General features: G+C 36.4%; 1 long non-coding RNA gene and 1 pseudogene across 2 annotated transcripts; both read left to right on the top strand.

Moving 5' to 3' along the window:
- The first annotated feature begins 22,543 nt into the window (after positions 1–22,543).
- On the top strand, positions 22,544–80,155 carry LOC116226527 (uncharacterized). 2 transcript variants are annotated; one of them, XR_004166340.2, is made up of 4 exons: positions 22,544–22,693; positions 23,146–23,345; positions 77,214–77,297; positions 79,581–80,155. It is a non-coding gene; the product is annotated as an uncharacterized LOC116226527 (long non-coding RNA). The 2 variants fall into 2 exon arrangements; XR_016465540.1 differs by having other exon boundaries at positions 22,544–22,688.
- Positions 80,156–85,810: 5,655 nt separating this feature from the next.
- Positions 85,811–88,625, top strand: LOC149918521 (testis-specific serine/threonine-protein kinase 6-like; annotated as a pseudogene).
- The last annotated feature ends 55,554 nt before the right edge of the window (positions 88,626–144,179 follow it).

The following is a 144,179-nucleotide window of genomic DNA, read 5'->3' on the forward strand; positions in this document are numbered from 1 at the left end:
CTGCTGTCCTGCTTAGTGCTCCATTAATATCCCAGCTGCTCTGCTTCTTCAATCTTTAAGATGTGCAGCAGAAAAAAAAAAAAAAGGGCTAACATGGAAATCAACAGAATGAAGTTTCTGGCAATGAACAGGGACAGAAGGTTGTGGAATCCAGAAGTGAAGACCTCATGAAAACAATTAGCAAATCCATAAAACCTGGCTGATCACTTTAGAAATAGCCAGGATATTCTTGCACCCAGGAAAATTCTAGTTTATTTTGGTCACCAAAACATAATGTTTGCCATTCTTACCATGTGTTTCATCTTACTTCATGAGTATTCTGAGAGAAGTGGCATTTGTTCAGTGAAATACTACGCAAGAAAATCAGACAACAAAATTTCTCTGTAGTTTTGAGTACTTATGGTGGTTCATTAGCTAATCAAAATGTATTTCTGAGTAACTCGAGCGTATTTTTCTTGATTTGCTTCAGAAACTCTGCTCAGAAATGAAGAAAACCTAAAGCCTTGTACCTGGTCCCACAAAGACTGTGTATTCTAGCTTGTTTGGCAGTTCTGTTACTTGTCTTTCTAATGCAAGAAACATGACAGGCCAATTGTCTGAAGTCATTTTGAAAGGTAATCAACTAAACAAATTCTCCTGCTGTGAGTCCAGGATGTACAGATGTGATAGTTTTCAAGTAATTTTTTGCACCTGTCTAGCTGTCACTGCATTGACAAGGATGGGAGTAAAGACTGCACCTTTGTATTTCCTTTGATCTTCATTTTTTTTACACCACATAATAACTAAAAGCAAAAAAATCTGGTAGAAGTTAGTTATTAATGGGGCAGGTGAACATTGATGAGCATGATTGTATTATAAAGTACATCTCTGGAAAACTTCAGAGTGATTCTTTTCCTAACACGGTGTTTACTGGTGTTGTACTGTAATGCCCTTCATCTTAAAATATTTTGAAGATTCATTTAACCATTTGGTTAACATTTGATTTCATAACACTTGATTTCTAAGTACAGATCAAAAAGATCGTTTTGCAAACTGTTTTAAATCAGAGAAGTCTTTAAATTGCCTTTAATTTGAAAACCCTTTGACCAGTTTCCTGTATGTTTTCTGGAAGCATGCTTTTATTGCTGAAAGAATAAATCTGACAGTTCTGGGTAAAGCTGTAAATGTGTTCCAACAAGAGGCTCTGGGGTAAAGAAAAAAACAACCAACAACAGTTGTGAAGTATATTGATGCATGTGTAAAATTGTTCTGAAACAGTAGGTGAAACCTTGCTTGTTCTTCTCATTGATTTGGTAAGAATCATGGTAAAATGGAGAGTTCTCAGAACAAGGAAGACTTAAACTGTGTAGTGCTTGATATGATGGGTAATAAGTGGTATGTGTGTGTATGTGTATATACATATGTGCACCATCAAGGCATATAGGCTTTTATATAGATGTTTATATATACATGTGTTTAGGGAACAGATCCTCCTGGACAATATGCTTGATCACATAAAGAACGAGCACGTGATCCTAGATAGCCAGCATGGCTTCACCAGGGGAAGGTCATGCTTAACTAATCTTGTGGCCTTCTATGATGGAGTGACGGCATTGGTGGACGAAGGGAAGGCAACTGATGTCATTTACCTGGACCTGAGCAAGGCCTTTGACATGGTCCCCCATCACATCCTCATCTCCAAACTGGAGGGAAGTGGATTTGACGGGTGGACAACTAGATGGATAAGCAATTGGTTGAAAGGCCGCAGACAGAGGGTGGTGGTCAATGGCTCTATGTCCAGGTGGAGGCCGGTAACGAGCGGTGTCCCTCAAGGGTCTGTCTTGGGACCGGTGCTCTTTAACATCTTTATTAATGACATCGATGAGGGAATGGAGTGCACCCTCAGCAAGTTTGCTGATGACACCAAGCTGAGTGGTGCAGTCGATACGGTGGAGGGAATGGAGGCCATTCAGAGGGACCTTGACAGGCTGGAAAGCTGGGCTCGGGTGAACCTAATGAGGTTCAATAAGGCAAAGTGCAAGGTTTTGCACTTGGGCCGGAAGAACCCCAGGCACCTGTACAGGCTGGGGGGAGTTGTCCTTGAGAGCAGCTCGGCAGAGAAAGACCTAGGGGTCCTGATAGATGAGAAACTTAACATGAGCCAGCAGTGCGCTCTGGCAGCCCGGAAAGCAAATGGGATCCTGGGCTCCATCAGGAGAGGGGTGGTCAGCAGGGATAGGGAGGTGATTGTCCCTCTCTACTCTGCTCTTGTGAGGCCCCATCTGGAGTACTGTGTTCAGGTGTGGAGCCCTCAGTACAAAAAAGACATGGAGATTTTGGAAAGGGTCCAGAGGAGGGCCACGAAGATGATCAGGGGGCTGGAGCACCTCCCCTATGAGGACAGGCTGAGGGAGTTGGGTTTGTTCAGCCTGGAGAAGAGAAGGTTGCGGGGCGACCTCATTGCAGCCTTTCAATATCTGAAGGGAACTTACTCCCAGGAGGGGAGTAAACTCTTCATAAGGGCTGATAATAGCAGGACACGGGGAAATGGTTTTAAGTTAAAAGAGGGAAGATTTAGGTTGGATGTTAGGGGGAAGTTTTTTACTAGGAGGGTGGTTAGGTCCTGGAACAGGCTGCCCAGGGATGTTGTGGATGCCCCGTCCTTGGAGGTGTTCAAGACCAGGTTGGACGAGGCTCTGGGCAACCTGATCTAGTAAAGGTGTATGTTTGGTGGCCCTGCTAGGCAGGGGGGTTGGAACTACATGATCCTTGAGGTCCCCTCCAACCCAGGTCATTCTGTGATTCTGTGATTCTGTGTGAATAGATGATCAATGTGTGTGCATGTATATACATGTAGATAGGTAATAGATGATCTCTGTGTGTGTGTATGTATATATACATACATGCATATATACATGCCTGTATGGTGCATTGAAATGAGAAAAAAATTCTATTCCAAAATATGGAATATTAGCTGATTAAGTGCATTTATTACCTTTACAGGAAAAGGAGCTTCACTGCATTTTTCCTGAATATTATTCTCATGTTGGTATTTTTTTCATCTGACTGAAAACACACACTTAGCCATTGATCTTTGGTGAGTATATTTTTCCTTACACTGAGTTTTTCAACAAATACCCAAAGGAGAAAGCCTTGAACAGTCTGATCTGAATTCACTGTTGAGCCTTTCTGAGCATGAAAATAAAGGAAGGACCTCCTGTAGTCTTTCCAGCCTAAATTGTATGATTCTAAAAATAATTTTCAGGAAACTTTAAGAGTTAGCTAATTTCGTTTAAAAGATTTTTTTTTAAAGAGTAGGTGAGGAAAACAAACAGGCTTGCCAAATAACTTTCCTTTCATCCTATTTCTGAACCTGGACCTACCTATAAGCTTAATACCTTTTGTGCTGCAGCAAGTCCATATGTTCTGCTTGTGCATAGTCCACCAGAAAGGCCTGATTATATGTTCCTTTCCTGTTCCTCTTGAAAAGATCTTGATCTCTTTACTATGCTGAGGGCTTATTCTATGCTTAGTCTCATTCTCTGCCTCTTTTCATCAAAAACTCTGCATGCCTCATCCTGATATAAAAAGCTGTTATGCTTCATCGTACTCTCTAGAGCAGAAGTAATCTACTTCTCCTTCTAGACAGGTCTTTGTGAGCCTGTCAGTGCTGTTTTGAAGGAATAGAAGTTTCAAGCTGAGAAAGAAAACATATACCATCCAGCGTATTGATTCCTCACTGGTATTTCTATACTTTCTAAAGGTAGATGTCTTAATTAAAGTTTACAGTTTTTCTGAATGTAGCTTTTGTAGTGTTTCTTAAAGTATACAAAATGCAACTCATAATGTATCATAAAAGTAGTAAAACTTCTTCAAATGTTGCATGCAATGTAGAGGGGATTAACTGAAGTACTGCAATACAGATGTCCTTCTCTAGAGATGACCTAATTTCTAGCAGTATATAACATGTATTAGGCTGTTTCATCCTGTCTCATCTCTATTACACTATATACAGCCAAGGTTTATTTTATAACTAGTTTCAAAATATTCTCTGCATCTCAGCTGGTAGACAAACATAGTTTTGGCAGCAAGACATGAGTAAAGGATGGAAAAGTATGTGTTTACAAAAGGTCTGTTCATTTTAATGTGATGTTGAAACTGCTTCTGTCTGGAGAAAAGAATCCAGCTAATCCCAGTAGAAAAATAAAAATGGACCCCATCCAGAGCAGTGCAGTAGCTTATGGCTTTCTCCTGAATAATTTATCTTTTTTTCCTCTGCATGCTGCTGAAGTATCTTGATGCATCATCTATATGATGCAGATAATGACTAGTGTTTTGAATATCTAATTGAGTATGACCTCGTATGTGTAAGGGCCTGGTGGGATATTGACTATGCGTGGTACCAGTGTTCGGAAGAAATTTTTTTCACAACTGTTTCATGTTAGTGTTCAAAGATCTTTTCAATCCTGTTGAGCTAGAGCCAGGGACAAGACATTAAAAAAAAAAAAAAGGAAGAAATGGACAAATAATTTAAGATTATGAACTTCATTGCATTGTTTTACTTCTATCTTGTGTAGATTACAGCAGAGAGTACAACTAGCCCAGGTACTGGAAGATTGATTATCTAAATATTGATTTAAATTCATTGGAAAATTTACAAAAATGAAAAATAATTCAAGACATAGAGAAGTAAAGCTGTTGATAGTATCTGAGACTGTATTCCCATTGTTTAGTTCTGTGCTTTCTTCCTGCTTGCCACCAGCCTAGCTGTGTGCTGCCTAAGGACTGCTGCAACTGATTTTAATGTTAATATAAGGATCTTCTGATACTGCTAATGAGATGTTAGAAGTAGTAAGATCATTTTATGAATTTCTAAATCTTCTATTTCCTATTTTTCCTTTTATACTTTGCTCTTGTGTTTTCAAAATGAAATACACTTTACTTTTAAAGACAATTGTCACTGGTCACAGACTCTACAGAAAAAGAACAAAGCATATCAAACTGTCAGAGTTGCAAGATTAAAAGCTGTGGTACGCAACTAGGGGCCTTATTCAAAGAGTGGAAGAGATCTTGGATAGGCGCAGAACATCAGAGAGCTAGCTTGGATGATACCTAGCAGTTTGGAATTAAAAAAAAAAAAAGTTAGATCTATGGCAAAGCAGTCGGTATATACAAGAGCTAGTGTGGGGTTTGGTTTCTGAAAGACTTAGTATATTTGGACCAAAATCTATATTAAGACAAACCTTGAAAATTTAAATTTAAATGAAAGATTTTCTTAGAAGGGCTTCCTTTTAAAGCAGTAGAAACATACTCTTTCTTCATCTGTACACAACTGAAAACTAGAAAAAAACTGTTTAATTGTGAGTGTGTGCAAATGTCTTTTAATCTCTGCATTTAAACTTCATTGTGTTCAGTTTGCTGAAGTCAAACTAACTGTATTGATTCACCAGAAGAAATTATTTGAATCTCCTTCCCATAAGCTGACCAGCCTTGTGTAACTTTCTTTAAATTTCGTTTTTCTCTGACTCCATCTACTTAACTCTGTTAGAGTTATACCTGATAATTTTTTTGTGCTGTCTGCATGCATTTTGTGTTTCCTGGGTTGCATTGATGTTTACCATGACTATCCATGAAGGCTATTGCTTTCAGAAAATCTGTTTCCAACTTTTCAGGGGAAGTTCTAGCATGGACAGAACTCTGCCTTGCACCAGCAAGAGATCCAGCTACACTTGACTTTTTATTTAGTCTTTAAAGAATATTTGCCTTTGCTGATCTACAGAACATTTGTTGCTCCCAAGGGATTTCCCTGAACAGCAGTTCAGTGGTGCCAACCTCTCAAGGATTAATACTGTAGTAAATTTATTAGTAGCAGAATTGTCTAGCTGGCAAGATATACATGTATCTTTTCTTCCATCTGCAAAATAGAGAATGCTATGATGTTGTTCATATATAATGAGTTTAGAGGAGCAGCTGAGAGAACTGGAGCTATTTAGCTTGGAGAAGAGGATGTGGGAAGACCGCGTCACTCTCTACAGTTAACCAAAAGGAGGTTGCTTTAAGAATGGATCTCTTTTCTCAGATAACAAGTGATAGGACAGGAGGAAATGGACTCAAGTTGGGGAGGGGGGAAAGAGAGTGAGTGGATGTGATTTAGATCAGACATTTGGAAGAATTTCTTCATGGAGAAGGATGATCAAGTACTGGAATGGGTTTCCAAGGCAAGTGCCCCAACACTGGAAGTATTTAAAAGGTTTGGATGTGGCACTAAGAAACATGGTTTATTGATGGCAGGTGAGATTGATGGTTGGAATTTGATTATCTTGAAACTCTTTTCCAAACCTAGATGGTTCTATGATTCTTTCACTACTTATATATGAAATTATTGTTGCATCCATTGACTTCTTTAGGTTCTTCTATTATAGTTGTTGAAATAGATTCTTAACTCTGAAAATTGTTATTTGTTTAAAATGATTTAACAAAAAGGAAAAAAAGAACAGCAACCAACAAAAAACGAACTTAAGTGGAGAGATAGAGACATTTTTGGATGCAAATCAAATTTCTGTGGCTGATATTATGGAGTCACAATTCAGCTTTAACTATAGGTGCATAAATGAGTGTCTGTAATAGTGATGCATATGTAATAACAATGAGGTTGTTCAAAATGAGATTTAATGCAGCTGAGAGATTTAACCTTGCAATGTAGACGATTTCTAAAAGGTTTAGGGTAATGGTGCTTATAAAAGCTTCTGGACAATAATGGACACAGTGGGCAAGAACATAACTAGCTGTAGGAAAGTAATGTAATTCCATCTCCTGCCTAGCTGCTGTATTTGCTTAAATGGATAATTTCTGCCAAAGGCTTTAACTGTTGGCAACTGAAATCAAGTAGATTCTGGGGAATCCTACATCACCTCATAAAAATGAATATTTAAAGCTAATGGTAAGTAGAGGTGCAAGGTTAAAACAAACAAACAAACAAAAAAAACCACCCGTATTGCTATAGAAGCTAGCCTGAGGTTAAATTATTATTTGCTAGGTTTAATATTTTTTATTGCTCTCAAATAATCAGCTCTTGAGCTGCATGGAGTCCTTTTAGTTGGCACTAGATTTCATACCATAATATAATTGATAGGTTCCCATGTCAGAAATCACTATGCAGCCAAATAAACAATATGTCCTTCTGCCTGTTCAGTAGTACTGTAATGTTCAGAAATATTGATCCCCTGTGTCAGCTAAAGCCGTAATGAGGATAATACCAAAAGAACCAAAAGCTGCTTCTACAATTCTGTAGGTAACAGATGAAGTGTTAAGTTAGTAATGTTTTGACCTTGTTCAGGCGTTCTAAAAATTACTGCTGTCAGTTCTGCTTAGTATTTTAAAATGACTGCTCTTCATGGGGGTTAAAGTCCACCAGTGGTTTGATTTTTTTTCTAATTTAAATGGAAATGCTCAGAATCACAAGATTGCTGGAGTTAGAAGGGACCCCTAGAGCACATAGAGTCCAATTCACCTGCTAAAGCAGGTTCCCTATAGTAGATCACGCTGGCAGGTGTCCAGATAGATCTTGAACACGTCCAAGGAAGGGAGTCTTCACAGCCTCTCTGGGTAGACTGTTACAGTGCTCTGCCACCATCAGTTTGGTTCTTGCTGATTCTTGAGCCTTCTCCCTACTGTTGGTGTGGCACAGTTCTTGTGAGAACACAACAGGATTGCATTCAGTGGGAAGCTGGGATGTGACTACAAGGGAATATTTTGAGTAGAAGTCAGTGCAGCCATGTGGGTGTATACTGAACTGTGCTGTGCTGCTTGGTTCCTAAGATGAGCAGAGTCCTTGGCTTGTTTTGTTTAGCAGTGTAGCATTAGACTATGTGTGTTAAAAAATTTTCTCTGTTAGCCTTTAAAAATAGCTTTTGGAATTAATTTGTAAAGTGGAAGTCTTCCTTAAAATTCTTTTATTTAAACATTTAATAAATTGTGTGTAGAAAGATAGCCTAGAACTACTAGGACAATACTCAGATTTTTAAGAGATTGTTACCTTGAACTATGTTTTTTTTTTTTTTTTTGCTTTTAAACTTGGCTAAGGTTGAGGCTGATTTTATATATGTATTTATATAAAAATTATTTTTTTAAAAAAGCTCTGATTCCCTGCTTTCATTAATCCTCCTTCCCCTATCCTCACCTATCCCCGTCACTATCAGAATCTACCTCCTCTGTCAATATACAGAAATGCAGAAGTGTTAGGCCTTGGAGACTGAGTTCTGATAAGGCTGAAAACAGTGAGATGGACAGCAACTATCAGTGCTTGCGCTCAGATTACAAAGCTGTCTGAAGTTTGTTCCTTTTCAAGTTAGTATCTGCACTGAGATGCAAGCTGTTACTATTTTTAGCAGAGGCCGACTTCTGCCATAATAAACTGCATCCTTTGATTTGGCTGAGATCATATACCATCACTTAAATGAAAGTTCAGAAAACTGCCTCCGAAGTTGCATAGCTATGACCAGTTTTTCCTGACGATGCCATTAGTTTAAGAAAAAAAAAAAAGAAAATGCAGAGAAAAGTTGGCATGTAGCATTATCTTCAGATTTTGAAATTGCTAATCATTAGATTTTGAGAACGTACCTCGTCATCTCTGTGGTTTGCTTGACTTGTGAGCAGATGTTATTCTGCTGCAGATACTGAGCTTACTTATAACAAATGGAACCTACCTTGTTGACTTCTTATTAGAGCTCTTAATTCTGCATATCTCTTTAGCCCTTTTCTGGCATGTTTTCACTGGTATTTTTTGTCAGCTGGGTATATTTGCACAGAACAGTTATCATTTCTGCATGATATGTATTTATGATCCAGAATCTTGTCTCTAGAATACCTAAGAGAATAGTATGAAAATGGCCATTAGTGAAGTCAGAATTTTATCTGCATTGTTTCATATGTTTGTAATTGGGCTTGAATTTTAGATTTTTAAAACTCAAAACAAACTCAGCACTTTTCTGTTCTGTAAGGGGATCTCTGCAGAATCCGACTGCATGATGACAAACAGTAAAACAGAATTATTGCTTGACTGGAGCAGATTTTTTTTTATCTTCAGTTTGAGAAAAGGTAATTCATATTTATTTTCTGCTGTGTAGGTAAAGCTTGGTTTAAGTGTTTTTATAATTAGCTTCCTTTATAAGATTCCTTTGTGTTTTTCTCTATTTTTTTCAGAACACATGCGTCAAGCTGTGTTGTGCGAATTAAGCTTTGGAGTAGTCTGTAGTGTTGTTTGCATTTTATTGTAAAAATCTGAATTAAATAACTTAGATCTGTATAGAGAAAAAAGGTGTTGGAGTAGAACTGTAACATCAACAGAAACCTTGCAGCTGCAGGAATGTAGGCTTTAAACCTGCACACACATCCTATTTGCATGCTTTGTTTTGCCGCTGTCTACCAACAAGGTTTTCTGTTACAATGATTATTGCAATAGTTGATGAAGTCAAGTAGATGGCTTACACAATCTTAGCATGAATTTGCTGTCACCTAAAATGTTACCTAGTCAGTGAAATAAAGGCTTTATTTGCCGTTTTGGGTTACAATTGATGGGATGTTTTGGCCAGTTATTTTTCTGAATTTGCATCTCTAAAAGACAATTTTCTAGTAAGCTGAACTCACGTAATAACTTTCCTGTCTTAATATCAGCAATTCTACACTTAATGTATTCTAACATTCCAAAGAAACATGACCTAGCAGTAACAAGTGACTGTTCACTGCAGCACTGGCTGAGAAACATGCCTCAGTGTCCCCATGCCAATTCCACCCCCTGGCTGCTTCTTTGGAAACCACTGAGATTGTAACAGGATGGAGCAGAAGCTTGTAACGGGTATTACAGTAAAAGAAGCTATTCAGAATACCCGAACAGCTCTATTGTCATTTTGAGATAGATAGGCCTCAAATATGTTCTGGAGAGCATTAGGTGTTGGTTTTTTAATTACTATTATTTAAATACTGTTTTATTTGTAAGTTATGCAAGTTTTTATGGAAAAGGTGTAATCTTCTGACAGTCCTTCAGGAGTGTAACAAGTGGTACGTCAAAACCTGGTTTCATATTGAGCTGAGGCTGGAAGATAAGAGATTTATATTCATTGGTAATGCAGGAGTAGAAGTCATTTTGTTAGAGCTCAAGAACATTTTCTGCTAAAATCAGAACATTATTTCAAGAGATGTTAAAAAGGAACTGTGGATCTTCTGTTTTTTTTTCCTCCCGCTTTTCAGAACTTTAATGATGAGTGATATGTTATGGTCATTTTAAATAAGATGAAGTCAAGTTTGATAACTGACTATAATGTGATGATTTTTTCTTCTGTAGATGCTGCAAGCTGGGTTTTTACTTCCATGAAAATTGCAGATTTTTATGATTTTTGAGAATGGAGTTCTAGACTGAGACATTTTGTTATTAGGACCTAGACAATTTGAATTTCACAGTTCAAATTAGGAACAGAGACTGGTGTCTTTGAACAGTGATACTGCAAGTATTTTGTTCTTCTTTGGTAACAGGGGATGAGGTGATAAGAAGTTCAGAAAACTTCGTTTCGGAACAGGAAAAAAAACAGTATTTATAATGCAGCAGGAAATTTCAGAGTCCATTGAACACCTGCTGCAAATAAGGTGCTGGTCCATTTATCTTCATTTCAGGAGTTACACTGCTGTTTTACTAGGTTATTCTTTACTAAATTATTCTTTACCTAAGTATAGCAGAAAATTTTCCATGTATCGTTAAATGCTTGATCTTCTCTATATCTAAAGAGAATTATCCAACAGTGGTGAATGTCAAAAACTTGGCATTCCAAATTAGTTTCTGTTGATAGCATTAGAATTGGAATTTCTTAGGATGGAAGGTGCTGAGTAGGTGGTATTTCTTCAACCATGTTCCCAGCAGGGTGATTTCACTTGGTCTTCATTCTGATGATATTCAAATGCCTACCAAATGAAAGCAGAAATGCTGCCTTGCAATATAAGGCATAGGACTGAGACAGCACTGTTTTTACTGCCATAAGAAGCATCTACGTTTTTTGTGTTAATTGTTTTGGAGCTAATTTTTATTGATCCACATACACAAAAATATTGTGGTTACAATGTAATCAATAGATACTGTCTCCCATCATCCACAAGCCTATTATGAAGACCAGTGTTTTGGCCTATGACAAAAGGCAAATGTGTGTAAAGGAAAGGAAAGCTGTAAGTCTCAAAATCAGTAGGCATATGTCAGTCTTTACATTTGGGGCTTTGACACTGAATGTTGCTAGAGTGAGGATAAATATCCTTACTAAACTGTAGCCTTTCTTGTACTGCAACCTTTACCCAGGCTCATTTTTTCCTATTAATAGGTGAGGTGAAGTGCAGCAGAATCTGTGAATCCCACAGGAATGTTCTGATCAGCTATCAAGATAATACACATCACATCAGACACACAAGGAGGAGGATGCAATTAAAAGCATGGGGCTGGGATATCATATGGCTTCCTGCCCACATCCTTGGAAGTTGCCCATGATACTAGGGTATTGGAGTCTGGGAGCTGTGACGATAAAGAGGTGGAAGCTAGTCAGTGATACCTCAGGTAAGGATGTGAGTATTGCTGGGAATCTAGGAGACCAAATACAGTTGGGAACAGAACATAGCAAGCATCTTCTCAGCTTTAAGATCAAAGTATTTTAAATTTCTGGATGAGAGGAGGAAGGGAACGGCTTTACTTGTTAAGAGGATCATGGGCTGGGCTATTTCTTATCAGCAATAGCAGCTTATCTTTTGCATACTAGTGAAAGAAACTTTCCACAGAAACTGGTTTGTCATTTAGCATTTTCTCTGCAGATCCCTAGGAATTCTTAAAAGTAATACAATATGAAAACTAAACATGCAATACACAACATAAGGGAAAAATATTTTAAAAGGTTTCATGATGTTCTTCTACGTGTTCTTACAATAGATTGGCACTGCATTAAATCTCATGGTAATGTTCTGGAATTCAGGATATGTGTCAGCATAATTTGTTTCTTTTTACTGTGTGTGAACCAGATAGGTTAGAAATATGTTATTTGGAAGTATGGGGAATTTGAAAGTATAAAAATGTTTTAGTGTTTCTCATTTTTTTTTTTTTAAAGAATTGATAGCAACTGAGAGCAACTCCTGAGCATAACAGTGCAGCAGGAATGAGAATGTATTGGCTGCAGTAAACTAATAGCTGGTGAAAAACTCTGCTTATCTGCTTGCCAGTTAAAAGATAGTAACAGTGAAGTTAGAGCAATATTGTTGCTTAGCTGTTAGCTAAGCTCTTGATGTGACCTCTAACTACGCAAATGAGTGTGTGAATGAACAATCAAGTTTTTCAAGAAATAATGCTATTTCCATCTAAGTACTTTTCTGTATGTAGAGAGACAATTTTATAGAAGATGTATATGAATTCATTAAGTCTTTTTGCCAATCAGATACAACTCTATTACTCTGTTCTAGAACAGGATGATATTTCTCTCCTAAGAAATGCTTCCTTTCTAGTGGTTTTGTACAGGATTATTTCTCTAAGTCCTCTGTATATAAATTTACTCTTGTAAGAAAGTAGTATCTAGAACTTTAGAAATAATTTTTTAGATTTTTATTGAAAAACGAAGTCCAGAATAAGTAGGTATTAATTACATTAGTAAGATTTGTCACATCATGCCTGTGAAGAGAGGGAGCTGTGACCAGATTTGCAAATTACGCTGGTTAGGTTAAGGTGAAATGACACTAAAATTCAGTACATGAGAGGAAGAAAGACAACGTTTAATAGATTTCTACAAAACAGTCATTGCAGAATCATAGAACTGCGTGATTGGAAAAGACCTTTAAGATCGTCTAACTGCAACATATTCTGTAGACTCAATCCTATATATATGAGCCTTCCCACAATTATATCTACCTAAGCTGTGAGATTTTATTGGAAAATCAAGTAAACCTTTTGTTACTTAAAAATTACTTAAAAAAAGAGAAAAACAGAGATCAACAGTTCAGTACCAGGCCTGCTGGCAGGAATGTTCCACATAACATGGAATGGAGAAAACAATGAGAAGGCCAGCCTCTCCTAACCCCTGTTTATAGTAACAAAGAAAAGGTAAGGGACAGACCACCCTGGCCCCCATTGATAGTTGTAATTGGCTTCAGCTCTAGGGTTGGTTGGGACACAGGACACCAGCCAAATTGAAGGAAGTGACACCAGGCCCGCTGCTCTCATGTCTGTTTTTCATTGTTTTGCACTCTTCCATGAGTGGCTGAGATATCTTTGAGATTAAGGGAAGGGATGTCCGTTTTCTTCCTGTGATTTAATCATCTCTTTTGATGTTGTCTGGTGATTAACAGTCACTTGGGCTTCTCCCTTACAACACTGTGTGCAAGCATTGACTGTGTATGTACAATTACTCAATCCTTAATCAACAAAAGGCAGATGGATACAAGTGCTATGGTAAGAGCTCTGTTAAAGCTAGCTAGACTCTCACAACATGGAGTGGCAATAATGGCAGACCGGAAAATGGCTAACCATATTGAGTTCTTATCTCCTGTGAAACTGAACACAGAAACGCAGTGTGTTCCAGTTCCTCTTTAGAGGAGGTTAAGTATCAGGATAATTAATAGATAAAGTGTACAGATTACTAAAATGAAACAAAGTCAGTTGCAAGGATTCAAATCTTGATTTTGGTAATAAGAGTGTATTTAGTTTGATACAAATATTAATAGAGATATAATTGAACATTTAATGTGTTTATTATCTAAACTTTTTTTTTCTTATTAGAAGTTCATTAGTTTCTTGTCTGGGGTAGTTTGAGGGATTATACAGGTAAGTAATAGTTACAGGACCAGATCCATATCTTAAATGTTTTTTTTACAGGTAGGTATAGAAGGGCTGATTGAAAGATGGCCAAACAGATGCACTGTTTGCAGAAGCATTAAGAAAAAAGAATGTTTTGACAAATTTTTGAGAAATTTCTATTGCTCCAATTTGGGAGCTGTGGAAATATGACCACTGTATCACAGAATCTAATGATATATAGCAATAAGAATGAAAAAGCAGGCTTTTTGTCTTTGAAACTGCTCTGTGAAAATACTGTATTATTTCATTATGTTCCTGGTGATGACAAGTACAGCCTCCTGTTAGTAAGTCAGACTGATGTTAGAACACTTGTTTACAGCTCTGCGATCTGAAAATACAAGTCCAGTCTATAGCTGAGGATTTGGTAATCCTGGTTAACCATGCTTTTTTTTGCAGACAGTATGCTTTTGTCTGTCTTCTGTCCTGACAGTGGGAAGCCACCGCACCACTATTTCTTGTGGCTATATTCAGTTTTATGTATTGAAACTTAGCAATGTGTTCTGTACCATTTTCCTTAATAACATGAGATAAACAAATTTGCATTAGGCATTGAAGTGCTGTCCTGGGTTATGGAGCAGAGGGTGAAATGTAATATCAGCCTGAATTTGGAATTTTTTTTTTCAGTTACTTGCTTGTAGACCACCATGGGCTTTTTCCTGAGAAAAAGGTTAATAAGATGAAGATGACTTACTTGCTTGATTTTGCAGGAGAGAGATTTGTGCTGTGAATCAGAGCAGGAATTCATTACCATGTAAAAATGGCTCCCTTACTGCTTCTAAGGTTAACATTACCATATAGAAAACATTTGTGCATTTATAAAGTTTCAAAGTTTTACTGTTTTTTTTTTTTCTTTCCTGTGTTATCTCATTGAATTCTGATACGCAGACATGATGTGATTTTCATGGAAAACTCAGTAATGCTTAATAGGGAAAGAACAAGATCACTTTTTGTGTTGTCTCTAAGTGGTCATGACAAGGGTACATCCAGAGAGTGCCCTTATTGTGCTCCTGCTGTTACTTGTGACAGGTTTATGAATGATTGCCACAGTGTTACTGTGGTGTAGCCCTTCAGCTTCTCAAAGACATTTCCCTACATCTGCTGCATTTGGGCTGTTACGGCTGTGTACTTGTCAAAGAATTATATGGAAAACGCAAGGGGGAATAACTTAAGAACTACTGAACCAGTTGCGCTACAGTTCATTTGGATTTACATGAATGCATATGTACAGTGCCTTTCTTTTTGCTTTGTGTGATACCCTTGACTTGTTCTTCATAAATATTAGACTATTATGGTTGTAGTATCCTCACAATAGTAGTATTTTTCTGATGTAGATGAATATAGGCATGTGTGAAGCTTGAAGATGAACAGAGGTGGAAATATCCCACCTGAGTTAACAGTCATTCTAGTATGTAAGGTAAATATGTATAATATATAAGTGTATGTGTTATATAAGCTAAATGACTTATAACTGTAGTATATTTGTAGTGCTACTATTTCCTTTCTAAGATTTTTATGTATGAGGAGGAAAGGTTCAGACTGAAAAATAGGGACATAAATGGATAACGTGCAATTGACTTCCTCTTACAACTACTTGAGATTTTGAGAGTTCTACCATTTTGGACCATAGAATATTCCCAGTTTTAAGGGTGCCACAAAGATAACTGAGTCCAACTCCTGGCTCCACCCAGGGACACCAGCATTTAAACTGTGTCTGAGGGCATTATCCAGTCTCTCTTTGAACTCCAGCAGCTTGGTCTGTGACCGCTGCCCTAGCCTGTTCCAGGGCCTGACAACACTGGTGAAAAATGTTTTCCTGACTCCCACCTCACCCTCCGCTGACACAGTTCCATGCCCATTTGCTTGGGTTCTGTTGCTATCACGGAGAGCAAAATTCAGTACTGCCCCTCTGCTCCTCTCAAGAGAAGCTGCAGCTCCTCTACTCTGGGATTAACCAACAAAGGGACATCAGCTGCTTCTCATATGCTTTGCTCTCTGGATGGTGAAATCTCCGTAGCCCTTGTTTGGATGCATTCTAATAGTTTTATGTCCTTCTTATATTGTGGCCATTGAGCCTGCACACAATGCTTGAGGTGTGGGTGCAGCACTACAGAGCAGAATAGGACAAGTCCTTCCCTTGCCTGGGGTTGCACTGCTGGGCCAGATTCACCCTAGGGTACAGTTGGACTTTTGGCTGTCAGGGCACAATACTGACTCATATTAAGCTTTCTGTCAACTAGAACCTCCAGACCCCCTTCTGTGGGGCCCCAAGATATTCAGGGTTGCCTGATGCAGATGCAGAATCTGACTCTTATTCTTGCTATATTTTGTGTGGTTGGTGATTGCCTAGTCCTCCAATTTATTGAAATCTCTCTGCAAGACCTTCCTACCCTTAAGGGAGTCAGTAGCTCCTTCCAATTCAGTGCTGTCTGCTGATTAACTAGTATATCTTCAAGTCTGCATCCAAATCTTTGGCTAAATCATTAAAGACAACTCTCCCTAAAACAGAGCCCTGCAGAATCCCAATAGAGATCTATATTGCAGCCTCTTGCACAACATTTACAAAGCCCTTCAGCATTTGTCCTGCTTCTGAGTTGCGTACCAAGCACAAGTTGTTTACTGTGCCGCAGGTTTTATGTTATTTTATAGTAGAGCTGTTTAGCAGAGTTGTCACTGAGATGGCCCAAAGGTATCAGCTGGCAGCCTTCAGCATACTTCTCAGGAGTCTATATTTGCTGTCAAACTTGACAACTCAAATAGGTCACCCTGATCAGCACTTGTTCTTAGCTCCTTGGTTGAGATGAATAGTTGCACACAGAAAGATGGTGCTTTTTATAATGCTTAGGGCTAAAGCATGCTATTGTCTCTGCTTGATCACCCCCCTTCCCAGTACTTTTTTTGATGAGAGCCTGTGTTCCTGCTTTCTGAAGAGTTTCTGGACCTCTGACAAAGATCAGTAGCTTCTAATTAAATGGAACAAAATGCCTAGAAGTGAGTATGGATCCAGCTTGGAGTTGATGTATACATCTTGAAAGTATGTGGGAATAGGCTCTTCTTCAGGATGCAGGGAGGTATATAGGTTGGAAGAAACAGGTTGTTAAATGGGGCTTACCTGTCCCCACAACAGGTTGACTTTGTCTGAACTGAAATATTTAGGCTACAAGATGAGACTGCCTCAGTTCTTCTTCCAGAGTCACTGGAAGGAGAGAGAGATGTGACAGATATCTTGGGGAAAGCTACATGAAACAAAGAAACAATGAGCAAAGCCCAAAAGAAACAGTGGTAGCTCTGCTTTCCTGATAATTATTTTTGGGACTTGAGCTCATCACCTCTGTGGATGAAGTTGTCTTCAGTGATGTCAGACAGGTGTATGGATACATTGTCTTGAATGAATGTCTGTATATAAGGTACAGTCACTTCAGTTGTTTCCAAGCTTGCTGAACTTGACTGACTTCCAGCAATATTTGTCCAGTATCAAGTTTAGCTAGAAGGACAAATACATCAGTTATTGGTGGAGTGACAGCTGTTCAGATGCAGCGTGACAGTTGTTGATATCTTTGGATGGGGGAAATATATAGTAATTTTTTCTACTGCTGATGCTGGTCTTTATCTCTTACAATGTTGTATGTAAATTGGAAGGAAATACTTTTGTGTGAAAATCAGAGGATGGGTTCACGTGGGAACAGGCTCCACTGTTTTCCTCTTTTGCAAAATTTTTATTTTTCTTGAGTGTTGGGTGAGTGTTTTGCAGGAATTCTGTACAGGACCCTGTCAAGGACACTTTAGACTCTAAAAACCAGATAGTGGATGGGCAACTGGTGGATAGATTTAGCTTGAGAGAAACTGGTGGGAACGCTGTGACATGGATGAATCCATACAACTTGGAAAACTGATTCATTCTGGAAATGACAGTTCTGAATGTTTCAGAGTTTGTTTGCTGTGGATAGTATACATATTTACAGTTTGTATTACCCTTTTTCCTTTGGTTCTCTGAATATGATCACTTTCTCTATGCAGTGGAGCTGTTTAGAAACTTTCCATCAAAACTTCTTCAGTCTGAGAGTGAAAAACTGAACTATTTAAAGTGGAACCTTGATTGTAACTACCATTTTTTTTCCTTTCAGTGTTTCATTTCATCTATTACTGTAGCCTCGTAGTAAGTTCTTCCTTGCCTGAATTAAGTATATGCAACATTAAATTGAAACAAAGCTAAATTAATTTCCTTGGTTGCTTGAGACTGTGTGGTTCCCTTCATCCTGGTGTTAGTCTCTAACTTCACATTAAAAAATAGAAACAACGAAACGGACCATTTGAAAAGTGGAAAAAAATTGTCCTTGTCAGGCTCCATCCAGAGTATTGCATCCAGGCCTCTGTTCCAAAGCACAAGAAAGATGCAGAGCTCTTGGAGTGGGTCCGGAGGAGGGCCACTAAGATGAGCACACCTCTTCTATGAAGACAGGCTGAGGGAGCCAGGCTTCTTCAGCTGAGAAGAGAAAGCTCTTTGTGGCCTTCCAGAACTAAAAATGGGCTTATAAAAATGACTTCTTTAAAATAAAAAAGGGGAGATTAAATGTTAGGAGGAAATTTTTTACTTGGAAAAATGTGGGGTGCTGGCACAGGCTGCCCAGATAAGCTGTGAGTGCCCCATCCCTGAAGGTGCAAGACCAGATTGAATGGGGGTCCTGAGCAGCCTGGGATTGTGGAGGACAGCCCTGCCCATAGCAGAGGGGTTGGAAGCGTGTTCTCTTCAAGGTCCCTTCCAATGCAAGACATTCTATGATTGTATGGAGAATATATGCTCGTAAGAATATATGCTTGTGAAAGAAGAATGAATGGAAGCAACGAATATAAGTCTTGGTTGTTCTCAGGCTGCAGCATTTGCTCACCTAGCTGATGTGACCCCTCTTGGTTAGGGTTCTGCCCATGAAAAGGGCACATTTTACTGATAGTAATGGCCATGCATGGTTTGGCAGCTGTGCTTGTGGACTCAGTAACTATAGCTAATAATTGTGTGCACAGTTTGCACAGGAGAACAGAAGTAATTCTATGTTTATGTAACAAAGGAGGTAAGCAGTTGTCATTTAAAAAGAAATAAATAGAGCTGTATGAATTTGATAATAAATTGACATTTGAGATCTGTAATAGCATACATCTGTGGAAAAACAGCTTGATCAAAGAGGTAAGCAAAGATATATCAGAATAATTCAGGTAACTCACTACCATACAAGCTTAATACAGGAGGAGAAAACAAGCTCGCATCCAGAAATGTTACATGAGGGATTTTTGAACAAGATTATAATATGGCTGTGAAAAATAGGAAGTGAGATGTCCAGTAGCAGGAAGCAGATGTACAAAAATGCCTTGATGGGATATAGGCTCAGCTAGCTGATCATTTATAAGGAAAAGAGATGGGTAATGCATCACCTCCCAAGTGCTATGTGATAGATGTGTTTTCTGACTAGGCAGTTAACTGGTAATCTTAGCTTGAAATGGCTGAGGCCAAAGTAGTGATATCTTTCTTATGTAGGCTTATAGAAGCAAAAGTTCAGAATTATGGCACTTATTCTGATTCTTGTCTGTAATTAACTTTCCTAATTGAATTTTTACTAACGTTAGAAGTACAAAAAGTAAGGATTTTGAATAATTGCTTCAGGTTTTCTGAATGACCTTGGATTTATATCCTAGTTCCTAGGCATAGAACTCAAACTCTATTTCATTCCTGAACTTCAGCAGAAACAAGAAACTAGGCTTCAAGCCATCTGTCTGATCTAATGAAAACTTACTGGATATAACTCAATACAGTGTGCAGAAGTGTGACTGAACTCAGAATTGCATCATCTCTTATTTTATTGTAATGAACTATGGGAGTGAAGTGATTAGGATTTGTCATCACGTAAACTTACAAATAGGAAGAACTAGCATCAGCATGAAGGGTATACATATAGGTAGAGTCACTGGAAGTCATTTATGTTACGCTGCTGTAAATCCACACAGCTTGCATACGCATCAGAAGTTGACTTTCAATACTCTGAAAATCATAACATACATCTGGAGTCTGTCATTTTTTATTCCTCTATTTTTTTAAATTCCATTTAAATTTCAGCATATCACTTTTACTTAAAATGTGGAATTTATAATTAAGAAATGGTGGAATGCACTTTTGCCAATTAACTTTGACCCTGCTGTGGCTGAAAGTCACTTAACATAGACGCTGCATAACCAAATCATAGATAAAGGCAAAAACCCGATATGTTTAATTCTTCAGCACAGAATATTTTGATTGTTAGCTTCTTGGGAGATTGGTTAATTGCTTGTTTATCTTCTGTGTAATTTGTTATCAAATAAGCTTTTAAAAGTGTAACTGTGGAATGGAGCCAATCTGAATCTGATTCATTTTGACAGTATAAAGCCTTTTTCGGCTATACATTAATGCCTAGCCTGGTTTGCTGTGCTTTAATAGAACTGTGTAGGATGTCTTGGATCAAATCCAAATGGGAACAAATTTTACCAAGAGTTGTTGAGTCCTTCCTTTCTGGAATTTTCTAACAGCTTACAATGGGAAAAATGCTGGAAAACTGTTGGATGCAGTTTTATCCATACTGACTGATTAGCAGAATTATGAAAATTATCCTGTATGAATATAATGATACTAAAAGGAACTTTGAGGATCTGCTAGTAGAGCAAGTTTTCTAAGTCAAAGTAGAGCAAGTAAGGAAAAATCTTACACTAGCCAAGTTATGAGACCTGAACATAAGGAGTTCAAATGGTGTTGGTAAGACTGTGGCTCACCAAGTGAATTGGCCTTAAAAGCTTCTCTGGTGACATCAGAAAACACATGACCACGTGATGCAAAGTGCTGAAAAAACTGATGAGCTTACTATGCTGATTCATGTATGTACAAAACACAAGCTAACTAAATACTTAAGGCTCTAGAATGGATTGGCTGTTCTGTCCTCATGTTTGTTTTTTTTTCCCTGCAGATGATAAAAGAAAGCACAAAACCTCAATGAAATATAACAGGGGACATAGCTGCAGTACTAGCAAGATAATTTTATACTGTTTCCAAACCCAGATTTGATTGGTACTTTTGGTCTTGCAACAAAAATGCTTGGTGCCATTGATGATGCAGCTGTCATCTCTGTTGTCATACCTGACTTGTGCACTGTGCCCAAGAAGGGCTAGCAATTTAAAATAGGATTTCAGCTCTGATGTATCTTCTTGCTCAGGAAGACACAGTACTTCTAGGATGTAATTTCAATCAATTGGCTGTTGGGCAAAAAATAGTTGTATGAGTAGGATTTGCACAACAGAATGCTTAAGGCAGCCTAAGAGAAATGGAAGCGGGGAGCTTGGACCATCCTCAGTTACTTTGAGTGGAGATGAGAAACCAGAAGAACTCCCCAGTGTAGCAAACTCAATACGGGGTTTTAATGTTGCATTCCCTCCAGTTGTTTTTGTTGCTCTTCTAACATAATACTGACTTCACTGAAAAGGTGCAGGAAAAAAAATAAAGTTAGAGATATTCTTGTAGCACTTTATTTACTTAATTGATAGGGCACATGGGATGTAGGAAAAGTTTATTTGATTTCCAGCAGGCTGGCTATTTAAAAGTCTGATGGTAATAGATGCAAATTAATTAAGTGGCGACTTTGTGAACTCTTTGGTGCCCTTGGTGTGATGATAGTTTGGTAGCAGTGCTGTAGATTTCTAAATAGCATTTCAGACAGATCGAAGTGGAGCATGGGGACTGAGATAGTCAAGGCTGACTTGTATCTGTACTGGTTTATTAGAACTTTTTGCAAATTTTATAGCCCTTGTGGGACTGTGCTGCTTTCAAGATATGAGCCAGTGTTGTGAAGCTGGAATATACCAACTTGTGCAGTGCTGTTCTGGGTTTCTGTGTGCTCTGTTTATGGCTTAAATGTGATCACAGACACTCTTGGTATTAACTTGCTCAGAATTAAGCAAAATTTTGTTGATTATTCACCTTGATATATACATATACTCCTACGTATTAGCACTAGTAACTTTTAAAAGCTATTTACTTCAAATTACTTTCTTGCTCATTTTATACCAAAGTTCTTACTTTCTTAGCTTTTGTGTGATTTCAGTGTTCAAACTGAGTTTATTATGTACTAGGTCATAGCTTGCCTGCCATGCAATGGCTTCCAACTCTTCTTGTTGCCTATGCTGCATGTGTTGCTATAGATGCACTTCAGCTGAGCCCCTTGCCTCACCCCTAGTCTCATTACCACCCCCCCAGGATCATCTCTAGTGGGCCTGGTTTTGTTCCCTTACCCCTTTGTATCTAGTTTAAAGCCCTCTCTACAAGTCCTGCCAGCTCCATTTCCCGCGAGGATCCATTTCCCCCTTTGAGACAGGTGATACCCATCGGCAGATCTCAAGCTAGGTGACAAGCTTAATGGCTTCAAGCTGCACCAGGGGAGATTCACGTTGGATGTTAGGAAATACTACTCTGAAAGAGTGGTCAGGTGGACTGCCAACGGAGGTGGTGGAGTCACCAACCCTGGAGGTGTCCAAGGAACATTTGGATGTTGTGTTGAGGGACATAGTTTAGTGAGAGCTATTGGTGATAGGTGGATGGTTGGACTGGATGATCTTGTAGGTCTTTTCCAACCTTGGTGATTCTGATTCTGTGATACACAGTTCTAGAAAGCAAAAGATGTCCTATGACAGCACAAACCCCTCAAACTCAGTGGAGTATAGGAACATAGTATCTGATTTTTCAGTCTGTTGTTCAAATGCTTGCAACATAATTAGAATGGCTTGTATTAGAATATTCTCGCAGAAGTGCACAGAGTAACCACTAATCAGACTGGAAATTCAGGTGATGTAAGTGGGCATTTCAGTTGCATGATTTCACCATTCCTTAAATTTATGTTACTAGATATTTTGTATCCTTAGTTTTGTTATACTACTCATGGTTTCTGTGCTTCTATTTTCACTTCTAGAGTAGAGGCTGCTATGTAATCACAGGCATGTGTTTCTTTTAACTTGGTCTCAAACATTCCAAACTCTAAAAGCTCAATAATTCATGCAATTTATTTGCCTCCTTTGTAGCTGATGGCTAGATAAAAGTGCTTTTTCTAGCTAGAACTGGCATAATTCCCAAAACCCAGGTAATTAGAGTGGTACTTTTAAAGCACAATGACTTAAAAGTATATTCCATCTTTTCATCAAAGTATACAATTTTCTACATTTTTCTATAGTAGTTTTTTTGTGTCTGTAATCACTTTAAAAGCTGTGTCAGGGAGACAAAGTGATTTTTTTTTTTTTTTTTACAGAGCCTTATGCATTTTAGACAAAAAACCCAAAAGCATACAAAAAGCAAGCAAAATAGATTCCTTGTAATTTCTCTGAATGTATACTGTTTCACAAAGTGGTGAAATTTTCAGGCAAGGGAAAAGAGAAAACGATGATAATCTTAAAACACTACAAGAAATTTTAAATCCATCCCAGTGAGATAGCAACCTCTGCAGTTGAGGCAAGTTTGTGAATTTTCTAGAGTGCAGCTAAGTGTAAGGCATGAAACTATTTGTGTTTAGCCTCTCAATTTTATTCTCACTGGGGGCTTGACTACTGTACTTGATCATCTTCTCTGAGTTTTACCTTCTCTTGTTGTTGGCAGAGCAAAGTAGATACTGCTGCTGTTGTCCTCTTGATCCCAGAAATATTGGTCCTGGGGCTTTGTATTGAATTTCTGCTCTGCTTTCTGCTTTCCTTTGTTTTCTACAAAACCAGTAAGTGTGAAGACATCTGCAAATGAGTGTAACTGGATTACCTTTTAAAACGATACTCATTTCTTCCAGCTTGACACAGTGGCATATTCCTCTCCATTTGAATCTATTTGCATCAAGTGAATATTCAAATCTACACAGATATCTTCCACAGAAGTATCATATTAGTGGGATAAGGAAGGAAATATGAAATTACTAGACAGTGTGTTCTTTAATTGAAGTTCAACCAATCTGTTTACAATGACTTATGTGATCCTACCTAGTTGTCTCAGTCTGTGTGTTTCCGTCTTTGTGAGCACAGTCAGTACAGTCACTACAGAGTGAACAGTGGTCTGTTAATTGTGAGAGGTGAATGTGTAAAAAAAAAAAAAAAAAAACAACAACAAAGCTGTGACACATTGGTATAGTTATGCAGAATGAATCTTAAGTTATCACATGCTATTTATTGCTTGATTAAGATAGTGGCTTGGAATCTGAGTTGGCTATTCCTAGAAAGCATGCAAGTGTTACAGATGTCTTGTGGAGTTGTCACTGTACAGTTTAAAACTGCAAATTTTTCTCTGTAATAAAATTATTAAAGTAATCTTCCCCTTATTAGCGTGAATCTATCATGTGTAGTTATGGTGAAAACAGAAGTGTTGTCAGTTTGTGGATATTTCAAAATTATCTTTTTATCTGAAGATACAATGGTTATATATCTAGTTGCCTGTTATCTGTGAAATTAAGTATTATTTGGTGCTTTTCATAATTAGACAAGATAATGCTTCCTCAGGAAGTCATTCTCTTTCCTTATTGTACTTCCAAGTGTTCCATTCTAAACTGTAGTATCAAATTACATATTTTTTATCTATTTTGTTTCAACTTCAGGCACAGTGCATCTGTTCAATGTCCAGAATTTCATAAAAAGGCCTTTCTAATAAATATTAATCTTTACTGAAAAGGATTGGTTGGCTTATGTTCTTCCTTAATAATTTCCATATAAGTGTTTTTTTCACAAGAAGAATAAGGCTAATAGTATAAGAAACAGAAATGCTGTATAATGGTTAAATATTTGTTTTTCTACTACGAGCATTTTACTTCTGATGTCAAAGTCTAGTTTTGTTTCTGTTGTTTTGCTAAGCCTCTTTTATAACAATTTTTGAGCACTTTCATTGTTGTATGAATTTTCTTGGAGTTGAAGTGATTTTCTTTGCAAGTCTAAATAGTTCCAGCACTTTCTGGTTAACTGAATTTTCCCTTTTATTAGTGTAATGAGATGTGGAACAGAATTGCTGCTCAAAGTGAGGCAGAGGCATGAGGCTAGCGGATTTCAGAACATTTCATTGAAGTGGATTCATTGGGTCCTCCTATATATTTCTTTACCAAAAAGAAAGTGACTATGAGGAGCTACCTAAAGAAATCTGTGGCTTGATTTTTCATAGTGCAGTTGGTTATGAATGGCACTTGTCCTGAAATGTATCTTCAAGGAAATGTTCATATGGCAAGTAGAGTCATACATTCTCCAAGGATTAAATATGAGGACATGACTTTTTTTTTTTTGTTTTTTACTGAAAGCAGGGTTATCAGTTTTACAAAGTTGTGTTCCCTTTTTGCATAGTTGCTAAACATTCTCACTGATAAATAGCAAAGCATTGGAACACATCTTTAACTTCGTGCATGTGTTTGGTTTCATTAGGATAAAATAGCCAGCTCAAGAAACTGAAGCTATAAACATGCTTAAGGGCTTTTCTGGATCAAGATTCCTATGACAAGTCTTGTTAAACACTGGCCCTGTACAGAAAAATATTAAACTCACTTTAAGATTTATACGAAAAGCACTATGAAGTCAAAGCCCAGAAGCTGAGGGAACAGATGTGTGTGGTGCCCTAAAAAGCTGAGGGAAAAGAAATAAGAAAAATTGTGTAGAACTGATACTCATAATTTAAATGAAGTTACAGAGAGTTGAATTGTTTCAATAACACTAGATCCAGGCTGCAGCCTGGGCGTACTGTACTGCCTACTTCTGTGCACTCCCTATCCACTTCTGTAGCAGCGGCAGCTGTGTAAGCATGGCCAACAGCTTGAGCCCATTGTCCTGAGGAGGACACTACAGAGGTAAACTACAAAACATGTATGTGGGGATCCTAGTACATCACAATAGGCCATGTTCTGTGGAAATATAGCTTGAAATGTCATTTGTCAAGCTGGGGACAGTTTATACTGAGAAACTTTCTGAAGTTGTCAATGTCTTTTTCTGAGATGGGCAGAGACATTGCTTCTCCTTCTAAAATAGGATCAAACATAGAGTCATTTACCTATTTCAAGTACCTCAGAATTAGAGCTGTGAGCTATCTGGAGTTATAAACTGGATGTTAGAATGTGTTTTCCTGCCCCAAGTTTTCTTAGTGTTCAGATTTCCCCTTAAAAAGCCATCACAGCACAGAGCTGAATTGCTTCTTGGGAAGAGAAGCTCAAGTACATAAATGGACTTATGCAAATAGTATCTTTCAGAAGAATCATATGTTTGACACCATTTGATAGGAGATCAGAATTACTCAACTGACTCGAGCGTAAGAAAAAAGGCAGGTTTGGGGTTTGAGGAAAATCTGAAACCGTAAATATCTCAGTTATGATCATCTTCAGCAATTCTTTTTGGTGCAAGGCCTTTTCCCTTTCCAACTTCATTATTTATGTTGAAGAAAATGCTGTGGTTACGATTTTTGTAGTTATACAATGCAGGAGTCATTTCTGCTTGAGACAAAGTGGATGCATTCTGAGACATTTCCGTGTCTAATTTCTAAATGCGATAAGAACAAAGACAAATGAAGCTGCTCTGTTTCAGGGATTTGCTTTCTTTGTGAAAAAGAAAATATTCAAACAGGTTTCTAGGCATCAGAGCATTACTGTATTTAAATATCAGTAAATTATGTAAAGCCATTTAAAAAGCTGGCAACAAATGTGCTGAATCATTTGGTGTGTGCACATTTTTCTGCAGACTCTTAGCAGTATGAGAACCATTTGTATACAATCATTTACTCTGTTGTCTTTATGATGAGGGTATATCAAACTGCATGACATCTGCTAAAAGACTGCAGTTTAATTTTCACACAAATACCTTTGCTTTTTTTGGAAAATGAAAAGCTGTCCTTCTGGTTTGTAAACAGTGGTAAAACTCAAAAGCAGTGAACAAATGCAGTCATGTGACTGATATTGCAGTTTATAATTAATATCTCTGTTAATTTTTTGTGCTGTTTTACTAACCACATCTCCAGACAAATTACAGGATTATAATGATGCAAGGATAATTTTTTTTTGAGCTATATTATTTACTGGTCAGTGCAAGAAGGATGGAGGAATTAAAAACATTATGTAGTACCTTATCTAAAACACACAGCTAGGGCAAGACTTATTCATTTTAGAGATGGTCTGGCACCGTGAACTTTTATGAAGTTTAACTTCTGGAATGTTTGATGGAAGGCTAGCTGCCAAGGTTTTAATCTAATTGAGGTACAAATCCCTCTGAGAGAAAGGTGAATGGAGCACTGACTTGGGAAGGCTTTTTATTCTTCCCCCCTTCCCCCTCCCCTTGTTTTTTTCTTTTTTCTTTCTATCTTTTCTCCACTACTGTTCCTATAGTCAAGGCCTAGCCATTTCCCACCATTCTTTTCTTTTGAGAAGCTGTCCATGAAGTGAAAATTTTTCTTTCCTCTCATTTGTTTCTGGGATAGGGGAAAGAGTTTATTTGTCCTGTTGGAAGTGACAGGGTTAGTTCCTGTTGATTTGCAAAGTTTTCAGGCTAATTTTATTGTTACTAACTAGCAAAGAACACACGCCATATGCTTCAAAATTCTCTACTGTGGACCTGAAACACAGTAGCACACAGCCCATGAAAATTTAGCTCTCTTGTCTCTCCAGTAGTGATCATTTAGATGGTTCTCATCATCTTGGTAGAGTTTTTGTACTTAAAAGAATATTTAAAGAAGCTTCATGTTATGGCATTATTGCTTAATTTTTTAAAGGGTAATTTACTTTTCAGAAATACTGCAGCTGTTTTCCTGATAATAAGGCAGAAAATCATGATTTTTTGGAAATTTATTTTGAAACACTATAGAGAAGTAATGAACATTATAACTATTCAATCAAAACTCAAAAGTGTATTCTCAGAAAACTCAACCAGTCACTGAATCTAACATTTGCTGTTCTTGGAATTTCAAGTTTTTTTAATTATTAAAAAAAAAAAAAAGGTGGTTTGAATGATTTAGGACCTGATTAAAGCCTCATGCACAGAAAAAATTACCATAACAGATCTGTGGACTGTTGTGCTTGACCCTCAAAGGTTGAATGCCATCCGAAAAACAAGAACAGGACCTGAAATTCATGATTCTATTGAACGCTGAGTAATGTGACACTGTATAAATCTTTACTTCTTTTATGTGTCCCATGGTATCTTTTAGAATTTAACCAACCATGGCATGCCAGTGTTCTTTTTACTCTTTGCAACCAATCTGCTTTTCTCTAAGATGGCTTAACTGTAACTTGAATGAAAATAGGAGGTATCATGTTCATTTTCAATTTTGGACTTAGTTGCTTGTGTTTCTTCAAGATCTCATGTGCTCAAAAACTCGTTTGTCCCTTCTAACTATGCTACCTATCTTAAAAAGTAAAATAGAAACAAAGCCACATACAATATTACTTCTACCAGCCTTGCAGAAACAATAAATTCTTTTTACTTTGTGTAGAGGAAGCTGGTATGTTTTGACACTGGATCACTGAATTGTATATTTAGAAACTCAGCTTCAGTCCTCTGTGTTGTCAGTTCTGCATATCTTTGGAAAAAAACACATATTTAATAGTTAGGATCAAATTATGTAGAAATGTTATTAATGTTGTCATACATATCAAATTTCAACAGATCTCTGTTCTGAGGGATATTTTAAGTAGGAGATACTGCAAATAGACTTTGGAGCTTGAATGCTGGATTAGTTTGTCAAAGGGTAGTAGTAGAAATCTTTCAAAATCTACTACTTAGTAGGTATGAAGGTAATTGAAACTTGATTACTAAATGAACTTAAAAACTTTCAGCTACATCATTTTAGAAATATTCTGGTGACATATGCGCTAAGCTAATAGATCTAAAACATATATAAAACCTGTAGTTTTCATTGTGAAGTTGCTTGAAACAGCTGATGATAACAAGTGATGGCACCTAGCACGCAGGAGAGAATGCAGTTGCAATGAGAGCAGCAGATGTTGAATTTGCAATACTGCATGGAGGAAAAATGTTCCTTTGGAGAATATCTCACAAATGAAAATGGCTTAAATGATGGTAATAAACAAGAGACAAATGGGATAAATATTATTCCCTGAAAGTGCTGCTTTGCAATCAAGATCTTTTGTTGCTGACCTTGTGTTTGGTTGTAAACTGTTCTCATGGGTCATCTCAAGTTTTGCTTGGAGGTGAATTGTTGTGAGCAGAAGAAATACATGAAGTATAAATAGTTCTGTGACACAAGGGGAAAAAAAAAAACACATCGAAAACACTTCAGATCTACAGCAGTCAAATAACTATTTTTTTTCACTACTAATTTAAGAGTAGGAAGCAGCAGATGTAGTGGCTTTAAACCAGTTTTGGATCCCTCAAGAAAGGCAGTGGTCACAATCCTGTAATAAAGAAGGAATAACTTACCCCCTTCTGAGGATCAGAGCTTGCTAAACACTCCAAAGAAGGCAATCTCCAGGAGGAGATGCTTCTCTTCCAGCTGCCAGCACTTAAGTGAGGTTTGAAAGGTGTGGACCTTACTGGGCCACAAGTGATTTGTCTCCACCTGTGTTCCTAAGGCTGCCTAAGCTCCTTCAACAAGTGCTCAATCACTTATTTGGGCCATGACCTAACAGTTCCTATACAGGTTGTTATAGGAAAAAAGTCTAAGAGAGCTGACTATTTACTGTTGAGATTTGCTGTGTAATTCATAGGAGCATGTCGTTCTTTCAAGCTACTTTGGGCCCCAAGATTTTTGAGAGCCTGTCTTTGGATATCCAAATGCTGAGTATGGGTAGTGAAGGTGCTTGGAGAATTCCTATCCTGAAAAAAAATCTGATCATTCCTGAATGAATTGAAAATAGAAAACCAAAGGACGTCTGGTCAAGAGAAAAGGTTGGTAACAGCATTAGTGGAGAAATATATGACTCTGGGTGGGGAGAGGAACACATTTAATAAAGAAGTCAAACAGCTTTGACCTGGGTGTTTGTTACAGACTCAGTTGGCATTACTTTCTGAAAGCTAACCCTATTAACTCTTCCTGCAAACTGACTGGAAGTGTTTTCTAAGTTAGACATCCATTGGAGAACAGAAAGGAATCAGATAAAATCAAAATTTGCCTAACTGACCTCAGAGTTCACCAGCACATAGGTAGAATGTATCAAGTGAAGACATCTATATAATGTTTGTTCAAAGAATGACAGATCTATTACTAGAGCCTTAAGCAGAAGAATTATAATAATAATCCCTTAGATTGGAAATTTGACTGCTGTTTTGACTTGAGTGTTGAATGAGTTAAGCCATTAAAATGCAGCCTAGTTAGCAGTCTTGAATATTTCTCATAAAAACTGAATCGAACAAAAATGGTTTTAAAAGAAAAAAGCAAACTCTTTTCATTTTTAAGTTCTAGACATATTTACTAATTAGCATGGGAAAAATTGTCATTTAGATGTTTTATTCAAATAAAAATATGGAAGAGATCTCAGATGGGATAGTGTTTTTCTTAAATATCCAGTTCAGTGGTGTCTACTCAGTGGGCTTTGTAATGATCAAAGATGAATTTGTCATGACTGTCATCTCACTATGACATAATTAGTAACATGAAGATTTTCTGTACTACTGCCTGGGAAATCTGTCTAACAAACTTGAATCTATGAAATGGCTCAGCAAGAAAGTATTTAACTACTTAATGCGGGTTAACATGCAAAGAAACTTGAAGCATAGATAGTTTGGCTGGAACAAGATTAACAGCCTGTGGGTTACGCAGAATGAGAATTTTCAGATTTATGAGTGCATTGCTTAAAATCATGGGATGAATAAGAATGTATGTGTTTGATAGATGGTTTTATTTTTTTATTACTGCATTTATTTACTGCAAAGGGCAGGTTTTTTTTTTAAGCAGAACTATGAATCCCTGCTTGAAATGCAGAATTAATATTTTCACCAATTGATCTTTACTTTCTTTTTAAGATAAGAAAAGTTCTATTCTGTAAAAACCTTTGTATTCGTAAGTGTGGATCCTTAAAACATCACTATACATTAAAAACATTGGTTGAGCATTCATTTTGCAGATCACATTCTCAGTTCAGTTCCCATGGTTACCATGAGGGACTTTCTTTTGTAGCATTGAGCTCAGAGTGAGATGAACCTCTAGAACAGGCAAAAGGAAATCATGGTGTCTGAAAGAGGCAGGCAGTAACAAGCACAATTGCTCTTATAGTAGTAATGCCTGGAGGTCTTCCAGTAGTACTGTCTCTTAATGATAGCAAACCAATTAATATGTGGTGTGATAATTATAAAGATTAAGATGTCTCTTGGGAAGAGAAAAGTTGATTTAAGAACTGTTGGAAACACCTTGTCATTTACTATGATTCAGGAGATAATAGTTTTTATAAACTCTGTATCGCCTAGCATACCAGATTGATGCCACTGTAAGTAAAATGAGAATGTAACCACAAAGCACAAATAGGGCTTTCTAATCCTTGTTCAATTTCTTTCATAGGACAAAATTTATTTAAAACAAATGAAATGACTGTAGGCAATGAATTTAACAGCTAGAAATGCAAAATGGATGAATGTGAAATCAAATGGCTAGTGAATCTGTTGTTGTTGAGAGCTGAACATTGATTTGAAAGAATGGAGGAGGAAGTCAAGTTCACTAACTCAGAGATGACTGGGCTATCTTCATAATACAGCTAGAAGAGTTGAGCTCCAACTAGTGGAACACAGTAACCTCAACTTAAATTCAAGAGCGCCCTCAGCTCATGCCTCAGTGCACAAGAAAAAAAAGTTTCCCTCAGTCTTAGAGTAATGGCAGCTTTCCTCTTTGTCTTAACACATATTCTAAAACTAATGCTAAAAGGTTAGGTGCCTTTGTTGCCCACACTTGGCTTGGCTGCTTTTTTCCAGACCTAGGGCAGCTTGGGGATCTTGTCCTTTCTCTTCCCCAACCATAATGCCAACATTGCTTCTGAACTTGGAAAAGCCTGAGACACTGTTGTAATGCATTTTTTTTTTTTTCCTAGGAAGTATCCCTTTGCAGCTGCCCCCATTTGGTTTCTGTAGCCCGTTCCAACACAGCTGCAACTCAAGCTCTCTCTTATTCTCTGACTTTAACATTTAATCCTTGTGGTGGCTTTCCAAAAGTGGCCACAGCATCACTCTAAATGAAACATTTCCCAAGCCAGAGTTTGTTATTGCTTGTGCTTGGTTTTGGTGTTTATTTCCAGCTATGCTGCAGTTTTATCCTGATGCAAAGTTTTTAAGTCGTGTTAACAAATAGTTCTTAAAATATTAAGTATCTTCCGCATTTTCTTTATAATCTTATCTTTTGATTTTTAACACTGTAGGCTTGACAAATGACAGTTATCTTCATAGTTGAAGTTACTAAAGTAATCTTTTTAGACACTCAGCCAGCTGTTATCATGCAAATTCAATTTTCAAAGCTTGTTTTTTTAATCACTGATAATTCTTTTAGAAGCAGTGGTGGTGAAGGGCTTCTTTATATATATTTTATTAAAAGGAGAGTGACTACAGCAAGGCTATACTAAGGTGTGATAAGGATAAAAATATATTTAAAGTTAAATCAGCTGTAATGTTGAACATTAGTGTTGTGGGGTATGAATATGAGACTTTCATCTTTTCAGTTACAGCAGTATTATCTTCATGACTTCTGAATCTGGCACTAAATTTAGCTAGTGTAAAGTACTTTACCTCCTGTTACCCCCCTGCCTGTGACAAAGGTAGGATTTCTTCATCCAAGATAAAAAAAAAAAAAAAAAGACTCCAGTTTTTACAGTTCCATGTTTTCATTATAGTTGCTTCATCTCCTCAGGCCTGTTATTGCAACTTTGCTTCTAGATATTACCTAGAATATAAATTTTGATACAGTGATGACTTGATATTCTGTAACATTAAATACTTTCTATAGGGCTCAGTGTGGTGCTGAAATGAAGAGGATGGAGTGAATTACATTTCTTTAAAGGAACCAACCAAAATCTTATTTGTGTGATAATGACTTTAGGAAATATTCAGGAAATATTTCTGTGTAGAATTCTCAGAACTTCTCGCGTTTGTGACAGAGCTTTCGGTATCCCTATGTGATGTGTCTTCTTTTGTGAATACATCTTAGGTACCACCAAGGGAGAGGAAGGAATTGTTTCTAAAACAAAAGTAAACCCCATAGTGATCCCTAGGGAACGAATAGAGTCCAAATGCAGTCTTAATACCTAATAGTTGCAAACAGAATTTGGTCACGCTCACGATGGCTTAAAACAGATTCCTAAGTACTTAGTACACAGCTACATTTCTTGTTCAGATCAAGCCATTAAATTTTAAGTGGCAGAGTGCGGTGAATCCCTCCCAGCAGTTTACATGTAGGCCCACAAAACCACTCAATAGCTATGTGTCATTTCCAGTGTTTTGCTAAAATGTATGCATCTAGACTTCAGAACCAAACGTTTTATATAAAAGCAAAATACAATGTTTAGGTTTTGGTTCTTACTGTAAATACTATTCTGCTTTCAAGTTTCAGATGCTTTCATTATTTTTATATTATAGTTACAGTATCATATTTCTAAACCAAAATGAAAAATCTAAGCCCAGAATGTCAAGTGAAAATGCAGTTTCTGAGAGGTGTGATGATGGCTTTTCATCTCACGTAAATTTCTAGGTACCTGCATGTTAATATCTTTCTATGTTGGCATTTTGAATATATTTGAAACAAATGAGCATTCATACACAAACTCATGTTATGATACTAAAAATAAATAAAGAAATGTGGTATCAGGGACTTAAGGATTGTGTGAAACAGTTCCTATCCCCCCCAAAATGTATGAAATAAGATTGATTGCTTCTTCCCCGTTTTTTTATATGACGTATAAATCCTGTATATAATTCTGTATTCATCAGTAGAGTACCATGTTAAAAATGGCAGTTTGCTTCTATCCATTTCCAGATGTTTGACGTGACTTTTCTATGTATTCAGATGATAAAAATCATAGTTTAAGAGCCCTGTGTCTCTCTTATACTTATCCTTAACTCAGTACTTTTTGTTCCTTTTAATTTAAGTGGAGCATAAGTAGAAGTCAGGTGCCTTGTACTTGATAATGGTGGTAATGAAAAATGGATAGGAAATGCAACCAAAATTGTCTCGTGTTTTAAAAGTTGTCTAAATAGTACAGGACTAGCACTTAGCTGGTAGGTAGATGTGTAGGCTATTTATATATATATATATATATACACACACACATAGAGAGAGAGCTATCTATATATAGGCTATATGTATAGAGAGATCTATACTGCCTTTTACTGGAAGCAAAATTGGCTTATTAATTTTGTAATTAGTAATAATTGGGATAATTTTCATCACTGATTCAAGCTTTAAGAAAAAAAGAAATAAACAATCAAAAGATTCAGTACCTCCTAACCATAGTAGTGTGGCATTGTAGGAGTCTGGGTACTTTTCTCTGCAGGTAGTCTGCACTTATTTCTGGCATTCCTCTGTTTTGGCATGAGTTTCCCGTGGCTGCAATCCATTGGGCCTGTTACCGTTCCATCTTAGGTAGCCCATGAGGTATCTCAGAGATGGTTAAAGCAATTCTTATTTGATGTCTGATATTTGACAACGTTTTTTTTTGCTATCCTGCAGTTTTTCTTCTTTAGTGATAATCTGTTATTAAAAAATCAACACAAAAGCAACAAACATGCACACAAAAATGACCCCAAAACTCCTCAAGAAACCAGAGCCTGTCACAGTGCTGAAATGATTTCAGCTACAGCACTAGCTTTGCTGATGATACCAGTACCTCTGCAAAAATTTGTTCTGCTGGATGCTCACTTTTTTCTTGAGCTATGCTAAGGGTGTGGATGTAAGAGTCCCCAGAGGGGCAACAATTGCAATGAAGCCATGCAGCTGAATTGCTAATTCTTCCATTCTGTCTCTAACAGAGTGGGGTTATTATCAAGCTAGTTTTTGAGGGGCAGGCAGCAATGAATGAAATTGCTGCCTATTCCTGAGAGACAGGATAGAAATGATGTATAGTGAAATCGACACCCTTTTTTTTTTTTTTCAAGCAGAGCTACTGGTAAACATGATAATATACAGATGTGTTACAATTCCTGTATAATTTTTAATTAAATAGCTTAAAGTAAATGAATAATTATAAAAAATATGGAAGAGAGAAAATATAAAGCAAATAAATGAAATTGTAATTCATACCGTTTTAAAGGGATTTTGAAGATAAGCAAGTTTAACAAGTAATTATACTTGTATTGTAAATGCATTAATGTAGCTCTCCAGATATAAGGTGATAACATATAATGACAGGAACATCCATTGGTTTTGATATAAAACTCACTAGCATTACTAGTGACTATTTCTGTTGGTTCTGATGGGAACTTGTTTAACATTTAGCAAGTGTAAATCTATATTGATGTCTTTCTAGAAAAAAAGTGGCATTTTATTTTAGTTCATTGTAAAAAGATAAATCTTCTGTGCATGTATTTTTAACAAGGTATCTCTAGTATCTCTAAGGTAAATGGGAGGAAAGACTGGCAAGGTGCAGTGTTGTGATGAGCTCGTTTTCATCTGTAAAATCTTCCTCTTTTCCCAGAGGCTTGTTCCTTTGCTGTGGTTCATTACCCTTGCAGCTGTGCAGAGGCAGTGATGTGTGAACTCTACCATATACAGAATCATTGTTATGATCCTGAGTTAATGAAACCACCAAACCTCTCCCTAAAGCAAACCTATGTGCTTCATCCTGTGTCTCACTTATGCTGCATAATGGAGAGTTGTATTTAATTTGTTGCAGTTTAAGCAAAAACCTGGGAGCTATGGTTAAGGCAAGAACTTTGTCAATGACTTTAGTGGGATAAGATTTCACTAAGATGCCAATTTTTACAATAGTAGGATGGTTTCATATTTGGCTGAATATTGCTCTGTGTTTCAAAAACAAACAATTCATGCTTTGAAATATTAAAGCTAGTCCTTTCAGCTGTAAGTTTTCTGCTGTGAATCTAAACATTACATCTTTGTGAAGGTGGAAGCATCAATAGAGAAGATGATCTAGAAATATTCTTTATAGTTCTCTATGGAAACTGGAAAGTTTGCCCTTCCTAAACAGGAGTTTTGGAAGAGACCCTTGGGTGAAATGGGCCAAAGCAGGATGATAATTTCTGTTCTACAGGTAAGAAAAAGGATGCTACTTACTCTGAAGTAGTAGTAACGGAAGCTGCTCACACTGAAATATTCCAAGGCATTTTCCTCCAAATTGAAGTTAACCTCTGGAGCATGGAGAATAGCATTAGCATCACAAAACTTCTGAAAACCTTTCTGATAGCAAAAAGAAGCAATAGTACTGATGGTATCTTTTGCCTTGGTGGGAATTAACAAACAAACAAAAAAATAAAGCCCAGTTGAAAAGAAGTCCACACAACAACATTTGTCTTCTGTCCAATATAAAATGCAAAGAATATATTGCTGTACTTGGGTACATACAAATCTAAAATGCAGGAACACTCTAATAGCTTATTTTTATAGCTGACCTGTACTTTAAGTGTCTTGCTTAACACACGCAGGAGTATGTATTGTACAGAATGCAACAATGCACTTTGTTGCAATGCAGAGCAGCTAAAATAAATAAATAAGCAAGATTTGTCTTCCTTAGAAGAATACAGGTATGATAGAATATTCTAATGATTTTCTGTGGTGGTGGAACGTATTGAGGCTTTGGTGTGATCTAAGTATACTTTAAATAGGCTTTATTTTCACTAATGAAGAGAGTGTAGCTAGGAAACCTGCACAGTTGGTGGAATTGGAAAAAATCAGCAGATACAGCATGTGGCTATGGCTGATCTGTTTGCACCTGGGTAAATGTAGGGATGCCTATCTTTCAAACCTGGAATCTTCCTGCTCTGTGTACTCTGAAGATCAGATAAGTCATTTCTGAGCATGATTTCTTCACTGTCAGGATTCTGAATTGTCATATTTTTATATTCTCTGTCCAAAAATTGCATTAGAGCATCTGTTTCAGCTGCCTGACTGCCAAACCTTGCTGTCACTTAAAAACTGTTGGCATAAATACAGGTGTTACTCAGTAAGCTGCTCACAATCTGGACCATGGAAAAAGTATAGGTGTACTAAGCATCAGAGATTCACTTTGGCTGACCATTAAAATACAGTCTGTGGATTTTTTTCTTTTTGAACTACAGTCAGAAAATTCATGAACGTATCCCTCTAGATTTAGAGTTTGTGGCCTTTCTTTAATTAGGTTCCAAGGAGAGCTCTGTGATACCAGGTGGGTAAGGTGGGTAGCTTCTGCTATAGCTCCACTGAAGGGAAAACAATACTAGTCCTTCGACCTGTTTTTGGCTTCTCTAACTTGTTTGATGTATCGTCACTTGATCCAAGTATTCTTATAAGTACAAATAAAGTTGAGCTAGGAATAAAAGAGTAGGTAAAGAATATCTGACAGATTGAAGTTTGTCTTAAGTGGCAAATTTTAGTTTGCTTATTTTTTAGGAAGTTGAATAAAATTTTATTTTATGGCTTCAAAATTAGTATTTACAAGCTTAAGAAGGAAACATACATTACAATACATTCAAAAAAATCCTATATATAGGATGTCAAGATATGATATTGGCAGAAATCTTTCACCTTGATGTCTTAACAGTGTGAGGAAAATAAAATGGCAACTCACACCTAGCACAGTCAGGACACCAACCCATGCATCTGCAAACTGAATATTTACAATACAGGAATGGTACTGAATCTGTTCTTTTGATTTAAGAATTCTCTAGGAAGGCTACTGGGTACTGGAGTGCATCCCTCTGAAACATTACCTGTGTGTAGTTTCAAGGCTCATTCCCAGTGGTTTTTGGAATGCAGAGAGTCTGATTATCAGCAACAACACAGACTGATCCTTGTCAGTTAGCTTCAAGGCTGGCATGTTCCTAGCAGTTTTAATTTACTAGGATGGATATAGTCTGGAAGATCATCTGTGATTTTGTTTGCATTTCCTCAGCAAACAGCTGCAGCTGTTTGAGACTTCAGGGTCCTCACTGATTACCTTCTGGCTTGCAATAATTCCAACCACTGTGAAGTTGGCAAAGCAAAACATATTTATACCTCAGTTGCTGCTGGGCAGACCAGTTCTGAATCGACACTGCTGTATGAGTAGTCTTAAGTAGGGTTTGGAACTTTGTATTGAAAAAAGGTGCAGTCTTCTCACTTCATCAATTATTCCACAATATATGTAAGCAGCAGAGATGTGGGAAAGGTGGTCAAAGAAAGAGTTACGAGATTACAGCTGTCAGAGGCCTTGGAAAGAGCACTACAAGGTTACACAGATCCTTCTCTTCCAGATTTGGTCAGGAGCCAGCACTGTGCCCTTGTAGCCAAGAAAGCCAATAGTATCCAGGGGTGTATTAAAAAGAGTGTAGCCAGCACACTGAGAGAGGTGATCCTTCCCTTCTGCTCTGCCTTGGTGAGGCTTCATCTGGAGTAATGTGTCCAGTTCTGACCTCCTCGGTTCAAGAAAAACAGGGAACTTCTAGAGGTTGTCCAAAGAAGGGCCACTAAAACAATTAGAGGCTTAGAGCATCTCCTGTATGAGGAAAGGCTGTTCAGCCTGGAGAAAACTGAGGGGAGATCTTAGCAATGCTTATAAACACCTAAAGGGCAAGAGTCAAGTAGATGGGGCCAGTCTCTTTTCAGTGGTGCCGAGTGATGTAACAAGGGATATAATAGGCATGAATTGGAACATGAAAGTTCCATTCAAACATAAGGAAAATCTTCTTCAATGTATGAGTGACAGAGCACCAGTACAGACTGCCTGGAGAGATAGCGCAGTCTCTTTCTCTGGAGATATTCAAATACTACATGGAAGTTTTCCTGTGCGTCCTACTATAGGGAACCTGCTTTAGCTGGATGTTGGACTAGATTATCTCCAAAGGTCCCTATGATTCTACGATTTATGCATGATCACAGAATGACTTCTACATCTCCACATCAATGGGCGCTCAGTACTACTGAATTCCAGTTGCTGTAGACCTGCAATGGAAATTTTAGGGACTGGAAATTTAGGGAGTTATAAAAAAGAAACTTGTCAATTTTTTTTTGCTTTAGTTGATAGAAAACATGATTAGCTGTGCTAAGAGTCTAGTTGTTCTGTTCCCACTCAAATGCTTTTGCTAAGGCTGTTTTGCACTGTACTTCAGTATGTAGTCCACGGGTTTGCTTGGAAAATATAACTGTACAAAGTCAAAACAGTTTCTCTATGGGTGGAGGTTATTGCCTATTTCATTAAATTACTTGTAATCATTCTTAGATTAGTACAGGGCATGAGAAATGCAAGGAGGAGGAAGACAGCTAGTTACTTTAGGAGGAGAATTGGTTATCCTTTTAACAGTGTACCTTACAAAATGCCTGTGCTCCCTTCAGTTAACATCAGTTGATGACATAAGGATTCATTTTGACTATTAAGAAATCATTTTCCAGACTTCAAAATAGAAAACTTGGCTGTATTTTAAATGGGATGAACATCATCTTTTCATCTTTGATATTTATGTGTATTGTTCTCACAATCTGTTCAACAATCTGATTTTAAAAGTTGTTTTAAAATTTAGCTGATCTTTTCTGTTATAGTCTCTAAATAAATACTTTCAGTCAATCTTAAACATTGTTTTACTTCTCTTAAAATGTACAAGAGAATGTTGGATTTCTTTTGCATATAGCATTTCTCTAATGCATAGAGTCAAAGCTATTTACAGAAATACGATCTTGCTACAACCTAACTGTAGAGTGGGGTGGGACGAATCTCTGTGTAAAACATTAGTCTTCAGCACAATATATTAGCATTTTTCAGAAATCAATTTAAAAGTAGCAAAGAAATGTATGTATTTGTGTAAATACCTTAGAATGTGCAGATTTAATGCATTTTAACATTATGTATTTCCAAAGCAGACTGTCCCTTAGGTGAGTCTTGGACTGGATATGAAGCTCCATAATTGATAACTTATCACAGTTATTGGGTGAAAACTTTGAAAATTTAAGGATAGAACAACAGCAAATAAGGACTAAATCATTTTCCTGATACAAAAAAAGTTGTTGTAATCATATGGAGTTGTTCATGTTAGTTGGCTTGTTTTACCTACATGGCATCTATGGGAGGAAGAAGCTAGTATGGTCCTAGATTCCATTTGATATAGTGTGCTAATAAATTAACATAGGAATGTAATGTTTTTAGACTCCTGAACTACATAAACCAAAGGTGCAGCATTGGAAGGGGTTGGGAGGAGTTTTCCCAAAGCCTTTTTATTTTTATTTTTTGAAATTATCTCTCCATATCCAATACAATGAAAATGAATGAACTTTACGCTTGTCTATACTGACTACAAGGTATGTCCTGCTCTGTCAATGTATCACTGTCAAAATGCCTGTAGGAAATACATGCTTTATTTAGAGCATTTTTGACAGAGTGCTTAGCTTTTCCTATGCTATTCATTTAGTTTCATAGTTTGAGCACCTTGAAATTGAATGTTAGTATTGTGTCCAAGAGAATTAGTGACTTGTACTTACTAAAGCAGTCATGTATGATGTAACTGCCATGTTACTAGCAATCAAGCTAGAACAAGCAATCATAATAATGGTTATTGTCTTTGAAAATAGATATGTCAACTTATCAAAGCACACGTAATCTGAAAGTCTTCTGCATTCCTACTTGTCTTTTCTCATATGATAGATTTCTAAGATCTCTGAACTTTCCCTGCATTTTTCTCAGTTGATTGTACTGTTCCCTACCTAGGGATCCCCAAATGGACTGGGATGTTGACAGCTTTGTACGGTGCCTTCTTGACTGTTCTTAGCCAGTAATAATAATGATAATTAACTCTGACCTACGTTTTAGGTCATTTTTGCCATTCTTTATTTGTATGAGTTGGATTATTCCCTTGAGCACTTATTTCGATGCCTATTTAAAAAAAAAATTATTTGGTCACTTTTCTAATTTGCTTGGAGTTGTAATCTTTCTTTCAGAGTACTTGCAGCCTGTTTCAGTTTCACATATTTTTCTGCACTTTTTACTTTTGCCACAGCCTTTATTATTGCAGAACAGTATGGAAGAGTACTAGATCCTGGCGAGAGCACTGTAACTGAGTACTTCCTTCTTTCATCACAGTGTGTATAGGAACTGTTGAGTCATGGCCTGAACCAATGATTGATCACCTGAGACAAGGACTGAGTCAACTGTGGAAGCACAGATGAAGCCACCCCTCTTAGGCCCTACTTAAGGGCTGATTACCACTGAGGATGGATCTCTTTCTGGAGATCCCTCCTTTTTGTAGTTTTCCACCATGAGACTAGATCCTCAGATACGAGTAATCATTTTTTCCTTGATTGTCTCTTTTTCACCATGATAATCTTTCCAACAGTAACACCTGTGAAGTACCATTCTAACTGCGCTACCCTTCCAACATGGTATTACTGTAAACCACTGATATTTGGTAAGTCATTTTTTCTTTGCATCCACCTAACAGCTATGTCAGCTAGACCAGTTTGCTTAATCTTGCTTTGTAAATGTCAGGTGAAAGAGTGTCAGAGGTACAGCTGTCTAGAGCTTCTTATGTTGTTTGCCATAAAGGCATTTAGATGAGTTTAACAAGTTTTCTTCTTGACAAAGTCATGTTGGTTACTGCCCTGTCTATTATTTATTTACTTTCAAACTTTGAGGTGCTTAGAAAAGGTTTTTGCATTCATTCTTGTCTGGATTTTTCCTAGGAAAAAGAGAACTTTCTTTCCTTGAAGATTAAAAAAAAAAGAAAAAAAACCAACCCAAACATCTCCCTTCTCCTAATAACTTATAATCAAGATGACAATTAAGAAAGAAAGAAACAGAACTGCTAATTCAGCCCCATGCATTAGAACTGAAACTATATTCAGATGCATACTTTATTTCTGGATATTTTTTAAAGTTTATAATTAGGAGATATGAATCCATGAATTTAAATAAACAACAAAAAGCCCACTTATTTTGAATGGTAACATAGCAGATTAAAAGCTATGGTAGATATTTCGGAAGGCACATGTTTATCTCCCTTGATAATAAAGTATTTTGCATATTATTTTGCATAAAGCCATGCTCATGAATCACAGTTCCACCTATTAAGATGTAGCCACAGCTGGAAATTCACCAATCAATTTCAAAGCAAACATTGGTTGTATTTTTTTCACTTCACTTTTTTTAAAAAAAATGTAAACCCAAAGTATATCAAAGCAAATCAAAGCTGATATTAACTGTTGGGTCCTACTATGAAGAGCTCAAGGCCACTCCTGTCTAGTTCTTTCCATGGCTTTGCAAATGTTTCTACTTCCTTCTCACCTTCTGTTTTCAGTGCATTGAATAGCTGTCTGAAGGTACGGTGTAGCTGGACTTCTCCATGGTGTTACATATCTCTTAGGGGGGAAAAAAAATGTTTTTAATCCTCTGATCACAGGAATAATCTTTCTGAATAGTATTTGGATACAAATATGTTTTATGCCTTCCCACTTTAAAGTTCTTCCCAAAAGGGTTTTTAATTTTGATGTATTGGTGGGTTGTGGGGTTGGTTTTCTTTTTTTTTGGATTTTTTTCTTTTTTTTCCCAGGTGTTACATCAGACTAGTGATTTTTCAGGCCTTTCCTTTCTTATTTTCTCTCAGTGTGCATTTCTGATTTTTGTTTTCTACCTATCTACTGAGCAGAGTGGCTCATTTAGAGCTATATTTAACAACTCTTTATTGGCTTTGTCGTCATTCCAGGAAATAAGGTAGGTTTTATGTAATCAAGTCATGCTCTAGCTGCTGCTTTCCTATATTTGCAAGGTAAAATGATAATTCTGTTTGTGAATCATTGAGGTAATTATAGCATTTGCCGAAGTGCATGTGGGCAGGTAAGTGCATACAGAAGTTAGATAATTGGGTCAATAGTGAACAATTTGTGCTTAACAGGACTTGATTTAATAAAGGTGTTTAATTCAAAGTTAGATATCATTTCATAGAGAAGTTTCCATGGAACTTAGAGGTTGAAAAACATCTTCTGAATGTGCAGAAGCATGCTTTGTATCTTGGACATATGGATGTAACTGCCGTTTTTAGGCTATGTGAACATCTGCCTAACTCACAAGTACTGATAACGGTTTGGAACTCAATTTTGGATATCCAGAATTGGCTTTGATAGTTGATCAGCTTTTGGATGTGTGACTGTGACTAGCACATTTTGTCTTTCCACTTTTGCCTTTGATGTAAATCTACTGTTATGGTGAAAAATGAGAAAGAAAATGGGGAGATTATACATATATTTTTCAAAGAAATGGCCTTCTTCCTCTCTGCTGAACTGCAGTAGCTATCTTGGCATGCTCTGGAATGGCACAGACTGGCTAGATGGGATAGTCACGGCTCTTTTATTGTCTTCTGCAGTGTCCTGCCTTTGGCAGCTGCTGACTTCCTCTGTGCCTTGAGCTCTTCTTGACAGTATTCAAATACCTAGAGCAGAACTGTGTAAAAGATGGCAGTCCATTCTAGAACTATTCTAATTGTTGTCTCTAAGCTTTGCTCTGCAGTGCTTATGTTTTTCATCTCCAACTTCCAAACTGTTTCCAAAAGTAGAACTTAATGATGTGAAAGAGAGAAAAAGGAAGCCTTGATAGCTGGAATAATTGTGAGCAGTGAGAAATCCTATTTCTGATTTCTATGCAACTCAAAGCACTGTATTCTTCTCAGGCTGCTGTGATTGCAAAGCTAGATTCTTAACATCACAAGGTGGTTTTCTGGGCTTTCATAGGAAGTGAAAAAAAGGATTACTCCACTGCTCAAGGTAATGATCTCTTACTTAGAATTAAAAAGTTTTACACTTGGCTTCTGCAAACATGATCCCTCAGTAGCTGCTGATCATGTGCAATTCTTACATGATGATTCAACTTGTTACCATCTACTGAACTGCAATAAGAAATCAAAATTTCTTGCTATAATATTAAATAATTGGTGCCAATCCCAAGCTCTCTGCATTTCCAGCCCTTATAATAGAAATTAGACAGGTAGAGAAAGTGCAAACCTAAACCATCTGAGAAATATCTGTTCTCAAAAGTTGGATGTGTTTTTGAATCAGCTGCTTTTCCTGTATAGATCGTAAGAAATTTTTTTTTTTCTAGAGAAGGCTTAACATGCTGGCTATTGTGCATGTGTTAAATACAGAGATTGACCTCAGTCTATTTGTCATCTTACATATTTGTACATTTTGTATGCCACAAAGTAGCTGTAAGTGTTCACATGTGAAACTATACTCTGGGCATATACAAAAATTGGATCTCACACATTCACTTTCTGTTCTCTAACATCTTATGTAGACCAGGTACATATCCAGGAACACTGATGTTCACAAGATTCTACTGGGAAATGCTGGAGTGGTTTTCAGGGTGTAAAAGTTCTGCTCTTTTGTATTACCTATTACAGATACTTTGCCATTGGCCTGATATAATGTATGCAACTTTTCCCAAAAAATCCAAAAAACCTTATTAATACTTATCATACGTTCCTTCTTTACTAAAGGATTTAACATTACTAGGTTATTAACACTAATTTCCTTTTTCCATGATTAAAAGTTTGTGATGCTGCATCACCTAACAAGTACAAAAAGCCATGTGAGATATTAATATTACATGAAAATGATTCATTACTTGGTAATAATTCAAAGTATGAAAATGGGAAGTGAGGTTTCTGTGAAATATGAATCAATTTATTTCTAGATCTTTTCATAAGTTTTTTCCACATTCAACTCTTTTCATTTCTAGATGTACTTGTTTTCTCTACTTCTGATTTTGCACCGTTTTTAACTTCTTTTCAGCTACATTAAATAAGAATGAAATTATTATTATTATTATTTGCTTAAAAAGAAATGTAAAATTAAAAGAAACACAAAACTGCTATAACACTTCTGATTTCAATTCCCCCTCTTCCTTCCACCACCTGGCAAGAAGTGGAGATAGTTGTACTTTAAACACTGGAGTTTTTGCCTTTTTTTAAAATATGCACCAGTCACTCCAAAAGCAATGCCTCCAGTTTATTTCTATGAGAACCGTAACAGATGCAAAGAGTGAAATAACATTATTTGATAATTCTCAACTACGAAACAGTATTTTTCAACATAGTCACCACCATAAGCTATGGTATTTTTTTTTCAGCTATGAAGACCAGCCACTGAAACATCTCCTTTTCAGGAGTTTCAGTGAGTAAAGGTGATGTACTGTAATAACTATCATTGCTTGTGCCAGAGGCTCCCTGCTGACTTGAGCTGTGAATGCTCTCTGTAGGCTGCTAGGCTGTGTACTTACAGTAAGTGGAATGATCTGTATGAATGTAGGAGCACCAAAAACCCAAGTCATGGATCAGGACTCTCTCTGTTGTAGTTAATGTAAAGGCAAAACAGTGAGATTATATCCACTCTGCAAAGCACAGGCAAATGGGGAGAATAAAGCAAAGCATGAGATGATGCCAGTTTGTGTAACACTAGTCTCTGAGTGCACCTGTTTTAGCTGCTTTTGAATTTACTTATAGACATCTGAGGGGAAGAAAGGTTTAGGAGGTTAATCAATTTGCTCTGCTGATGTTCACTGAGGGTTCCTCTCTGGCATGAGTGATGGGGGAAGTACAAAGGTCTTACAACCTCATTACTCATTTTCCTGGTGAAAGTGACCACTGCAAGGCCCTGTGAGCTAGGTGCTATGTTTTAACACATCAAAAAGCAGCTTCTTCTGAGACTTTAAAACCTGAAAAGAGATTTATGGAGAGATTGGTTTTAAAATTACATTTAATTGGTTTTTAAAATTACAGAAAAAGTCAGTAATGAACTTTGTTGGATTTTGTGTCCTGAATTCCAACTTAGGTACTTTTAAATAAGTGACTTAACTAGTAAATCATCTTTTCTGACTCCTAGAGTCATGGAGGTTTTTCCAATTTTATTCTCAAATTAAGCAACTGGCAACATGTATTTTGGCTATGTACAGCAAAGTTGTAATCTCAGTTCTAGTTTCTAATGGTGTCAATATGATTTTTTAAATCTGTCTAGATGTTTTATTCTGCATTAACTCAAGCAACTTTATTGAATAGTTTTCTTGGGTGCTTCACTGTATCTTACCTTCACACTACTCCCTCTACTTTAATAACACACATGAGAAGGACAGAGAGAGGATAGACTATACCAATGTATGTTAGTTAAATAAGTTTGTATGTAAGAGAGAGAGTTAATAACAAATGTATTTGTAGACAACTTCTTAACATGTAAAATCTTCTATGCCTACCTGATTTGAGTTGCAGGACTAGAAGTGCAACAGAACTACAAGATCATTTGTTTATTCACTTTGTGAGTCACATTTGATAATCTGAATTGTGGCGGCAGTTTTGATGAATGCTTCCATTGGCAAGTGTAGAGAAGAGGTATCCAATTTAAAACAGAATCCCTGTTATAGGCAATTCCTTTTTACCTCATTGTTGCATGTCAGGCAGGCATCTTTGTGCCTTTTGTCTCTGAGAGCAACTTGATTTAGCTTCCAGTCCTGTCTACTTTGATAGTCCAACACGTCGAATGACATTTGAACAGCTACATAATATTTTTATTGCGTGCTTTTTATGACCATTAAATAACACAAGGCTAAAAATTAATATGATATAAACCATTTTTTTAATAATAGGCATTCACATATCTCATAATACTATATTTAAACATTCTGTGATGAACCAATTTCATTTTAAAATATGCAGATTACAGTAGCAGGCTTTTTTTTTAACATTTTAAATGGTTTTTGTCTAATAAAATGAGTCATTTTTCACTTATCAAATTCAGAAATACAATTGCATACGGCTATTCTTGTTCTTCCAAATGAGAAGAGGAATAATATTTCTTTTACTGGCTGTCAGCTCTGAATTACTTTAAGTGCATTGTGGGTGGACTGTGCTTCTGTACTCTCTGTTCAGCATAGCACCCAGAAATCAATCAGGGTCTAAAACTCACCTTTTCATTAAGACGGGTTTGACTAGTGATTCAAAAGAATACTGCAAATATAACCTATGATTTTTCTTCAAGCAAAGTGGTATTTTGTTTCTATTAGTTCCTTGGTTCTGCTAAAAGTGGAGCATGTCACCTTTTTTTTCTATCTGGTTGCTAATTAAAGTTGATAACTAGGAATAACTATATTCACCACTAATGCACCAGAGTGGGAGATCTCCCCAGAGGTCTGCCCTCTCTGTAATCTTGTGTTTTTTAAAAATTGTAAATTGTAAGGACAAACTTTGTCCTTCTAAACTCTAGCATGTTTCTTAAGTGAAAATGAAAAAACAATTTTTAATCTACTGTATGGCCACAGCATTCACTGTTTTCAGTGGATGCAAATTCATCCCCAAGCTTTTTCTTATTACTAGATAATTTTAGGAAATGTATTCTAGAAAAAATAATAAAAATGTATAGGGCAAGATTCTGAAAAACACAAGTAGTATTAGCTTCCCTAGTGGTCAACCACTTCTAAAAATCATGTTTGTAAAATGTTGTGAGTTATCTTTCCAGTATTTTTATTTACTTTACGCTTTGTAGATGTGTGTTATTATGTTGGCTTGCTTTTATATATAAATAGCATTAATGCAATCTGTGTAGTTTGTGGTGAGCAGTTTGCTATTAGAAGCTGCTACAGGCATTAATCCAATACAGTAAAAACAGTCATGTTTTGCATTATTTGACATGTACTGTCATTGTCTTGCTAGGTCTTATACTTGAAATAGAATATTTCGTCAAAGAAAATGCCTTTGTAGTACATGATGTAGTCTATTCTTCAGAAAGCAGATGTTCAAAAGTTACTTTATGTTCTTATTTCAAAATACTCCCTAGCTGAGCTATAGTGTGTAGAAGTTACTTGAACAAGAAGGAAGAAAGAAATGCTCCTGATTTATCCCCAGAATAATCCTTTTCTGCTCAAGTTCCAAGGTATGGCTGGAACTCTTAAGCATACCTTCACTAGCTTTGACAGAGACAATTTGGCTTGGTTGGTTTTGTGGAGCACTGAGGTCTGTGGGAGCCATTTTGACTTAAGATTTCTTGACAAACTTTACTTGTTTAGTGCAGTGCAGCTTATCTCTCAAACAAATGTCAAGATAGTATATGTAAATTAAATGAAATTCCACATCTGAATTGAAGCATGGAGATGCTGTGAAAATAGTCAAATGTCTCTGCTGCCAAAATCAGTGGAGTTAAGACATTTCTTGTTGTGAAAGCAGATATAATTCTGAGAAATTCAATGACATTTAAATACTTTGTATGGGGATACATTTAATCTTAGTTAGAAGTAGATCTTTAAACTGAGTTTCTGATAAAAGAGGGTAATGTAAACTACAGAAGATTATAAACTGCTTTTTTTGCTGTTTCTCAAGACTACCTGGTACAGAAGAAGGAAAGAATTTTGAAGAATTGTATTCATGATACAGTAATAGAGAATGCCTGTCACCATATGTTGGGTACTAACGCTATGTGAATCTTGTAACATGACTAGCGCTCAGCAATTTTGCTACTCTTGGGTCCGGCACTATACTTCAGATTTCTCAACAGCAGGTTTCTGCCTGGTATTTTCTTATCAGACAACAAAAGTTCTGCCCAAGTGATCTGTGATCTCAAAAGTTCAGTCTTTTACAGTAAGAATTTTACTGAAAAATTTGGAAGGGGAGAGTGTAAAAACCCTCTGAAATATGGTTCCTCATTATGTTTTCTGTGAAGAAATCATTCAATTTGCACCAAAGGTAAAGACGGTGAAAGAATTGGTGCATGTTCTAAGAGTGAACTTGCACTAGGATGCTGTTTACTGTATATCATGCTGTAGCTTGTTTGTGACATGGATTTTCTGTGCATTTAGTATGACTATTTAATACTTTAGTCAGTGAATCACATGGTTAAGAATGGCAAATTAACAAATTCTTTGATTATAAGAGAAAGATGAAAGGAAGAAAGAGAAATATTGCTGTCCAGTTCTGTCTATTCTCCAAGTAATCCTAAATTCTAGTTCTCTCATTACAAGTGCCTCACTTGCTAGTATGGCTGTCCAAAATTCTTAAATACAATTAATTAATCTTCTATCTCTACATTTGCAAGAGAGTATATGTGCTCTAATTAACAGAGGATTCCCTTATGTAGTGGCAGATAAAATATCAGCAATAGATAGCAAAGTTCTCAATTTTTTTGAAGGAAAAAGTCATCCTTTGGTCCAACTAAATACCAGGCTGTGTGCAACTGCAATTCTGTGAACTAGCAGAGTAGCCTCATACAGCCATACACACAGAAAAAATGTTTTCTCTTTTTTTTGTTTTAAAGTTTGTATTTATTGTATATTGTAATAATTTTATCAGCATTGTGGGCATCTGTTGTTGCTTACAGTGTTTGTTGAATGAATGTTGAAGCAGTTAGCTCGATTTTAATGCTTAGTGATACTGGAGTATCCAGGAGAGTAGTTAACATGACTATGGAATTATTTACACTGCAATATGAATTGCATGTCCTTGTGGCATAATGCTTTAATGATCTAGACAAGGAAAAGTCTTGGTTTGCACGATGGAAAGTCTTTGTTTTGTTTTCTCTAAACTAATTATCCTTACAAGTAATATTACTTCTTGCTTGTAGTGTAAAGTGGAGTATAGTGTAGAAATACTTGATTTCGTGGTAGTGGTATTACCAGCTGCAGCTTTCAAGGTAATTGTCCTTGTATTGTGTATTCCTGAATATCAGGGAGGGCAGGTATCATAAATGTAGTCTGGTGCTTTTCTATGCTGAAGGTGTGTGCAACAGTAAGTTAGTTCCTGCTGATGTCAGTGGTTCAGAGGTTAGTGCAATATTACACCTGAACATTCTGTGCAGGCATACTTAAGGACATATTTGATGTTAAGAATGTTTTGCTGAAGTACTCCCAGAAAAATTCTCAGCTAAGTCCTGAGTAGTCCTGTAGTGCTAAGTCCTTGGCAGAGTGAGGCACCACAGTAAGGCTGAGAAGGTAATCCCTTTCAGTGCCATCTTATCTAACTGCATTCCTCTTTTCCCATCCACCTTCTATTCTCAAATATATCATGGGCTTATATCTCTAGTCAGTTTAGTTATCATTCCAAAGCATCAACAATAACAACAACAACAAAAAGAATATTTTGTTTCCAAAACAGAAAAAAAGGATTTTAACAGTTGAAGTGTAATAGAAGTCTTGCAGCTTTTACTCACAAAGACGTTGTAATCATATAAATCTAGTGTATTCTTCACTACAGATGTAGAAAATCATTATTTCTGAAATAGGCTAAGCAGGCAGTTTAGAGCAAGAACTAAGCCGCATCTAGTGGGCTTTGTCTTTGTAGGTGTAATAAGTATAAAAACAGGATCTAATGAAAAACTATTATGGCAAAACACAAGTCTAAAAATACAGTAAGACTAAATTCTTGATGTTTAAATTTTTTAAAGTTGGTCTTGAGGTAATCTGCAGGGATTTTTATAAAAAAAACAATCTGTTAAACCTGTTCAGCTGGAGAGCATGGATGGAACTGAATGTCTCAAAAAATTCAGCCTCTAGTGGAAGTTAGAATTTAAAATGAAATTAATTCTGATGAATGTCTTTTGCTCACCCTGTTTTATATTGTCTTTCAGAGTCTATTGTCTCATTGACATTAGGATGTTGAAGCAATGGAAAAGAATTATTATTCTTGTTTTACTTAGAAAAGAACACATTATATGTTCAGTTTATGTTCCTCTTGTTGTGTTAGCTAACTAATTATCAATTCTGAAAGTGATAATGCTTGACATTAAAAGCATTTGGCAATGGAAATTTTCTAAGTCTAGTGAAGAATAGTAATCGTATACCACTAGAAGTTAGATTTTGATACATACCATTTCTTAATGTTGATCTTTTTTTCTGCTATTTTAAGTCTTTTTCAACAAGAGCACAATTGATCTCTTGAGGGATATTACCATCTGCTTTTTCGGCTAATATAATTAAGTGATGGTGCTCATCTACAATGAAAATGAACAATTTCTTCCCATACTGTGTTTCTAGTAATAAATTTAGATACTAAACTATTAAAGTTTTGAGATCGAGTTTTGATTTTCAGAAACAATAACTTCTGTAGCTCTTGTGGATCTGTAGCAACTATCCCTGCCAGAGTGTTTTTGATGCAATTGTGTACTGCAAATTAATAGTATTATACCTTAATAGTGTATTTGTGTACTTACCCTGCTAGTCATTTTTCTTTTGATGTTGCTCAGGATACTATTAGTCTTCTGGGCTGTAAGTGCATATTTCTAAGTTTCCTATCAATTGGAATCCCTTCTTCTCTGCAGCACTGCTCTTAATCTACTTGGTTCCCAGCCTGTATTCCTGAACTCGTGTTTGAAATTGTCCCTACACAGGTGCAGGATGATAATAATGGTAAACATTCTTCAGCTTTGTCTCCTAGAGCAAAGTTACAATTAACTGGAGTATACATTGTGAATGCAGTCAGGCCTTCCTGTTCATTGAGAAGTAATATTGGCCGTATGTCTTTGTATGCAAGAAGCTGGGGGATATAATCTGATGCGAGTAGCAGTAGCTTGAATGCTGATGTGTTTAAGGAGAAACGGTTGGAGCTAGGAGAGCTGCAAGAGAAGGAAGTTAAGCTGGTATCTAGGAAGCAAAAGAAAGGCCTTATGTTACCACATTTCAACATTTGAGCATTTGATAAAGGTAAATTCCCAAGTCTCAAGATCATTCTAAAAATCTCAAGTTACACTTTATGGTCATTTATTTCTGACTTTCATCCCTTAAGCTGTATTCATGTGGTAATTTGAGGTGTTTATTCAGCTATGAAGGCAGAGACTGTAGAAATTAATGGAGCTTGATGTTCTCATGTAGTCGCTTAACTCGTAGTAGATGGGGTATCAGAGGAAGAAATATAAAAGCATATGGTAGAATGATTACGTTACGAAGCAGTGACACCGTTGGGTTGTTTGCATTTCCAGTGCCTGACTTAATGGTTTTATGCAAGTGCTCTGTGTGCATAGGAGATCTAACTATTTTATAACACAGCAGTGGATTAATTCCTTTCTTTTCTGGTTCTGGAGGAGTGAGCTCATTTTGTGTCACAATGGATAGCGTTTAGATATTGTGAGAAGAATGCAAAGAAGCCTTGCTGAAGATCAATTGAATTTAGGAAATGGATAGACCAAAGAGTGTCCTAGTCAAGCCCTGTTACACGTATAATATTCATGTTCTTTCCACTCTGCACATTGCAGAAGAGTAGCTTCTGCTCATTGATGATTTTGTCACAGCATACAAATGACAAGATTAAAAAATGGATACTGTAATGTCTAAAACCGCACAGTACTTAGCCAGCTGCAATCAGGAGTTTTGGCATATGTCCAAATAATCGTAAGCATGCTGACTAAATTTTATACATAGGAAGTAGTGATGTTGTTAGGAAACCTGATTCTTAACTGCTTTTACAACCTTAGTACAAAAAAGAAAAAAATATTGCTATATATTTGCTTAGGTTTATACTTAAGTGTTTACCATTGGTTATTATTGGAGACTAGAAAACATGGAGGAGGGGGAACTTGCTCTGACCAAGCATACATCTTGTCCAATATAGTTTGTGCTCATTCAGGTTTTAAATAGTGTGTACCCGAGCAGAGGAAATTAGCAGGGAACTTTTGTTTTCAACTCTTTTCACATTCTTTTCGCATCTTAGAGGTGTAGATTTATTTGAGACAGAAAAGGAAAACTTACCTCTTAGTCTCCTACCCCTCTGCCAAACAGCTGCTGCTAACCTGGAGCTTGTCTCTGTGTTCTACAATGTGCTGCTTTGAGAGCAGTACAAGAAAGTGCGAGAGGTTTGGCAGACACAGTGTGCTGGCATCTTTGGCAGAAATGGTCATGGAGAAAAGACAGTGTTCAGCTCTCACTATTTTAATAGGTAAGAACAGAGCTGCATTGTTTTATCTTGTTTTATCACTAACAGCAAAACTCTTTTTGCATGTAGATCAGTATGAGTTTTATTCCATGACTTTTGGTCATTTTTAAGATTTCAAAATAAATTATGTTACTGAAGATAAAGCATGTAGATCTTAAGACAAAATAAAAAAAAAAAAACAGCAACCCAACCGTATGCATCCTTTTGATAGTATCATCATCTTCGACCTTTTTAAAAACTATTCTGTAATTTTAATACTCCGTATGTGGGAGAAAAATAATCTGAGATCTGTGAACGTGTTCCAGTTTGTGAGTCTCTAACCTTAAAATACTAAATGTACTGTGGGCTATTTTAATTTGATTTTTCTGAAATTACCTACTTTCTCTTTCCAATTCCAACATACTGGGTAAAATCACATAAAACATTGTTTCTCTTCTACGAAACATGCAAAAGTTTAGCTATTTTTGTATCCCTAAGGCTAATACAACCTTCCATCATTTTTAGATTAAAACACAGTTGATGACCACCTAGGCCATAGAACACTCAAATGCAATAGGAAGAACTCCTGACGTTGTTCAGAGTCAAAAAAGTTGAGTAACACAAGGCGAAATGAAAGGGAATGGAAAAAATGTTAGACTTCAGGGAAGAGTAGGGATAATTGTTTTAACAACTAATGAAGTAAATTTTGTGATCTTTTCTGTGTGAATACTAGGGATACTAGCAACCAAAGACAAGCCCTACTTAAACTGAGACTTAAACCTTTTCTCAGTTTATTAAATCTACTTGGAATATCTTTGCTATGAACTTTTTGCTACAGGTACTTTAAAGGTAATTGTGTTTTAGAAAGTTCAGAAGTTACTGTACATTGTAGATTAAACTAGTATTATATACAAAATAATCCTGTCAAGAAATAATACACGGGGGATTCGAAAAAGATACATTTCCTTCAATAAATACTGAGGGGTCCAATTTAAAAGAATGTGATCTGAGTTCACCCTTGGTGGAAACTGAAATGTCTTCAGAGGCGTTACAGAAGGAAACAGTCTGTTATGGAATGCATTTTTACCTTAATGGTACCATAGGATGACACAGTGTCATGACTGTAGGGTACAGCCTCTACACAGAGAGTTCATAGGAATGAAACTAGTTATTAAATTGAACTTAACCTTGTGAGGACTCTGTTATCAAGGATGCAGGTATTTCAGTAGTGAGTGTTCTTATCGTGTAACTTAGAAGTCATATGGGCTGACACTTTGCAAAAACCAAAAATTATCACAAGCAAAATTTACAGCACATTAAGAAATATTCTGTATTTGAACATAAACTTATAAGTGCATTTGAACAGAGTTTATACTGTTAGCTTCACTTATTTTAAAGACTCATCTGTGAGTGAATTTCAAGTCTATATGTAGCAATTTTACTATCTGCTCTCTTTATCTGATACTATTAAATCCATACTGTGACTGAAGAAAATCTTAGGTATCAGTCAATGACCAGTGGAAAATGAATAGTTTTTGTAGACAAAGATTATGTTGTCTAAGTATAATAATTCAGATTTAGTACAGTTTGATAGTCTGTCAGACCTAGTGATGGCTCAGGGCTGAGATTCCAGGACAAGCAAAATGGTGATAGGTGAGAGACTAACAGAATTTACCCCAATTTTTAGGCTTGTTTTTCAGTTCAGGTAAAATTTTTCAGTCCTTTGTAGTGATTATGTTCTGCTCCTGCACTGTGTTAGTTGATGGGATTTTGGAGGGATGATGTGGGATTAATAACATTAATTTACATGTAGAAAGATGAGTAAATCTAATGATCTCTTTCACAAACTGATGAAAAAACCTTGATTATTTCCTTCCTTTATACTGCAGAAATGTGAACCCTCAGAAATGAGTTATGATGAGCAAATTTCATGGTAAATGAATCTTCAAGTGCAGGCTTCTAAAAGTTTGCTTTCCACTGCTATTTTTCTTGAAGCTGAGGGAACATATGTACTTGCCTTCTTCCATGCAGCATACTTGATTTTACTGCATTGCATTGAAACTTGCTATAGGGAAGTTAGAGCCACTTTGTTACTGCTCCCCTCTCTTTTCAGTTTTGCCACTGCCAGTCATCATCATTGCCTACTCTGTCTGGCAGGTTTGCTCCTGCCAAGGTAGATGCAATGTAGGAGCCTGCAGTGGTGGCCACTGTGACCAGATCCCTGCTGTGCCACTGCCTGTGATCTGAGAGGTGATGGCAGCTCCATCGTCCCTGCTTTGCTCTGTGGGGAGTGCCATAGATGAGCTGGCCAATGCTGTGCCAGCCTAGCAAGTTATTCAGTGCCAGCAACAGGAGACTTTGTGCCCTGGGGTTACAGTTGCATTAAGATGTCAGATTGTAATATTCTGTATTTGTTGTTGTAGTTTCCTGATGTAATGAAGGTAAAGCCATCACTTTGGATAGCATAGGGAGCCATTCTGTATCAGAGAGGACTGCTTTACTAGAAAGCTTTTCTTAACTGATATGCAAATCTCCTGCTAAGAGCAAAACTTCCTGCTTCTTTAGTATTCAAGTGTTGGTAATAATCAGCATTCTGGGTCAGCTTAAAGCAAGTATTCTGATGATTCTAGGTGTAAATGGATTTTATCAAAAGTATCTATAAGAAACGTTCTAAATCCTTTATTAACAAGTTAATAATATCTCATTTCTGAAGCATTCAGACTTGCTCTTTCTATATAGCAACAAAAATAAGATGTTACAGTTTTTTTCATTTCTATTCAATGACATTTTGTGACACAGTTCTGGTGCTCAGTGTTACATATCATTGCTCATTAATGAAAAATTAAAGCAAATTTTAGACTAAAGTAAGTGTTAGCTGTTCTTAATGGAGACAATTACAACTTCTATTCTTGTCAAGCTAAGTTGCATAATTAATACATACTCTTCAGAAGCTTGCTATTTTCAAAATAGACTGTCAGGCATGTGATTTTGGTCTGATAGTGTCTCAACTGTAAACAGTTCGAGTGGGGGAGGTGTTTTCATTCTGAACGATAGCATCAATGTAGAAATTGAAGAGAAGAAAAAAAGACTCAGTTATTTATGTCATGTATTAAGTGATACAAAACAAATCTGTCCTTGGCTTTTTATTCCTTTGTATGTGTAGTTACATTTTATTTCTGCTGAACTTTATACTAGGTTGACAGGCAAAGAGCCTGTTCCAGGAAAAAATAAGTAGCAATATAGCATTCACTGTACTGCTGTTGTAGGGAAGGGGGAAAGTATATTTCCTAGTTTGTCAGAATGCATTGATGCAAATATTTTCAGTGTGTTGGCTGGAGATTGTGGCAGAAATGACCATTTCATAGTCTAATACATACATTAGTTGTAGAAGCAGTCTAAACTTGTTATATATTAGTATTTTTGTCAAAATCTGGGCTTGAAGATGGAAATATTTCAATGTTCATTACTGCTAACAATAAGATGGGACATTTTGAATTACTGTAAGAATAAAAATATTAAGTAATTGGAACAAAAAGAGTTATCTCAAATGCATGTTGAAAATAGTGGAAAACCTTGTTTTCCAGTTCCAGCGTGCATTTAAAGTAACCCTCTGGATTAAGTTTAAGACCTCATATGGTTATAGCATATTTTAGTATCCTGATTCATTGCAGCTGTCAACAAAACTTTAACAAAATTTCACTGACTGAAAAAACCCGGTTTTTAATGGAATGCTTGTAATTTCATCTTTTATGAGAAGAAATATGTTTTCCTTATGTATTCTTCTTTTTTGGAATTTTTGATTAAGCTTCAATTCTAATACATTTTAGCTACTCAGGAAGTCAGTGTACTCAGGTTTCAAGGAAGCTGCCTTGAATTTTCATTTAGAATTCTGGTGCTTCTACACTCAGTCTCTGAAGTCTCAGCTGTCATCCCTAGGTAAAAGACATAAAGCGGCAACAGAATTTATAATGTGCAGTCTTAATCTGAGATTTCTTATTTGATTATCGGTGTGAAAGAAAACACATTTCTTTTCTGCTATCATTTCTAGAGACGAGGATTTAGAGGTGTCAAAAATTTCAAGTCTGATATTAGAACTTATTTATTTTTATGTAGGAACTCAAGCATGTGTTTTAAATATTTATGCTTTTTTTTTACGCGCTACAACCAGGTGTTTGTTCAGAGTCATGCAAGTTGGTGCTCCCAAGTACCTGGATGTTGTGATTCAGAAACTAAGAAGATACATTAAAGATAGGCATGATAAAGTGCAGTTTTTCTTTTTTTTTTTTATAGTTTTAACTGGGTCCCACTTCACCTTGAGGAGGGAGTGAGTCAGTACACTTAAGCTTAGTTCCCATGATTAAAAATGATTTTTAGTCTTTCCTTGTGAGAGAAACTTGACCCAGATGTAGCCTGGGGTTCAGAGGGAAGCAACCAGAGGGGAAAAAATAAAATTGTATATCAAAACAATAGCTTTTTCCAGTTAATTATGCTTTAAGTATTTTGAATTAACAAAGTATGAGATTTTATAGAACTTGAAGGAAAATCATAAGATTTATATCTTTGATTCAGTTCTCATCCACTAAGTTTCTATTCTTGGGCCACGAGGAGCTGTGCATCTAGGAATGAGATGAAGACTGCTGGTATATTAAAAACAAACAAACAAACAAAAACAAAAAAAAACACACCCACCCACATGTTATTTTCACTTTGAAATTGATCCAATTTTCTTATGTCTTGTAAAGTTTTGAGTTTTAGAGGAGGGGCAAGAATGTGTATGCGCCAGGAACAAATTTAGTGAAAATTGCTAAAGATATCTGAAAACAAATTTGTAGTTAATAATAATGCATAGATTTCTGCTTTGCTTTGAAATGTACTTTTTTGAAAACAAAATTACTAGCAGTTATACCAACATCTGTGTGGAATCATTTCTCAGTGGTAAATAGTAAGTACAAAACAAAAAAGATCTTACAAGGAGGGAGACTACAAAACACATCTTCGCAATCAAAGGTGAAAGCTTTCATTTTTTGTAGTTAGTGCAATTTTAAGCAAGTAAAAAAGATGGATAAATGTGTGAGTGTAGATGTAGTCCTGATGTCCTATTTGGTAAAGGATTGCATTTTTTCTTAACATTGGAGAGACAACGAGTAGAAAAAATGTGATGGGGCTGCAGTAAGTCTTTTGGTTTTTCAAAATCCTAATATCAGAACTGAATATCAAAAGAGACCTATTTTCTAGAATAGTCTTTTCTCAATAATACATAGTTTATTTTAATGATTAATCTTGAATTGAAAAGGCAGGGAATAGCTGTCTTTCAATGACATATTTCACCATATCAAGTAGATGCACGTGCAATACAGTGTGTAACCCTACAATAAATGGGATGAAATGTGGGATTATTTTCTTGAATGTTTGTGATTACCATTTTTAAGCTCAGACTGAAAGAGAGAAAAACATGTTTCCTGTATTTTGATCACTTCAAAGCAATGTACTGTAAATTGCAGCATGCAGAAGTACTCTACTTATTTAAAAAAAGGTAAAGAAGAATCCTTAAAAGGATGATCTTCAGTATAACATAGTCACCAGTCCTGGCTTCAGTAAAAAAGATGCTTTCTGTTTGGTGATTTTCTAGGCAATATTGTCCAGGCAGTATAAAAGCAGCTATATTTTATTGTTAGGTTATATTTATGAACAATGTATATGTTGCTGATCTGAATTATTATAAGCTTTTGAAATACAATCCCCGATATTCAGCTAAATACCTGATTTTGTCACTGGCTTTATAAAAATTTTACTTGTTTGGTTATGGAAATGTGCACTTTTTTTTCTTTTCTGATTTGACTGTCATAAATGGTATTATCTAATAGAATTAATATTAACTGTCACCTGGGAGATATATAAAAGGAACTTCTATATACCGTCACTGTTTAGATATTTTGGGAGATAAAGAGTGTTTTTGAACTGTCAGCTATTAAAGGGAGTAAAAGCAGCTGTTTTCTATTAAAACCAAACACAGTACTTTAAGCACTTACAAGATTTAGGATTATCTCTAGGGCAAGACTGTTGGTAGGAAAAATTCCATTCTAACCTGTAGTTAATTCATTTACATAAATATATATTTGCAAGATTTACTTGAAGATTTATTTAAATTTCCCTCACTGAAGGAAATTTGCTTATGGTAATGTCATAGAACTTTTTTTAAATTAAAAGTTTTTTTAAATTGGTCAGTTAATATGCAATGTATATTCCTCACCTCTCTTTTGAGGCTCTTCTCGATGTAAGGGACAGGTAATGTTTTAAAACAACTTAGTCTTATCCTAATTTTACCTCAGTACTAATATACAAGAAAGACACTGAGGCCCTGGAACATGTCCAGAGAAGGGCAATGAAGCTGTGAAGGTTCTGGGGCTCAAGTCTTCTGAGGAGCAGCTGAGGGAAGTGAGATTTTTCAGTCTGCAGAAAAGGAGGCTCAGTGGAGACCTTATCACTCTCTTCAACAACCTGGAAGGTGGTTGGGGTGAAGTGGGGGTTGGCCTTTTCTCCCATGTAACTAGAGATAGTATGAGAGGTAACGGCCTCAAGTTGCTCCTGGGGAGGTCCAGGTTGGATATTAAGAAAACTTAATTCTCTGAAAGAGTGGTCTGATGCTGGAACAGGCTTTCCAGGGAAGTGCTGGAGTCGTCATCCCTGGAAATGTTCAAGAAACGTTTAGATGTTGTACTGAGGACCATGGTTTAGTGGGGAAATATTGGTGGATGGTTGGACTAAGATAATCTTGGAGGTCTTTTTCAACCTTGGTGGATATACGATTCTATGCTTATATCAGAATGAAATGGTTGTTAAAGCTGTGAATCGGAAATAACTTAGCAATAGCAATGATTTTTTTTTGCGGTTAGATTTATCAGAGCTGTACTTAGAGATGTATGCCTATGAGGTACAAATGGAAGTCACAGAACAAATTTGCGATTAAGAAGTTTGTGTCTAAAATGGTTGTTGTTAGTAGACGTTGGCTTCCTGCCAAACCTCAACACAGCTGCTCTCTGTCTGCCTCCTCAAAAGGACAGTGGGAGAAAATGTAATGGAAAAGCTCATGGGTTAAGATAAAGATGGAGATCACTTTCCTGTTACTGTTATGAGCAAACGAGACTTGACTTGGGGAAACTTGATCTACTAACAATTAAAATAGAGCTTTGCCAAATAATATTAATCTTCCACTGCCCATATTTATGAACTGTCATTAAAATAGAAGTATCACACACTTTCACGTCCTTCATTTGCATCAAAATCAAATCAATCAAAATGTCATGACACCAAATATGAGTAATACGCATACACGCTAGACCTCATCCACTTACCGCATTACATCAATAAAATATTTCCTGCAGGTATTCTACTCCCTGTCAAGGTCTAGTTTGTCTTCCTCTTTTTCTCTCCCAATTACCGTGGTTATCTTGATCGTTCTCAAACCCCATGTTGAGTGCCACTGTGATGATTTGACCTCAGCCAGTAACAAAACAACCAACTTGTTTCTCACTCACTCCTTTCTCCATGGTTCAGGAAGAAAACAGAAGCCAGGTGAGACCTGTGGCTTGAGATAAAGAGTATAATAAGGAAAAAAGTTGTGAGTGCTAGCAAAACAAAACAAGGGTTTATGTGCCTGCCCATTACAGGTAGTGAATGTAAGATAAATTTTAGGGAAGCTTTGCCTTGGTATGTTTAACAGTTATTTGGGAAAATATTTACTTAAGAAAACCATCACCACGAGTATTTCCCCTTCATTTCCCTTTTCCTGAGCTTTTTGAGTTTACTGAGCATGAAGCTGTATGATCTTTAATGTCCCTTCCAACCCAAGCAATTCTACGATGTAGAATGTCCCTTTGGTCGCTTTAGGTCAGCTTTCCTGGCTGTGTCTTCTTCCAGTCTCTTGCCTATGCCCAGTCTACTGATTCTTGGTGGAGGAGAGTGTCCAAAGAGAAAGACTTAAGGCTGTGCCAGCTGCTTAGCAATCGCCAAAGCATTAGTGCATTTTTGACTCTGCTATTGCCACAAGTGCAAAGCACAGCACCATGTGGTCTGTCGTGAAGAAGTTCAACTGTAGGCAGAGCCTATATAGCATCATTCTTATATCATCAGATATCTAAATTTATAAATTCAGGATGTACCTTGTTTTCTAATGACTAAGAAATATAATGTGAAAGAATCTGAAAAGAATAACACATAAGTGTGCTGACAAGAACAGCGATTCTTTCTGTTCTCTTTTGTGTGCTTTATGAAGCCAGTAACTATGTCAAATTTTACTTTCCCTTTGGTATTTTTGCTGTCTTGTTAGTGCGTTAATGATTTCTTATATCTGAATATAATGGTGTGCTCTTTGGGAGTTGTGAATTTAATGCATAGGCGTGCTGTAATATTTTAATAGGTTTCATTTCAACAAATACCAACAAATTGTGTATCAAGAGTAAAATGTTGATAGTTATAAATTAGTCTCCAGCTGGTGTTCAGAGAGTCTTATTTGCTTCTTAGCCCAAGTGAAAGAGACAGCTGATGCGAGTGATGTTCAAGTTTCATGCAGCATTGGTACCTTAGTCCCATTATTCCACTTCAGGGTTGTGATGAAAGACAGAGTGAGACAAATTCCTGCAGGGAACCAAAGTGTTTTCTGATGCTTCAAAGAGTATTATTTCTTGTTCTCATAAAGAATTGTTCAGTATGTATGAAAAAAAGTATTTTTGAGATATGCATCAGAGAAAACAAAATGTTACTGATTATCTGTGAAAGATTTGTGATGTGGTATTTATAGTACATATAAGCCAGGGATAAAACTTAACTGAGCTGTTTTTTTGTTTATTTATTTTATCTCCCTGTAGACTTCACCATTCCTTCATTGGAGAGCAGCAAATTGCATATCTTTTCAGTCAACTTGGGACTTTTCCTTCACAAAGAAATTTGTGGTTTTTGTATTCTCTTGAAGTCTTTGGAGTTTCAAGGTTAAAGGAAAAAAAAAAAAGAGAGACAAAGGTAGAGTCACCTACCTGATAGAAGTCTGCTTTTTGCCCCAAGTAATTTAAAGAATCAAGTAGGAGGCCAAACCAAAAGGATTGTAATCGCAAGCAGATAAGAAAGGTTAAGTTGAGATTAAAACTGATGGGAGTTACTAGACATTTCCAATCCTTCTATTACTAGAATTTAACTTGCTTTATAGTACAAGTAAGCAGTCATGGGGAAAAAAAAATAATCTGTTATTTGTGTAGAATCAGACTGTGATCCTGTATGGAAGGATAGTTAAATATGCATGCAGTTACGCCTTTTTGTATGCAGTAAGAAGCCCTAGAGCTATCAGACAATCACAATTATTTATTATATAAACAACTTGGCAGAGCGAAGGAATAGTCATTAAACTTTATAGTAACAGAGGTTTCAAAGGCTATGGGTCACTTCCATTAACAGTTGGCATGTGGCTTTCCTTCAGAACTTTCCGCTTCAGAAGGGATAAATTCTCTACAACTACCTGAGAGGAAGCTACAGGAAGGAGAGTGTTGATCTCTTTTCTCAGGTGAAAAATGATAGAGTGAGGAAGTAAATTCAATTTGCACCTTGGGAGGTTAAGGTCAGATATTAGGAAGAATTTCTTCATGGAGAGTGTGGTAAGACATTGGAATGGACCAGTCGGGGAAGTGTTAGAGTCCGCATCCCTGGAGGTATTTGAGATGTGGTTGTGGCACTAAGGGACATGATTTGGTGATGGGACTCAGTAGATCAGGTTGATGGTTGTACCTTGATGACATTGAAGGCTTTTTCCAGCCTAAATGACTCCATAATTTTATGATCTTTATACTGTGTTATAGTTTTTGGATTAAATAGAAATATTATTCTTTATTTAGAAGAAAGGGAAAGTTGTTTTCTAATTTTATGAGTCAGATGACTAACAAAATACTAAATCACAATTACAAAAGCCAGTGATAAGGAGAAATATATAAAACCTATTTTCTTTGCTGACCGCAGTGATAACCATGAGAGGATATTTTCCTTGAAGGGGCTGGAACAGAGCACAGGAATAGGATTCATAGTGTTCCCTTCAAATTTTTTATTTTTCATACAGGAGTATTTGTAATCCTTTGTACTGGCTGAATGATAAAAGCTAAAAGCCAGCTAAGCCTGCTGCGTTTGCCGTATTATATTTTAGATAGGAGAAATGAAGATGGGAAATTTAAGTCCTGATGAGAGGCATTCAAATCTTGTGTGCGGGGCTGCAGGGGAATGTTACCATAAATGTAGTCATTTTGGTGTTATATTTACTGGGAAAACATAGAGTATTCTGTTTAGAAAAATAAGGTCTATGGGAAAAGGATGCTAAGATGTTAAGATTCAGTATACTTTTCAGTTTGCATCATCACGGACCATGTAGGACATTGGGTAATATTCTAAATTATATTTGGGTAGTGCTATCAAAATGATTTTTAAAAATTACCATTTGAAGCCTGACTCTACAAGAAGAGGGTGCTTTGATAAGTACCTTTCTAATAATAATTTCAAAAAGATAAAATTTCAGTAAAAACAGACAAAAATTATACTATTTATTTAGTGGCATAATATGCAATAAAATACACGCATTGGTAACTCTTGGCTACAAATCTTGTCTTTTAATTTTAGTTCTGTTCCTCTGGGAAATTTTAAAAAACTTGACCTAACAGTGATGGTAGTTGAAAGCTATACAAGAGACATAAAAGGGCCCTCACTTTTTTTAGAACTGCTGAGGTTGTAGAGCTCAAATGAAGATATATATTTTTAACTCAGCAACTTTTATGTCTCTAGATGCACCCAGCCAAGAATTTTTACTTCCCAGACATTAACAGCTTGGGGAAACGCTGGCATTTTGTACTTTAAGTACAGTGACTTGTAGTACAAGTCAGCTATGAAGCTGATCAGAGGTTATTGCAATTGAGGTTGCATTGGTCAGTAGATGTGGTTTGCCTCAACATTGTAATTTGATGCTTGTCACACTGATTAATAACAACCTGTAGTAACTAATTATAACAATTATTTGTCTGAAAGTGTAGCACCTCTTCAGATTTTGAATTGAAGGCAGAACCAATCTCAGAAGTCATCTTAAAATTGTGTAAAAAAAAAAAAAAAAAGCTGGAATGTGATTCTGACATTTAGGAAATAAGATAAATGCTCAATTTGAAATCTATTAATGAAAAGTAGTAGGAAAATATTTTTTAAACTGAATTATGTTAAGATTAAGAGGAAATTTTTTATTAGATCAGATTAAGAAGGCGCATAGTTATGTGACAAGACCAAACTAGAAGGATTTTAAAATTTCATTTCTGAACACTAACCTGTTGGTTTACCTCTCTCTTGAAAGTAAGTTTGTCAAATCAAATGCGCTTTTTTCAGTGTAAGCTTTAATTTTAACTTTTCTTGCAGTAATTGCTGCTCTTAGCCCAGGACTGCCCTACTCTTTTTAATCTCTTGGATCTCAGAAATATTTCTACCTTTCCTGTGATGGATTCTCTATGATATGATGGCTACAGCAAGAAAATCCACAGGGTTATCATGGTTTATCCCAGTTCTGTTAGAAGTGCTGTGATGATGATTATTTCTGGCAGAGGGAAGCAGGCATTTCCAAGTGGGGCTGTAAAGGCCTCAGTTCATTCATATGCCTTGTTTCTTTTTTGAAGCTTATTTTAAAAGAGAATCTGATGCCTATCTGATGCAGCTGAGGAAAAAAACAGTCAAAGACCTAATTTGAGTTATATAGCAGTGACTTAAAAACTTTGCTGGAATAAAATCTGGACTTCAAGCATGAGTTCTAAATATAGTTTAGTAACACTTTCAAGAGGTACTTGAAATTATTACCAGTGACACCGACAATGGCATTGCCTTGGTCGTAAGGGAAGTAACTGATAATATTGGAGTAGGATGGTAATTCACTTGAGTAAAGTACACTGCTCATCTCTTCATTTCCCTGCCCGCTAAAGAAACTCAATCAGCGTAGAAATAAGTCTTTCATTTTTCAGCCCACTGCTGACCTTGGAAGGAGCTAGTTCTGTGGAAAGCTGCAACCAGAAGAAAGTCTGCATTTTACAATGAAGAAGAATCTACAAAAAAAATGACATTTCTTATACCATTATTAGCCAACACAATTTCCATCAATAATCTTCTGGAGTTACAGGAAAAAGAGTAAGACATCATATAACTTTAGAATCCTGGGGCTTTTTCTCAGTCTTTTCTGGTTACTGCTGTTCCCTGAATAGAAGTGTAGAGATCAGTTTTATGACAGTGTCTGGAACTCTCCAGAAGAGCTGAGTGTTTCCATTGAGTGATTTAAAAGAAACTATGAACCTCCTTTTGGGTTTCTAAGCTCAGTATCTTCTTTCTCAAGTTTTTATATTTGTCCTTTTGCAATGGGAATGGTGGGAGAAGATCTCTTTCTTTTTATTGTTCTATAATATACAAAAAGGGAAATAACTTTAAAAATGATGTGACAATAGCTGCTGTTCACTTCTGCTGACTGCTTTTACCCTGAATTGTAAAGAACAGGGCAGTAAGATATACTATTAATTAATAGAAAGACACATTCAGTGGGTTTTATTTATTTATTTATTTACAATAGGATTAATTGATTCAGTAGTGTTTTAAGTAGAACTTTTAGATACCAGTACTTTAGCTAGGTGCCAGGCAGAGTTTTGACAAATATGTAGAATAGACAGGAGCAGAATGAGAATAACTGGCAAGGCAATGTTTTGTGAGGTGGAGGGGGAGACTGAATGGAAATCCTTTTAGTTTCGGTTCATGCTCTGCATGATGTTAAGCTTTTTTCACACTTATTACAGATGTTGGAAGGGACCTCTGGAGATTAGTCCAACATATGAATACTGGGAGGGAATTTATCACTATCTGTTTTCACCTTGTGACTGGGTGTGAGGTAGCTTACCATCAGCTCTGTCATCTAGTATTTCAGCTGGCCCATCCTATACAATCAGTGAGGCATGTAAACGTGTAACTGGACTGGACCATCCTACAGCAGTTTTCAGAACATGCAACTTTCCATTGACTTTTCTAGGAAGAACTTTATTTCCCTAATCTGTTCACTAGTATTTTAGGCATTTAAAATTAAGATGTATGCAAACCTAAATGGGTTATAATTAATTTTACCATACATTCTTTCTTGAACCTGTGTAGGCATCCAGCTCACTAATGCCATCAAATATCATACCTTTATCATTAATCATACCACTTTATAATTCAAGATGAAATATATCAAATGTTGAATAATATAACGGCAAGTATTATGTTCTATTCTCTTGAGTACTGCAGTGTGCTTGTGTGTAGTATTAATAATGTTATCAATGTGTATAATACTTCATGCAAAATTCTTTCAATATTTCATAAAAATGAAAACATCTATGTAAAGAAATTCCTAAATGTGTAAATTTGTCTTGTTTATAAAATACCTGTTGAATGTTAATTTAGCAGATTTCATTTAGTTGCAACGTAAATTTTCTTATAGTATATCTTTAAATAGCAGATTAATGTTGTGATTAGTGCTTGAGAAGAAACAAGGTATCGTGTATATTAAAGCAATGTGACTTGAAATAACTGAAGCTATAAACATGTCGCTGTTTGTTCATGTAATGAACTCACATGTCATAAGTGATTTTTGATGGGAAGAATAAATATGCAGCATCCCAGTAGGATACATGACATAATGCACTAAGTGTTGTCATTTTACACATAGGGTGTGAACATCCATACAGAAAGTATACAGGTGAAGCATTTCAAGCAGAATTTTCACATTTATCTAAAAGGCAATGTTGCATGAGAAAAAGAAAGGAGCTGTTTTTTTTTTTTTTTTTTTTACAGTGATATTTGAATGAACTGAAGCTAAAGGAAGAGTTTCTAATTGTTTCCTTTTGGTTTGAATTTTACTGTTATTATTATCTAACACAATATATGTAATAATTGTATTTTGAAACATTTGTATTATTAATAGGTAATCTCTACAAGGTGGAAAAGTAATTAATTTGCATATTCTATTTCTTTTTTCTATCCAGAAATCACATTAAAGAAAATGAAAATAATCAGAATTTTCTAATAAGGGAAAGTATCTGGATTTATACTGCTATATATATTCATTAGAGTAATTCAATTATGGAGTGTTTGCAGTGAGCTCATTCTGATGGAACAATTAAGAATGGAGCAGCTTTTCTGCTATAATGCTGCTTTGATTTTCTCAGACAGAATCAAAAGAAAAGGGTATCTTCATTTGCTAAATGTGTTTTTCTCTAATTAACTCCAATATAACAGAGACAGATCAGTTCTATAAGGATGAATACTCCTACACCTCCCAGATCTCTGGGAGTCTGTTCCTCATGCCTGCTTGCTGCCCCATCCCACTGATGGGGAGAAGTCAGATCCCCAGTAGCTGTCCTGCTGGAGCTGTGTCCTGGCAGATGTAAATGAGAGAGGCTTGTGCCAATATGAATGAACCTACTATTTCTTAAGCATATGTCATCCTTACCATTAAACCTTATAAAAAGCCTTATGGGCTATATTGTTTTCTGAACCTCCTCTGTACCATTTCTGGAGGTGTACAGGAGGTAGCTTGAAAAGCAACTTTGAGAAGAACTGCCACACCACTGCTCTCCTTGTCCCTCTCTGGGCAGCCTCTGTACTCAGCCAAAAACAGAATGTTGTTTCTTGCTGCTACTCTGTTTGTCACAATTACAGGGAGTGCATCTGTACTGCTTTGCTTCAAGGCAGACGGTGTCATTCTCAAAATGTGCCCTCTTGTAAACATCATAGAGATTTGATGGTCTATGTTAGATACAAAATGTAGGTGTCTGCCTGTCTTGAAGAGAACTGATATGCAGTTTCACTGGGGTGGGAATAGAAGGACAAGAGGAAGCTGACAGCTATAGCTGATGATATTTAAAACGAAAAAAGGTTAAAAAATAAAAGTCCTTGCAGTAAAAAAAAAGAAAATTCTCTGGAGTTTTAGAGAATAATTTAAATGCTAGGCAAGCCTTATCTTGAAGTACAAGCTGCAAGAATTAAAGCAACAAAAATAACTCTGTGAAAGGGAATACAGATATTTCCCTGAAACTTGACACCAATATTTACATACAAAATGTCTTGCTGATTCAGAAGTTCCTTATCTGAAGTAGAAATTTGGGGAGCACTGCAGCAGCAACCAGAAACTTTATGTCTTAAGTTTATGGATGTTTGTTGTAAGAAAAAGTGCTATTGGCAAGAATGCCACAGAGTGGGATCAATTTAGCATGAAGCAGAACTAAAGGCAGTGAGGCAAGAATTTTAACGTATCCCTCTGGATCTGTGATAAGTCACTCAGGAGAACTGAATGACACTCTCATGGAAATGCTATTATCAACTAAACAATAGTTCTGTGCTGATGCTGACCTTACAAAACCTGTGCTGGAAACACCTGAACCAAAAATAGCCACTTGTTAATAACTCGTGACTAACCTTTCTAGGTACTAGTGCCCTAGCTCCCAGCCTCCCCAAATGTGCTGAAAAATATGGTTCAAAAATACTATACAGTAAATTGAAAACAACCTTGTCTATACACACTTAAACATTTTTAATTTATGCAGTTTGGTGGGAAAAATTGGGAGATTTTGCCTTAAATCAATTTGTTTTCCAGTATACTACAAGATGTAAAGTGTGGTTGTTTTCAAAGGATAGATAAAAAATGGTGGGTTCTATAGTAAAAATTTGTACTATATAATCTTTCAGGTGTTTAAAATAGTAAAAAAAAAAAAAAAAAAAAAAAAGAAAAATTGTATGGAAGCTGGGGCACTCAGGCGCTGTTCCTGCTGCCACTCAACTTGTAGCTTTTACAAAACAGATTACTTCCACAGCAAGAGATGGAGCTCATTCCCCTTAGTCAATGGTCAAGACACCTCTTGGACAGTGAAACATATGAGCTTTGAATCTTCTGTCTTAGGCTGAGCAGTAAATAGGATCTTGATGTTCCATATCCCAGTGTGGACCTGTAATCGCTGAGCTATCAAGTGCTACTTGCTTTGACAAAATAATCCTAAAAGGTTTTTGTTTCTTTTTTTTTTTTTTTTTTTCCCCTAGCCTGAACCTTCTGATATATTTGGGATAAAGTAAAAAGCCATATCAACCTGAATTTTGACACTCACTGTTTTGCCCCATTCTTTATTTTTCTCTCGCTGCCCATTTTTTCCACTCTCTTCCTCTTTCCAATGCCTCTTTTTTCCCCCTCTCCCTTCTCTTCTCTTCCATTTTTGTATTTTCTTCTCTTTCACTTTCTCTTGCTCTTCTTTCCTGTCTTTACTCTCTCTACCCTCACCTTCCTTTTTGCTAGCCTCTATCGGCATCTTTCTGTACTAATACTACGTAGGAAACTGTATTCTACTTTTATTTGGTGACTCGTAGATGTCCAGATCCATGAGTGGTAGTTATCAAGTCAAGACCTGAAAACTTCTGTTCTTTATTAACGCATATATCTCCACTGGATCCATGTATGAAGAAGAGGCCATGATGTTACTCTATTAAAATGGGAGGAGTTAAATACTTGCCTTACAGTTGGATATTTGTCTTCATATTGCATCTGATGTAATAAGGTACCATAGAAGCTTTATTTATGGCAAGGTTATTACGTTTTCATTGTTATGGTAACTTATCTTAATGTAATTTATCTGTAAGCTATGAAGAGTTCAGCCTCTGATCACCTGCATCACTCTCAGGTGCCCATTAAGGGCTGTTTCTCAGAACTCTCAATGTTCTCTCTAGGTGATGTATACATTTTCAGAGATGTAAGTGTTTAACAAGTAAGTTAAGTAAGTGTGAGTGTACGTAAGTGTTCGGAATAGATATTTTGAGACTTCCTAAAAAAGAAAAAATGCAGTATCTGGTTTAGTTGAGTGTTATTCTATTTTAAAAACTGGTTTGATAGGAAAAGTTTTTTAGTTTTCAAATTCATGGAAATAAAATGCAGAACTCTTGTCATACTGATGGAAATTCTGCTTCAATATTTTTCCTAGCTCATATTTGAAAATATACCTCTGTATGTCTCTTTATTACTGATCCATACTTTTCCCACAAATAGATCCAATTAGAAGAGCTATTACATAGATATAGTATGGGCAGGCATGGATTTGCAATGTCAACAAAAGTGTAAAAGAGCTGCTGCTATTTTCAGCATTCTTAAGAGGGAGAAACTGAAGCTAGTGGATGCTGTTTGTAAGACCAAAACTGTAGTCCTCTGACAATAATTGGTATCATTGGGATTCTACAAGAAGATATGGGGATTATCTGGTACTTTAGTTACTGCAGGTACACTGCTGAGTACATCTCTGAAAAACAGAAAAATGCATTATCATTAGTTCACAGCTCTCAGCAATCACCCCTTATCTGGCTTTTGCTTAATGCTCTCCTTATTTATGAGGTTGCACTTTGTGTACGCAGCAGTCAAATGGCTGCAACAGGCACTTAAAAGAAAATGCAGGGTAAAAGTTTGACCTTGATGTCTCTGCCCCACGATGGAAAATTCTCAGCAAATATACAGAAGATTCTTCTAATTAGTGAATATAGGATAAACGTTATCAGACTCAATCAAAATTACTTACACTATGTATTTATATCCTTGCTAGAATGCAGTATTGGCTTTAAAGATTACATGCTGGCCACACAGGGTACAAGGTAGTGGATGGTGTGTAGTGTTGGTTGAAGAAGATGTTTTGTGATTGTTTTGTTTAATGTCTAAGTCACGATATCCCATGATTTTGAACAAATGTGGAAGGCATTTTTATCTGTTAAAGAACTCTAATTAGTGAAAAGCAATGCTGCCTGTAGAAAATGATTTTTATTTTTTGCATGTGTAATTATTTTATGGAATATATTGAGTTTACAGAGTTGTATCTCAGTTGAGGATAAGAAAATACAAAATTGGCTGAGGAATGGAGAAAGAATAGTGGAAAACTCTGAAATTTTTTTTGTCGTTATTTTTGGATCAGCACTGAATTAAATGTATGGAAGGAGATTTGTCACTTGTTAAGTAGTAGCGGCTGTAGAGATTATGCAACTTCTTGCATGCTGAATTGCTTAGTGAAGTAGTCATATGTCTTTAATGCAATTCCTTTGAGAGCCAATTGAACACAGTTATCCAAGTATAAAATCCTCTTCAAGATGAATCAGGTCACTTCACCTCACTGTGGTAAGATTAGTATGTTTCCTAACAATGTTATCTTTACTAGCTACATTGGCAAACAAATACCCTTTTGGTCCAATGAATGGGATTAAATGAGATTATTTCTGTTATCCACATTTAGGTACATATTTTGGAATATGTCTTGGAAATTGTGAATTTGAAATGTTATGGCAGTTATTTAAAGCAAATGCATAACATTTAAATGAAATAAAAAGAAATTTCATGATATCCTTTTATCCTTTCTGTTTAAAAAAAAAGGGGGGGGGGGGGGTGCAATTCAGTTGAATTTCTGTGGAAGTAGCTTACTCTTTTCAGTTGTAATCTATTACAATTGAAAAACAGTAGATGTTCAACTGCTGGCAAAATATAAGATATATTCCAGCAACCTGCAGTCTCTTGTCATCTACAATGGTTTATCAAGTTTTCTATTTAGGACCAAAGTGTAGGATCCAAATAGCTCATCTTTCAGGTTTTCATCTTTGCAGAAGAAAGATACTTACAAACATCCGCAGTCAAGTTGTGACTCTCATGTATTATACTTTCTCATCTGGCTAAAATAAACTATGAACATTTTTTTTTGCACAAAGCATTGATTTCTAGCATACATGTCCAACCCAGCTCCATAGGAAAACTGGAGATGAAAAGACTGAAATTTTATTTGAACATTTTCTCATATGGAAAAAACATGTGGCATAGCTCTTTGGTTTGGAATGTCTCAATTGCAGGGAAAAGACTGAGAATATGGTATTGTCTGTATGATTATAGTTTGAATGTAAACAACAACTATTGTCTTGGTAGAGTTCAGAATGGACAGAGGTGTAGGAATTAATGTTTTCCTCTGAAGTGTTCTTGCTTTAAAATAATTTCATATTGCTGTTGTTGAAGCACGCCTTTCTGTCTTCTACAGCTTTACTTACCTTTGCTGGTATTTTATTTTATGACCTTAATGGAAAACTTTCTGTTTGCTCATTTCAAATACTGTTTTCTGGGCAAATGAATTGATTTTTGGAAGGGGGATGATGAGGTGGAGATTTGAGGCAAGGGAATGTTTCTGGTTTTTACTTTTAAAATATTAATATACATTTGATTTGTATTCATTTTTATTTTTAGTCTAGATAGTGAATTGACAATATTTAATCTAAATAAATTTATGCAATTTGTTATGGAAGTCAAAATATCTTGTGACAATTTGTTTTAGATCAAGCTGCTACTTTATTTGCAGTGCCCATCCTTTGACCCAGTTTATATTTCTTAGCCCCAGTGAAGTTTGTTTATCTTACTTATTTAATCTATTTTTTCTCCAATTGATTTTCTGAACTTTGTCTGAATTTTCTTGCTTTATTATTATTACTGACATTCAACCTAGGTCAGGGGTAAAGAGTTTTTATTATTGTTATTTCATCATTCATATTATTGCTAAGATACACAAATTCTGTTGTGAATAGTGCTAATGGGAAGTGAGGGGCAGTGGATGGTGTTATTCCTCTTGTTAAAGAGTACATGCTTCTCTTTTGTGCAACTAAGACCTCCATTACCCCACATCCTTTGTAGGTATTCCAGACATACTAAAGCTGGTCTTGAAATGCTTCTGCATTACTGATAGTACTGAATGGTTAGTTTGGGTTGTAATTTGCTATAATCAGTGTTCTGTTTTTTACAGATCCAAAGAGATTTTTAATTATGAAATACAAGGTTATACATGGACTCATCTCTCAAAGGAATGTTAAACCTCCCTAACTTATTTAAATTCCCTTAGAAGCTATTAAACTTATGAATAGGATTAGGCAGTAGCTCTTCAATTGCCAGCATATATTACAAACTTTTTTTATTGCTTTCTCCTGAAAGGTAATCCTCTTTTTTAGCTGCATCTTTCCAGAAAGGTGAAAGGCTCTCTTTTCCTCACCGTTTTCTGTTAGGTTTACGAAATGCTAAAGTGGAAGTCTACCTGCACTCATCACTGTTGCCAGTCCAAGCTGTGTGATAATTTCCCTATTTCCTTTCCAGCTTGAACTGCACAATGCTTTTCTTGTAAGCATTTATGTGTAACTGACTGTTAGACTCCTGAACTCAGTTCAGACACCTGTTTTCTTACCTTGTGAAAGGATGTGGTTGGAATGTGAATACTATGCTTAGCCCGAGGGTGATCTTGCTTTCTTCACCATAACATTGTGTTGGATTCCTGAGTTTAACCAGGTGCCAGCATCTAAGAGGGAGCCATTCTTGCTTGCCATTCATGATTTATTGCAATCAAGCTAGAGCATTCACATTAAAAAAAAAAAAAAACAAAACCAAAAACTAAAAACATCCTCTGAGAGCTTGTTGTTCTTCCTTGCTGATGAGTGCTTATTTATACTGATGATTTTCTCCCTTCTTCCTCAGTCACTTGCTTTTTCCTTTAGAAGCTACACGTAACATCCACCGCTCCTTCAATTCCTTTCTATCATGTCTCAGGCAGTCCCAGCTTCAGCCCAATAGGTGTGCAGGACTGCTCAGCTCTGCTTAAGGGTAATAGGCACAAGAAACATTGAACCTTTTGAGAAGGAGATGGTTCTGTAAAACCCTTCAGCTCTGCTGGCAAAGAAGCATTCCCCGTGTTAGATTTTAAAAGGGAATGTGTCCTCAGAAACAGCTGGTTGTCATGTATGTTACCATTAAAATCTTCCATGGGGATCTACAGTTCTTTTTAATTGAAGATATGTAGCTAGCAGACATGGCCATCAGCAGTCATCCACTAGAAAGACATGCCTCCATGCCTCCAAAAACTGCAGTCAATTTTACTGCAGTTGGAGAAGTCTTGCTGTGATAGTTTGAGACAAACAGCTAAGAACTGCCACCTCTCTGGCAGATGCAGTTGAGGTAATACATGTCCAGCTGCTGTAATTTAGATCCTTCAGTTGCTGCACTGACCACAAACACAGGTGACAAAGAGCTAAAGCTGCTGGAGGCAACTAAGACATTGATGTAATCTTGTATACTGTGCAAGAGACTGGTGATAATTTTGAGAGAAGGAGCCCATATGTCATCAACAACTACAGCTAGAGCCTCAGAAACCACCACTTGATTTATAATTAGGACCTACCAAAATGGGAGTTAGAGGTCAGTACAGCATCCATCTAAGTCACTGCTCTCATTTTTATCTTGTGCTATTATGATTTTATGGGTTAATATATGTGAAATGCTGAATAAAACGTGAATGTAGACTGCTAAAATTTTGCATTCCTCTTACACTTTATTGGATGTCTTGGTATATTATAATATTCTTTTCTTATGCTTCTGTAGTACCATTTTCTGTTACCTGACATTTTTTCAGTTCACATGCATATAGAAATATATATGTATATAAAGGCAGATGCAGAGAGCAGTAGATGAAAGCATCAGAGTAATAGACAGAACACTCTTAATTCCTTTTGCCTGGTGAAGATTATATAAAACTGCTTTTCACGACCGATGGAGAAGTGATTAGCAGCAAAGTACAGTGCAGTGGGAGGTCACAGAGGTTGAATCCCCTCCCAGGGATCACGCCATCTTGGTGTAAGTCTAAATGAGTTGGGCACTAATGCTACAAAATCTCTCTGCTGGCCACCTGTTTGCAAAAGGGTAAAAACTGTTACTTGTCTGAGATTGGGTTGCACTTCAAAGGAGGAGTAAAATAAATACTCAAGTAGAAGTAAGACAATGAAATTTATTTGCCTGAAATTCCACTTTACAATATGTTTTGGTTATGAAAACACAAAGACTGTAGTGGGAATTGGTTTAAGGAAAGGAAAGGAAAGGAAAGGAAAGGAAAGGAAAGGAAAGGAAAGGAAAGGAAAGGAAAGGAAAGGAAAGGAAAGGAAAGGAAAGGAAAGGAAAGGCAACAAACCAAGACACTAAACACTTGCACACCTGTAGAAGTTAAATAATGAATAGGAAAGAAACTCTTACAGAAGACTCTGAAATCATGCAGTATCAAATGTCATAGCACCTACTTTGGCTTGGCTCCCAGTGAAATCCTTTACAGTTTGGCTTACATCAGAAACTCAACACCAGCCTGAATTCCTTGAAGCGATTCTGCTGTGGTCCCTCAAAGTGAGGTTAAAAGTAAAAATGTGTACTCAAGGAAAATAACCAAGAATCCCACAACAGAGTTTCCAGAAATACCTAGGAGATTTAGAGGTATAAATTCCATGCATCTTTAATCTCTTGTTTGCAGTCCACTTGGCAGTAAATGCAGCTAAGATGCTTCCCCTGCCCTGCTATAAGTCAATATTCCATGAACTAAAGCAATGGCTGCCCTCTGAAAGAAATCTTGCTCCCGAATTCTACCTCCCATTTGTGGCGTGATGCTCTTAGGCTAAAGCTGACCTTTATTGGTCCCTTTTGGGACTTGATCTACCTTGTTAAGACAGCATCAAGTGGATTAGGGCCTTTTTAGGTAGTTTTGAGATGTTCTAGTAAGTCAGATTTATTCATGGATTGAGTTGGACCAGGCCTGGACCAGGTTACCTCCAGAGATCCCTTCCAACTCAGCCATGTTCTGAGGGACAGGGGCATTTGATGCAAGTGGTGTGCTTGGGCTCAAGGATGGCAGACAAGGGGGTAGAGATGGGGAAGCGTTGGAGAAGGACTTTCCTTTCAGCAGCAGTGAAGTGTTATGTGGGCTTCTCCTTTTTCTCGAAGTGGTGCTACATGCAAATGTATATCTTCTCACTTTCTAATTATTCCACTTCATTGCCTTTTTTTTTTTTTTTTTCTTTTTTGTATAAATGTCAGCTTAGAGTGGAGGCTCTTCACAGCACAGATCTTGTTATTCAGTCTGTCTGTAAACTGCCTACTATAGTGCTGAGGCTACAGAACTATTTACGAACAGCAATAATATACCTGTCACATGCTCCAGTAAGTGTTCACTTTACCTCCTGCCACAATTTGCAATGTTTCTTGGGTGTGGTTCAAACCTGCTTTCTTTGGCCAGCAACTGCACTTTGAAATAGTTGATATTCTGATATATTATTTTAAGGCTCATTTTTTTAGTAATTATTAAATATCTCCTCATATCTTCTACATCTCAGCACTCAAAGAGAATGATTTGATCTCTAAGCCTTTTTCAGTTTGCAGTGGTTGGCAGAAAGCTGACCTCTATAAGACTGACTGTGTTCTCTAGGGTATATGAATTCATTGAATTTCAAAGGGTTTTTGTTCACTTCCTTTTCCTCTCTCACCTTCAAAACCACACGGTCACTGTTTTACGATAAATGCTTTGAGATAGATAAGGTGACATGCTTCACTGTCAGGGTTGGTCATCTGGACCAAAAAACCCTTGGTTTACCCTCCATTAGATCCAGCACTTGTAAAGTACCTGAGAAAAAGGCATATTACATAATACGTGGTATACTTTTAAGATGTTATCCCTGGTGTGCCCTAGAAACTTTGATGAATTTGTGAGGCTGTGAGGCTCTTTTCTGTTTTTATATTTATGAGTAGTGAAATTCTTAGTTTTCTGACTTCAGTCATTTAGTAAAGAGAGGTCAGATTGTATTTTCCTACCTTGTACTGAGAGAGACTAGGTTCAGAACTAACAAGTATCCTAAAAACCTGCCTGTCTGGTACTTGCCCAGTATCCCTTTGAGGCCTGAAATATATTGTAGTGGTGGTACGTGTCTCCCCTTCCTCCCTCCCTTCAAGAACTGATAAAGAGGAGAGAAGGAAGGATGAAGTAATGTTTTTTCCTTGTCCATAAAGAATAAGGACTGTGGGGTATCAATAGGAACATCAGTTGAGGTTGGGATCCCATCTGTGAAACACATCCCATTGTGCATTTATTGTATAAATGTACGTTTCCTACATTCCTTGTGGTAAGAGCAAAGCAACAATAATCCAGCAAAGTCTTCCCTGCAGATGAGATTAGTGGTGACGTGTTGCTGTATCTTTTTTTCTCTAGGCCTCGTTTACTTCTTTTGTTGGTGCTTGTATCCTAAAATAAGAGCCAAAATGATTTTAACTGCTTGTTCTTGTACAGAGAAAGAACAAGAGAAGTACACCCCTGGAGTGTGAATTGGTACAAGGAAGATAACTTGTGACTTAAGTCAAAGTGTACTTATAATGTAGCACAAAATGCTTTTTTATGTATGCACACAACTATTCTTTCACCTTATATTTGTATAAGGGTACTGTCTACAGAGAATTAGGAAAACATTAAAAGCTGAGTAGCAGAATAGTAGCAAGCTCTCAATTCTTTCTTTTCAGCTGTATGTAGGACTGCATGAATGCCCATGTTTGAAAACTTTATGACAGTAACAAAATGGATCCAGTATGTACAACTGAATGCAGGTAATATTGAAAATGTAGATTCTTTCATGGAAAATGTCGTTTATGTACTCACTAATGTTGTACTTCTCATTAGCATGACTTTTGGTACAGCTATTCCACACAAAGCATGTAACTGGGGAGCTGAAATCTGTGTGAGAGTCAGAAAGGAAAGGAGATATGGAGCCAGTAGATGCTCTTAAGTATTGACTGAGCCAGGATTCCTCAGTGAAAGAGTAGTAAATACGTTCCTTGCAGGCATGCCTGCCTGAGTGCTTGTACAGAAGAGAGATCTCATAGAGATATTAGATATTAGAGATATTATTACTCATATCTCTAATGAGATATGAGTGAGATGCAAATAGCCAGATTACCTGTGATAAAGTCTGGCAGTGAAGAGGCAGAGAGAGCACAGCTCATAACGATGCTCCCAAAACATCCTGTGCAAGTATTTATACTGCCTAAAGATGGATGTATACGTACTGGAGAAGTGACAGTTCTATCTACAGGATGGCAATCCATAGATTTTTTTCACGTTGAAGGAGTGGAGGCCTGCAGTAGCAGCAATGTGGGATTCTAAATAGGAGTTATGGGAATGTGGGGGATGCAGGATAAAGCTCTTGGTGCTGAATCTTCACTCAAGTTATTGTCTGAAAAAACTGGTTCAAAAATTAGCTTGGATATACCTATCCCAGACTGCAGTCAATGACAACTGAAACTGGATGACTACTGAACTGTCCACGATATGCAGACAGTAGTATGGTCATCCATTAAGGAGCACAAATCAGACTCAAATGTAAAAATCAGGTTTAAGCAAGAGAAGACCAGTAATGGGGATTTACTAAAAGAAAAAGATATCTACAAAATGGAAAAAAAAAAAAAAAAGTAAAAAAGAAAAAAAGAAAAGTGTAGAAGAGCTATAATAGCTCATACATGGAACAAGAAAAGAGCTATGCATCAGAATGTGCTAGTTGCCAGCCGGTAATTGTCTCCTGCCATAAATTAATGCATGTACAATGAGGGAGACTTGAACGTTTAGTAGTTTGTAAAGGGCTTAGTTCTTTTCCAATGAATAATGTGTATTGTTAATTTTATCTAGAAAAGTCAGATAGTAACAGGATATAAAGCATCTCAGAGAATTTCCTAAAAAGGTCTGTAAAAGGATCTTCAGGAGGTATGCAGCCTTGTCAGAAATGACATCAGAACTCTGACGAATTAACAATGTCATTTACTCTGACAGAGAGACTCTTGTGAATGGCATTCTGAAGAATGATAAGTATGCCAGATGTAGGTCAGACTGACAAATAAATAGCCTGACTTACCTACAGGCCTTGATTTGCTGGCATTTTGAGATTCTAGGCCAGCTTTGTACCAGATCTGCTCATCCCATATCATATTTAATCCATACATTTTTTTGCAGCCTGTCAAAGATTTATTTGATATACTGTGCATATAAAAACTAATATTCCAGTACTGAATTTTTTTAGTAGCTAGTTTAACTTGATTCACTGTGACATCCCTGTGTGTAATGACATCTCAGCTACCAGTTTCGCATCATTAATTATGATATTGCTCTGTACTGTGACAACAGGCCTAAATTAAAACTTATTTTAAAATGTATAAACTGACATTTCTCAGGGTCATTTATTTCATGAAGTAATGGGTATTGTAAACATGAATGAAATATCACTTGAACTTCTATGTTCTGCTAACAGTCTTTTTGGAAGACTGTTATTGGATAAATAGAAATAAGATAGATGTGAGGCTCTATTTTTTTTTTCTGTCCATCCCACGCCAACATTTGAATAACTTCATAGCCTGTGAGAAAAAGGTTTTATTTTAACTTTCATTGAAGAATTCTACTGAATTTGACCTTATATCATCCACTTAAGCAGATGGCTTAAGTGTGTTCCAAAAGTCTTTCCACGGGAATTTAAGGATACACAGGCTTAGGAATTTAATCTAAATTGTTCAGGATTAACTACAAAAAATAATCACGATCATTTTATTCAGTGAATAATGGATTTCCTTAATCTGATTTGAAAACTTGATGCAACAGCAATGCTTTCTGTATTTTCACATGTGGCAAAAATGGGCTGTTAGAAAAAGTGTTCTGATTGTATAATTTCACCTTTGATATCTTGTTTTCCCAGCTTTCCATATTATTTAAGTTGTACATTTATTTAAGAAACTACAATTGCTCCCTGCTTTTCCCCTTATAGTGCAAGTATCAAATAAAGTCTTGCTCCTTTTTTTCAATGGGGCATGCATTTGATTTGTTAACAGATGGTCTTTTTTCCTCTACAGTGCTAATCAAACTTGGATACATTTGGATTTGCATGAGGGAAAAGCTGACAAGGCTGACTGAGCACATCTGCTTAGCTGTTTCTTGCAGTTCCTGAGAAATGACTCAATATTCAGTGAAGGCCAAAATGCTGGAATTGGAGAGTCAATATGGCAGCAAAAACTTTAGCTTCTCTAATCAACTTGAATAGAGAGGATGCTCATGCTTCTCAAAAAAGCATTCAGGTTGAGGGCACCAGCTTCTTATAACTGTTGAACTGCAGCATTACCACTTAGCAGCACCTGAGCAACATCCTGTCTGTGAGAAGAAAAGGCAACCAAGGCATTTGACTTCAGCTATGTGGAGGCTTTTCCAAAGTATGTTATGTTACCAGCAAGGCATTCTTAAGCATTATTTTGCAAGCTTTGCATATCTCTTCAAACTAATTTTTGAGACACACGCACGTTCTAAGTGTGCAGAGCTTTCAGAACTGAGGGTCAAATCCAACTCTTGATGCAGAAAGAGTGGTAGAAATGCTGCTGCTGTAGTCCTCCCATGTGAATAAATGGGGTTTCATTTGTTTTGTTTGCTTGTAACTTTTTTTTTTGTTAGTTTTGGTTTTTTTTTGTTTTAAACTCCTCCTGAAAAGGAAAAAGAAAATATCTCAGTTTTCTACCGGACTTTCCTTTACTCTCTTTTGCTGTGATTTCATTCTAGTATTGTACTTCCTAGTTATTCAAACTGAAGAAAAATGTTCTCTTATCCTTAAACATTTTTCCTTTCTACCCAGTGCATCAACATATAAGAACTGTTTATAGAGATTTCGTTCTCCATTTGTGCAAGCAGAAATTTGGGCTCTGCTGTTGTAAAAGGGAATGAATAATGTCTATTGGCCACGTTCTTACCTAGAAATACCTGATACAAATGCACACCCTTTCACAGGGGAAGGTCAGTTGTGATAGTGAAGTTCAGTTCAGGTTAGCATTGAAAAATAATTTGAGAACACAATGCTGAAAACTATTCCCTGAGTCCCTGCAGGGCATCCATCATCTGGGGCCTCCTTTGTAGATCTTTTCTGACTGATCCAGAAAAGAGGCTTGCAGGAAGACACATGTTAATAAATAATACTTATTCTTTTGTCAGCTGAAGACTCTCATATGACTTCAAGGGATATTTCTGGCTCATTTTCATCTCTAGAGTCTGTCCTAGAAGTGAGTAGCTCTACTTACAAAGTTGCTTATGACCTGGCAATGTTTTAATACTCTAATGGTTACTGAAAATGTGTGAGGAATCTGAATAAAGAAGCAAAATGATATAAGAGTTGAGGAGATAAGAAAAGACACCATCTGAGTATATAGTGAATGTAGAATCTCTCCACTAAAAGGAGCTCAGAGTCATTCATATGCTTTGGAATATGCTCATCCTTTATAAATATTTCAGTCTGTTCAAACTGACTTCTCTAAATTAGCAGTTCAAAGATAAATCTATAGGGGCAACTCCAGGTAATCAATTTTTTTGTTGATCACAGAAGGAAACCTGTTAATACTGGAGTATATTGTTCACAGGATTTAGGGAAGCAGGATTTGACAGGTTTATTTGATACTCTTTATTTCTGCTTTATTTATGTTCCCAATATATAGATAGCTCTGATCAAATGCACTAAAAATATATTTTTTTTTCTTTTTGCAGAACTGGAAAAATTTCACACTAATGTAATGTGAAGCACTCTTGCAATAACAATATTAAGTAAGGATGGTAACAGGGTTTGGTGCTTCTTTGTATACCTATGGAAACCAAATTTTTCAAATCAACAGTTTTACCTGAAGTCTGTAGAATACAAGAGAAGGAAAGGTTTAACTTTTGAGACAAATTTTATTTTTCTTAGTCAACTAGATGTTATAGAAAAATATGAAGAATATTTACTTGGGCTGCAGTAAAAAAAATAAATAAATAAAAATCAATGTTTGCAGGACTCAATAACTGCCATTTGTGTAGGCAACTTAGCTTTTTAGCTTGAGAAAATATCTCAGGGACGCTGTGCTATTGGTATTTTTTTGAAAGAAGTGTAGAAATTAAAAGTGTATTTTTCTGATGATAATGCAGACCTAAACACTTTGTCCTTCCTGAAGCACGTAAGATGGTAGAATGGTCTTCAGTTCTTATTTCTGATATGGGATGATGGATCTCCTAATGCATGTGCTTTGGTTGTCCTTTGTCCTTGAAAATAAGTAATATCCACAATATTAACAGTAAAGTGGTAGTTTTTTAGTTTTTTTTTTCATTTGTATGTTATTAATGCCAGTGCAGCATTCATTAATACAATCACTATGTGGGTGGTTTTAGTGCACTTTTATTCATCACAGGTAAGTCTTGCCAGAGTTTCTACATTTATCGCTTCAGGAAGATGGCTATATTTATAATCAATCTTCACAAGTGAAAATATATCATGGTAACTTTTTAGTAAGTTATTTTCTTTCCCTTTCAATATCAGGTCCTCCTAATATTCTCAAATTCATTTACTATAGCATGTTCTTTGTTTGGTAGAGATGAATTCTGCAACAACTTGAGAGCAACAACTTGAGATAAACATGATGTTCTTCACTTCTTAGTACACAGTCATATGAGAGTCTTCAGCTGACACAATAATAAATTTTGATTGGACTAGTACAGTTTATCTAATATTCCAGTGGTTACTTTTTAATTGAAGCGGTATGGAGAAAATCAGTTAAACTGAGAAACCGTTACTGTTTCAGGCAATATTTTTTCCTTACAGCATAGTAGGAGCATTACTTAAGCTGGCATTTTTTGAAGATAGTATACTTTAATCCCTCATCACTGATCAGAGATTCAGGAACTCTGTATCTGCAAAGAAGAATAATCCTTTCTATACAGTGCATTTGTGATGTTTCTCTTTTATCACTTACGACATATCACTTTATGCTTCCCTCATATTATGTCATGATAAAATCCAGTTTTCCTTATAGTAATTGTATGCATTGCTTGATCAAAAGCTACAATATTTGAGTTAGGGAATGGATAAGTAATTTTGGTTTCTTTGTTAATGTGAAATATAAAAGCTGAAGTAAAGGAGAGAGGTGAAGCAGCTGTGTTATCTAGAACTTAACACAAACCAGCATTCCCTTGCTGCTTTAATTTAAGCATTTCATCATTTGTCCGTTTTATGGTGTCACATCATTTTTCAATGATGAACTGTTTTTTTTTATATAAGTCATTATATCTATTGTCAGATGTGAGCTAATTCTATGATACGTTTGTATCGTTCCTTCCTTATAAATGTTCAAACTGATCCATATTTCTACAGTAGAGGAAACAGGAAAGTTTCAAAAAAACGAAGTTTGAGCAAAGCAGACTTTTTCAGTTGAAATAAAGCAGCCAATGGAAAGATTTTTCATGTCACTGTAAAACAGAGCTATGCAGGAAGAGTCCTTTAAATAATGCTAAACTGTTGTCATTATCTTCTCAGGGCATAATTTATGGGTATTTATGGTGACATTATGTGCATAAAAATTTATCTGATTTTTTCCTTGGTTGACTTCAGTTTTGGACCATAGTTTTGCATGTTGTATTGAAAACATGTACAAAGGAAGTATCTGTAATTGTTCTTTGCATATTCCTGTGTCAAACATCTGTTCTTGGTCTATTATAGACTTAATGGTTTGTTGGGGTTTTTTTTTTTTTTGAGTGATGGAAAGTGTTCTGGAGGTGAAATAAGTTCTACATAGTCTCTGTATCAGTTCAATTCATGAGATTTTGGAAGACTGTCCTTGATGGCCCAGGTCATTTTATGTTCTTTTGCTTTGGAGCAATGGGCGTCATAACAAATAGAATGGCTATATATGGATAGTTCAGATGGGAATCTGCTACAGAAAATCTAGCAGATGTTTGTAAGGTCCCTCTATAGAGGGATGAAATATTTGTAAAGTATATTCTTGAATGCTTATATTCAAATGATGTTGCTGGAAACTTTGCAGGTGCAAGGGATGCAGGTGGGCATCCCTGCTCCCTCTTATTTGCTGGCAAGACCCGGAAGATGGGAACAAAAGAGTTTCTGCTGAGATCCCAGAGTCAGAAGCTGTCACTCCAAGGAGAACTGACTCAACAATTTTGGATTTGAGCTGTCACTCCAAAGACAGCTGACTTGACCACTTTGGACTTATAAATAAGTTGGTACTACCATTAAAAAGGGGCCATCATTGCCATGGTCACTGTTGTCATCAATAGAACAACAATGCCCGACAACCCACCACTACTGAAGATCAATGACTGAACTGTGAACCACGCTGGATCCATGGTGGTGACTATCTCTTGCTTCTTATAAAGACTCCTTGCTTCTTCTTTCCTATCTTTTCTATCACCCTCCTTCCCTTCCCCATTACCCTAATTGATAATAGTGTCCATTCTCCCCTTCCCCATCTCCCTGAATAAGATCTGTTATAAACAGGTCGGACCAACATTTGAACCATTGTTTCTTAATCTCACGCCGGTTATACATATATTAAAACAACCTTCTCTCCCTCCTATAAATTGGAGCAAGACAATCTCAAATGCATAGATATGGCAAAAGTATCAGTCCAAACGCAGTTCCAACTCATGCCTATTTTAAGAACATGTCACGTGCAAAACATCGGAGTGCTAAAATTCTGCAAGATCTAATGGAATACTGGAATTTTAAGTACTTCAGAGACATCCTGAGATAGGATGGTGTAGGGGAACTGTGAGGTCTTGGCTTGAATTGGTGACTGAGAACATGGTAAAAGGGTGTGACCAGTACATGGAGCACAAATTCTTTGCACCTATGCTTCCCACGTGTGGTGGACCGAGGGTGGAGCCATCCTGGCTTCATATAAGGGCCAGCCACTAAAGGGAGAGTATCTGTTGGGCCTAGACTGTTTCCTGAGAGGGAATGCTACACAGCTGGAGAGTCTCTTTGCCATTGGGTAAGTCCAACTCTTCTTTCTTTGTATGACTATTGACTTATTTGTGAATTCTTTACCTGGTATTGCCAAGAACACATCTGAAAAAATTTTGCTTTTTTGTGAGCAGAACTGATAGAAAGAACCAGGTGAATCTTAAAAGAGCACCCAGTTGTAGCTTTTCAAATGTCACTGATCTAGTAATTTGAAGATTCATATATACTCCTACTTGGATGTGGAGAGAGTTTATCTTGTTTTATGAAGGTATCTCTAGATTATATTGTTTAGAACCCAGTTAATCTACACAGCAATTACTTTCTCTATACGAGTGTGCAGCAACCTTAAAAAGCATGGGAATAAATTATGTACACTAAACTTTGATAAAGACACATGAAATGATGGTATAAATGTAAAAAAGACACTAAAAATTCACTCTTCTAACTCTCTGTGAAGAAACTGTTTCCATTGCTTCCATTTTACAGATAAGGAGAACTGATATGAAGCCTCGTGCAGGAAATGCTAAAGAATGTACCTATTTTTAAGCAGTTTTCTGAGTTTATCTTTGAAGAGTTTAGACTGTAACTGACTGAAAATCTATAACGTTGTTTCCTGTTGAAGCAGATTTCTTGATCACGCTGTAATCACAGGACTTTCTTATCTTAGTAAGGAGCCTGATGTCTCTGTATCTGGAGATACTTAATGTACCCTGACTAATCCTATCATAGAATAGAAGCAGAACAACTGGCAGCACAGAGACAAACCAATGTGGGCTGCTGCATTGTGGAAAGATATTGCTGCCTGAATAGAGAACATAGCTGTAAAAGTACTTTGCATGGATACCCACGTACTTTAGCAATGTGCCACTGAAGAACATTAAAACAACAAGCAGGTGGATTGGGCTGCTAGGATTGAAGTGGCTCAGACAGATCTGGACTGGCCACATAAGGGTAAATTATTTCTATCTCTGTGGGACTATGATACCTTCGGCTGTAAAGGAAAAGATGTAACATATAGGTTGATTCAGGATTGAGGGATGGATTTTGACTATGGATGCATAACATTTTAGTTTTTATATTTTTGCTTAAATGATATATATAAAAAAAGAGACAAACATAAAACTAGTGGGATATTTGACCTTGCTTTTGTGAAATCACTGTGTCTGTTTTGATGGAAGGGATTGCAATTCTTAGTGAGTCTTCCAGGTGCTCATCAGAGGTTTTCAATGAAATTTTACTCTCGCTTGCTTCATCCGTGAAAGTAGTTGTTCACAAATGTCCAAACTGCTAAAAAGTGAAGATGGATAAGGTGTGACTATAAAATGAAAGACTTTTCTCTGGTAAGATAGTTCTTGTAGAAGTCTAGAAAGGTGCCATGACTAAATTTTAGAGTTGAGTATGTGATTGCAACTCTATAAGTTCCATGTGAAAAGTACCGGGTAATGTATTTGTCAAATGGAAATGGAGTCTCAAATACACAAAGAAAAATTTCTAGCAATCTTTAAAACACTGAGCTCTTGAGTTCACACTGCACCTGTACTGTGCTGTGCCAGGCTCTGCCCTTCATTGAACTGTAGAATGACTTGATTGGGAAGAGGCCTCATTAGATTCTTGTGTGCCCATAATTCACACCAGTCAAGATCCAGAAGAAAGGGTGGCATCCCTTTCTTCTGCTGTATCAACTTCACTACTCAGTTTTGTGTCATTAGCAAACTTGCTGAGGGTGCATTTGTTCCCATTTTCTATGTTATTGATAAGGTTGTCGAAGAGCAGTGGTCCCAAGACAGACCCCTGAGAGACATCACTATTCATGGCCTGCACCTGCATCCATAGACCACGACCCTCTGGCTGCTACTTTCCAAACAATTCCTTGTCCACCCTTCAAATCCACATATCTCCAATGTAGAGACCATATTAAAGGCCTTGCACAGGTCCAGTTAGATGACATCAATTGCCTTCCCTTTGTCCACTGATGCCGTCACTACATCATAGAAGGCTACTAGATGGTCAGGTATGACTTTCTCTTGGTGAAGCGATGCTGTCTGTCTCAAATCGCCTGCTTATCCCTTGTCAGTATGGACAGCTTCCCAAGAGATCTCGTCCAGCAATTCCTTAAACACCCTGAAGTTTGTTTTCCCAAAGTTCAGGATTCTTATTCCACTCTTTGACAGGCCCACGTTCCTTGAGGTCACAAACTCAACCAGGACGTGGTCACTGTAGTCCAGGCTGCCTGTGATGTCTTTAACTATCTCTCTGCATTGGTGAGCACCAGGCCATCAATGCTTCACCTGTGGTCAGTCTGTCCAGTACCTAAACCAGAAACTTAATAATTGGTGGACTCGAGTCTCCCGGATGGCTTGTAGCTTACTATGTTTCTCTAGCAGATATCCAGATCATTAAAATCCCAATCAAGGAGGTTTGTTTGGCTCTCTCCTGACAAATCTACTGCTTCATAAGGTGACAGTGTTGGCTCAGACAGTGTTAATAGCACACTGATGTTTTGGTTGTTGCTGAGTGATTGGTGCACATCCTGGTCTTGGCTAGGTTTCTTGGTGAGGAGAGACCACCATTGTGATGACATGGTAGCAGGGAGTGGGCCAGAGTATGAGCTGTCCCAACCTGCATGCAGCCTGTGGACTGTACATGCTTGGACTAAATGGACAATTTAGAGCGATGGTCCGTAGGCTACAGGCATGATATCTGTGTGTATATCAAAAGTCAGGAAATGTGAGGGTAATTAATGCAGATGTATGAGAAAGTACGAAATATGAGTATGATGTAAATTATGGAATAAGGGGTGGATATTATCATGATTTCAGTTGGGACAGAGTTGATTTTTTTTTCTTCAGAGTGTCTGATATGATACTGTATTTTTATTTTAGGAGAAAAACTATGTTCATAACACATGAATGTTTAAGTTGTTGCTGAGCAGTCAGCTTCTCATACTGTCCTGCCAGTGAGGGCGGCTGAGGTGGCACAAGGTGCTGGGAGGTTGATCTAAATGTCCAAAGTGATATTCCATACTATATAGCATTATGGGGAAAAAAAAAAAAAAAAAAAAAAAAGCTTGAAAAACAGAGGAGAGTTGGCTGGGAAGGGGGGAGGAGAATGGAGGGGAGAGGGTGTTGAGTGGTGTGAGTGAATGATTTTGTGGTGCTTAACTACCTGCTGGGTTAAACCACAACAAATGGGGACCCATCAGATCCCCTTGACATCACACTAAGGCACTGCCCCACTTCATCACAATGGCTGAGTGAGTCATGAACTCCACAGGGCAGCTGCATGAACATTATGAGAGAGTGTAGGTCAACAACTGCCATGCATTGATTAAGCCCAACTGGATCACCTGACTGATGCTGAAAACTGATGCAGATGAGAAGCTATTCTTCAAGTAGAGCTTCATGCTGGGTCTTAGTGGAGGACTGCTGCTCCAAGGTGAAAATAGACACCTCCCCCAAATACAGGGTCTACCTTAGCCATCATAGTAGTGTATCAGTGGTGGACCTCCCCATTTGTGCAGAAGCTTCTGCCCTGGGAGCTCTCCATCCTGCATGAGATCCATCGCCTCCAATATTGTGTACATTTTTGAGACCATCAAGTTGAGAACGGAAAGGTCTACGTTGTGATGGAGGTGTGGTAGCCACTGATCTGCTATAGCAGGTGCAACAGCTGGGCAATCTGCCATGTGTCACAGAGGCCTGCGACATCGGTGTGCAGGTTGTGAGGGCTGTGCACTACCTGCATGACTGCAATTTGGTGTGCTGGGAGGTCAAGTGTGAGAACATAGTGCTCAGTGCCAATGGCTGCCAGACCAAAACACCATCTCTGGTTACAGCAAGGTTAACTGCTACCCAGACCTGAGCACCCCCACCTGAAGCTCAATAATCTACAGTTTACCAGAAGTGCTGCTGTGCAACCCCCATAATGCCAAGAAGTACAACATTTGAAACATGGAGGTGGTCCTTCTCATCACGATGACTGGCTACATGCAGAAATCTTGAAATCTATTCTCAAATTCCTTTATCAAAATGGGAAGCGTTGACAGTATATTTTCTTCTGTTCACAGTACTGTTTGCTCAGTCTATCAAAATGCATAAAATTAGTTGCCATACTTTGAGCTTGCCATAATTTAAGTTTCATTTTGCATTCCATTATGGGTTTGAAACATAGCACAGATGAGTAGATTTTTCACCTTGAAGAGGCATGCTAACTCATGTAAATTAGTAGTCAAATCCACAAAAAATGCCAAATCTGTGAGTCATTTTTAATCTTAGAGTTCTGGTACAAATTTTCCTTTTCCATAAACGATTTAATTTCACAAATGATAAAATCTTTGTAGCATTTTACCCTAAATTACCTTCCTTCAGAAAATTAAATGATGACTTCATAGTTAATGTCCATACTTCTAAGGAACTCCCGGAATTGGCAATGATCCAATCCCTTTAACTTTATACAATTCATAGCTTTGATGATGATTTGCACAATATAATCCATTTTTAAAGCCTTTGGGCATAAATTTTAATGATGCATGATGCAGTGATATTTCATCAAATGTGATTTGCTGGTGGCAATTGCATCATCTTCCATTAATTTTATAAGTCCCTCTTGTTTACCAAACATGGCTGGGGTGCCATCAGTGGCTATACCAGATAGATTGACAAATGTTAAAGAATATCACTTCAGTGTAATTTTTACTGCATCATGCAAATCAGTGAATGTAGTAGTACTTTTTAATGGCACCATAAAAGCCATTACATCAGCTTTTTGTTGAATGCTCTTCCTTCACCCCCAGTTTTTCGTTTTTGGTTCTGTTTTCTTTTGGGGTGACGTGAGGTAGGTTGAAATATTTGTATTGATGATTGCTGTTTGGCTGTTGTTGAGCAATTGGGTGTGCAGTTGGGGCCAACATAATAAACAGGCATTACTTTTGGAGCTGCCCTCATGAATTATATGCATAGTTAATGTATATAAGTAACAAAACATTTTAATTTTTAATATTAATGAAAACATAAAAAAGGAGAGCTACAAAACCATAACACCAGTGGGATATTTGACCTTGTTTTGTGAAATGCATCAGTCTTTTTTGATGGCAGTGGATTCAATTCTTAGTGAGGTCTTCAAGTGTTCATCAGTTTCATTTTTTCCATACTTCATCCTTGAAAACAGTTATACGTACTGCTAGAAAGCAATGATGTGAATAAAGCATGACTGTGAAGTGAGGGATATTTCTCTTTGCTAAGATAGGGCTTATGAAACTCCAGTAGAGAGAGACATGATCATGTTTTTTTATTTTAACGTCTTACTGCAACTCAGTGTTCCAAGGCTCTCCTTGTCTTGGTCTCAGCCCAGTTAGGGTTAATAGCACACTGATGCTTGATTGTTGCTGAGCGATGGATTTGCTGGCTGCTGCCCTGATGGTACGGATCACAGGAGACGTGCAAGGCCACAAGCAGCCCACAGGCCAAGGGTTGGATGTGTTAACCTATCATGCATGCTATGACTTTGAAAGTCAGGAAAACAGTGCCTTATTTGGATGATAGCCGCAGCAGGTGCCTTTTATTTTTTTTTCTGATATTAAATTGTAAGTTTTTCGGAAGGATAAAAATTACCCTTTGTGTCAGGGCTAGGCCATTGTTCTGCTCAATGAGCTTGTTTACACAGTAATGCATCACCTATGCTTGCAAAAAGATAAATGGCGTAAATTATCTACTGTATAACATATGCAGATTTATAACAAAATGTGTTCTATCTGTGATGAACATGCTGCAACTGAAACCACAATGATACATCTTTATGATCATGAATATGGAATCAGCAGCTGAAATGAGATTTCAGTACTGTTATGAATGTTTAAAAGCTTTGGTGCCACATAAAATTATATGTATCTTGGGATACTTATCTTTCATTCCAATGTGCAGCTTTGGAGTGCTGGTAGACAGCTGTCTGGGCTAGAAAGGTATCTATTATAGATGACTGGAAGCAGCCTCTGGTATTGTCCAGATGCATAGTGTGGAATGACTTTCCTCTTAACTAGAAATTGTCAAGATTCTTGTCTTCCTAACTTCACAGCTCTTAAAGCAGCAGAGCTGGAATGCAAGCTAAGGCTCTCCTCTAGGCTTATGCACACAAGCCCACCATGACAACATTTCTATTTAGCAAGGAGGACCTGAAGCTTGAGTCAGATGTGTTAGAATTTTTAGTTGCTTATGCCCTGATTATATTCAGTTCATACTTCAGAGCGTTGAGCAGTTTTGAGCTTCTTAATGCAGTAAGCTGGACACACGAAATTATGTGCTGTTCCTAACCATGTGGGGAAAAATCTGGAAGAAATGATGTCCTTGTCTGCTCTGTCATAAATACAAGGATGGAATCCAGTCCTTCCCTGTGCTGTCTAATGCTGGACTTGCTGCCTTTACTTGCAAAATCTTTCCTTACTGTTTTCATTATGCAATTTTTAAGTCCTGTAGGAGAAAGCCTCCAACTTTTTGTGATAGGGATTTATTTCTAAAACTAAGCAGGAAAAACACTCCTTTTATCATGTATTTAAAGACTAGTAAGTAGAGTGGGATGGAATTTTCATCCAGTCAAGTATAGCAGAAAGCGTATCTGGGGGATGTGTTAGGTTGGTGTAGGAGAGGAATCCAGGAGCACTTCTGTATTCCAGATTTGGAGTTCAGTTCAACCACAGTAAACTTCAGAAGATCTGGAAGTATTCCAGCATGCATTTCTCTCAATCTACTGGCAGTACTTTCATCCTGTCTTTCAAGGGGATGTTCTTCATCCCTAAGTTGATTGGACCCTACACCTGTAGAGCAGTGTGAGGAGGAATGCTTGCAGGATCTAAAGTCTAAGCCATCAGGACAATTTCACTCATGGTAGTGTGTAACTGCTGATAATTTCCAAGGCCATTCTACTTTTTATTTATCATTCTCACAAACCTTTCTCGTGAAGATTTTCTCACTGTAACAAAAGCAACTTATTTGAGATTGAATAATTGGATTATCTCCCTGCAGCTGTCATAGCCATTGGAGCACATCTTCTGAAAGGAGCAATGGCAGTGTAATTCTTATGGCAGTTTTCTTTGATGATTCCACTTCCTTGTCCCGTGGAGTGAGTTAGTGTGTTCTACATTTGGCTGCATGTGTGAAGGCCTTTTAGTATCCACAGGTGTTACTTCAATTTAATTTGTCTATTTAAATATATAAAATATTTGTATGTATATTTTGTGCTGAAATTTCACTTGCTGTAATGGTTTTTAGCAGAATGATGGGAAAGTTCTTTCAGCTTTTTACCCCCCTCCTCCTTTAAAAAACAAAAAAGAAACAAAAAAAATCCAGCCCTGTCTTTTAATCTCCTCTGTGGTTTAGAGCTTTGGTCACATGGGTATGATAGGGGTTGTGGTTTACATATATCTTGGGTCACAGAAGCTGCAGTATTTTTGGTTTGCTAGAGCTGGAATTCACAGTTTTCATTTTGTTTCACTCTCATTCAACTTTATTTTTTGAATTATGTCCTGATTTCCAATGGACAGTATTGGGATTTACTGGCCTGGCTTCTGTTCATAATAGTGGGAACTTCAAAACTCAACCTGAATCCATAAAAGGTTCTTTAGAAATTGCTTTTCTCATCACAGTCAATATGAAATACAATAATATCGCCTTCTAAAGATAAATTCTGTGATCTAGAGACAGGCTCATGGCAAAGAAATAAGATTGTTTTATTTTCCTTTTCTTCTCCACTCTTTCATAGATATTTGGTAGAAATCAGGTCTTTGGGAAAAAAAGGATAAATTTGAACTCTCAGGGTCAGTCATTTTGTTTCATCTTGGCTTCAGTGCACTTGACTGAACAACTAAAGGATGTAAAATCAAAACAAGAAATCCAGTATTACCTATATATGCCATTACATTTTTCATCACAGCAAAATCTGTCACTACTAGCAGGAGATGATGGGAAGATACACTGCTGCCACTGTTTTCTCCTCTTTGTTGTCAGTATCAGCTTTGTCAGAGTCACATAAACATCCTGATAGAAATTGCACAAAACATAATTTTCCAAAAAGAAAAAGAAAAAAAAAAGCTTTACAATTGGATTTTTTTTATTTCCTTCAAAATGAGAAAGTCATGGAACCGTTCTTCATCCTCACATTAAATAGAGAATGATCTAATTAAAGAAGCTGCACATTGGCTATTTCATTGTGCATAGCACTCATATCCGCTCTAAAGATAAGAGCTATCTGCCTTTATATTGAAAAAACATCAGAAGAAGAAAACTGCTAAAGCAGAACTTGTATAATTGTGAACCTTACGATGTAGAAACAGAAATGCAGTTTGGACTACACTTGTGTCTGGCCAAGGCTGAATTTTCCAGTGTTTTGTTTCCTCGAGAAACAAACTATAAACACTTCTGAAATTTGTACTGTGCTGATATTAAGCTCATTTTGTGTCCATTTTCTTTTCTAACCAAGCTACTTTTAGTTATCCATGATCTAGGAAATTTCTTGGGTTTTCTAACTTAAGTTCCTGTAATCAGTGATTTTCTCCTTGATCACTGCACCTTAAAAACAGTACTTCTATTAGTGTTCTCCATTCATTTGATTCTTTTTGTTGTCTGTTTTTGTTTTATATGCAGTTCAGAGCCTTCGCACTTTTCACAGTAATGCACGTCTAAGGGATATGCTAACTGTTGGAATAATAACTGCCCAATCTTGTTTTCCCTGGCTGATGAGATATGAAAATAGCAGTTTTTCTCAACTACCCTAGAACTCTGTTTTAAGAAGGTGTGTTGTACGGAAGTTAACACAGTGCCAGCGGGTTTGCTCTGTGAAGGAAGAAGCAAAAGTAACATAAAATAACAGCAGGAGGAGACCTTCCTCTATGAGTTACACGAGTACATGTTACTCTTCCTAACTGGCTTAATTATGTCATATTCTTGAGCACTATTTATTACTATCTATTAAAAGGTTTTCCCTCCTTTTGATTCTTACATGCAGTGTCATTTACGTAAGTCTACACCTGCATTTCCTTCCTTTAGCTTCCTCATTATGTTGAGTTCTAAATGCGTACAAATTACTGTCAATGCTGTTTCTTTCCAATTTTTCTTCTCCTTTCATGTTGCAGACAATTTTGCATTGACTTTCATTTCCAAGTGGCATTTCACTTGCCTGCTTCCTTGCTACATTTCTGACATTCTAACATACTAACTTTTCCAGTTTCCTTCATATCTATATCTGTATTCTCTCTTCTGTCTACATCAGCATTCTGTTTAACACCAACTAAAGGCATTCAATTAAGGTAGTAGTTTTGCACTTGTCAGATAATTGAATTAGCTCTTCTGAGAAATAGGAAATCCCTTGAGAAATCCACTGGATTTCAGAAATTGATATATTTTGACTGTGGTCAGTCAGTTTCTGAGGCTGATCTGTCAACCAGATTAAATTGTTTTTTTGTGTGTGTTTTTTTTTTTTTTTTGTGTGTGTGTGTGTGTGCTTTTTCTCTTAAGTAAAAAGAACGTTAATGCTTTTTTTTCTTTTTGTTTTTTTCTTTTTGTTTTTTTCTTTTTTTTTTCTCCCCTTAGTGCAGTCTGTTGCTCGTTCATTTCTTTCCAGGAAGACGAAGTGACTTGTAACCTTCTGTCTTCATTTGTTTTTATGAACTTATGAATAAATTTTTTGTACTTGAAAAAAATAGGAGTAGTTATTTAGGATAAACTCTAGGGTTTAAAGGATATTGTAAGAATGGGTCAGAACTGTTTACTGTGTCAGTTTGTTTTTTATATGCTGTGAGACAGAACTCAGAAATATCTATGCAACTGGTGTGTGAAAGCCTTCAGGAGCGCCCCTGCAGATAAACAGCTGAGCTGTCTCAGCTCCACATGCATCCTGGGGGATGCTTAGTACCTCAGAGAAGATACTGCTCATGTTACCATCACTCCCTATGGCAGAGGGAGGCAACAGTAATGCCACAATGTAGAATCTGTGTTTTTTCAGCAGTGTTCGGGTATCTCAATGCTAGCAAGGCTTCTCTTTCTGATGATACAATGAGGCTGTGTGTGATGTGAGCTATAATAGTTTTAGTTGCAAATCTGGTTAATTTTATAAACATTTTAAAAAAAGAATGGATAGAGATGATGTTCTAGTGAACTATACAAATAGTAGTTCAATTTCTATGGTAAACTAAGTTACATAGAAGTTATGTTTGTCATAGGAATAAAAACAATGTATTTGATGTCTTTAGTTATCTTACAAATAAAGCATTAGAGTAAAATAGAAGGGAGAGGGCAAAAGTGGAAAACAATGTTTAGAAATATATAAACAGCTGTTTTACAAGCAGAGAATGCTGCAAATTCTCATCATTAATTTTCTGTTCTCATGTTGAGTGTGTGCTTGCCTTATCCTAAAGAAACATTCATCAGTGTAATTCTCTTGATGGTCAGTTTATGCCCAACTTATTGATAATGGAGACTATTTTCACATGATAGGAGAGAAATCTATATAAGGCAGAATAGTTTGGATAATATTTGGAAAGTTAGATTTGGTCAGGTAATATCTGTTGTTTACAGACTGAGATTTAAAGAAAATAAGAGTTTCTCTTCAACTGTTTAGCTGTATACTGCATGGTGAATACGTATGTATTTCAAATAATTCATTCAGACATTTAGTAAATTATCTTTGACTTTGCTTGCTTGAAAAAAAGGCATCAGAATCCCTAAAGGGGCAAAATTTATTATAAATATTGTTTGCAGTATTTTGGTTGTCCAGTTCTATTAGATTTTACTTATATTTTGCTACTGATGAACCTTTCAAATCTTTGTATAGTGGGGAAGGCTGACACTTTATTACACTATAAAATGTGAACAACTTTCATCTATGAAGAATAGTATTAGACCTTGCTAAAACTGATGAGAATACAAAATGAGGAATGAGAGATTTGTAGACAACAGAAGATTATCTTTACAGTGCTAAGAAAAAGAATTTTAAAAATGATTAAAATGCAAGTGAGTTGGATATACACTTGAATAACTCCTGCTGCAAGGCAGGGGAAGAAAAGAAACTAATGTAAGGAGCTCAGATTCACAAACAATGCGGTATGGTATTTGAATGGCTCAGAAAAGCATGTAGAGAACCATAAAAGTTGGGCAAAAAGCCTGAGAAAGTGCAAAGCATAAGAGCATGTCTCAAATTTTACTCTTTTCCATGTGTCAGAAGCTTCAGGATGCAGAGATTAAAAGCCTTCTTAAGACAGATATGCATTGATACTTGTCCTCTGAGCATGAACTGGAACCTGGAATCCCCTACACTGTCTTGGTGTTCCAACCATGAAAACATGGACTCTGTTTCCTATTATGCCTTCTCTCTCTTGGCCCCAATTTATTCCCCCTCCCAGCCCCCATTTGTGAGGGGAATTGAGTTTCAAGTAAAAAATTAAATCACTTAACTGATATTCTGATGGCTGTTGACTTTCTAAGAGAAGGAGTACAGGCAGGACGTGCTGGATGTGGCACTTCAGAATGTCGTGCTGCTAGGCAAGTGGCTCAGTATGAGCATGGATCATCAGGAACTTGGCTGGGGGCTTTCACCCTGTGCCCTACCTTACCACAATGGTATTATCCCATTAAGTTGCCATCCTGGCTCAGGCTGGGGCTGGCCCTGTTGCTAACTGCACCTAGGCTGCTGTGGAGTCTCATACTGGCCCTGCAGTTGTTGCAGCCCCAGACCCCACACACACTGCCTTGCAGCCCCCTGCCATGCTCCCCAGTGGGATCCCCCAAACACTGCAGGGATCCAACTGCTCAAGAGGCTGGTGGTGAGGGTGTTTGTAGGTATCTGAGCTGGAAACTGCCAGAAGTGCCACCCACAAGACAGCAGACCAGCAAGGAGCCATTTTCAGCAGTTCAAGAAGCTGTGCTGCCTGAAAGACATCTTTCAAACTATAAAATAGGGTCACTTTAGAGATCCTTTGCTCAATGAAATGAGAGGCCTCTTCTCTCATGTCATTAGTGATAGGACCAGAGGGAATGGTTTCAAGCTACAGCAGGGGAGATTCAAGCTGGACATTAGGAAGTATTACTTTTCAGAAAGGCTGGCCAGGCACTGGAATGGACTGCCCAGGGAGGTGGTGGAGTCACCATCCCTGAGGGTGTTCAAGGAAAGACTGGATGTGGTGTTGAGGGACATGGTTTAGTGGGAGCTATTGGTAATAGGTGAACGGTTGGACGGGATGATCTTTTAGGTCTTTTCCAACCTTGGTGATTCTATGATTCTATGAAAATTTCTTGTTGAAGTGGACCTATGAAATTTACTCTTCGTTGCAGAATTTCAGAGATGGAAGCACAAGGTCAGTAATACATTAATATTATGCAATATAACTTTCTATATCTATGTATCAATCCCCTCATTTTCACCATAAAGTTAATATCTTGCTTTCAGCTAGAGCCTCATGTAGGGAGCTTGTTTCCTGTTGTTTCTGTAGCATTGTGCTCAGTCAGATTGCATTATCTACCACTTTGTATTATGTTTATAATGTAGATCTATACAACTGTGCTGTAACCTGTCATTTGTTTCCCTTTGTCTAGTTTTGTAATTTGGGATTTCTAAAACGTATGTTGCTCTGGTGAGCCTGTATTGCAAGGTAGCCAGCTGGCCAGTGTAAGCATCAGCAACTGTAGCCTTCTTAGCATTTTCATTTGTGATCAATTGCAAAATTTTTGTAATGTTTCCTTTTCAAACTTTCTTTGGAATAACACTGAATACAATTCAGATTTAATATAAGTTTTAATTAAATAGTGTTATCTGTTTGCTGCTTTTTTGTTTGTTTGTTTGTTATGTTTAATAAGAGCAGTGTGTTATGCATATGGGATGAATGGTGTTCACCATTCATGACCAGCTATTTAATTTCTCACTTTTATCTTTTTCATTCAGTATTTGTCCTCATATTTTATTTTAAATTATAAGAACGTGCAATGACTCTGGAATTATTAATTTCCTCATGGACTTTATTACAGTAGTCAACACAGTGCATCATGCTTTTTTTTTTTTTTTTTTTTTTTTGGTGCTTCTGAGGCATTTGTTTGAATACGTTTTTTACAAGCTCTTGAGATACAACATTACAAATATTCCCATTTTACTGAGAAGAAATTTAGATACTAGGAAACTAAGACCACAGTTTCACAAGAAGCTAAGCTGACATATTCTTTGTGTTGTGTTTTTGTTGTTGTTGTTGTTGTTCCCCCCCACCTTGTTTGACTTCTTCGTGGCTAAATTCAACTCATTGAAAACTCTTGCTCCTCTGTCTCCCATGATTAAATTATTGGAGGTTTGAGGGAGGGAAAAGTTGGAGGGAGTGAAGCCCCTCTGCCTGTCAAGAAAGGTGGGCAGTTAGATTTATTTCCTTGTGTCTCTTAAAATTTCACAGCAAAGTTAATGACATTGTGAGTGAAGCCATATTTATAATCATCACTGAGCAGTGGTTTCCATAACCTCAGTACCTTTTGATAATTAAGAATGTACTGTAAATATATGGTTCTCTATAAACATCTTGGTACTTTAAGTATCCTCATGTAGTCTGCATGTTATCATGTACCAATCTGCTTTGTGTTTTGAGTTTTCAGATTTCAAACTTTTGAATTCCAGTTTTTTCTCCAGAAGGGAGTGATAAATGAGCTGAGAACATAGACTCTTCACTGGCAACTCAGAATATATCTGAGAGTTAAGAAGACTTTTTTCAGTGTTTTGAGTTTTGCCCAGTTATCAGCTAGGGGATCTAGTTTTACCTATCTCACCCCAAAGTCCCAAGAGCACTTTCTAATACAGCGCAGGCACTTTTAGTGCAAAATCTGTACTAACGTAATGCCAAGACAGAACATGCTTGTCAGTAGATAAGCACTGTGGCAAACACAAAATAGGATCAAGTGTTTCTATACTCTGCATTTAGTCATATTTTTTTTCTATCTGCTGTAGGTGATAAAGAGGTGAAGTTTAGGCTTCAGTGACAGCAAGGTTTCTTTGGGGCTACTTCTGTTCCCAGCTGGGAGAACAAGTTCAATTGTCTTTTGTGTGAGACACTAACAAGGCTAATGATGTTTTCAGACCTCCCATGCTGTGCTATTGAAAGGGGCAACTGGAATAGTTTGATCTTCTGTCTTACAAAATGTACTAGCTTTTCACTGTAAGACCACAAAATCAGTCAATATAGTGAATGACTTCTTTGAGATAAGTCATGTGTGAATATTGCATTTGTGTGAAGAATGCACAATAAATTGCCACTAGTGGATAGTAGAATTGCTACCAGTGAAAGGTGAAATTAGCTTAATGTTCTTCATACCTCCCTCAATCTCTTCAGCAGGTACTAGGATGACAACTACTTTTTCAGTACTTTCAGAGGGAATGAATTTATAGGAACTGTGCATTAATTATGCCTGTTTTCCTTGTTCACTTTTATACTCTATAACTCTAAAAGGGTACATAAGCTCTACAGATAGAAGCTGATTCTCTCTGCTCTTTACTTATTTTCATGATGTACTTATCTTATGCACTGAGTGAGAGAGGGTCCTGTGGAGAAAAATAGCCTGCAATTGTAATGAAAGCTGTATTTGTTATTGTCCCTGTTCTGCTGAGGTAGGTAGATGTTATCTTGAGTGTTCAGTTTATTGCATCTCATTTTAACACTGTGAAAGAGGACAGTTTCTAAGGGAGCTGCCAGCCAACCAGAAAATCTCTTTATAGAGGATCCTAGACAATCCAATGGATTTCTATGAAGTGAAAGTCTGGTTATTTATTTCCTACATGAGTAAAATCTAATGCAAGTGAAAATGTTTTAGATAATATCTGTCCTTTTTGAGTGGTTGTGAGGTTTAGCTTTGTATAAAAAATGCTTGCACTTCTTTAAAAAAGCTGGTGATAGCTGCATCCAGATAGGGAAAAATTAACTTTTTATCTTTGTGCAAATGGTAAATATGTTTTTGGCAGCCTCTGTTTCTCAGGTACTTGGGAGCCCACAGGAATCTAGCAAGACTTGCATGTAACAAATCTATTTTAACTCATGACACAACATTTGCACACTTGACTATTCAACCCACGTTCTTCCTGCTGTATCTGTGTTTTTTAGTGTGAGCTTCCCAGCACAGTGATTGGGAATGCTGGCAGGGTTTCCTTGTGTGCCTGAAATAACTAAGAAATCACTTTCCTCTATTAGATACAGTTTACTAGCTGATGAAGAAAAATAAAGAGGATGTGTCTTTTAAGTCCATTCATCTTCACTATTCTTGAAAGATCTTTTAACCTGTAGTGTTGGTCACGCTTTTTAGTAACTGGGGCTCTCAACCAAAAGTGTTGTATTGGTCAGATGCAGCATTTTTAAGAGGACAACATCATATAGGGTAAGAACAGTGTAGATTATTCATTGTCAAAATTATGCAAACAATGAAAATATTTATTTGGTACTCATTGGAGGCAGAAAAGTTGGCTATTGCCTCTGAAGGACTAATTTATTTTTTTATTTCAGTTTCTCCCAAGACTCCCCTACTTGTATTTGGTCAGAGTTTTCACGTACTCATTTCTGTGTATTTCCATACAGTCAGGGAAGTACTGAGGGCCACTCAGGTGCAGCATGCATCTTCTCCTTGTCCAGGCCTGCTAGCACATATGCCATCTTTGTTTAATGTTAGGGGGAATAATGCCTCAGATTTTATCGAGGCTTATCAAGTTTTGGTGAGAATAGATCCCTAATCTCCCCAGGGTAAAAGCTGCCCACTACTTTTAGAGACTTAGCAGAAGAAAGAGAAATTAATTAAATGCTTAAGTAGGAAAGAACAAAAACAATTTTATTTGTCAGACTTTTAGTGTTGTGCTTTTGCCTCTTTTCATTTTGCCTTTCATGAAGGAGTGGAAAAATTTGAACTTAATTACCACCGTGTCAGGTGAAATAATTTTACATTCTCCTTGAATATTCTCTGACATTCTTTGGAGTGCATGTTTAGTAATAGTCTTTTTTAATGTATAATTTTTATACTTGTGTTAGTAATACACTTGCTTCCATAGAGGAAAACTTGATGCTGTAAATGGTTGTCTACATTAATGGAGAATCTGGGCAATTATGCCTTTTTCAGTAGTATGCTAATTTGACATAATACTTTAATTTAAGCTTCATTTATTTATTTCCCCGCACCTTTATAATGTGCTGTGTAAAGAAAAGTGAGCCTCTGTCTTTTTTTCCCTCTGTTTATGTTAGCATTAGAAGTGACTTGTATTCTTTCCATAGGATATGAATCAGATTGTTCAAGTGACATTTCACAAAAATGCTTATTTGCTCTCTGCTGCCCTTCTAAAATAAAATAGTTCAACTGCATATATAGAACTGTATAGATATGCACATTGGGTACTTCAAAACTTTCTGTTGATATTATAAGAAGATAACGAGCATTACCACTGACTAAAAGAATTAAGAGTAACTAGACATTCATGTCTTATTACTTGTGTGTATAAATTCATACATAATACATACACACATGGTGATTACTTTCCAACCTGTGCCCCCAACCCAATCTACCCTTATGTGTTCCCCTAGAGTATGCAAAAGCCTTCAAGTAATGTGTTACTAATGCAAGACACATCTGTCATATGTTGTTCATTCTTCTCATTTTCACAAAGGAGAGTTGTAGCTGGTATCATTTTGATGTAAGTCCTTTAGAAAAACAAATACCCTACTGTGTCTGTCAAGGAAGATGCATCAAAGAAAGTGCTTTGCATTAGGAGATAGTGAGGTCTGCAATAGTTTTTAGTTCTTTTCAGATTTAATACCAGAGATTAAAATCTGCCTTGGTGAAAGGAAACTCTAATGTGCAGGAAGTATTTTGCTTCATGGTAGGAAATGTCATTTCACCTGGAGAATGTGTATTTTGCATCAAACTAGATGAAATGTACATACTTTAAAAACAAAACAGGTGAAAGAAAAAATGTTCCCAGCAGTACTGCTTTATGGTATTTCCTCTGGTATTTTTTCTACATTTCCTCAAAGTCTGTTTCCCTCAATAGTACATCTTATATTTTGATTTCATATTTTCTCCCCTTTTTGTATCACCTTTTTGAGTCACTCTTAACAAGCTTAAGATTTTCTATTCTTCTTAGTTTCCAAAGTTTTTTCTTTTAAGTGAAAGACAAGGGTGCTGGAACATAATCAAAAGAACAGTTTCTTTACCACCTCCTCTAAATATGTGTATGGCTTTGATGAGTGGGACAGAAAACTTACTAAATGGTCATGGCATGTAAAATGATGTAGCACAGAATGAATCACTTTCAGCAGCCTTGACAAAGTGGGAGATTTGAAGTATTCTGATTTGAACTGGAACTGTCCACCTGCTTTTTCTCTTCATTACATAAATGCTTCTCTGTTCCCTACTCTGAATTTCAAGAGCTGCTTATCCACCTACATTGTTCATCTACAGAAACCATACTGAAAGTTTTGTTTCTCACTCTATATTATTGGATATCTATTTGAACTATTTTTTTTTTTTGTCATTAGAAAAGTTAGATTTTTTTTTTTTTTTTAAAGGAAACCATTTATCTTAAATCATGAGTGTATTCAATGATCTGGAATGAAACTGTAAAATTCTCAAAGTACAGGTTTGAATCACCAGTTTAACTATATATTCTATATTTTATGTCAGAAATTGTAATTCAGTTTTCAATAGCACATCCTATTTAATTTTTTAAAAATTTCATCTTACTATATTTTTATTATAAATATTGTTTAACCAGTTATCAGAACAATACTTGCTTCATATTCTTTTCTCTCAACATTTTGTAAGAGCTACAAAATGGAATCTTATCTATTTCAGTATATGAAATGTGCTTTTAAGAAACAAATCTGAAATTTCCTGTACGTGATTTTTTTTTTTACTTTTTGGTGAGAATTCAACTTTTCATTTAGCTCATAACAAGCTTACCTGCTCTTGTTTGGATCAAAAATGATAATCATGGACTTCACAGTGGACAATTTATAGGAATTACACTGGTAACTATCTCTGCTGTACCTCTGAGCCTACATCAGTACTGCTGTCCCTGTAGTCCATCCAGACAACTCACAGTAAAATGAATGAACCTGTCCTAATGACTCTACTCTACAATGACTATGCTGCTCATATTCTTTATTTATCAAATAGGATATTTTTGCATGAAGCACAGAAATACAGACAATCCTAGATGTAGGATGAGGAGGATATTAAAGTCCTCTGGCATGATGTATCTGTTGATGTTGTATGTATGTTTCTTTCAAAGAACTTCTTGGAAATCAGTTTTCCTTGGTACCTAAATATTTTTGCTCAGATGGGCATAAATCTTTTGAGGCACTCCTATACTATTTTGTCCCTTTCTAGAAATGTAAAAAGGTGAGGGAATGGATGACTATATATTCCCTGCTGCCTATTTCAGTAGCTTTTCAGGAAGAAAATGTACTTAGATGAGTCCCCATGCCCAGCCTTCTAAATAAGCAGTTTGGCAACAAAAGTTGTGAAGTGCTGAGCACATCTGGAGAATATGTGCATAAATTCTATACCAAATCTACAATTGCCTTTAATCTGTCCTACATATGTGCCAAAGGCTTCCCTCTTCCCTTGCTAATGCTTTCGTAATTCAGGACTGTAATTCACCTGGGGGTTGCTGGTGCTCTGTCAACATTTAATTGTTCTAATTACTTAATTATCTGCTCTGGTGAAGTGATAAGGCTTTGACATTTCACATTTTCCCTAGGAATGTGCATCTGTAGTCTGTTGTATATCTCGACCTCTGTATTTGTTAAATACAGGGAAAAATATTTCAGTTAATGCAGTCTTCCAGTGACAACAACTGTATTGTCTCTGATTCCTAATTCTGAGGTACTCAGTCAATGGCTTATTTTAGCCTGTAGATCGTAGTGAAAGGCTGCACCTGCTTACCTTTGAATTTGCTGGTGAAACAGACTGAAAAGGATGTGTTGGGTAATTTTTTATTATTATTATTATTATTTTTTTTTTTGCTAGCTAATCCAATTAAACTGGAAAGCTGCTTTACAGTGGATTCCTTTGAAAGACAGGTGAGAAGCACAGCCTCATCAAGAAAGAAAGCTATCTTGTACATAGACTGTTAATTCTATGCTCAGAGATCACAGCTGTTGCTAGTGAGTGACACTTTAGGGAAGAGCTGTAATAGATGATGTGATCAAAGCTTGGTAAGAATAATAATAATAAAAAAAAAAGGCAAAAGGGAAAACAAGTGTTTTTCCATAATAAGTTTTTGTTTGCTGTCTCATTTTTCATTGCAGAAGGGAAAGTAGGTGCCAGTCAAGTTTACATGTAGTAAAAGATTTTGTAGTAAAGAAAAATGGAAGAGATGAGGATTCTAACTGCTGTTAACTCTTAAGAATTTTCTGAAGTGTATCTTTTGTTTCTCTTTAACATTTTCTTTCCCAGTCCTTGGTAAATAAATGTTGATTTAAGCATTATTGATAGCTGGGTGATGCCAATTAAATGAAATGTACTGAAGTAAAATGCTTTAAGAAGTACTTACTTATTCCTTCAGTCTTTGCAGGTAAAAGGACTCTTGAAAAGCTGCAGAAGAGATGTCATCTTTGACTGTAGAAACAAAAAAGACAGAAGATTCTACTTACAGTAGTAAATTAATGACTGTACACTTACTGTAATGGAACAAAGTACCACTTATTTTCTGATTTTGTTCATTGGAAACAAAGGAAGAGGATCATCTAATTTCATCAGCAAAATTTACTTCAGTGATAACATTTGAGTGATGGTGGTGAAAAAAGCAGTGCTTTATAAGAAGGAAAATAATGTACAGGTTCTGTTGAGTAACCTGGAGAATTTCAGTGGCTGTAGCTGTAATTATCAGCATTCACAAAACCAACTAAGTATGCTCTCACTCCACTCCCCACAAGAAGAGACAGTATTCTTGTAATTATAATTATATACTTTTGCATTATCTTAGCAGCTTGTGTCATAAGAGGTTAGTTTTGTTTTTTCCTGATGCCAGTGCAAACTAATAGATCTGTAGAAGCAGTAATAAAACTTCTGAGGTTTAATGCAGAAAATTGCCTGTTTATCTGGACAAAAGAAATCAAATACAAAGAGAATTAGTAATGCTGAATGAAGAAACTGGAAGACATAAAATCCTCTAGTCTCTTCCAATACTCCTGTGATATATTTCTAAAGAATGTGTTTCTTGATGTCAGCCTTAATTTTCTATCTCTAAATAAGCAGTGTGTTTTCTTGATAAGTTCTGGACTGAGACTTTGTAAATGTTCACCTGAAGCTTATTTAAGCCACTGAAAGTTTTGCTGAGGAATTCTGAGAAAGTCACTTGCTCAGTCTATGTGCATATATATGTATTTCAATTTATTAAGGCATACGTTGAACAGCCTTCTAAAGATAATGTCTACAGATGAAAATTCTATATTGTAGATCTTGCTATTTCTACAATTTGTTCCACTGTAAAGTGAATCTTTGTGAAATTAAGCAATTGCAAATTCTACAGGCTAACTGGAGTTCCTGACATAAGGCTGGGATTTGTTGTGAGAGATGGAGAGGCAGTTTTGCTGTTATCTCTTCTAGGGTGGTTGCTAAAAATGCTTTTGAGGTCTCAGGTGTGGAAACAACTTGGTCAGGGCAAGTCTTACTAGCCCCCATCTTCTCTGAACTTTTACTAATGTGCCAAAATAGCTTGTGTGTTTCCATCCCATCTTCTCTACCCTGCCTAGACATGTCTGGAGGATGTGGTTTTGTGATACAACCAAGTCAGATTTGCCCCTTGTGAATTCTGAATGAGGTGGTCCACTCATAACTGCTATTCTTCTTATGCCAGTTCAGATTCTTGTTTGATCCAACAATAAGTCAGTATGGGGAGTTAAACTGGTATAAAAGTATTCATGGGTAACTTGCACGGTTATTTTTTCTTTTAGTTAATCTTTTCAGATTGGCTTATCCTTGAAGCTCATTACAACCTTCATCCTGCAAAGAAAAAAAAAAAAAAGCACTCAATTTCAGTGCTCAATTTCAGCATTTGTTTTATAACAAGATCTGGAAATACAATTAAAAAAAAACACAACAAAACAACAACAACAAAAAAACACATCTAAAACTAAGAAGATATTGAGTGCAAATCAATTTATAAAGAAAAGAAAATCTTGCACAATTTCCTGTGCTTGACTATTAAAGCAAAACCTATGTAAGACTAATTTAAGTGAAATTATAGATTAGCAAAATGACACTGAGTGTAGTAGGCCATATACAACCCTTAGAAGTCATTTGTCCAATACAAAGTTATTTAAATTAAGAAAGTACAGAGGGGAAAGTGCATCAAATTCATTGTACAGTGTGGAAAGATGTTTCAAGGACATGTAATCATATGTTACAGCAGATAGGCATGGTACTGTGAACACATGGATCACTATCTGATGAAGCAGTGATGTTAATGACACCAACAGTAGCATTTTGTTCTTTGCATCCTTCCTGTCTGCCAGATGTAGGAGAGGAGGAGGTGGCCTGTCAGAGGTATGTGGGTTTCTGCAGAACAAGAAAAGATGGAGAGAAAAATGTTAGACTTCCCACACAGCCTGATTGTTTTGCTAAGGGCTCTTACTCCCACATCTTCTCATGTATTCTTATAGAAGCAGTCTGCTTATTTCCATTATGTAATTTCTTAGGGGATCATATTAAAATGCATGGATCCTGCAAGGGCAAAATTTAGTAGTAACATAAAAATAGCATGTCTGTGAGAAGGAAGGATCTTTCTCATATATTTGTCTCACTCCAAATTATTGGAGGGAGAGGGGAGACAAAGGTGCAAAAGAATAATCTCTTACAATACTTCATACAGTGTAAGCTCAAACTAGAGACTTTGAAATAAGTGAAATCAATTTTCAGTAAAGGTAGCAATGCTGTACTCCCTAGAGGATGTCAGAAAATCTACAGAGCTTTTCCATTTCTTCCTGAAAAAATAGTGCTTAATCCCTAGTTATTATCACAGTTAATAGACTCCCTCCTGTCTCTTCTCCCAGCTATGTTCTAAAGTACTTTTAGAATGTTAAAAAAAATTCCCCGAGTTTTCCTTTTTCTGCATATTTTGCACTGGCAAACTAGTTGGCTAAAAATATGGCAGTACTAACTTTAGGAAAAAGACAAATACTTGAAAATGTTGTGGGAATGGATGTTAATGGGTGCTATTTTTTCCTTTGTGCTTAGTGCAGGAATGATTCATTTTGCTGTTGATTAAAATTCTTTTATATCGCTCTGTAAGACATTTATACCTAAACTGCCAGGATACAAAGTAACATCTTAGAAATAATCGTGATTTAAGAGTTTGTTTTATAAAATGTGTCACCCATCAATTACATGTACTCAGAAAGAATACCTGAGCAAATGAAATGAGGAAAAAAAAGGAAAAATTAAAACCCAGTTCAGGGTATCCCCTCTTCTCTGAATAGTATACAAGTTCCAAATTTGTGTACTCTGAGTGTTGTCCTCTAGTTTTAAAAAGAAGAAGAAAAATAATATGTGAAGCCTTGAATCTGTAATATGCTCTTACAACATTGTTTTTAACTTTCATCATCTGAGAACTTTGGATTAACATTAGAAGACTAGTTTGCTGAAAAAATTATTTTATTTAGAAGGCAGTTTTTAATGAGACATCAAAAGAGCTCATGCATAGTCCCTGCTGGCCATGCTAGTATAGTAGTGCTATGATTTATGCTGTGCTGTTATATGCAGATATGTATGTATACATATTTACGTATGTAGTTGAAGATGTTTTTTATTATTATATGGTATCTTCCTGTTTTTCATAGATAACATGAAAAGTTAACATGAATAGTTACTGGGCTTTTTTTTTTTTTTTTTTTTTTTGAGAAAAGGATGATGTTTTTTAGTCTTGATCCAAATTGATTATCTTCTCAGTTTCTTCCACTGTGCCAGAAAATGTTAGATTTTCATTATAGATGCAAACAAATCTGTGAGAAAGCAAATGCTTTGGAATAATGCCTAATTGTTATGGCTTCATCTTGCAAATGAAAGATCTGACTTAAATTCTTCTTTCAAAGCTAAGGTTGGCACAGAAACTGCATTCTGGGCAACTGCTTAGATGTCTGGGTGTTTGGGCAAAACACCTTGTTATTGTCTTGCAGATAAATGTGGTTGATATTGCCAGGAAGAGAGCAGTGGAGTTCCTCTCTTAGTATGTGTGTAGACAGAGAATTCTGCAGTACTACTGAGCAGATTGTGAATTCCTCGTGCCAGTGGCTCTGGAGCAAAAGCAAACATTGAGGTGTGTAGTTCTTGCAGAATGGTATTGATTTCTGGCTTGAGATCAGTCCCTGATAAGAAAGTGTGAAGAAGCAGGTATAGATTTAACACTTCTTCATCTGCTTCTGCTATTCCATCAAACTAATTAGATCATAGAATGTCTTGGGTTGGAAGGGACCTCAGAGATCATCTAGTTCCAATTTGACTTTGCAGATTTTGATGATGTTTGGAAGAATCTAATTTGCATATCTTCCATTTGTTTTGAAGTTATGTTGTCACCACAGGATACCTGCTTTGTTTTCAATAACATGATGTAAAATTTAGTGAAGATCTCCATGAATAATTATACATTTCTGCCATACTTTTTTAACAGTTTGTGTTGAGCATGGTTCATTTTCTTTAAAAAGAAAAGCGAAGCAGATTCTTTTCCTGCAAACATATGTCCTTCTTTTCTATGTCTTTTCTATGATTCTATATGCTCCCTAGGGAAATGGTCACAGAATGAAGCTTGCTGAAGCATTTGAACAATACTCTCAGACATATGGACCTGTGTGAACCAGGAGTTGGACTGATGTTTGTTACTCTTCCAACTTTGGATATTCTATGATTCTGCTCTGTTCCACTTTAAAAGATCACCTCCGTTGAAGGTCTTTAGCTGATTCAAGTGAGAGATTTTAATGTGGTATTTAAAGCAAAGAGATGTGAGACAGAATTAAATGACTGAATATAGCAAGTCACTGGAAATAAAGATGTTTTGCAGTAATTTCCTAGAGTGTCCCTTTGAGAAAGAATTATATCTGTTTGTTTACCTAGCATGCTCTTAGCTCAGACCTCTTATGATTTAGTGGATATTAAAAACAGCAATGTGTGGAGGCCAGATATATGCTAGAAGTATAAGAATACTTGCATTTTGCCAAGGGAAGTGGAATTATATCTCAGTCCTCTGCACAACAAGCTGTTTATTGTGCTCGGAAAACAGCAGTAGGTAACAAACTTGAAACCTTTGCAGATAGGATACCCTTTGTATCTCCTCAAATATTATTTTTGGGAAGAAATGAGTCTTACCATCATGTCACATTGTGTTGCAATTTGTTGTAGTCATCACATATCTTGTTGCATTTAGTCTATGGTAATTGATGTATAATAATTTGATGGGCAAAGTGAAATGATACAGCTCTGAATTCTTAAGTTTCTCTGTTTCCTTTGTCTCTATTTAAGATGGCTTGATGTTTTTTACAGAATTTCTAACCATTTTATAGGAAAGAGGCCCAGCCTGACTGGTGATCCAGTGTGGTTTTTTTTTAAGGGTTTTAAAAGTAGATCAGTTGTGGGGAGTATGACTTGGGGAGTACGCCTGAGAACTTCTGGTCAGCCAGGGATGAGGTTTCTAGAAGCTGTTCTGACTCAAAGCAAAGGTGTCTTCCAGACAAATGTCTTCCAAAGTGGAAACTTCTTGAGCTGTTATTTGGGCTACTGAAGATGGTCTCAGGTTAGGTATGTACTGTCCTAGTCTAATATCCAGAATTAAATGCAAAATCCAGGAAAAAGGATTGAATCCAACTCATGCCATCAAACAATAGTCTGCAAGAATACACAAGGATACCTAAAATTATGTTCCAAGTATATTTAAGAAACAGATTCTTACACAAAGTTTGGAAGATGGAGAAAAATAAGTAAATATCAGTTATATGAAACAGAGAATGCAAAGATAAACAGTGATAGGGTCAGAATTAATTGGAGTCTTGAAGGATTCAAAGCAAAGACAGGAAAATAATGAGGTTCAAGATTAAAAGATATGGTCTACTGCACATGTGGCATATTCTTAACTTACGAATGAAAAGAAAAAACTCAGACCTTTTAACAGATTGTAGTACTATCAACAATTGTAGCTGAAAGGAGACAGGAAAATGGTGCAACTTGTCTTTATTTTCACAAGGAAACCTTTAGAATTTCATCATACAATTATAACGTGGTTATAGAAAAGGAATGTATTTTTACATGACACTTGGAAAAAGTACTAAAAGCATTAGAATTGTTATACAGTTGTTTATAGATCAAAATATTTGTAAAAAATATTGAAATGCTAGTATTCTTTGTTTCTCTTGAATTCGAAGCAGTGATATTAAAGCTGCATTTAAACTGATCATTATAAGTGTTTCCTATTTGCCATCTTTGTGTGAGTGTAGTGTAAACTACAGAAGTTGATCAGGCTTTATTTTAATGAAATCTTTATTACACTTTGGACAAAATTGTAAGCATAAGGACTTGTATCTTTTATTTGAAGAATTAAGAAATTGAAGACTTGCATTTTGCAGTCATAGAAGGAGTCTCTGACAGTCTGATTAGACTAATTTTTAGTACAACTTCAACTTCAAATCATGGAAACTCCAAAATAGACCAATCCTTTGAAAAAAAAGGATTCTCCATCCCACTTCTTCAGAAAATTGTCTGGAATTAGTTTTACATAGGCTTTCTGGGAAATTTATTCTATAACTTAATCACACATTGTGAAAATTTATTGGACTTGTATCTAGTTGAAATTTTCTTTGCTGGTTTGTTCATCACCTCTTGTCCAATTGCTCTGTTCATCTGATGATAAATTATAAGACAATTACTCTAAGAAATCATTAGTTAGCTGAAGGCTATAGCTGTTTCTCACTTCTTTTCATGAAAGGAGGAAACCTATTTTTCTAGTCTGAACGTATTTATCCCCACTTGGTCCATTTTTTTTTTATTTTTTATTTTTTATTTTTATTTTTTTTTCTGATTTGGCTACCAGGATGCCATGGTAGCCTATGCTAGAAGCCTAACTGACAGGATAAATGATACCCACTGCTATTCACTGTTCCACAGACCCAGTCATCTAATCATAGAAGACATTCAGATTGGTTAGATGCAACTTAGCCTTTGTAAATCCATGCTGGCTGTTCCCTGTCATCTGCTTGTCTTCCATTTGCCTTTGAATAGTTTCCATGATGACTTGCTCTACAATTTTCCCAGAAGCTGAGTGCTAATTCGTCTGTAGGAGTACTCCACATACTCCAATTATGTTGTTTTGAAGATGATGTAGCATTTGGCTTAATCTAGTCATCATGGGCTTCCTTGAACTGCTATGACCTTTTAAAGATGGTACAGAGAGATCTTATGATTGTTTTGCCTGTTAGCCACCTTGAAAACATGAGTTCCATCTTTTTTTCACTTAAGATGTCCCTCTCTCAGTCTGCATGTACCATGAGCAGTACTTACCTTTTTGAAACTTGGAGACAGGAGAACTGACCTTTTCAGAAAATACAGGCTAAGAAACTGTTGATTGTTTCAGCCTTTTCTCTATCCTTGGTAACTATGTCACCTACTCCATCCAATAGCATATCTCATTTTTTTCTGGGATTTCCCAGAATCACAGAATGGCCAGGGTTGGAAGGGACCTCAAGGATCATGAATCTCCAACCCCCCTGCCACATGCAGGGCCACCAACCTCCAGATTTAATACTAGACCAGGCTGCCTAAGGCCCTATATATTCTGGCCTTGAACACCTCCAGGGATGGGACATCAACAACCTCTCTGGGCAGCCTGTTCCAGCACCTCTCTGTAAAGAACTTCCCCCTGACATTCAACCTAAATCTTCCCTCCCTCACCTTAAGACCATTTCCTCTTGTCCAGCTGTTATCTCACTCTTCAACAGTTGACTCCCCTCCTTTTGTAGGCTCCCTTTAGGTATTGAAATGCTGCAGTGAGATCACCCCACAGCTTTCTTTTCTCCAGGCTGAACAAGCCCAGCTCCCTCAGCCTGTCTTCGTAGGGCAGGTGCTCCAGTCCCCTGATCATCTTTGTGGGCTTCCTCTGGATCCTCTCCAACAGCTCCCTGTTTTTCTTGTACAGGGAGCTCCAGACCTGGACACAGCATCCAGATGGGGCCTCACAAGAGCAGAGTAGAGAGGGCCAATCACGTCCCTGTCCCTGCTGGCCACCCCTCTTCTGATGGAGCCCAGGATAACATTTGCTTTTTGAACTGCAAGGGCACACTGCTGGCTCATGTTAAGTTTTTCATCCATCAAGACCCCCAGGTCCTTCTCTGCAGAGCTGTTCTCAAGGACCGCTCCTTCCAGTCTGTATGGATGCCTGCGATTCCTCCGGCCCAAGTGCAAAACGTTACTCTTTGCTGTGTTGAACCTCATTAGGTTCACCCGGGCCCACCTTTCTAGCCTCTCGAGGTCCCTCTGAATGGCATCCCTTTTCCTTTTCCTTCCTCATGTTCCTGGGCGATGATTATAGGCTCCTCTAGGGAGCCTAAGTCTTTTGTAACCTTTGTCTTATGTAGTCTTCTCTGTATTCTTTTTTGTTTATTTGATAAAGCTCTGTCAGGAGTTACTTGTTCAGCCAAACTGACTTCATCTCGAGTCTGTTTATTATTTTGCACTGTGAAATGTAGTGTTCTTGTGTTTTGAAGAGGCTGTTCTTCAAGATCAACAGCATCTTGCTTGTGGATTAATGATTATTGAACAAACTTTATCCAGTAGGAACCTTAAGTAGAACACAAGTTCTTAGACAAATCAAAGTTTTAATTAAAAGGATATACTCTGGACATCTGAAATAATTTTCAAATATTATAAATACAAGAATTTTTCATTTTGATTTGTAGTTTTTTCCAAGTCATTCTTTTAATCATTGATTTTAGTAGATTTTAATCAAAATTCCTAATTATCTTGTAGACGTTTTCTTTCTTCCTATCAAGTTCTCATTAGCATTGTGTGAGTTTTAAAGTTGAAATATCTTACTTGTTTTTGTTTTCTTAAGTGGTGTGCTTTGTACTCTAGTAACCTCATTCTTTCCATCTAGCTGTAGCTTTGCTTGACAACTTCAGGAATGATGTTCTCTGAATGAAGAAAAATTGAAGGCTAGTTGGATTTTGACAAGAATGGATCAACCAATATAAAAAATAATTTACTTTCTTTTGACATAAATGTGTCCAATATTGAGAAGTATTTGACTGCTGCCAAAGCTAGAGTGGTGTTAAAACCTTATATTAACTCACATTTTCAGAAAGAAGTACATTTGAACTTTTGTTCTAGGGTTGTCTGCACAGTGGGTTTTTTTTTTCTTTCTAGATCTTATATTAATGAACTAGTTGTCCTTATTTTTACAGCTGATGTAATTTTTCATTGGACAACATTTTCTTCTAAATCTGAGAATGTGCATTACTACTTCTACTGTTATGGCTTTTAAAATCCGTTTCTATTTATTTGCTTGGAAATTTTTTTATAAGCAGTAAAAAATAGTTAAGCAGTGTTTTTCACATCAAAACTTGATTTGCTTTCATGAAAACAGTTCCATTTCATTCTGTTTCTGGAATCTAAGACTGAAAAAATGAAGTCTTGCTAGGACTTCCAGATTCAATTCATATACAGATTGTAATATTATAGTATGTCTAGTATTTTTTTGTACTACCTCTTAAGTGTTAAGTAAGAGCACTGCTGTGCATTCTGTATGGAAACATATATTTAGCTGTCACATGATAGAAAATCTTTCTACTTCTTATTTCTCTGCATTTTTTTCTTATTGTTTATAGCCTAGTTTCATATATATGATTATATTGAATGATGCTTAGACTCATTGCTCTAAAAGGTCAAATTATAATTTATTCATCTGAATTAATTTAAATGGGTAAATTTGTAAGTAGGTTGATCTAGAAAAAACACCTTCATTAAGATTTTTGCTGTAAAACTAAAGACTCATGATTGCTTCAAGTAGGTCTAACTTTGGCCAGGATAGAAAAATGTAGTTCTGACTTTACTATCACTTTTCTTCTTCTATTGCTGATGTTAATGAAGTTGCACAGTGAGTTAGATCAAAGAGCAGAGAAAGTAGAAAAAGACAGGGTTTAATCAGCTCTGAATCTGTTCTCCTATCTGACTTACAGACTGCATAAGACACAAGGATAGAGGAAAAAGGAAATCAGAGGGACTGATTTCTGAGAGCACAAGCATTCTCCATCCCCAAGCATAAGAAGTCAAGGAGAGGAGGCAGGAAACTGGTATAGCTGAGAAATGACATGTGAGTCAAACAGGCGAAAGAAGGAAATGTACAGACAGTGGCAGCAGGGTCATGTAGCCTGGGAAGAATACAGGGGTACTGTCATGGCACAGGCATGCTGAGATCTGATGAGAAACACTAATGCACAGATGGAACTGAACTTGGCACGGGATGTGAAAAATAACAAGGGATTTTGTAGGTACATTGATCAGAATAGAAGGGGGCAAAGGAGAGTTGGTGTACCCACTCTGGTAAATGAGAAAAGAGAACTGTCTTCTCAACAGACAAAGAGGAGGCTGAGCTATTCAAGGAATGATTTGCCTCCATCCTTACTGGCAGTCAGGCTTCCCACGTCTCTCATGTCCGTGAACCTTGAATTGAGGGCTGTGGAGTCAATCTCTCTCATGATAAGCAAAGAGCATGCCCAAGACCACCTCATGAAGCTGAATGTGTACAAGTGTATAGAGCTCAGCAATATGCATCCCAGGGTTCAGTGGGAACTGGCTGATGTGTTTGCCAAGCCACTCGCCAATTACACTTGAAAGGTCATGGCCATCAGGTGAAGTCCCTTCTGATTGAAAAGAGGGTAGTATCACTCCCATTTTTAAGAGAGAGAAAAAGGAAGACCTAGGGAACTACATGCCAGTGAGCCTCACGTCTGTGCTTGGAAAGATCACGGAGCAGATTTTTCCAGAAGAGACATTAAGGCACATGGAAGACAAGGTGATCTGAGACTGAAGTAGGATCACATCCCTAATTTGTTGGCAGGCCAGGAAAGTACAGATAAAATATCCAAAGGTGTGTGAAACTGAAGTATCAGTTCACAAGTTAAATTTCATGTCCTTATTTTGTGTCCCTCTTTTATCACTTTGTTCTTGTTGGGAAGACTCACTGACTTTTCCAGAATGATTAAATAAGTAGATTTTGACAGGTGTTCCTTTAAGAATTACTATGAAGCTGACCACTGATTTCCTAGCCTTCTGTGTGTTCATCGTTGGTCAAAAAGGTCAAGCTAGACATATGGCTAGTCTTACTTAATGAACTTGAATAACTGGCAATAATTAGCACTTTTCAGTATAGTTGATCAAATACGCACATGCAGACACCCTGAGTTATTTCCAATTTTAATTAAAAACTTTGTGTGTGAGAGGTCTTGAATTTCTGTTATTAATTATTTGAAGAGCATATGTTGTGAATGATGTTATGTGTTTGCTAAAGGAAGGAAAATGCAAAAGGACAGGGACATTCATGAGAGGAAGAGGTAGAGAGTTCATTAAGACATCAACACAAATTTATTTCAGATTTAGTCTTTGATGTATGTTTCCTGAGATATAGAAAAATACCTTTCTGATTATGGACTTCATTGACTGTACACACAGTACTGCAAGATACTTACTGGATGAAAATGTAAGTAAAAGAAAACTGCCTTCATAAAAATCCATGTACTTATGGATCTTGCTGCTTCTTGTGCAAGAAAGAAGCCTGATAGCCTAATGTTGCTGGTGTTGGTCAGCCCATCTGGAATCATGATGACCTGGTAGAAGAGAAAATGGGGGAGTTTCTGCTAGGTAAGACACTGATCCAAACAGTTCTGCTGTCCTGGGTTCCCTAGTGGTGTCATCCTCTCTCCCTTTTGGCATTTAAAAAATTTGATATATCAGGATGTTTTTCTATACTTTGTATTAGAGTGAACAGTAATGTGTGATAAGAGTTTTGCAGAATTCACTTCACTGTTTTATGCTGTTTTCTGTTATTGTCAATGACAACACAGAGTGGTGAAGCATAGGACTTACATCAGACATACAGTGCCTTAAATATGTTGCCTGTATTTCTGTGCTATGAAATAAGTATTCACATAATTTTTTATCCTAGAAAAAAAACGAAAGAGGGTACAGGGTAAGAAGCCTTGCTCTGAAAACAACTCATATGTGTAGGAAACAAGATTATCTCTAGCATTTTGTTAAAAATGATTTTTTTTTTTTTTTTTTTTTTTTTTTTGTGGTGGTGGTTTTTTATTTTATTTTGGTGAACTGAGGTACTCTTGATGCTGAGAAGAATAATGAATGAATTTCACAAGTCATAATTTGTGTACATAACCTATCTTCTATTCAAATTTCTTACTTAATCTTTTATCCAACCCTTCTTTTTTGAAATCTATGTAAATGTAAGGATTTGAGCCTTAATGAAGCTATGCTTGTATGAGTTTTTTGCTTTTTTTTTTTTTTTTTTAATGACATGGATAGAAGTTTCCTTTGTATTTCTGATTCTCCCAGTATTAAAAGATTAAATATTCAAAAGAAACATGTACAAATAAATAATCTGGCCTTATTTTTTATTTATTTATTTATTTTATTTTTGCCAGGAATTTTTATCGAGAAATAATCCTTCTGTTTTTTCTCCATATATGTCAGAGCTTACTTCTAATCTTGGAATCCAAAGCCTCTAAAATTGCTTTAGATTTATTTTTTAATTTTCTTTTGCAGATTGGCATGGCTTTCTAACATCTGACTCAGTGTTACTTAAACTGTACTATTAACATTAAACATCTGAGACAGATGAATTCGGATGTTCAGAGTAATTTTTAACATCATTTTTCTTCTCTAAATTGCTCTTTAGTTTATATTTGCAAACTTCTACTGAATGTGAAAGTGTGAACACAGATGTACTTCATTTGCGAGTGAGCTTTAGCTAAAATAACAGAATTATAATGTATACAAATTAAGAAGAGATTTCTGAATGAAATCCAAGTTTGGGATCTTTAAAACTGTAATAATAGACTTGGCCACAGGCTTCCTGATGTCTTAAAGTTAGCAAACTGTTGTTACTCCTTTGTTTCCTTCCCTGGTCTGTCAACTGAAACAGTAACACTGTCCTGCTTTTCATCTAGGACTTTCACTAGCCTACGTGTCTGTGCTGAAGATTTTTCTCTTGCTCTTCTCTTCCTTTAATTTTCTCTCTTATTAAATGCATAAATGTCCTGAATATTGAATATAATTTTTGTATAGCTTCTGAATAGAGATTACAGCAACATTTGTTCTAGGTCCATGTGTTGGGTCTGAGTGTATATATTAGTTGAGCAGAATATTTCCTGGGTAAGATATTACATTGTCTATCAGATTTTGATAGAAAAGTAAATGCTATTAACTTGCAGTGAATGTGCTTCTACATTGTTTTGGTACCTCTTCCCCTAGTTCATCTATTTACAACTATGAATTTCACTGAGAATACTTGTTTATCTGTTCAACTGTCAGTACTTTTTAGAGGCAAAGCTGTGGTATAGTGAAATATTTGTCAACAGAACTGACTACCTTCCGAATGACATAGATTTCTAACACAAGGAAACCCATTTAAAAATGCAGCAGACAAACAAGACTGTAGCATTTTATTATTATTATTATTATTATTCCACCTTGGGCTTTCTTTTCTTAGCCACTCTGCAAGTTTGTAGAACTTTTAGTATGGAAGAGATTATAATGATCATTTAGTCAATATTATGATCACTATGCTTTGCTTCAATTCAAGGAATAGACAACTGACTTTTATTTAGTAAAAGCCAGTGTTAGACATCTGTTTCCCTCTTTTTAGGAATAATTTCTTGTGATCCATGGTGGTGACTATCTCCCTCTTGCTTCCTAAAGACTCCGTGCTTCTTCTTTCTTATCTTTTCTATCTTCTTTGTTTTTTGCTCAAAGCTTGCTTCCTGAGGTATTTCTTGCCATAAGACTGACTTGTCTAGGAGATGAGTGATGGGTGTTGCCATGTGGCAATCAACATCTCTGTGTGGACAATTTTAGCTGTTTGCCTCTGGAAGAGAGTGCTCAGAAGTGTTTACTGGAGGAAGATCTAGCCTGTGACTAAATAACTCCAGCTTGCTATGGGAAACTTGGGGATGATGCCATTGTATCCTGTGAAGACAAGATACAAGTTGGTGCCTCCCTGCTCCCTCTTAACTGCTGGCAAGGCCAGGAAGATAGGAACAAAGGAGTTTCTGCTAAGATCCCAAAGCCAGAAGCTGCCATCCCAAGGAGAGCTGACTCAACAATTTTGGATTTGAGCTGTCACTCCAAAGACAGCTGACTCGACCACTTTGAAGCATTGAAAAGGGGCCATCATCACCATGGTTGTTGTCGTCATCGTCAACAGAACAATGCCCAATGATCCACCACTACTGAAGATCAATGGCTGAACTATGAACCACGCTGGATCCATGGTGGTGACTATCTCCCTCTTGCTTTCTATAGAGACTCCTTGCTTCTTCTTTCCTATCTTTTCTATCGCCCTCCTTCCCTTCCCCATTACACAAATTCATAATGGTGTCTGTCCTCCCCTTCCCCATCTCCCCAATTAAAATCTGTAATAAACTGGTTGGACCAACATTTGAACCATTGTTTCTTAATCTCACACCGGGTATACAGATATTAAAAGAACCTCCTCTCCGTCCTATAAATCGGAGCGATTCCTCTGTTAGAATCCTCCACTAGAAAAAAGTTTTGTACATTTGAAAAATCCTCTGCAGTTTTTTTGAAGGGTCTTAACACAGGGGCACAATTAAGCAGAAAACATTATTTTTTTTCTTTTCTTTTTTTTTTTTTTAATCTCAGCTTGAGTCAATAGGTGGTTTCAGAACTGACTGGGTGAAACTGACAACCTCATGAATCCACCTATGAAATTGAGGTTATAAAATATGCGAGTTCTAATGATGGGGAAGATTTATCATATCTTACTGGCTTTGGCTGCAAGCAAGTAACATGAGGCTGTTAGGTACTTTTGATGTTTTCTTAGTGATCTGTTATCTGAATTTTGGCTAATAGCTTCTGTCCTTCCTAAATTTTGCCCGCCCTTTTGACTCATCCATCAGGGGGTCACTTGATTATAGAAGGAGATGAGGTTGGTCAAGCAGGACCTGCCTTCAATGAGCCTATGCTGGCTGGACGGATCCCCTGGTTGGTCCTGCACATGTCAGATGATATCTCTCAAGATGATCTCTTCCATAACCTTACCTGGCAATGAGGTAAGGCTGACTGACCTGTAGTTCCCTCGATCCTCTTTATCACCCTTCTTGGGAGTCACATTGGCAAACCTCCAATCCTATGGGACTTCTCTAGTTGACCAGGAACACTGATAGATAGTAGAAAGTAGCTTGGCAATCAAATCCACAAATTCCCTCAGCATCCTTTTGTGGAACTCATCTGGCCTCATGGCAGCCTAGGTGGAGTAGAGGATCTCTAACTGTCTCAACCTGAGTCGTGGGGAGTTTCTTCTGCTCTTCTTTCTAGACTTCCAAGTCAGAGAGTAGAGTACTTCAAGGAAAACTGGTCTGAGTATTAAAAACAGATGTAAAAATGGCATTGAAAATCTCATTTCCTTATCCTTTCTTAGGTTTAAAAAAAATGCTATGTCAACAGGCATACAGCATGCAGCTTTCAGACTTGCTTTTTGTTTTTTGTCTAAATTAATATCCATTCTATTTAGCTTTTGAATGTTTGCCATTCTACAAAAGACAGTTTTCTTAAGCTAGTGATAATTAGATACCTGGCTAATGTGCTTTGTGTTTATACTTTATTAGAATTTAATCCCAAAGTGACAACATTGTCTCTGCTGACAAGCAGGATGAAATTCCCATACATATTCTACTTCATTAACTTTCCTAATAATTATAAGCCAACTTCTCTGTAGACTTCTGGGTAGAATTCCCATAAAGCTGTATCCAGCTTATACTCGACGGAAATTTTCCAGTTCGTCAACCACAAGGACTTTACATTACAGAATAATGAGAATGAATCTGCTACTAGTTCCTAGAGACACTGTAGCACTACTGGTGAGTAAATGCTACCAGAAAGGCTAGCCATTGCACGTTCTACTTCGGTTTGATAGATGAGGATAAAATAACTGTCAATATGAGTCAAGTAAGATTGGAAATGGAAGATCTCTGGAAATAACTTCAGAAGCAAAGGTAAGAATTTGGATTATTTTCAGATCAGAGAAAGTACACAATTTACAAAAGATTTTGATAATATTGATGTGGCTTTACAGTTGAGTAGCATGTGAATACAACATGCTTAGGGGATGATTTTATTCACATCTTTAGTTCTGAGTTTTATATCTACCTTCCTATCTACCTAGTTATCTGTGTGGTAGTAAATGGTGTGCTTGTGTTGAGTATTGTCTCAATATTTCCAAAGATAGTTCTATATAACATAATAATAATAAAAATAAATTAGGGGATGTGGGAAGTATGTTTTTAATGGGCTTCAGAGAGCATGACATGTTTGTCACATATGTTATCCAAATTAATTTAAGTTCCTTGTAAAGCTTACACTTTAAATACTCATATATTGTGTTTTGCAGGAATGTTCCTATAGCCACATGGATATTTTTGCTGCACTTGAAAATATTTTTGCTATGCTTGTACTTTTCAAATCTTAATGTATTTCTAGTCACAATCCCTTGTTGGTTTCACCTCTAAATAGATCTTTGCTTAAAAGTTAGTATTAAATTATGTTAAATTTAAATCAAATTTTGAAAGATCTCAAAAAATTAAAGTTGCAAGTCTGCCAACTGGTAAATCTTCTTCAAATTTGCTGCACCTGTCTTTTCAGATATTACAGAAGTAATAAGCATTTATATACATCACAGTCCCTTGTTTGTGAAAGCTTTCATATCATTCTAATTTGACCTCTAAATTCCACTCAATATTTCTGTAAATACATCCTCATGATGAGATGCCTGGCATCTCTATGGTTAATGTAATGTATCCCAAATTCTATTATAGAAATTAATGATATTGAATTATTATTTTAGGGACAGAATAGCGCTGGAAACAAATGTTCAGTTTACCAATATCTATAATATCACAAGATACTGTGATATGCATTTTGTATTCTGCACTGCTTGTGCTCAAGATTCTTTTATAAAAGGATTTGTCAGAAAACTTTGCCTCATATAGGAAGCATGTGTGAATGTGTTTTTACGAGAAGGATTATAAAAGTCCCATTAGATGCTGCAATGTAGCATGTTTTTTTATGATTCATGTGGAATATGACAAGTACTTGAGTGTGGAAAATTCAGTGGTGTTTGTTGTGAAAATTAGGCATTTTGTTACTCAGAGCATGTCAGTATTAAATATGTCAACACTAAATAAAGCATAATATTAGTGTGGGTGGTGACTGTGTGTAAGGGCTTTTTTCCCTCCTTCCTTCCTTTAAACACTCTTGTGGAGATAAAACAAGCTGAACTGCCCTATAAAAATACGATTGGTGTTTTGAAAAACGTAATCCTTCTAAATTTTGTATCACTAATATTAAAGTTGTGCAGATGTTTGTATGCACAGTCAGAACATTATCCATAAAGGAATATTTGAAAGGAAAATCTGATGTGAACAGATTTTCACCTATGAAGTATCGAGGTTTAAGAAACTTTAACAGATATTTTCTTTGATTGTGTTTAAGCTTTTAGGGTTTGTAACATGGTAGAAAGGATAGTAAATGCCACCTCTAACACTCTACAGAATTTCCAGATAGGCCTCCTTAGGCAAAATATGTATTTTCAAGTTGGCCCATTTGGCATTAGATCTTTTCTGATTTGAGTTTTTTAGTACATAAGTTAGAGAATTTATTGCTTAGTTTTGATTTCATTTGATATCATTTTGTGTTTTTTTTTTTTTTTAATGTAGATCTACCCTTGAACAGAATGAACCAGCACAAGGTCATAGACCATGAAATTTATCAGGACATTGTTCATCCCATCAGGGTGTTGGGTACAACACATTTCTTCTGTCTGATAGTTGACATCTGATATCTGTTTGAGCAAATTTCCTCAAATATTTTTCATTTCTGTCTGTAGGAAAGCTAATGGTCAAGTCCATGTAAAACAATCTCTTCTTACTGGCAGTAAACCAGTGGTTGTAAGTGGGAATGCTCTTCTGTTTTTCTTCTTACTATTTTGTTCAATATTGCAATAAATATTTTTTGTATACTAGGATAGGAAAAGAGACAGAAAATTTTGCTTCTAATTAATACTCTGAATAGACTCAAGTGATGATAAACAACCACCTACCTTCTTGTCTTGCTATGTAGTTCAAGTTCATGGTCAAGCTGTGCTGGTATTTTGAGAACTGGAAAGTCATGAGTAATTAATGAATTTTAGAAGATAGAGGAACTGCAGATATTGCTGGAAATTCTTCCATCAGGAGCTCTTAGTTGGATATTTAGAATGACATGTAATATGTCATTTTAGTAAAAGAAAAGAATTCTGGCCCAGCTGTCTGAGGAAGTCATGAGAAGTTATAAAGACAGACATTCTTATGAGGCAGAAGTCAAGCACTCACCAATGATCTGAAAACCTTGATAACTTTCTACACAAAAAAAATTTTATGAAGTTCCAAGTAATATATCTACCCTTAATTTCATTTTTTATGTTCCTAAGGTTGAACTAAGTTTTATATGCTTTCATCAGATGAAAGCTTCAAAGTAAATTGTCATTGGATATCAAATGTTTTATGCAGAAAACTAAGACAGAATATTTGCATATCATGACAATAAATTACAAGAAAGTCAAATAAAGTATCTTGCTCTATAGGAAACTTGTATTCTTGACAGAAGGCAATGCGTTGGCAATGCAGTAGAGCTGCCAGAGATTTGATTTTGGAAAAGACTGCATGACTTGTTTATGTGTTGTCACCATATCTCTGTCTGAATTCTGACCATAGTCTTCTGTTGTCTTTTAAGTCAGCAAAATATCTGCTCTACACTATTCAATAAAAGACTATCTTCCAGCAGCACGAAAGCACACAATGTGTAAAACTGCAAAACAGTAAGTAAAACTTACTTAATCAAATTATTTCCAAATTAATTCTTTGCTATATATTTTCTGTTCAATTGAGTATCTTTAACTTATAAGAAAGACTTACTCCCATCCTTACATATTCAGTGATAGATCACTGGTGTTCTATTTTTTTATTTCCCAACTTTCTCCAAATTAGAATGAGTGAAGGGTGAAGGGCAAAAATGAAAAACAGAGGAGAATAGGAGAATTTAAAGGGTGTCAGCCATGTCAGAAAAACTTTCATCCCTGGACATTTACTTTACTGTTTTCTAAGTAACACTGTACAAAGATTAATGCTGTCTATGTTTAGTTCAGAAACATTGAACGTTTTGAGATACAATTTGTGCTGTTTCTCAGGGAAACTCTGAACCTTTTTCCTGGTGAACATCCAAGACCTCTATTTTTACAACTTGTGGTGTGGAACCATTTGAGAGTTTCAAGCTTAGCAAAGCAGCGTATGCATACGTTCAGTTGCCAGAAATAATGTCATGCTTCGGAACCCTTGTTGAACAAAAAATGAGAAGACAGAGTAAGTTGTAAGATGAGCTAGTGAAATAGGATGTGGTGTCTTACAGGATATTTAAGGCGTACTCTAAAAGTAGAGAGAATTCAAAGTTTCTGTTGGTGTAATAGAGGAGGAGCAGGCTGTTTTTTTATCAGTATAGTCCATTGTATTTCAATGGAAAAGGATTTTGCATTTCATCAGTAATATTTACTTTGCTGCAAGTTTAGTAAGGAGAATCAAGACTTGTGGGGAAAATATTATATCCAGAACTAAGATAAAAACTTAAAAGCACTTCTTGTCAGCATTGAAACTAAAATAAATTTGGTTCTAGTCAAATGGTTTTCCAGTTATTTCTAAAAATTTGACTTTAATTTTGTCCTCTTTTCAAACCTTTGCAAAAAAGGGAATGCCTGAAAATATTTCTGTTCAATTTATTCAGTATATAAGCTTTAGTTTTTTCTTTCTTTGTATTCTGCAAGACCAATTCTGAATAGGCTTTCATTGTCTTGTAAAGATTGAAGTAGCTATTTTGTGGAGACTGACACTGAAGGAAAAGTACTGCTAATTGCTGCCTAAATTGTCTTTGGTTGTTAATCTGATCTCTATCTGTGGGTTTTCTCTTTAGTCTTCAAATACTTTGGGAAATCAACTATTTCAAGTGCAGCACCCAAAGTTTCTTCAAAGCACGTAGCAATTTCACATTTTCTGATGTGTCGTGTTTTGAAAAAGCAAGTTGCAGAAAATCAGATCTATTTAAGACATTTCAAATTTGAATAGTGACAACTGAGATTGAAAATCCACGATTGAACATTTGGGCATCAATATACTTGACAAATGTAAGAAAACATTAATTTTGGCCCTCCCTGATGATACTGCAGAACAGTTAAATAACTGCATAAAAATCACCTAGTGATGTAAGAGGTTCTTTTTATTTGGCTGAGTTTCTGACTCTGTGTAGAATCAAGCAAGGGAAAAACTGAATTCTTACTGCAGTTTGACTATATGCGTTTTTATCATGGGCAGTGTTTTATTTTTTTGTTGTTGTTTTTAAAGGCACAAGGAATAGAAGAATTTCTCCAGTCTTTAGTCAGTCAGGCTGCCGGTTTCTTTGGTAGCAAACTTTCATGACTTTTTGAGGAAAATAGTTCTCGAGATAGCAGGAGTTTTTACTATGCACCTTTCTTAGTGACTCATCAAGAATAAAACTTATTTCATCTCTCCATGACATACTTCTTAGTGCTAAATCTTTTTATTACTTTCAAATCATAGCATGTTGTGTGCTTTCCAAATTTAGCCTAAGAGTGCCTCACTTAGTCAGGATTTGTACTGATGAATGTCTAAGATCAGCTAGTGAGGGAAGAAAATATCCAGAAATATGATAGACCTCTTAGTTTTTGACAAAAACAGTGTTAAATGTGTGATGTTTTTTGTTTTGTTTTGTTTTGTTTTTTTTTCCCTGCATCACTTATATGTCTGTTTGCTGGATCAAATGAAGTTTACTAAATCAGAGAAATTTGTAATCTCATATAAAAAGTAAACTTTCTCTTAGATGTTGGCAGTGATAGAGAGTTCAAAATCAGAAATAAGTGGAAATAGGATAAAACTGTCAGTAATATATCCTGTTGCTGCTATAGACATGTACAAATTCCAAACTGTTTTGTTTGGTTTTGTGTTTGCATTCTCTTTTTCCATATATCTTTCTTCACATAAAATGTTCTCCCTCTAAATTTCAAGAAAAAATTGCTGAATGCAATTACATTAAAAGCATAACATTCAGTAGTACCCTGCTTGGCCTTCAGTCTAGCTTGACATTTCCTACTACTTTTCTGACTCAGCATATTTGAATCTATATCAAAAAGATCTGTTCTTGCACTATCTACATCTGAATTATCATCTCACATTTGGTCTTGTGAGACTATGGGGACTCCTTACTGCATAATAGAAAGTATCCCATCTTACTAAATAGGAATAACCACATGGATTTGTACAGGTTAAGGGCTGACCTACTGGAGACAAGCTCTATGGAGAAGGACCTGGGAGTCCTGGTGGACAACAGGTTGGCATGAGCTAGCAGTGTGCCTTTGTGGCCAAGAAGGCCAGTGGTATCCTGGGGTACCTTAAAAAAAAAATGTGGCTAGCAGATCAAGGGAGGCGATTCCTTCCCACTCCACTCTTCCCTGGTGAGGCCACATTTAGACTACTGTGTCCAATTCTGGGAAATTCTATGTTCTCTGTTGCTGTGACTGTGTGTATCTATTTATTAACTTCTATAACTTTATGAAATAAAAACATGAATGTAAGCAAGTATTTATTTAAAGTGATTCTGAGATGTTACTGGTAGCACATGTACTGAATAAAAACAATATTTGCAAAGACCCAATGCTCAGAACTTGAGGAAGATTATATGGGGCACTGATGATTTTCTCTAACCATCCTGATGTTCTGATCCATTCTCTGTGCCAAAGCTATTGTGTTGAGGATTTGCTGAGTGGAGGGATAGTTGAGAGAGCTTATTTGATTTTTTCAACAGAATGATAATCTGACTTCAGCTGAAAATAATAGTCAGAATTGAGCAATAGTTTTTTCAGATGTTTGAGTGACCTGGCTGTTGTCCAGCTATGGTTTAATATCTTACAGCTCTAAGGAGAGATCAATTTGGCTTGGTAAAGTCCTTAATGATCAAAATCCTTCAGACAATGTTCTGATATAATCATTAGAAATAAGAAATTTCTAGTTGATTGAGACATACCTTGTAAACTGTGACTTTATCATTTTCTGAATAGACAGGGAATCATTTTTAGTAGTCACTACAGTGTTGTGTTGGTAAGAAATCTGATAAACATATTTTGTACAACAAGCATACAAATTAATTTTGAGAATGTAAAACAATCAAAGGCTGGGTTACGTAGTCTTCTTTGAGACTAGATACTAAAGTAGTGGCACTGACTTGAATTTGGCAGAGCATCTTCTGAAGTGCTGAAATACTGTATCTCTCGGCCTCAGTATGAGAAACTTCACCAGAGAAACAGTCTACTTGCATAAAACAACAGTGTGTATATTACATGCATACAAACCCTTTATTAAGCCCTTCTTTGGAAAATCGAATGCAGCACATTGTCAGATGCAGTTACAAAGTGGTGTTGGTCATTTTACATCCTGACGAGGATGGTAAAAAAACTGATGATGCCAACAGCAGTGACCGTCCTTCACATTTCTGTCATTCTGCATCAATGGACTGCTGACTTTGCAGCTGAGTAATGAGAGCTGACTGTATGCAGAGCACTGCACCCTCATCGTGACAATAGCATCCCACTGTATGAGATGTCTCAGTAGTTATCAAGGCCAAAGCTGGACTTGTTCATCAGTCCACCGGACTAAACTTTCTGTGTTTTATGTTCAGGTAGATGGGGATCTCTATATCCCCTCTTCTCTGAAGCAGCTATCCAAGGGTTCATTGTAGCCTGCACACTGGTAGGAAGAGAAATGGGGAATGAATACAAAAGAAGGTTATATGCGTAAAATCGTTGGATTGTAATCAGTTTTCACTTTTATTCCTTGACCATTACTCACTGCTTCTGACTATATTCAGGATCGCAAAATTGAAAGCAAAGCTGGTTTATTTAACCTTTGGAGTTTTGTGCAACTATGCTACTTAAAAGCCAGTCACGATTTGGCCCATAAATTGCTAAGTGCTTTGCACTTTCAAAGGAATGATTAAGGACAGTCTTGTCTACGAACAAGCTATTTGTACTCCACAGTCATCAACAGAACATTGTTAATAGATGCTGTAGTGTTTGGCTTTGACTTGCCCTTTGTAAAGTTCATAGAGTCTGCCATCTGAATCATAGACAGCAGACACACTGAGGTCTAATCTCCTTGCTATTTGCCAAAACTGGAAAGATATTAAACACAGAGCAATAGCAAAGACGTACCTGACGCTGCTGAGAAGAGGCCATGTCATTTATATTTGCCTCTAAAAGATACTTTTTGTACGTGACATTGGGAAGATAAGGTATTACACAGCTATGTATTTAAGAACAAAACATAGTAAGACATGAGTGTTCATGTGCCTCTTCTGAACGCTATCAAATGCTTTTTGTCAAACTGATAAATATCAAATATTGATTTGTGTTGTTTTCCTGGCACTCCTGTTGAATTTGTCAAGTTTAATGGATCTTCCCCATGAAATTTCATTTATCAAGGAATCCATAGTTGTTTTCAAGTGAAATGACAGATCTTATGATTGAATAGTAACTTCAGCATTAGTCTAGATAAAATTTGCCTGTTATTGATTAAAGTCATGCATCTTTATAATTATGGAAGTCTGATCTATTACCCTTCCTTTTTGAATGATGTGTCAATAGTAATCTCAATGAATAGTTTGTTCACTCTGTATATAAAAAAGGGCCTTATTACAGGGATAGTAGCTTGAATTTACACAGCTTGATACAGGTGTACATCACCACTTTCCTCTTGAATATGGGTACATCTTGGCACAAGGTTAATAAATACTTTTAAGAAAATTATGTGGAAGGAGTTTGTAATTTCATTCCAATAAATTTGTCTAGGATGAAAAGACTGCATTTGGGACTGCATGATACCTAGTTCCACTGCCTTCATGGTTGGACTGAATAAGGAGGTGGAGTTGCTTGGCACAGTCAGAAGTAAACCCCAGTCACTCTCAGCTCATAATTTCTATTGAGGAAGAAATATTTCTTTAAAGGTTCTTTTTCTGAAACAGAAGTCTGTTTTTCAGACACTGGTCAGTGCAGTACACTTAAAAAACACTAATTTCAACTAAAACGCCGTAAATATACTTATTCAAAACTGAAAATGTGAACACGAATGTCAAAATAGTTTTGAGCAGACTTGCAAGATGTGATCTGTTTCTTGTAAAAAAAAAAAAAAAAAAATCCTTTCCTTTTTTTAATGTCAGGAATGCTTAGCTTAAACTTAATATAGTTAAATTTTTATCAGCGTTTGTAGAGGGTTTCTCTTTAGAGAGAGCACTGTCACAATTCCTTACGTTGAAATCAATACCTGAAGTAGACTGAGTTTATATGATTTCTCAGTGAAAAAGATATTTTGAAATCTTCACATGATAACTCTGGAAGGGTCAATATTAATGCAGGTTTCCGAATATAACGGAGCGTAGTGGTTGATGTGTAGATGTTTATGATTAATATACTTTTTTATGTTACTTATTGTATTCTAGTCAGTTATCAGTCCAATATACTTACATTTCTTAATTTGAGGCTTGAGCTCATTGAGTTGTTTTCTTTTCTTGTTTGTTTTGTTTGTATCAAAACAGGGAGGATTTTTACTGGTTTTAGGTTTTCAGAGGGTTAAATATGTCATATTAGGAACTGCCCAAGGATATCCTGGCTCTGACAAATTTTAACTTTGCTAAAAAACTGCTTCTCTGCTTAGACTTACTAGTCCCTGTGCGGAGGTGTGACAGGCATTTTATAATGTCAGACAGAATATTATGGCAGAGTGGGTGGAACTAAAAGAGAACTGATTTCATGTGAAGAATCTTCTGTTCATTTCTTTCAAGTTCTTAAAAAGTTAACTTTGCTCCTTTTTTTATATGTGTCCTTCCACCATGTTACTTCTCCTTTGCCTTCCCACCTGACCTTTTCCCCACTTCCTTTTGCTGCCCTTCTATAACAAATATTCTGCCAAAAATAGCACAGAATTAACTTGCCTGTGAATAGTGTGTCTCCTACGAGGCTTTCACTTCAGGCTCCAGCAGCGATCAAGCTGAGTTCTATACTGGGCCCTGGGAATGGCTTTAACAACATTTGCTGGGGAGCAAGCACAGTAAAATGGCAACCAACCATCTGATGGGAGGATGCTGAGGGCAAGAAGTGATTGTCACGTTAAACCCAATTATCTGTGGTTTTGATCTTCATCTATGGCTGTCTTTTGGTAGTAAAGGATCCAACCATTCTTAAAAAGACAAGTGTTTACTGGTTTTAAGTGTTAATTAAAGATAACAGAAGTTAGTTCTGTCCTTGTTGTATGCTATTATCATAAAAATAACCGAGTTAGCTTTGACCCACATATTCTCTTTGTATCAAAATTCTGCAAAATATCCATGATTTTAATGAAGGAGAAACAAAAAATGAACTATGTAGCTGTATGGATTTTTTTAAATTTTGCTATCATTCAGACTGTTAGATGAGTTGAAAAGGAAGCCTTCTCTTAGAGCCAGAACCACTCAATTTAATAGAAAATAGTTTCACAGAGGAGCAAAGAGGCTGAAGACTAATTCCAATAAGGCACTGATGATATCCTTGCAGATGCCACAGCTCCTTATAAGATGCCCTCTTCAAAGTTTACTTAGGTATGCATTACACTAAAAAGCTTCTCTTTTTCTTTGACTTGGTTGAAAATCCCCTTTTAAAACAGCCACATTGTCATTTTTGTGTGAGTGCTCTGAACCATCATCAAATTCTTTGTGGCAACTAGTGGAGTAATATGTGTGCAGTAACACATTTTCTGTAAAAAGTTCTGTTTTGAGGATTTTGCCCTGACTTTACAATAATAGTGACAATTAAGCACCAGAGACAGGAGGGTTTTTGATGTGTGCTGACAAGCACACATTCATTGCTCTCTTCTTACAACTTGAAATGGCAACAATAGAATGATTTATGATGTACTATAAATAAGAGTCAGTATTTCTACATTATTAGTATTTTTTAAATTATTTTATTGTGGTTAAGAAACATACCCTGTCTAGAAAGCTGAGGGAAAAACACATTTAAGGACATATTGAAATTTCTTTTACAGTCAAGCTTCATCTTGGGTCTTTGCATACCTTTTGCACTGACACTCAAACCACAAATGGACCCAGAGATTAACCTTGGCTAAATACAGATAAATTTGACTTAAATTTTGAGCTAGTAATGAAGCTTGAATTGAGGTATTGCTTGATGTAGCAATGAGAACCATGTAATTCTGTTTCACAAGCAGATGCAAGGAGAATGTTCCACAGAGGAATGAGAGCAATATAAGTAATTCCCTAGAGAGAGAGGTGAGGGTAAGAAAATGGGGGATATGGTGAGAACAACAGTGGGAATTTGTGGAGGAGCTCTTAATAGCTCATCCATGTCAATGTCTTTTCTAGTCTCTGAGGAAATCTATTGATTCCTCTCTTGCTGTTAATCTTTCCCAGTACTTGAAGAGTTTAACTGTTGAACCAAGACTGCTTGCCAAGTGCATAATTAACTCTTTCATAGGCTTTACCTGTTGTGCTATCAGCTTGTATAAAAAAAGAATTTGAAGTGCTCTCATAAAATGAAAATTGGTTTCTTTTCCTGTTTTTGTAGTCTAAGATTCACGTCTTTTTTTATTTGGGAAAAACAAGCAAAGCCACAAAACAAAAGATGTCTCTGTATATCAGTGCGTGCATGTTGCACTTACACAGAGTGGATTTATGTATTCTATACCTATTTAAAGGCATTCCGAGCAGAAGAGAAAATGAGTTCTATGGTAGTAGGTTGGGTTTTGTTCTGTTTGTTTTTCTTTTGTTTTTGTCAGACCTATCATTCCTTATGGATATATCTTGCAATTTCATAAACTTTTATGTTACACTTACAGTAATAGGAAAGAGACTTAGTAGACATCTAGCTTAATTTTAAAATAGGGTTTATGGTTTTCTTTCCAGCAGTTTTCCTTAAGTATAACATATATTCCTGCATAATGAACTATGGCTGATTTCACCTTCTTAGTAGGAAGTCTGTTGAATATTTTTTTTCCCTTTTTTTTTTCTTTCTTTTTTTTTTTTTTTGAGCTAAAGTATTTGTGTGTTTACACTCTAAAAATAAAATTATTCAATTGTAGCCTAAACATTAACGACTTCTTAAAAAGATAATAGTGTTTTTACAAGTTTCAACATACAGAAACATTCAGAAATGTACACTTAAAACATTCAGATGCGCAAACATTTTCTGTGCCTGTTAGAACCAAAAATCATTCTGGGCTGCAATTCAGACTTGATGGACAAAATTCTGAAATGAATAACTAGAAATACTGGAAAATAAGGCAGTTCATAAGGGATGCAAAAAATGTACATTCAGCTAAGTTATTCATCTCTTCTAAATTGGAAAAACATTTATTGAAAAGGGCAGCTGATTTATCTAAGCATTTTGTTTTCCAATTTTCTTCATTGGAACTTTAGAAGAGAAGAGTGGATGACCTATAATCTATAGTCTTTCTATCACTGAGTGATATAGGCAATAATTTAGGTTGATGAGAATAGGGTTGGATTTTGAGCATAGAAAAAAGGCATACAAAGTATAATCACAAAAGGTTGGAATACACTCTGTGATATCTAAAAATTTCTCTCAAACAGGGAGTCTAAGCATGCTGTCCAGGCTTGCATTATAGCAATGAAGGAATAGAAAAGCATTGCTGCTCCATTGCTGAGGGATTTATCTGGTATCTTTCAGACAGTGAATAATCCCCGAAGATATCTGTCTCTGTCCACTGGGAGAGGAAATCGCCAACTAATTTTGCCTACATAGCTTACCTGTTTTGTTCTAAGGATGTTAAATGCACTTTCATCATACACTTCTGGCTTGTCTCTACATGGTGAAAGTTTTTTTACTTAGTGTTATATGAAAAAGTTATATGTATAATCGTTGTGAGCTATTTCAAAAGAGAAAAGTGCCTTATTCAATTCATCTGATACTTTGGAATTTTGTGGAGTGAAAGGAACTGATGGGGAAGCGGTGTTTTTGGGTGGGAGAAATAAGTGAGATAAGTGATCTGCTACAGAAAAGTACTGAAATGTGACAATGCAGTTGATAAAGACATGAAAGCCTTTTCTTTATCCCACTGACTGATGCTTTTACTTGGTCAGTGAATACACTGGGATAAGAACTATCAAGGCACAAGATGAGGATGCCTATTGATACACTGGGTGTATCAAAAATGTTTTTGTAAGTGTTTTGTCCTAGTGGAGTCTTGGAAGAGCAAAGATAATAAACCATATTGCCATAATGCAAAGCTTGTTGTAGGTTTCTTAATATGCAAGACTTTTACCTGGCCTTGGAAAATGTTCTATTTCATTAAAGAAATGGGAGATCTGATCAAAGCTCTGATACTGTTTGGAATGTAGCCATTTTGCAGGTGGGTATCCACACCTGTTAAACTCTGATGTGCCCAGCAGCAAAAGACAAAACCATTGGATGTCTCTGGAGGATGCCATGTAAGCAATGAATGCTTTCATAAATGACAAATGTGGAAAAAAATATACTTTTGTAGTGACTTATAGCTTGCCATTCATAATCTGATTTAATAGTAGTGTGGTCTGCACAAAAGCATTCAGGAACACCAAGTCTTTGTAGATTCTTTTTTCACAGGGGCTGAGAAGCTATTCATGCTGGTGTGAAACTTAAAAAGGTTAGGAAAGTAGAATCATTAAGTACCGAATGTGTCATTACCAAAGTCACTTCTGTAATTTACTGCATTGAAGTAACATTTTAATGGCAACTGAAAGGTTATGGAGCTTGTGTTCATTCAGATATTGAAATAACTGAAATACCAATGTGTGCATTTCAACTTCCTTGTAGTTGCTGTAAGGACCTAAAAAAAAAAATTAAAAAAAATTGAAGAGACTTTATGGACAGTAGTACAAAAAGCATTCAAGTTAATTACACATGGAGGTTGTTTGTAGTTTACATATTTTTCTTCTTGACCTTGGGTGTGGGGCATATTTAGGCAAGGCATGCAAAAAAAATCCAAGGTAGAAGTAGTAGCTTTCCTTTTGAAACAATCAAACAAACAAACAAACAAAACACATCAGAAAACAAACATCTGCTCCTCTGTAGTTCTTCACCATTCGCTGTATTTATCTTTGCTAGGTGGCATCCATAGCCTTATAGTAATCTCCATATTCTCACCTCTAAGTGCTTAACACCTAGCTTATGATTGTAGGGTTAGTTGTTGATGATTCAGTGGCCGGTAACACTGCCAACACTTTTGTGTGCCCATTCAATCATGGAAGTGATAGAATGAAAACATATTCACAATGCTATTGTGAGTGGGTTTGAAAGCCATGTAAGCTATACAAGCTGAGTTCTGCACTCTCTGTTACACCTGGTGAAATGAGACAAATCACCATAGTGAATTCTTAAAAGCATAAAATGTTGCTGTGTTTAGTAAGGAAAAAGTTCTGTTCTGTGTTTGTAAGGAAAATACAGACTTTCCTTAGCAAAGCCTTTTTGGGGGCTAAAAGAAAGCAACTCAGCAACTTGAAATTAAATGGTCTTTATGAGGTGTCCTCCTGGTAACATTCATCTATTTTGATGGTAATTTGATGAACTAACATTCTAACCAAGCTTTATGGCTGAAACCTAATTCTGACTGGATGGATAACTGTATTTACAGATGAGCTGCCCTGCTGGCAGTTACCTGCAGATATAGGAGACAGGAGAATGGAAAGACAGGAAACAATAGCTTTTGGTCTATGCCTTTAGTCTCTAATAATTTGAAGTTATTCTTTGGAAGAAGCTAGAAATTGTCTGCTTTATTCTAAACATAGCAATAATTGCCCACACCTCTAACCATAAAAACAGAAGAATTGGAGGAGAGCGGATGATATGTAAAATCCACCAACTCATGGTAGATTAATTTGCGTTGGAGAACCATAAGAGCTCTTGTGAGAGAAAGGCTATGACAGGCAGTTTTCAGAATTCAAGACTTGAGTAAAGTCCAACAGTCAAGATGTTAATTACTGTCAGACTTTCCTTATTAGTAAAACTGAAAGTGTGTTATTTATGAATGCAAGGTGTGTGTGCAAGACTACCCCACTGATGATCATTACATGGTCTTGTTTTTTATTTTTTTTTCTTCTTACTCTGAATGATCTGTCAGCAGTTGGAATTTATAGGATTCCAAATTTAGGCTATTTAAATTTATTGAAAATGTGGTGTTTTATTGTAAGAAGTCACTTAATGTACCTCTTACTATAAAGTGGAATTTAAGGCTCAAAAAGCAGTTTGCACCTGAATTATACTTTTAGTTTGGCATAAAGTAGCAGGTGAAATGTGTTCACACTTGTTATTTTCTATGGATCATTTACTCTTGCCTGTTTAAACTGTCATTATCACGTGTTGAGGATTTGGTTCCAGGTATCCTACAGAACATGTAGCAGAAATACAAAACAAAGTAACTAATGCATCATATATGCTATTACCTTTTAAAGGAATCCTTAGCTTGAATACAAGTTCTTACAAATGTCTCTGAATTGTTAAAAACACAATGCTTTTGGCACTTTGTTAATTCAGTGATCTCTGTACTATATTTGGTTGTATGCTGTAAATGTGATGCCATGCCACAGTACAAGCTAAGTTATTTTCCACATATTCAAATCCAGTTTTGTTTGTATCAGTTAAAATTGATGGCTGTCATAATTACCAAACAGCTTAGTTTATGATTGTGTCATTCAAGCCATTTCATATATAATGCACAACTCAAAGTCTCTGTGTACGAATCTAAGGGAAACATTTACTTAAACAGCCCTATTCTTCAAGTGACTCTGAATAATAATGTTCCCTACTTCTAAGACCTTAAAAAAATAAAAATTTAACTTGGCCTTTGTTTTTGACATATACAACAAGTTTCAATAACTTCATTAACCTATGGAAGATGTTTATAAATTCTCAGGCAATTGTTTTGCTCCCTTGCCCTTCATTTGGGTTTACTCTTAATGAGTGTTAGCTCACTATTTTGTTCTCTGAATGTCATCTCTTCTGAGTTCTGCTTCTTAGGACTGAAATTAAGAAAAAAATTTACTACTTCTGATAGACAGACTGTTTCCTAGACAGGATTTACTCAATGCTGCTGAAGATTTCTCTTAGGGAGTAGTGAATATAATCACATATATAATCCTGTTTGACCTTACTGAGCTCTCTGGTGTTTGTTGTTGTTGTTGTCTCCTGCACCCCAACTTAAAAAAAGGTGATCTTTGCGTTTCTTGTGTTTTTCACAACACTTGTGGCTTTTTTTATTTTCAAGTACCAAGTGCTATATTGGCCTGTGCAATTTTCTTCACACATGGATCTCAGATGTGTTGGTGTACTTTCTTGTATATATTATGGCTTAACCCAGCAGGAAGCTCAGCAACACACAGATCATGAGTTCACTCTCTTCAGGTGGGATGGGTGAGAGAACTCTAGGATGTGAGATAAGACAGTTTACTAGTAAAACAGAAGCTGCATGCACACACACAAAGCAAAATAGAGGATTAATTCACAGATGCCCATTGGCAGGCAGATGTTCAGCCACTTCCAGGAAAGCAGGGCTCATCAAGTATAACAGTTTCCTGAAAAGACAAATGCCATCAGTCTAAATATTCCCCACCTTTCTCCTTCTTTACTCCAGCTTTTATATAAGGGATATAAATATCCCTTTGACCAGTGGTAGGTCAGCTATCCTGGCTGTGTTCCCTCCCAGCTCCTTGCACACACCAGAATCCTTCCTGACAGAGCAGCATGAGAAGTAGAAAAGTCCTCATACTGTTCTGCAACTACATCATTGGGCTATCGTCGTTATTTTCATCAAAAATCCAAAACATGGTATCATACAAGCCTCTGTGAAGAAAATTAACTCTATCTCAGCCAAAATCATGACAATATCCATCCTTATTCCAAACCACTTTCATAATGCTGCAGCTCACGCTTTCTAAGATATCCTCATTAACCACTACTCTTTGATTAATGCACAAATACAATTTCTTTAATCTGTGGACCATCTCTGTGAAATATCCATAAAATGTTCACTGATTCTTTTAGTCTATAACTTGGGTTCTGTCTGTTATGCTGGTTGCTCAGGGGAGGCAGTGTGTTGTGTGAAGTTACAGGATGCCACAGCCAGCTCAAGTGGGGTCAGTTCTTCTTGGGAGGTTCATCCTCTGTTGATTTTGAGTGGTTCCTGCTATATTCATACACCATGCAACTCCTATCATGGTTTGTAACAGTTTAAAGGCATATCCATTACAATCTTCATTCCTTACCCTTTTGGACCAAGACAAAGGATATAACATTGCAGTCAACTCCTCCCCTCACCCTTGCTCATACACACTATGCATATATTTTGACTTTGGTCTTCACATGCTTTCTGTCACTGCTTTCACTTCTTATACTAGTTTGGAAAACGTCGTGTCTGTTATACTGCTATTACTTTTGCATGATTGTGGCTTTTCACAATTGTATGTATATTGTATGTATAATGAAGCTCAGGTTCAGGTTTTGATCTACTAAATCTATTGGTATAGTCATTTACTGTCTGAATTAACCATCTTTCATTTTTTTTGTGTGTGTGTCCAGACTGGTAAGGAAGTGGAAAAATCCACTGTAGGCATTTTCTACTTGATAATTAGTCAATAAATGATGGCAGGCTGGCTTTGAAGTCCATGTTAATTTGCTAAACTTGTTGTTCTCAAAGCAATGTAAAAGGTTGCAAAAAATGAAGACGCAGATATAAATCTAGAAAGTTAGATGGAAGTAAGTATCATTCGGTGGAAAAAAAAAATCAGGCATATGACATAACTTGACATCAGTTTACTTTTTAAATGATTGCAAAGAATCCTGTGTTCAGTGTTGTCAGTCTTTTTCTCTTAGTTATTAGTAAAACATCAATTTGCATTCCTCATAGTTTGGCTATGGCTAAAAAACATAGAAAAATAGAACTCTGTAGAGACAAGGTAGCGCTCTTTCCGTTAATAATTACACTAACTCCTGGAATGAGTACATAGGTAATTATTATGTAATTATAATTTGCAGAAGGTGAAATATTGAACAGAGGTTAATTTTTCTTAAGCTTTTATCTGCATATGAGAAAGTTTTTATTATTATTACATTTTTAAGTTCTCCGTTGTAGTGCTTAATAAAGAAAATAACTAAAAATATGTCAAAAGGATGAAAAAAGTTGAAAATGTACTTGATGTTGCTGACTAATTAGATTTTCCATAAAACCACAAAATTCTGTGTTGTTCTAGCTTAAAGCACTAATAAAATATGAAGTCTGACAATTTTAAAGACAATATGTTTGAAATACAATGACATGGTTTTTGTTCTCTGATCTGTTCACATAAGAGAATTTCTCTCCACTTTCATCTCTCTTTAATCCTTTATTCATATAAGTTTGACCCTACTAACCTCTGGAATCCAATTAACATCTTGTAATTGGTGTTTGCTATTATGTCAGGGATTACCTGAAAGAGATAGCTCATTAAAGTTTCTTTAATGTGTTACTGCATTTAGAGAACTGGGATGACCAGCTGTCTGTCCATGGGCTGTTTCTAGCCCCAAATGTTTCACACAGCTTGCTCTTTTTGTGAAGAGGCTGGGAAGGTAGTTTCCAACATTCCGAGGATACCTGTGATTCCTCTTGATGTATTTACTGGGGATTTGCCCTTGCTGATAATGCCATACGAGTCTGGGTTTTTATTGCTTTTCATCAGGATGCATCCTATACTTTCCTTTTGTCATTTGGGTCTCAGGCAAAAGGACAGCAGGAAGATAGCTACTGAATGCTGTTAAATGTCCTGGCAGCAGAAAAGACCTACTGTCTGATATGTGAACAAAAGTTTTGGAGGCAAGTGTAGGTAATTTGGTACTGTATATGTAGACAATGTGCTGAATTTTTCTCTGTCTTGCTGTGGCAGAAAGCTGGGCTTTGTAGGTGCTGTAGCAGGGAGGTTGGTGGTATATGTTAATAGTGAAGTTACTTGAACACAGTTCATGATACCTCTGTTATCGGGGTGATGCTGAAATGGTCTAGTGTGATTATGGTGAAATGTATGCTAGCAAATAAGGCACGAGATGCAAGTGAGTCATATTCATACTCCAAGGAATGGCACAGTGTCTTTGGTAGAGTTAATACACAGTAAACTGCAGACTGTCTACTTAGATTTAATCGGTACAAATAGCTTCATGCTAAGTGTCCTGCATGAATCTTAAGGTGGTCAACCTTTTTTCTTTTCTCTTCCTCAGTCAGCTGCCTTTACTGACATGCGCAGCTCAGCTTATTATTTCTCTAGAGGCAATGAGCAGGAACTGCTCCATACAAACTTCCATACAAACACAAGGAAAGACTTCTTTACTGTGAGACTGTTAGAGAACTGGAACAGTCTGCGCAGGGAGGTTGTGGAGTCTCCTTCTCTGGAGATATTCAAGACCTGTATGGATGCCTAGCTGTGTAACCTGGTCTAGGGAGCCTGCTTTAGCAAAGGGATGGTCTAGATGATCTCCAGAGTTCCCTTTCAACTATGCAGTTCTGTGACCCTGGGATTCAGATGTACCCTTTGTGACTCCCTACATATTAGGTTTTCATGGACTTCTACTTAATCAGGTATTCTTTTATATCATGTCTGCAGCTGAAATAATTCATTAACAGTTGAAATGATGAAATGTTTTAGATGAGTATTCTTAAGAATGTTGTATTTCTTTTCTATTTGGTATAATATATCTAGTAGAAATTGAGTAGTGAAGGGCTTAAATGTCTCCAATATATCTGGTAATAAGTAATTCCTGTTCCTATCTATTCTCTGTTCGCTTACATATTATTTTTATGAGAATCAAATCACACTGAATAAAAACCTATATTTGAATTCTCTCATATGTTAATATTCCCCAATTAAACTTGTTAATTAAATATCACATGTTAGATATATTTACTAACAGTATTGTTGCATATTTTTATGTAAATAGCAGTAGTTATCCAACTGAGTTTGCCTTGTCTGCATTTTTGCATTTTAGATTTATATTATTATTAAAAGTATTTAATCAAATCAATTTAAATTCTTCATTGGGTATGAAAAAATCAGTAACAGCTTTTTCCAGTCTTTGTGAATCATATAACTGAAACTGGAAAGAGAACTGTTAAGAAGTACAAAGTCAAGTGCTGTGCCACTGATTTCCACCCTTCCCTAACTAAATTAGTAATTATTTATGGAACAAAATACTACTGACTTGTAAAGATGGAAAAATCTGGCTATTCTGGTACTACACATTTCTCCACTTGATATTTCAAATGCTTGATGAAGATCTTTCCCTATTTTTCAAACTTATTCAAATACACAATATTGCTGATTAAGAATGAGAAGTTCACTTATTTGCAACACACCTTTTACTGAGCAAGGTAAATAGATATCAAAAGACAGAAGATCTTGATAATGACAGACGAGTTTTTGCAGAGACATTATGACAGGTCACAGGAAGCCGAAGCAACAGTAATGATTTTCATTAGTTTCAGTACATGCAGGAGGTCACCAAAATGTGACTATTTTAGATGATAACCTTAATGCTTGGAGAATTTGAAGTGACCTGTGAATTCTTTGGGAGTGTTTATGAAGCGATAATGCTTACAACCCTACAGAAAGAAATAGATTAGCAGAGTAAAATTAGAAAAACTCAGGAGAAATCAGTCTTTGGGAAATGGTGACCTGGATCTCTTAGGAAAATCATCAAGGTAATAAATCTTTCTCTTCAAACTTTCTAAGATTGCTTATAAGAAAATGGACTATTTTGAAAACAGTAGCAAAATATCCGGATTCATATCCGCATATGAAACGTATGCAGAAAGTTTACTTAGCATGTTGCCAGAGCAGCATATGATTCTTTTTACTCAGTTACATATTTTGTCTGCTCTCACAGTTGACTTTTTCTCCACCATTTCTCTAATCTAATTTCCAAGGACTGGGAAGGTATTTTCATTACTTCTCATGTGCTCATAGATAATTATTCTGCATCAAGATTGTATTTGAAAGAGGGGTAGAAGAATGGCAAAAGACACAATAAACAGTGGGTACAAGCAAACAGATAATATAGAAAAGCAGGCTAGCTTTTGAGATGTGTAACTGAAGGAAGATGAAAAGGTTATAATGCTGTCATGAAAAATAGTGAGAAATAAAGGAATATACTATTGCTCTTCAGACTGGAAGAGCAAATGATAGCATTAAAGCCTTTATTTTGGCTTTTAGAACAGTGATACTTGTAAATAGATGTATAAAACATTATTTTTTAATGAAGATACATACCAGAATAGGGAAAGAATGTATTTCACAGCTTTACATTAACTAGGATGTTTTTAAATGAACAAACTCTGAAGTATCTTTGTATCTTTTCAGTTATTATTATCTTTTTTTCCACAAGGGCTTAAAAAAATGGAAGTTACTTTTTGAATCTTTTTTTTTTTTTTTAAGAAATGATGGCAGACAGGTTCCTAGGGAACAGTGTGCAGCAAATGTAGTTTCAAAGTGAGGAAAAAATAAGCACCATAGGCAGTACTGGGGGAAGAAGAAAACTAAATGAATTATGAATCAATTTGTAAGACATAGAGGATAATTAAATAAGAAAAAAGCAACCCAATGAATCTTACAAGAAGAAATTGCACCAAAATTATATGCTTGCTTTCTTCAATGGAAAATCATCATCTAGTTGATAGAAACAGAAGGGAAAACAGAGTAGGATACTTTACCCTAGTAAGGATTTTGATGTCATTCTACATGACATTTACAAATGAGTGAAATATTCAGCAGATAAAATGGCTATATGGTGTATGTGCAGTGAGCTGGTCTTCTGCAACCCCATCTCACTCTGTGTTTTTTTTTTTTTTTTTTTTTTTCACAAATGGAAAGGGCTCAGTAAACACCTACAAAGATTTCTCTTGAGCATATCTATTCAACATTTTCAAGTTCATTTTTGATGACAGAACATCTCTGGAGTTCATTATATTAGGAATATTTCAAATATTACAGGAAAAATACCAGAACAAGCTATTTTTGAAATGAAAATATCTGTAATTTTTCCAATTTAGGAAGAAAAAATGAAATGATTAAGAAAAGGAGAAATGATGAGTTGGCTAATCAATGCTACTGCAGCAGAGGATCCTAGGGCTTGTAACAGATGGCTAGCCACACGTCTAGAACAAGAAAAGGTCAAATAAACTTTTCTTCTTAGTGTACAAGGAAAATCATAGATCTTATGCTGAACTGAATCAGCAAGAATTTTGCTTGGAAAATGTTTGAGTTTTTTATTATTATTCTTTGACAGTGAAGATCTCAGCTTGAATAATCTGTGAAGTTATGAAAACAGTTGAACAATATGATATAGTTAGAAAGATGAAAGTATGATCTCTTAAATAACAAACAAACAAACAAAAAAAACCCAACAACTTTACCATGTACTAATAATACCAGAAGATTATAGAAATAATTTGTAGATGTTGAAAGATGAGGAAGTGCTATTAAATAGTGAGGGGTAAAATACTGGAATAGCTTACTAAGAAGGTGTGTGGAACCTCCTTCAGTTTATGCTGGACTGGGTCAACCATTTGGTTATTGTTTAGAGATGACCTACTTTCCTTTCCTGACAGAGTGCAGACTTATGGATCTCAAGACTTCTAGCCCTATCTTACTATGATTTTTCTTATTCACAGCTCTAAATATGCTTCTTCCTTTCCAGTATAAGCTCTGCTCAGTTAAAACTACTGTCAGATCTTTTGCAATGAGAACAGTGTGTTCAATAACTTGGAACGCAGAATGACTTGTGTGGGATGACTGCAGGTAGGTAGCCACTGCAGTCAGCATTTATGTAGGAAAATAACTCCATGAAGATTTGGTAAGAAGTTAATGACTAACTATTTAATTTGATCAGTGGAATAGATAATAGAAAAAAATATTTATTTGATTTAGATTTAATATTTTCCCTCTGTTATCGTTGTCATGCTAAGGAGTAGCATGAAAATCTGGTAAAATTTATATATTGCTGATACAATTTCCATTTGAATTCAGGATGGAAAAGTATGCAGAAAGGGATAGAACTTAAAGTTACCAAACAGTTTTGCTACTATGTTATGCATAATTTGTTAAGTTTTTAATGTCTGCTGTGGCAGACTTAAATAAGAAATGAAAGTTTTGGGAATATATTAATATACTGTAGTAACCAGCTGGAAATAAATCATTGAGTATTGGGCTTTATCTATTAAACCTTCTTTTTCTCTTGATATCCCAATTGATTTGGAGTGTGCTGACTTCAACCAATCAATCAAAAAAGCTGGTTGCTAAAATTGCCAAAGAAAATAAAAAGCGTTTTTGAAGGTTCTGATGATATTCTGTGAGTATAAGTTCAAATTTCAAACACATCTACAATTCCTGAAATAAGTTGAGGAACTGCATTTTCTGTCAGTCTAAAGGTTTTATACAGGAGATAATGTGATGTAATTATATAAAGTATTTATTCTACACAAAAAACTTACTTGTTATTAGGCAGTTTTCATATTAATGAGTGTTATTGCTTGTATATTTGGGTATTATATTACTTTGCTATTTGGACTTGTAAATAATGTCTATGTCCCTACAGAGATAATAAGAAAACTCCCTTTGAAGGTGATTTCTTGTTAACTAGTATTTTTCACAATGCTCTTGCCAAATGAATTCAGTCAGTTCATACCACTTCACCCTGAGGCTGCCAAATCCATCTGGAGATATCTACGTTTTAGGGGAAGTTCTGATGTATAAATCAATAAGAACTCAGTCCAGTTCATTTATCTTCTTCCCTTTGAGTCATCGGCTTTAGGAGGAAAAAGAAAACAACAACAAAACAAAGACACTCCTTTGCGATCTTCAGAAGCAGTGCTATATCCAAATTATCCTAGAAGCCTAATATTTGGACCACCGGTCAATTGGCACTTCAATGATAAGGTACCTTTTGGGAACACTTTTCAACACTGATGAGATTAAGGACATTTTCTTCTTTAAAACTGTATACCTAGTGAGACAGAATTTATATTTCAGTTTCTGAAAAGGTCTGAAGCACTAATGAATGCAGGTCCATGGCTGTAGCTTGCACACCGAGTAGGTTGATGTAATCAGTTTAATAAAGTAACTACACTATAATCCTATGTAAAATATCTGATGGAATTCCTTTTCTAGTTGTGTTGTAAATGTTATCTTCAGAAGTGAGAGGATTATTATTATAGAAAAGGAAGGAATATAATGGGTTGTGAAACTTATGAGTAGTGACTGTGTGTGTCCTGTTTAGCTAATTTTTGTGTGCTGTGTATACAGCTTTCAATTCCTAGTGCCCCAACAGGTTATGAAGGTAATTTCCAAAGTGCATAGATTAAGCTGACTATTACCCTCAAATCTTTGAATACTTATGTAAGAAGGTTTTCTCTATGGAGTTTTTGTATCAGTAATAATTGATTTGAAAATTTAGTTCTTAATGGAGAGGGTTGTTTTTCAATTTCTATTAAGTGGCTCTGAAAACCTTCAGAAAAAGCAAAAGGGATGTAACTTAGAGAGGCAAGATGCACCAGCTCCTCAGTCTTTCTGTTAGCAGTGCATCTTGCACTGTTACTGTATTTATTTAAGTGCAGCATTTAATACCAGTGTGTTTTATCTCTTTATTGATTTTTATTTTTTTTACTCTTAGAGAAGGTTGAATTCTACTTTTCCAGAACCGATTCTAATGTCTGAGTACTTTAAAATCCTCCTTCACTTCATCACATCCTTAAAGGGCTGATAAATACTCAACTATTCTTCATTTGTTGCTGTTCTTTGCCTTTCCCTGTAATATCATCTTTGTACTTTAGAGGTTTTTCTATTTTTGACTGGTTCTGACCTTCTGATGCTAATTTAGGATCTTGATTCCAATCCTGAAAACAATTGATGACTCAACCAACATATGTAAGATAATTATTTTTTATTCTGTTGTTACAGAATAACCAGGCTTCAGGGAAATGCACAGGCATTTTTCAGGTTACTCTGGTTCGCGGACATTCTTACAGTACTGTGTGATACAAGTTTCTTTTAGACACATGAACAGCTTGCACTTGAATGGTAATTATGTAGCAACTTGGATATTTGCATAAATATAGATCCCCCTCCAACCCCCCCCCCCCCCAAAAAAGTAACTTTTCCCACATCTCCATGAAAAGATGAGTTTCATTTGCAATACAATTCCAGGAAAGTTGACTTAAAACTGAGGACTGCCGCAAAACAATCTTGCTTTAGCTTCCTTCAGGGAAACAATCCCATTCAGA

This window comes from Phasianus colchicus, chromosome 3, assembly GCF_987193195.1.
Source record: "Phasianus colchicus chromosome 3, bPhaCol1.hap1.1, whole genome shotgun sequence".
NCBI classification, from domain to species: domain Eukaryota; kingdom Metazoa; phylum Chordata; class Aves; order Galliformes; family Phasianidae; genus Phasianus; species Phasianus colchicus.